General features: G+C 41.0%; 1 protein-coding gene, 2 long non-coding RNA genes and 1 other non-coding gene across 7 annotated transcripts; 1 reads left to right on the top strand and 3 right to left on the bottom strand.

Moving 5' to 3' along the window:
- Positions 1-19,765: 19,765 nt before the first annotated feature.
- Positions 19,766-26,557, bottom strand: LOC134739403 (uncharacterized). Its single transcript, XR_010126026.1, has 2 exons — positions 26,348-26,557; positions 19,766-20,802 (listed from the first exon to the last, which is right to left on the bottom strand). It is a non-coding gene; the product is annotated as an uncharacterized LOC134739403 (long non-coding RNA).
- A 15,523-nt stretch (positions 26,558-42,080) lies between these two features.
- Positions 42,081-58,912, bottom strand: LOC134739402 (uncharacterized). The gene is made up of 2 exons (XR_010126025.1): positions 58,864-58,912; positions 42,081-42,401 (listed from the first exon to the last, which is right to left on the bottom strand). It is a non-coding gene; the product is annotated as an uncharacterized LOC134739402 (long non-coding RNA).
- On the bottom strand, positions 52,902-52,963 carry LOC129035945 (U7 small nuclear RNA). The gene has a single exon (XR_008502425.1). It is a non-coding gene; the product is annotated as a U7 small nuclear RNA (small nuclear RNA).
- An 8,071-nt stretch (positions 58,913-66,983) lies between the features above and the next one.
- On the top strand, positions 66,984-107,489 carry SEPSECS (Sep (O-phosphoserine) tRNA:Sec (selenocysteine) tRNA synthase). Of its 4 annotated transcripts, XM_054485016.2 has the most exons (12): positions 67,087-67,321; positions 67,816-68,070; positions 68,465-68,619; positions 70,591-70,709; positions 71,351-71,509; positions 72,392-72,545; positions 75,491-75,593; positions 82,437-82,566; positions 82,694-82,785; positions 100,113-100,206; positions 101,691-101,781; positions 103,266-107,489. In XM_054485016.2, the coding sequence occupies exons 1-12, from the start codon at positions 67,208-67,210 to the stop codon at positions 103,558-103,560; spliced, it is 1,761 nt and encodes a 586-aa protein (XP_054340991.1). In that variant the 5' UTR covers positions 67,087-67,207; the 3' UTR covers positions 103,561-107,489. The 4 variants fall into 4 exon arrangements, with proteins under 4 accessions (XP_054340987.2, XP_054340986.1, XP_054340991.1 ...); XM_054485012.2 differs by lacking the exons at positions 67,087-67,321; positions 67,816-68,070 and adding an exon at positions 66,984-67,058; XM_054485011.2 differs by lacking the exon at positions 67,816-68,070 and having other exon boundaries at positions 67,024-67,321.
- Positions 107,490-144,179: the final 36,690 nt, after the last annotated feature.

Below are 144,179 nucleotides of genomic sequence, written 5' to 3'. Positions count from 1 at the left end.
GTGGTGATTAAAAATGTATGTACTTAATTATAATGCATTGGTGTTATACAGCTTGTGCTGTTTTATATTCTTTTTAAGAAAGTTTTTAAATTTTATTAACTATATAATTATATAATTCAATTTTTGTTTGTTTTTCATTTTAACAGAAAACTAAAATATCCAAGGCTAATTTAATTTCATATGCTGGACAAATTCAGGAACTAGAGTGCAGGAACTGAGGTTTAACAAGTTATATAGGCTGGACACAGTGGCTCACACCTGTAATCCCAGCACTTTGAGAGGCTGAGGTGGGAGATCACTTGAGCTGAGGAGTTTGAGACCAGCCTGGGCAACAGGGTGAAACCCCGTATCTACAAAGAAAAAAAAAAAAATTAGCTGGATGCGCTGGTGCATACCTGTAGTCACAGCTACTCAAGGGGCTGAGATGGGAGGATGGCTTGAGCCCCAGGAGGTTGAGGCTGCAGTGAGCTGTGATTGTACCATCGCACTCCAGCCTAGGCAACAGGGTGAGATCCTGTCTCAGAAACAATGTGTACCACTCTGCTGCTGGGCTTGCGTGAGAGGAGAGAGTGGGTGATGGCAGTTGCTGAAAAAAAAGGAAAATAAGCCAAATCCCTAAACCTGTGGCAGAGAGAAAGAATGGAGTGAACACGTCTGGGCCTGCAGAGAGGCCTGTGGCTCAACCCTTGAAACCTATATTAGTTTCCTAGGGCTGCCATAATAAATTACCACAAACTGAGTGGCTTAAAGCATCAGAAATTTATGCCCTCACAGTTGGAAATCAAGATGTTGGCAGGACCATGTTCCCTCTGAAGGCTCTGGGGGAAAATCCTTCCTCGCTTGATGTGGTTTGCTCTGTGTCCCCACCCAAATCTCATCTTGAATTGTAATCCCCACATGTAGAGGGAGGGATCTGGTGGGAGGTGACAGGATCATGGGAGCATTTTCTTCCATGCTGTTCTGACAGTGAGTGAGATCTGATGGTTTAAAGTGTTTTACAGTTCCCCCACTCTCTCTCTCCTGCTGCCTGTGAAAAAGGTGCTTGCTTCCCCTTTACCTTCCACCATGATCGTAAGTTTCCTGAGGCCTCCCCAGCCATGCAGAATTGTGAATCAATTAAACCTCTTTTTTTGGCCAGGCATGGTGGCTCACACCTATAATCCCAGCACTTTGGGAGGCCGAGGCGGGCAGATCACTTGAGGTCAGGAGTTCAAGATCAGTTAGGCCAACATGGTGAAACCGTCTCTACTAAAAATACAAAAAAAAAATTAGCTGGGCATGGTGGTGGGTGCCTGTAACTCCAGCTACTTGGGAGGCTGAGGCAGGAGAATCACTTGAACCTGGAAGACGCAGGTTGCAGTGAGCAAAGATTGAGTCACTGCACTCCAGCCTGGGAAACAGAGCAAGACTCCATCTCCAAAAAAAAAAAGAAACCTCCTTTCTTTATAAATTACCCAGTCTCAGGGTGTATCTTTATAGGAGTGTGAGAACAAACTAATACAGAAAATTGGCACCAGGATAGTGGGGTACTGCTATAAAGATAATCCAAAAATGTGGAAGCGACTTTGGAACTGGGTAACCAGCAGAGATTAGAACAGTTTGGAGGGCTCAGAAGAAGACAAGAAGATGAGGGATGAGGGAATATTTGGAACTTTCTAGAGATTTGTTGAATGGTTTTTACCAAAATGCTGACAGTGATATGGACAGTGAAGTCCAGGTTGAGGTAGTCTCAGATGGAGATAAGAAACTTGTTGGGAACTGAAGTAAAGGTCATTCTTGCTATGCTTTAGCAAAGAGACTGGTGGCGTTTTGCCCCTGCACTAGAGATCTGTGGAAATTTGAACTTGAGAGAGATTATTTAGGGTATCTGGTGGAAGAAATTTCTAAACAGCAAAAGAGTTCAAGAAGTAATCTGGCTTTTTCTAAAAGCATGTAGTCATATGTGTTCACAAAGAGATGGTTTGAAATTGGAACTTATGTTTGAAAGGTAAGCAGAACATTAAGGTTTGGAAAATTTGCAGCCTGACCTTGTGGTAGGAAAGAAAAACCCATTTTTGGCTGGGTATGGATGGATCACCTGAGGTCGAGAGTTCAAGACCAGCCTGACCAACACAGAGAAACCCCGTCTCTATTAAAAATACAAAACTAGCTGGGCGTGATGGCACATGCCTGTAATCCCAGCTACTTGGGAGGCTGAGGCAGGAGAATCACTTGAATCTGGGAGGTGGAGGTTGCGTGAGCCAAGATCGCACCATTGCACTCCAGCCTGGGCAACAAGAGTGAAACTCTCTATCTCCAAAAAAAAAAAAAAAAAGAAAGAAAAACCCATTTTCTGGGGAAGAATTCAAGCTGGCTGAAGAAATTTGCATAAGTAATGAGGAACCAAATGTTAATCTCCAAGACAATGGGAAAAATGTCTCCAGGGCATTTCAGACCTCTTAGCAGCAGCCCCTCCCATCACAGGCCCAGAGGCCTAGGAAAGAAAAAATAGTTTCACAGGCCAGGCCCAGGGCTCTGCTGCTCTGTGCAGCCTCAGGACTTGGTGCCCTGTACTCCAGCCACTTCAGCTCCAGCCGTGGCTAAAAGGGGCCAAAGTACAGCTTGAGCCATGGCTTCAGAGGGTCCAAGCCCCAAGCTTTGGCAGTTTCCACATGGTGTTGGGCCTGCAGGTGCACAGAAGACCAGATTTGAGGTTTGAGAACCTCTGCCTAGATTACAGAGGATGTATGGAAATGCCTGAATGTCCAGGCAGAAGTCTGCTGCAGGAATGGAGCTCTCATGGACAGCCTCTCCTAGGGCAATGCAGAGGGGAAATGTGAGGTTGGAGCCCCCACAGAGTCCCCATTAGGGCACTGTCTAGTGGAGCTGTGAGAAGAGGACCACCATCCTTCAGACCCCAGAATGGTAGATCCACTGACAGCTTGTATCATGCACCTGGAAAAGCTTCAGGCACTCAATGCCAGCCTGGTGGCTGTACCCTGCAGAGCCACAGGGGCAGAGCTGCCCAAGACCTTGGGAGCCCAGCTCTTGTATCAGCATGCCCTGGGTGTGAGACATGGAGTCAAAAAAGATTATTTTGGAGCTTTAAGATTTAATGAGTGCCCAGCCAGGTTTTGGACTTGTATGGAGCCTGTGGCCCCTTTGTTTTGGCCAATTTCTCCCATTTGGAATGGGAACATTTACCCAATGCCTGTAGCTGCATCGTATCTTGGAAGTAGCCAACTTACTTTTGATTTTACTGGCTGCTAGGGGGAAGGGACTTGCTTTGTGTCAAACTAGACTTTGGACTTGGACTTTTGGGTTAATGCTGGAATGAGTTAAGACTTTGGGGGACTGTTGGGAAGGCATGATTATGTTTTGAAATGTGAGAAGGACATGAGATTTGGGAGAATCCAGGGACAGAGTGATATGCTTTGGCTCTGTGTCCCCACCCAAATCTTATCTCGAATTGTTATCCCCACATATTGAGGGAGAGACCTGCTAAGAGGTGATTGGATTATGGGGACTGTTTCCCCCGTGCTGTTCTCATGATACTGAATGAGTTCTCATGAGATATGATGGTTTGAAAGTGTTTGGCAGATCCCTTTTACCTCCTCCTGCCCTGTGAAGAAGGTGCTTGATTCCCCTTCACCTTCCATCATGATTCTAAGTTTCCTGAGGCCTCCCAGCCATGCAGAACTGAATCAATTAAACCTCCTTTCTTTATAAGTTACCCACTCCCAGGTAGTTTCTTTACAGCAGCATGAGAATGGACTAATACATTGCCTCTTCCCAGCTTCTGGTGGCTCCCAGTAATCCTTGGTGTTCCCTGGCTTGTAGATAATCCATCCAATCTCTGCTCTGTTGTTACATGGTCTTCACCTCTCTGTGTATCTCTGTGTGTCTTCTCCTCTTCTCATAAGGAAATCAGTCATTGGATTTAGCTCCCACCTTAGTCCAGTATGACCTCATCTTAAATAATTACATCTGCACAGACCCTATTTCCAAATAAAGTCAAGTTCTTGGGTTTCCAGGGGACATGAATTTGAGGGGGAAGCTATTCAACCCATTATAAAAACTTATTGCAGTAACTTACACCTGTTATTATCAGATAGACAGTCTCATCAAAAGCCTCAGTGTGTCATTAGTATAACTTTCCTAGAATCTGCAACTATCACAGAAAAAGAACCACTGAGCAAACCTAAGAAGTGGTCACAACAAAGACAGAGTGAGCACAAGAGAAACCACTTCCTGAATGTGACCAGATTTATGCTGTTTCATGGATGAAAAGACCACGATTCTAAATTCTGACAACAAAAGCTCTTTGTTGAATGGAAATCTTCCATAAAATCTGCCTATGAAGTACTGGATACTGAATGTAGTTCCGTGAACTCTGCAGAACATCTTGGATGTGCTCAGAGCTTTATCAGCAGGGTCCTTCCCTACTGCGTGTGTGACAGGCCTAATCTGAGACAGGATAGGGAAAGAACAAGGTGTACATGTTTCTAAACATTCCAGACCTAAGAATATGCCCCAGCTACACTAACAACATGACAGTTTTCTTCTGCTAAACTTTCTTATCAAGCTGGCGTCAGGATAAAAGAAAACTTAATTTGTCCAAGGAAGCTCTGGCAATGGAAACTGTCACTCCTGGCTTTGAGGAAACACTCCATAGTGGCTGCAGAGTAGTTTCTGCTCCTTGAATTAGACTTTTGGACTCTGACAGAGGTTAAAAACCAAACTTACATGATGATACTATTTTTAACTTCTAATCTCAGAGTTGGTATTATTGGGCAATGGATTAGATTAGATGCAAAAGAACATCAGAAGTACAGTCATAATCATTCCTGTTTGATACGAAATTTTCAAATGGCATATTAATCTATTAATTGTCAACATGTACAGAACTTTCCTAATGACTTCATCTATATGGATCCATACATTCCTCCACTCTTAACCCTATTGATTCTACTTCTGAAATATCTCTTGAATCATCTGCTTTTCTTTCTCCCTACCACTACCACCATAGTCCAAGCCATCATCATATCTGTCCTGACCACCACAACTGTCTCTGAACTAAATCTCACTTCCACTCTAGTCCTGCAAATAGTTAGGATGTCATGGGCAGCAAAAGCAGAAATCTTGATTCCAGTTGGTTTAAAGGAAATTTATTATCTCACATAGGAGGAAGGCCAACAATAGGGCAAGTTTGGGAGCTGGCTGACTCAGCAGTTCATCATTGTCACCAGAGTCCCAGGTTCTTTCTATCTTTTAGCTCATCTATGCTTAGTTTGTCATCTTTAGTCTCAGGCTGCTACCCTCATGGGTGAAAGATGGCTGCAGCTGTTGTCAGCAGCTTCACACCCAGACATGGCCACATTCAGATGCAGGAAGAGACGGTCTCCTAGTGCGTTCCTATGAATGAGGATACTTTTCCCAGAAGTCTCCCACAATAGATATTCCCTTCAAAGCTCACTGGCCAAAACAGGTTCACATGCCCACTACTAAACCAATCAATTACTAACAAAGAGAATGAGACCATCTGTACTGACTTGGACCAATCAGGATTTATCCCCAGTGTTGGGAATACGATCCTATTTCTATGAGTTATCTGGAGAAAAGATGTATACCTTAACAAAACTATAATTTTGCCTGTGAGAGCTAAGGGAGGAAAAGATATTGGACAAGCAACTAAAGGTGTCATCAAGACCCTCTGCCACAAATCTCTTTTCTGTTGAGCAAGCTTGTCCAACCTGCAGCCTGCACGCATCCCAGAATGCCTTCGAATGCAACCCAACACAAATTCATAAACTTTCTTAAAACATTATGAGGTTTTTTGGTGACTTTTTTTTTTTTTTTAGCTCATCAGCTATCATTAGTGTATTTTATATGTGGCCCAGGACAATTCTTCCAATGTGGCCCAGGGAAGCCAAAAGATTGGACACCCCTGCTACAGAGCAACCAGAATAATTTTCTCAACTTGCATTTCCAATTATGTTCTTCCTCTGCTAAAAACTTCAATGGCTTCCTATGGTACACAGAATGTAATCCTGAAATCCTATTTGGGTTTACAAGGCCTTGTGGCTCTGCACATTGCTCTCCTCATTAATTATAAGCCAGTCCTTCTGGCTTCCTCTCCATCTTAGGGCTTGTGTGTATGCCTGAACTTGGACTGTACAGAAACAGAACCAATAGGATATATTAGGTTGGTGCAAAAGTAATTGCAAAAGCCTCAATTACTTTTACACCAACCTATACAAGATTTATTTCAAGGAATTGGCTTATGTGATTGTGGGGGCGGGCAAACTGAAAATTTGTAGGGCAGGCTGGAAACTCAGGCAGGAGTTGATGCTGCAGTCTTGAGGCAGAATGCCTTTCCTGAGAAACCTGTTTTTGCTCTTTTGGCCTTTCAATAGACTGGATGAGGCCCACCTACATTGTGGAAGGTAATACCCTTTACTTAAAATTAACTGATTGTAGATGCTAACCACATCTACAAAATATCTTCACAGCAACACTTGGATTAGTGTTTGATTAGACTGGACACTATAGACTAACCAAGGTGTGATGCTAATATATATATATATGTTTTCATCCATGGTTCCTGGCTTAGAACTCCCATAGCCATTGTAAGAGCCTTGTTAAAATGTTGGTTGTCTTAGTGTGTTAGGCCTTAGATCAGACCTCAGAAAACAAAATTTGTCTCTCTGATCTTCTCCTGCCCTCCTTTCACGTGCCCCAAGGCAGGATTGTAATCATTCCCCTCCTTCCCCTGTCCTATACTCCCAACTTCATCCAGCCCTATAACCTGGAGGAAGGAATCCTGCCATCATGTAGCTTCCATAATGACCCAAGAGGACTGGTTTTCGAGAGCTTCTAGATAGCTAAACACATGAGGGTTCCTGGAGGGTGGGGGTTGCAAGGCATGGAAGCTCCGTGCACCTTGACCATACCTCACCCTATTTGTCTCTTCATCTGTATCCTTTGAAAAATCCTTTATGATAAGCTGATAAATGTGTTTCCCTGAATTCTGTGAGTTTTCCAGCAAACTAATTGAACCCAAAAGGAGGGTTGTGGTAATCCCAAATTGAAGCCAGTCATCAGACATTCCACAGGCTCAGACTTGTTACTGGTGGGGGAGGGGCAGTTTTGGGGACTGAGCCCCCAACCTTGGGATCTGATGCTATCTATTGGTAGATAGTGCTGGAATTGAATTAGAGGACCCCCAGCTGCTGTCTGCTGCTTGGTGTGTGGGTAAAACTCCCCACATTTGGTCACAGAAATCTTCTGTGTTGATTGTTGTTGTATTGGTGTGAGAGTAGAGGATGAGCATGGTTTGCAAGATATCCCCTTTAAAAGATATCCCCCTCAAAGCTCACTGGCCAAAACTGGTTCACATGCCTACCACTAAACCCATTAATTACTAACAAAGAGAATGAGACCATGTGTATTGATTTGGACCAATCAGGATTTATCCCCAGAGTTGGGAATATGATCCCATTTCTCTGAGTTACCTGGAGGAGACATGGACACCTTAAAACTATAATTTTGCCTGTAAGAGCTAAGGGAGGAAAAGATATTGGACAAGCAACTAAAGGTGTCACTAATTCTTTGCCACAAATTTGTTTTCTGTAGAGCAAGCTTGTCCAATTGTAAACACAAATTGACACATAAAGCTAATGAAGGAAATAAAAATATTTCACCAGAAAATATGGCTCCCTGGTATAATGAGTATTTTAAAGTAAAAACCCTTAAAGATCAACAAGCTCTGGAAGAAACTTTCCCCTATCTACATAAAGATAGGACTGACCCACCAAGGAGAACAATTGCTCCTATTCTCCTCCTTGTTATCTTATGATCCATTACAGGAAAGAAGACCAAGAATGTAACCACACCTGAACAGACCTTATTCAAGGTATTGACTGTCTCAAAGTATCATATACATTCCAAAGAGAACTATTTACAAGTTAATTTCTGTTCTCCTATCCAGTCATTCTCCCTACTAATCATTTATTGCCCCTCAATGAAATTCCCCTTCTCCCCATCCCATAATCCATTTCACCAGGATCCAGGCCCCTATTCTTTCTGTAAACTCAAGATGGTACATAAGCTTCTGTACCTCACTGGGAGGTTGAGTCTTCATTCTGAAGGCTCCTGTGTTAAATAAATTTGTATGCCTTTTCTCCTATTAATCAATCTGCCTCATGTCAGTTGATTTTTCAGCTAACCTTTAGGCGGCCAAGGGCTTTGGTCCTGTAAAGCAAAAATAAAATTCTAAGTACCCCCAACAGGCTGAATGGACCCCTACTCCTAGTCAAGGGAATTCCAAAGAAACCTGAAAAACTAGTTCAGGCCATAATGGGAAGAGGGGTTGAATATGCCTCATTACACTGTCCTCCTTTTGGAATTCAGGCCCATCTGACCAGCATTAATATTAAAACAGAGATCTTAAGACTGAAAAAACAGACTCTTTTTAGCAATAAGACACCAAATTCCAACCTGACTCTAGTATAGCATCACATCACTGATGGCAGGTCTTGAAAGAAATTAAAGTATTTTACCTCAAAATATATTTTTTTTCTTTTCCTTTTTTTTTTTTTTGAGACGGAGTTTTGCTCTTGTCATCCAGGCTGGAGTGCAATGGCGCAATCTTGGCTCACTGCAACCTCCATCTCCCAGGCTCAAGCGATTCTCTTGCCTCAGCCTCCCAAGTAGCTGGGATTACAGACGCCCACCACCATGCCTGGTTAATTTTTGTATTTTTAGTAGAGACAGGGTTTCACCATGTTGCCCAGGCTGGTCTTGAACTCCTGACCTCAGGCAATCTGCCTGCCTCGGCCTCCAAAAATGCTGGGATTACAGGTATGAGCAACCGCGCCTGGCCTCTTTTTCTTTTCTTTTCTTTTTTTGAGGAAAGGTCTCACTCTGTCACCTAGGCTGGAGTGCAGTGACATAGATAATGGCTCACAGCAGCCTCAACTTCTGGGCTCATATGATCCTCCCACCTCAGCTTCCCAAGTAGCTGGGACTATAGGTGTACGCACTACCATGCCTGGTTAATTTTTGTGTATTTTTTTGTAGAGACAGGGTCTCACCATGTTGCCCAGGCTGGTCTCCAACTCCCGGGCTCAAGCAATCTGCCCAACTCAGCCTCTCAAAGTGCTGGGATTACAGGTGTGAGTCACTGCAACAAGCTCCAAAATATATTTCTTTGACATATTTTGAAACGGCCCTGCAAAGCTGTCTCTTGTGGGGGAAATTTACATTCTGTAGAGAATCCTCTTCCCTTTCCAGGTCTTTTTCTGATCCTGAAGAGACTAGCTGGGAGTCTAGCACCTTTCAAAGGTCTAAGTTAGAAACATTTGCCATCTATTGCCTCTAAGGCAGCCACTTATGAGACTTCATCTACATAATAATCTTGGTCTCCACAACCCCTTGTCTTTACTCAGACACTCATTTCTGTTTATTACAGGTCTTTAGATAGTAACTTAACTCTTTCAACTAATTGTCAGTCAGAAAACTTTTGAATCCACATGTGACCTGTAAGCCCACACTGGAGTTGACCCACCTTTCTGAACTGAACCAATGTATACGTTACATGTAGTGATTGAGGTCTTATGTCTCCTTGAAACACATAAAACCAAGCTGTACCACAACTACCCTGGGTACAGGTGCTCAGGACCTCCTGAGGCTTTGTCATTGGTCATGATCTCCACATCTGGCTCAGAACAAATCTCTTCAAATATTTTATAGAGTTTGGCTTTTTCATCAATAGCCCCACACTATCACATGGATTATTCTTCTTTTCTTCTGTCCAGCCAGAAAATGCCCACCCACTCAATGTGGTAGACCAACATTTCCTCATCCAGGTCTTAATGTCCCCTAGGAAGACCTCTGTGAGGGTCTCCTGCCCCATCCAGACTAGGTACCCTCTTTTGGCTCCAAAGAAAACTCTCTCTACCTGCAACATATGCTAACATTACACAATTTTGTAATAACCTGTTTACCTATCTGTACTACCAACTACAACATAAGCCAGAAGAACCAAAAAACCATGCTTAGTTCACTGTTATGCTCCCATTAGCCAGCACAGAACTAGTCACATAGTAGACACTCAGTAAATATTTACCAAATGAATGTATCTCATCCAGCTCCATTTTCTGGTTGAAGTAATGGTTTAGAGACAGTAAGCCCCTTATCCATGACTACATCAAAAATAGTAGTTAAGCTGGGTTAGAACTCGTAACTCCTGCCTGTAAATGTGGGCTCTTCTCCACTTTGCTCCTCCTCTTTGTGCTGGAAGGTTAATAATCTCCAGATGTGGCGAGGTTTATTTTTTAGAGGGGTGTGTATGTATATGTGTGTGTGTGTGTGTATGTTTATGCTCAGCCCTTTTGTATTAAAAAAGAGAGGCACACTCAGGTTCCTGCAAGTAATAGGATTTTTGGGGGGAGTTTCCTTGTTTTCTTTTTAGATACACCCATGTTAAGGATGATAGAAAGTTCATGTGACAAGAATTGCCATCCAGCCAGGCCCGAAGGAAACCTGACCAGGAACTAGGGTTTCTCCTTGTTCCTGAGCAGCAAAATGTCACCAGTTCCCTGCCATCCTGAGGACTCAGCTCTGCTCTATTGCTTCTGTTCTTGTTGCTGCTATCTACCAGTGACCCATCTTCTGTTCATGCCTTCCCGATGGCTGCTGCTTAACAGGAAGATGAGTTTGCATATGCCTTCTCTTTGCAAATTTTTATCATCTCTTATTGCTACGCAACTGATTTTCTCTTCTATATTTTCTAATTTGTGACCACGCTACTCTGGTTGGCTCCTGTGGCTACATTCTTTTTTGTTTGGGTATGGTTTTTTTTTTTTTTTAAGTCTGGCCACTCCATAGGTTAGCCCATGGGCTGGCTGCTTTTGCATACAATTGGCTATGATGTGGGAGGACAAAAGGCAGGTCATGTGGAATATAACATGTTTTTTCCATGGAGATTGTAGGGGAGGCATTTTTTTCTTTCCTTGTGATCGAGAGTGAGGCAGATAACATCATTGACCTGTCCAGTACAGCAAAAAACAAAAAAACACCTCAAACCACAGTTTTTGGATAACAGTCCAACACATTCTCTCATGGCAAGGTATAGTAGTATCCTTAAAAGGCTCAAATGCTTTCATTCTGAGCATGTGTGGGTCGCAATTTTCTTTTTCAGGTTAAGGGGCTGGGGAAAAACCATGCTGGGGTGGTGTAAAGAAAATGGAAAGTAAAATAACTCAGATTGTAATATTATTTGACTTAGACAATAACAAGTGAATTTAAATGGAGTTAGATCTCAAAGTGATTCCTATGAAAACAGACAACTAAGTTTTATTTTTCTTTCTTTCTTTTTTAAAAAAGATTTTAATCTAATCTGGTAGAGTAGGAGAAAATAACTCAATGTTCTGAAAATAAATTTCCCAGAGGAGGCCATTAAGGCAGCCCTTTTTTTTCCTGTCATACTCTGAATCAGCTACAAGGACAAACTCTATTTGTTTGGGTACATTAATTTTGCTCAATGGCCTTTCTATAAAATGAGCATCAAATTGATGGGACTGGACCTCAGTAAAGAAGAAGTTCCAATTTTCTCTGGATGGATTGTTCTGGACGTGCAGTGGAAAATTATTATTAACAGCAATTCATGTTTACTATCCAGTGAGCACAAGAGAAAGATGGAGTTTAGAAACACAGCTGTACCTGACTAAGCACTGAGCGCCATAGGACAAATTACTAGGGAATGATGAGCTGATCTTTGTCTTCTGTGTGGCTAGTCTACTTGGGCCATATTTGGTATGCTGGACCACAGATTTTCTCTGACTGTGTCTTGGTTCAGTAACTTCAGGGAAGCAAGATAGGTTTTTAATATGATCTAGTCATTTGAGTTGTCTTGTTGCAGGTACCATATGGTGCTGATGTGTTGGATGCCTCTATGTGTTGATTTCAATCATTCAACTGGACACATGGTGAGAGGCTGAACAGACATGCTTCCTTCCCTCATGGAGTTTATATTGCAATTGAATCGGGTTCCGAGACCTTCTGATTCTGATTCAGCCTTCTAAGTTCAAACCAAAGCAGAGGTATTCAATGGCTCTTAATTTTCCTTCTCAGGTTAAGGGGTTGGGAGTAAAGCATGCTGAAAGAATGTATGAAGAAGGAAATTAAAAGAAGCAAAATAGGCCAGGCGCAGTGGCTCATGCTTGTAATCCCAGCACTTCGGAAGGCTGAGTTGGGAGATCACTTAAGGTCAGGAGTTCAAGACCAACCTGATCAACATGGTGAAACCCTATCTTTACCAAAAATAAAAATATTAGCTGGATGTAGTGGCACACACCTGTGGTCCCAGCTACTCGGGAGGCTGAGGCAGGAGAATCACTTGAACCCTGGAGGTGGAGGTTGCAGTGAGCCAAGATCATGCCACTGCATTGCAGCCTGGGGAGAGAACGAGACTGTCTCAAAAAAAAAAAAAAAAAAAAAGGAAGCAAAATAACTTCATCTTCCTGGGGCTCAGTCAGAACCCAGCAAGTTACTGCAGACAGTGGGATATGGAGAGCTGCTATAATTCACATTTCTCATAAATGTATAAGACTTTGCCATTTGCATTCTATGTGCTAAGCTCATTCATGATTCTATTTATCTTCTCTTCCATGGAAATAAACAAAGACCTACTCAAACGAGAGCAGGCAAAAGCTCCTTATTTACAGCTTGTTATAGCAAGGGAGTCAGCCACCATCACTTGTGTTTGGCAGAGACTCAAAGGCAGGTAGAGGGGTGGGAAAGTTTCATAGTAACAAAAAGGGAAGGCTTCAGGTACACCCTAATGGGAGGCTGTTGGCATGGAGAAATTGGAGGCAGCTAATCAGAAAGAGGGCATCCTGTGTGATTGATTTGGGTATAATATTTGGCTTTCTCTGGTTGGCCTTGAATTGGAAGCAGGGATTAAAATTAGGGAAGCTGGCAGTTATTAATCAAGTCTTGGCCATTTTGGGCCAACGGCTACAGGGGTTACTGTTTAGCTTCCTGGGCTGTTGGCTAGAGATAATGGGTTGGTTACTACAGATTGTGGGTCAGGAAGTTCTACTTAAAAAATATATATATATATGTGTGTGTGTGTGTGTATATATATGTGTGTGTGTGTATATATATATATATATAAACACACACACACATACACGTATATATATAAAGAGAAAGACAGAGATGGTCTCACTCTGTCACCCAGGCTGGAGTGCAGTAGCTCAATCACAGCTCACTGCAGCCTAGACCTCCTGGGCTCAAGTGGTCCTCCCACCTCAGCATCCCGAGTAGCTGGAACTATAGGTATGCACCACCATGCACAGCCAAATTTTGTATTTTTTATAGAGACGATGTCTCATTATGTTGTCCAGGCTGGTCTCAAACTCTTGGCTCAAGCGATTTGCCCACCTCAGCCTCCCATAGTGCTGTGATTACAGGCATGAGCCACTGTGTCCGGCCTCAGAGTTCTACTTTGATAGATGGTCTGGCATCTCACTTATCATTTTACCTAGATTGCTTCATTTATTTTAACTTTTAAATCCTTTATCTTACACATATCTATTCATAGCCATCAATTCTGCAAACTCCATAGTACATTTTGTAAAAATTTTTAATTATAAAAAGAATACATGTTCATCAAATTAAAAGTTTTAAAGATAGAGGTAAACAAAAGGAAAAATAATTTCATAAACTCCCACCAACCACATTTCTGCTGACAATTTGCTCTATGTTCTTTCTATGCATATATGTCAATATAATCTCATAGCACTTTGTACATTCGTAACTCTCTTATAAATAGTTGTGGGTGTGTGCTTCCTCCCCCTCCCCCAGTTGGAGATTTGCAGAGATAGTGTTTTTCATTTAACCCTTACTCTCCAAACCTTACATGGTGTGTTAAACCTGGTAGCATGTTTAATAAGCATTAAGCACAATTGGAAAATAGGGAAATTTCATGTGGTTAAACCCAGGGGATGGATGGATAAATGGATGAATGGATGGATGGATAAATTGTAATACCTTTAACCATTGTCAATTCTATTCCATGTAACTAATGATTTAAACATCAAACTTTTGAATGAACATGTTGTGGCCTCTTGACAGCAATGGAGAAAATTCTGACTTCTGCTCTTAGCTTAGTTATTTCTCACATTTGTCTATGACTGATAGCCAATTACTAAATGACAGTGTCAATCCCTTTCATCCATATGTGCATTCAACATTTTTATAAAACTGCAATCTCCCTGTCACGAGTAGATAGATCATTTTCATTTTTCAATTATTTGAGCTTCAGTTTAGGACTTTGGTTAATGGTTTTCCAAGACATTGATTGGAGAGGTCCTTTTCTTTCCTGATTAAAAGCATGTATGATGTCGTCTCTCTAGCTATCTTTTATTTGTATCTAGTACTGGTGAATCTAAATATATGACTATGGTGATCTGTCACATACTATATTATGTGAATTTTTCAGGAAGCAAAATAATTCTAAAAAAATCATTTCAGAAGATTGTCATTAGTCAGACTAAGGATATTGGAAGTAAATCTTATGTAAAATAAATTGTTTTCAATAAAACATTATAATAGAAAATCACTGTTGCCAACTCCTATTCAATATTCCTCCTATTATAATATCTGTGTATCATATCTAGAGAGGAGTTTTTACATAAATTGTTTCTGCGGCCATTGTCCTTGGGGCTTAGTCTTTAAAAAACTACAGTTGGTAGTAGCATGGAGAAGAATACAAAGTCAGCCATCCTGAGCTCCCCCTCATTCTAGCTCTGTCTCTTACAGGTTTTGTGATCTCGGATATGTTATCTTCTCTGCTGGAGTCTTACTTACCTGTTCTGTAAAATGGGGATCAAATGTTATCTTGTAGAAGATAGTCATTCATTGTTTCATTCAATGTACACTTACTTATGTGTCCAAGCCCTGTGGTAGGCAGAGCTATTGGGTGATAGCACAACTCCATGCACAATATGATTCTATTGTTTTTTATCCTCTGGGGATGAGTAGGACGGAGGCAGGCAAGGGGCTTCTTCAAATCTTCTGTTGTAGTGAAATTGGCAACTTCAAGATATAAGCCAGTTCCCGGTAACAACATGCTGTAGTTGCAGGTAGGAGTATTGGGGCTCAAATCTTTGGTAATTTGATTTTGGGAAACTCTGAACTGTTCCCTTTCAATTCTCTCCTGGGCAAAATGTAAATAATGGTTTCTGCTTCACTTACTGTCCAGAATTCTCTAGGCGGTTATATCTGTTAGCAGTTTACATTCGTTACCATAATCAAATGAGATCATTAAAAGGCATTATCTCTGCACATGACCTTTGTAAACTGTAAATATATAATTGGTGATTAAAATTCTTACTTTTTTATTTTTTAACTCAGGTTGGTGTGAGGAAAGCAATGTTTTTCAGTTTTTTGGTTAAACTTTCCTGGAGGAGTTTGAAACTCTTCCCTGCACTTACCCTAGAGTTTATCCACAGCATCGCATGTTTATTGACACCAACTAGGAAGCATTTCAAAAATCCCAAGGTGTCTTGCCCTAAGCAATTGAATTGTATGTAATCTCTGGGGGTGGAGCAGTTAAAAAACTCCCCAAGTGATCCGAATGTGCAGCCAGGGCAGAGAAACACAGCCTCAAGAAATGATTTTCCAGTTTAACACCTGAAGTTCAGCCAGAAAAACTCCTAAGCATTACAATTGTTCCAGGTGGGTGGGTAGTGGTTTATCTAACCTCCCTCTCACTTTCAGGAAGGTGGAGGCTGCAGCCATTCTGGGTGCTTGGACAGGTGGATAGAGGATCTGCCTCTGCCATTACAAAATGCCATTGCCAGCATTTAATATTTTCAACAATAGTAATAAAATCACTTTTTATAATTGAAGTGCTTCACAGATTCCAGAGTGCTTTCAAATGCATCAACTCATTGAAATAAATTTACTTCGCCCCCACCAATAAAAAGAAACAAGTGCTTTTTTATAGGAATTTTAGAAAGTATAGAAAAGCTGAAAGAAGACATCAAAAAAATCTTCCAAATCCCATTACTTAAAGACAATCATATTTTGTAAATTTCCTTCTAGCTTTTTTTTTTAACAAATTAGTTAAAATTTTATCATAAAATTATGCATGTTTATTGTAAAAAAAAGTTAAATACCGAATTTGTAAAGCAAAAAATGAAAGTCCCTATCCTCCCTCCAACCCCTCACCTATCCTAACTCCTACCCCCACCTTATTAAATTATACTCTTCAGAGTCAGACGTTGTTAACGGTCTTTGTTTTTCCAATTTAGATGATTTTTTTATTTTTTATTTTTCATTTTTCATTTTTTTAAAAGTTTCCATAGGTTATTGGGAAACAGATGGTGTTTGGCTACATGAGTAAGTTCTTCAGTGGTGATTTGTGAGATTTTGGTGCACCCATCACCTGAGCAGTATACACTGCGCCCTTTTTGTAGTTTTTTATCCCTCACCCCCTTTCTACCCTTTCCCCCTGAGTCTTCAAAGTCCATTGTGTCATTCTTATGCCTTTGCATCCTCATAGCTTAGCTCCCACTTATGAGTGAGGATATACAATGTTGGTTTTCCATCCCTGAGTTACTTGACTTAGAATAATAGTCTCCTTTCTCATCCAGGTCACCATGAATGCTGTTAATTCATTCCTTTTTGTGGCTAAGTAGTAGTCCATCATATATACATACCACAATTTCTTTATCTGCTCATTGATTGATGGGCATTTGGATTGGTGCTGTGGTTTTGCAATTGTGAATTGTGCTGCTACAAACATGCGTGTGTATCTTTTTCGTATAATGACTTCTTTTCCTCTGAGTAGATACCCAGTAGTGGGATTGCTGGATCAAATGATAGGTCTACTTTTAGTTCTTTAAGGAATCTCCACAGTGTTTTCCATAGTGGCTATACTAGTTTACATTCCCACCAGCCATGTAGAAGTGTTCCCTGATCACCACATCCATGCCAACATCTACTATTTTTTGATTTTTAGATTATGGCCATTCTTGCAGGAGTAAAGTGGTATCACATTGTGGTTTTGATTTGCATTTCCCTGATCATTAGTGATGTTGGACATTTTTTTATATGTTTGTTGGCCATTTGTATATCTTCTTTTGGGAATTATCTATTCATGTCCTTAGCCCACTTTTTGATGGGATCATTTTCTTTTCTTGCTAATTTGTTTGAGCTCCTTGTAGATTCTGGATATTAGTCCTTTGTCAGACATATAGATTGTGAAGGTTTTTTCCCACTCTGTGGGTTATCTCTTTACTCTGCTGACTGTTCCTTTTGCCATGAGAAAGCTTCTTAGTTTAATTAAGTCCCAGCAATTTATCTTTGGTTTTATTGCATTTGCTTTTAGGTTCTTGGTTATGAAATCCTTGCCTAAGCCAATGTCTAGAAGGGTTTTTCCAATGATATCTTCTAGAATTTTTATAGTTTCAGGTCTTAGATTAAGTCCTTAATCCATCTTGAGTTGATTTTTGTATAAGGTGAGAGATGAGGATCCAGTTTCATTCTCCTGTATGTGGCTAGCCAATTATCCCAGCACCATTTGTTGAAAAGGATGTCCTTTCCCCACTTTATGTTTTTGTTTGCTTTGTCAAAGATCAATTGGCTGTAAGTATTTGGGTTTATTTCTGAGTTCTCTGTTCTGTTCCATTGGTCTATGTGCCTGTTTTTATACCAGTACCATGCTGTTTTGGTGACTATGGCCTTATAGTATAGTTTGAAATCAGGTAATGTAATGCCTCCAGATTTGTTCTTTTTGCGTAGTATTGCTTTGGCTATGTGGGCTCTTTTTTGGTTCCATATGAATTTTAGAATTGTTTTCTCTAATTCTGTGAAGAATGATGGTGGTATTTTGATGGGAATTGTGTTGAATTTGTAGATTGCTTTTAGCAGTATGGTCATTTTCACAATATTGATTCTACCCATGCATGAGCTCCTCCTCAACATAGTGCTGGAAGTCCGAGCCTGAGCAATCAGACAAGAGAATGAAATAAAGCGCATCCAAATTGGTAAAGAAGAAGTCAAACTGTTGCTGTTTGCTGATGATATGATTGTTTACCTAGAAAACCCTAAAGACTCCTCCAGAAAGCTCCTATAACTGATAAAAGAATTCGGGAAAGTTTTCTGGATACAAAATTAATATACACAAATCAGTAGCTCTTCTATACACCAACAGCGACCAAGCTGAGAATCAAATCAATAATGCAACCCCTTTTACGATAGCTGCAAAAAAAAAAAAAAAAAAAAAAAAAAAAAACTTAGGAATATACCTAACCAAGGAGGTGAAAGACATCTACAAGGAAAAGCTACAAAACACAGCTGAAAAAAAATCACAGACAACACAAACTAATGGTGTTTACATACAAACACTTTCTGGCTTTTCCTTTCTCTGTGCATAAGTTTAAAAAGCTTTGTTTTTCATGGTTGTATTCTTAAAGTATATGCAACTTTTATTCAGTTTTACCTCAGTGAAAATTATATCATAAGCTTTCTTAAGTATGACTTTTAGTGGCTGCTTAATATCCTATTGAATATATGTATTATACTTTGCTTAATTATGTACTGTTGAATAATTAGTTTTTTTCTAGCTTTTTACTATTATAAATCCTGCAGTAACTGTCTTGCACATACAGCCTTTTCTGTTGTATTTAGGCAAACTCTTTCTTTCTTTTTTTTTGAATAAAGAAAGGGTTCTCACTATGTTGTCCAAGTTGGTCTTGAACTCTTGGCCTCAGGTGATTCTCCCACCTTGGCCTCCCAAAGTTCTGGAATTACAGGAGTGAGCCACCGTGCCTGGCCTCTTTCCACAATTTCTCTAGATACAGCCATACTCCAGGAGAGCATTCCTGGGTTGCATTGATGATTCTTTCCATGACCCTGGGAAGTTGGCTATGCAGGAAGTTGGCTAACACAGAGGAAGGAGCATGGGTTTTGCAGGTCAGACAAACTTATATTCAAATCCTAGCTTTGGCCGAGTGTGGTGGCTCACACCTGTAATCCCAGCACTTGGGAAGGCTGAGATGGGTGGATCACTTGAGGTCAAGAGTTCAAGACCAGCTTGGCCAACATGTGAAACCCTATCTCTACCAAAAATACAAAAATTATCTGGGTGTGGTGGTTGCACACCTGAAATCCCAGCTACTTGGGAGGCTGAGTCATGAGAATTGCTTGAACCTGGGAGGCGAAGGTTGCAGTGAGCTGAAATCACACCACTGCACTCCAGCCTGGGTGACAGAGCAAGACTCTGTCTCAAAAAAGAAAAAAAAAAAAATCCTAGGTTACCCATTGATTAGCTGTGTGACTTTGGAAAATAACTTAACCTCTCTGACTCTCATATTGTGCATTTGTGATACAGAGATAATAATGCCTACTTAATGGTGCTACTATATAATGAAGATTATTTTGTAAAACACTTACGGAGATAACTTCCCTGAATTAACACAGAGTAAAAGATATTTCCTGTACTTCCTTGAAAACAACAACGTTGTGGGGACCTTTAAAAAAAATTGAAGTGTCGCTTATATACTGTAAGGTGCACATATTTTAATCACATAACTTGATGATTTTTAAGCATACGTATAAACCCAAGTAACTACAATTCAGATCAAGAAATAGAACATTTTCATCACCCAGAAGATTCTCTTATGCCTCCCACTTCCCCATCAGTAACCATTTTCCTTCTCAGAGGTAAGTGCTGATGTCTACCAAAATGGATTAGTTTTTTGTCTTAAGCTTTATTATTTTTTCTTTTATTTCTTTAAATAAAGTCTCTTATAGATTTATTTCCTCAACAATTTTGTCATTAGGATAGCATTGGCTTTCACCTAGATAACAAGATTTTTCAGGACAAATATAAAGTTTTCTGTAAGTAGCATCCAGTAGTTAGTCCTATGCTGAATCCAAAACCTCTTATTTTGCATGTCATTCTTTCCTAGTCTTCAGTTGCACAGCAGAAGGGGAAAAGGGAAGAGCAGAGGAAGAGAGGGTGCTATTTTATCAGGGACAATGAGAATTCAACATGGCTGGGGAGGCCTCAGGAAACTTACAATCATGGCAGAAGGCGAAGGGGAAGAAAGGCACCTTCTTCACGAGGCTGCAGGAGGGAGAATCATCTTAACCTTTATTTAAAGGAATCAAACAGTATATATTTTTGTGTTTCTGGTATCTTTTGCTCAATAATTATGTCTGTAAGATTTATCCATGCTGTTGTGAGTTTTAATAGTTTGTCCTTTTATATTGTGTCATATTTCAAGCTCTGAACATCCCAACATTTGTTAATCCTTTCTGCTATTGATGGACATTTGAGCTGTTTCCAGTTTGGATCTATTATGAACACTTTGGCACGTATCTCTAGTGGACACAGAACACTCATTTTTTTTGGTATATATACCTACGAGTAAAATTGCTGGGTCATGGGGTAGGTGAATATTTAGCTTTGGTAGATATTTCCATTATTGTCTACGAAGACAGATTTTGAAAAGTTAAAGTTGGTCAGGCGCGATGGCTCACGCCTGTAATCCCAGCACTTTGGGAGGCCAAGGCGGGTGGATTACCTGAGGTCAGGAGTTCAAGAGCAGCCTGGCCAAGTTGGTGAAACCCTGTCTCCACTAAAAATATTTTTAAAAATTAGCCAGGCATGGTGGTGGGCACCCGTAATCCTAGATACTCAGGAAGTTGAGGCAGGAGAATCTTTTGAACCCGGGAGACGGAGGTTGCAGTTGTGAGCCAAGATCGCGCCACTTGCACTCCAGCCTGGGCAACACAGCGAGACTGTCTCAAAAAAAAAAAAGTCACTTAATTATTTATTCGATAAATGGTAAATGCTACTATGCATCAGGTACAGTCCTAAGTCCTGAGCTGGGGAAGTTCCAGGGTTAGTCAATTGAGAGAATCAAAGATGTTAGGGACCACTTTTTCTTTTTACCCTCTTTAGAGTGTTTTAGGGCACTGAACTTCATCTCCTCATTCCTACCCTTATGGTCTGAAGATGGTTTCTGCAGTTTCAGGTATTACATTAGTATCATTACAAGACCTCATCCACAAACAAAAAGTGGGTGAGGAGAAGGGGAACGGTTCTCCATGTGTGTGCATTTTATTTTATTTTTTAATCAAAAAGAAAACTTTCTCATAACTCCACAGCAAGCTTTCCCTCTGGCCCCATTGGCTGGGTTAGGTGATATGCTCGTGCCATAGCAGCAAAGTCTGGATGAAGAGTTTCCAATGACTGGGTGCAGTGACTCATGCCTGTGATCCCAGCACTTTGGGAGGCTGAGGGAGGAGGATTGCTTGAGCCCAGGAGGTCAAGGCTGCAGTGAGCCGAGATAGTGCCACTGCACTCCAGCCTGGGGCAACAAAGCAAGACCCTGTTTCAAAAATTTAAAAAAGTTTCCAGCATTTTCCTTCTTTTTGAGTTTCCAGCATTTTCAACTTCTTTAATGAGAAGCATGTTCAGCCAGCAAAGAAGAAGAAAAATGGTTATAGACAAGCAACCAACAGTATCTGCCATAGCTATTTTATAGCTGTTTAAACTTGGGTAAGTAACTTACTCACTTTCTGGCTTTTCCATCAGAAAAATGGGAACAATAAAAATTGCTTTAAAGATTAGGATCAGTATTAAGTGAAAAAAAAAATGGGATGTGATAGGTGTCAAATAAATACTAATACCCTCCCTTTATACTATTCTTACTTCTCTGGTGCTCAACATTTGTGATTTCATCAATTGTCCAAATAAAACACCAGTTGAGAAAAGTGAAGAGAAGAAACTAAGAGAATGTATTTAATGTTGTGATATGTGTATGTAATTTATAAATTATATGGCTGGAGAAATTGCAGTTTATTATTTTAGGATGCAAAATAGACTTTGGAAATCTGAATCAGTTACAGGGAGATGTATTGCAGTTAAACGAATTGTTTTGCTTCACAAATACATGAAAAAATATAGTCATGTGAAGGATATTGGACACAAAATGGACTTTATTTTTAACTGTTTGTTTTAATAGCTCATGAAAATACGGTGGTGCTTTTATGGCTGCAATGAATTTTAGGAATAGGAGACTTCACTGCAGCTTTCTAGCACTAAATCTTTTTAGTGGAGACCTAAGAGACTTAGTATGCTGGTGTCTCTCCATGCATCCTGGTGGCCAATTCCTCCTCTGCTGCTATTCATGCTTTTCTAAAAACTGGAGGCTGTGAGGATGGGTGGAAGGGGTGATAATTTCAAGAGTTGGTGCCTAGGAAAGTCGTATCATCCCTCATGAGCTTCATTTGCTTTTCTTAAGTTGATTCTCTTTTTTTTTTTTTTTTTTTTGAGACAGAGTCTATCTCTTGTCACCCAGGCTGGAGTGCAGTGGTGCAATTGTGGCTTACTCAGCCTCGACCTCCTGGGCTCAAGAGATCCTCCTGCTTCAGCCTCCTACGTAGCTGGGACTACAGGCCTATGCCATGTTACCTGACTATTTTCTTTCTTTTTTGTAGAGACAGGGTCTTGCTATGTTGCTCATGCTAGTCTCAAACTCCTGGCCTCAAGAGATCCTCCTGCCTCAGCCTCCCAAAGGGGTTACAGGTGTGAGCCACCGCACCCGGCCAATTCTCATTTCTTAAATACAAGCCTTTTCCTCTTCCTGTGTAGGGTATATGATGGCTTCTTTGGAATTGACTTTAAAAAGGGGAAGATTTGGGAGGCCAAGGCAGGAGGATCACTTGAGCCCAGGAGTTAGAGGTCGTAGTAAGATATGATTGTACCACTGCACTTCAGCCTGGGTGACAGGGTAATACCCTATTAAAAAAAAAAAGATAAAAGAAAAAAGACGGGAAGACTTTGTGGGTATATAAGATTCTTTTATTTCAATATTAGAAATTCAGCTTAACTTCTTATCCATAAAAAGGGAATTGATGGCCAGGCATGGTGGCTCACGCCTGTAATCCCAGCACTTTGGGAGGCTGAGGTGGGTGGATCATGAGATCAGGAGTTCAAGACCAGCCTGGCCAAGATGGTGAAACCCCATCTCTACTAAAAATACAAAAATTAGCTGGGCATGGTGGCGGGTGCCTGTAATCCTAGCTACTCGAGAGGCTAAGGCAGAGAATTGCTTGAACCTGGGAGGCGGAGGTTGCAGTGAGCCGAGATGGCGTCACTGCACTCCAGCCTGGGTGACAGAGCAAGACTCCGTCTCCAAAAAAAAAAAAAAAAAGGAACTGATTAGCTCACACAACTGAAAATCTAGGTCATATGTGACTTCAGGCATGGCTAGATCCAGGAGCTCAAAAGTGTCAAAGAATTGGTTTGCCTGTTTCCTGTCTTGCCTGCTTTCCTCTACAGTGGCTTCATTCTCAGACAAGCCAGTCTCTAGAGGTAACAAAATACCTGCCAGTAGTTTGTCTTCTCGGCAAACTCAGAAAAAAAATAACTTCTTTCTCCAATAGTTCCATAAAAAGGTATCTACTCTGGAGGGCAAGGCTAAGGACAGGGCTGATTCTGAGCCAGAGGGCACCAGTACAGGTAGAGCAGCAGTTTCTGGTTGGCATCAAATTGGGCAGTGCTTATGCTTTATCTGTTATTAACAATTTTGAAGTAAGAAGTGGCAAATAACTTATCCTCTTGGGCTTTTGGTAACTTTCATTTCATTTCATTCACCTTCATCTTCATTTTTCCCTTATCTCTTTCTTTTGCCCTTCTAAAATCTCTGTAAGTGGGTGGGTAAGATTTGATCCTAATTGGGGTAAAATGAGGGTGATATAGTCATAGTGGTGGTGATTGTGCCTTTGGAAAGTGGGGACTGGTTATACTAGTCCTAGTTTTCCACCACAAATTCGTTTGTCCCCTTTAGTTGTCTTAAAGAGCATGGACAATAAAGCTAGAGCTCCTGGTCTTAAAATCAGGCATTTCAGCTCTGCCCTTATGAGCTGTGTGACTTTGAGCTATTGCTTAACCTCTCTGTGTCTCTGTTTTTTTACCTGTAAAATGAAGATAGCAACAGGGAATTGTTGAGAGGATTAAACAAATTAATATATATAAAATACTTATGTGATAGACTGGATTTTTAATTACCTATATATAATCAGCTGTGGGAAGAATGTACCTCCCCATACCATTTGAAGTTAGACTTAGTCTTTCTTTTTAAGGCAGTAATCTCACTCTGTCACCCAGGCTGGGGTGCAGTGGCACAATCATAGCTCACTGCAGCCTCAACCATCTGGGATCAAGAGATCCTCCCATCTCAGCCCCACTGAGTAGCTGAGACTATAGGTGCATTGCCACCACACCAGACTAACTTTTCAATTTTTTGTAGTGATGGGGTCCCACTGTATTACCCAGGCTGGTCTTCAGCTCCTGGCCTCAAGCAATCCACCTACCTCAGCCTCCCAAATTGCTGGGATTACAGGTGTGAGTCACTGTGCCTGGCCTTAGAAATTTCTTAAAGGAAGATTTACAAATGGCCAATAAGCACATGAAGATACTCAACCTCAGTAGCCATCAGAGAAATGCAAACCAAAATCACAGTGAGATACTACATCATACCTACTAGTACAGTTATAATAAAAAAGCCAGCCAGATAGGCCGGGCGCTGTGGCTCACACCTGTAATCCCAGCACTTTGGGAGGCTGAGGCAGGCGGATCATTTGAGGTCAGGAGTTCGAGACCAGCTTGACTAACATGGTGAAACCCCATCTCTACTAAAATACAAAAATTAGCCAGGCGTGGTGGCAGGCACCTGTAATTCCAGCTACTCAAGAGGCTGAGTCAAGAGAATCGCTTGAACCCAGGAGGCAGAGGTTGCAGTGAGCTGAGATCATGCCACTGCACTACAGCCTGGGTGACAGAGTAAGACTCTGTCTCAAAAAAAAAAAAAAAAAAAAGCCAGATAATAACAAGTATTGATCAGTATGTGAAAAAATTAGAACCCTAGGTGCAATGGCTCACACCTATAATCCCTGCACTTTGGGAGACTGAGGTAGGAGGACTGCTTGAACTCAGGAGTTTGAGACCAGCCTAGGCAACATAGTAAGACTCCCATCTTTATATTTAAAAAAAATATGAATGAATAATTAAAAAAAAACAGAACCCTTATACACTGTTGAGAGGATATAAAATGGTGCAGCTTCTCTGAAAAACTGTTCAACAGTTACTATAAAAACTCTCTGGAAAACTGTGTGGCAGTTACTCTGAAAGTTAAATATAGGTTTACCAAATGACCCATCAATTTCACTCCTAGATATAGACCCAAGACAATTGAAATGATATAAATTGGTATAATATTTCTGGGATGTAATCCTATTTGACCCATAAATTCTACCTCTGGTAATATATTTTAAGGAAGTATATATTTTCTTTTTTTTTTCCCAGGCTATTCTCAAACTTCTGAGCTCAAGTGATCCTCCCACCTCATCCTCCCAAGTAGTTGGAACTAAAAGCAGGCACCACTGCACACAGCTTTAATAAAATATATTCAGACAAGAATGCAAAATATATGTATAAGATGTTCATTGATGTATTGTGTAATAAATTTTGAAATAACCTCAAAGATCTATTGATAAGTTATGACACAGTTTCTATTAGGCAGTGGAATACCTAGCACTTATTTAAAAGGATTTTGTTGATAGCTGGGTGTAGTGGCTCACACCTGAAATACCAGCACTTTGGGAGGCCAAGGCAGGTGAATCTCCTGAGCTCAGAAGTTTGAGACCAGCCTGAGCAACATGGCAAAACCCAGTGTCTACCAAAAGTAGAAAAAATGAGCCGGGCATGGTGGCACGCACCTGTGGTCCCAGCTACTTGGGAAGCTGAAGTGGGAGGATCTCTTGAGCCTGGAAAGTGGAGGTTGCAAGGAGCTGAGATCATTTCACTGCACTCCAACCTGGGTTGCAGAGTGAGACCCTGTCTCAAAAAAAAAAAAAAAGAAAATAAAAAGAAGAAGATAAGGCCAGGAGCAGTAGCTCATGCCTGTAATCCCAGCAATTCGGGAGGCTGAGGTGGGCGGATCACTTGAGGGTAGGAGTTCGAGACCAGCCTGGCCAACATGGTGAAACCCCATCTCTACTAAAAATACAAAAATTAGCTGGGCGTGGTGACTGGTGCCTGTAATCCCAGATACTTGGGAGGCTGAGGTAGGAGGATCACTTGAACCCAGGAGGTGGAGGTTGCAGTGAGCTGAGATCGTGCCACTGCACTCCAGCCTGGGCAACAGAGTGAGACTATGTCTCCAAAAAAAGGATTTTGTGTTACTGGGCTGATGATCCTTTCACCCTGTAATTTTTATCTTGTTTGGAGATGGAATGAACAGACTAGGACAAACATCTGCTTTTCTTACTCACTCACCTCTGGGCCCAGTTCCTAGAAGATACCACATATTTGAAGCAACAAAGGAGAATGTGCAATGTTTGCAAATTCCTTTTCTACAGTTCCTGGTTGTTGAAGGCTATGTTGAGTTGCTTTCTATGTTTCTATTTGACAGTTGAGGGTGAAAGATGCCCTTCAGTGTCCCAAATGAGAGAAGAGGATTTTAATTGGGAGTGGCCAAGGTTCACAATTTCAGCCTGGAGGAAAGTAAATTAAAGAGGTAAGGGCAGCTCCCACCTTGGAAAGACAATCTCCGCAGACCTGCAGAAACAGACCTGCAGGATACCAGAGACCCCTCGTCTACTCCCAGATCACTGAGAGAGCTTCCCTAACTTGAGGATCAGCAACATTTGGTATCCTACATTCAGGCAGAGGGTTGCAAACAGCAGGGGCAAATGCTTGAACTCTGCTTAGCACTGAGTGGTTTTTGCTGCTTTTGGCCCTGAAATTTCTACCATGTTCCAATGAATCTAAGCACAATCTAGTCTCAGGATCAGGGTGGGGTAGCCAGTCTAAATTTTGGGATTTTTATTGTTGTTGTTGTTGTTTGTTTGCTTGTTTGGAGAGTTTCGCTCTTGTTGCCCAGGCTGGAGTGCAATGGCGTGATCTTGGCTCACTGCAAACTCCGCTTCCCAGGTTCAAACGATTCTCCTGCTTTGGCCTTCCAAAGTGCTGGGATTACAGGTGTGAGCCACCATGCCCGGCCTTTGATAGTTCTTAAAGTATCTATTTATTGAAAGGAAAGATGCCCATGATGTTAAGTAGAAAAGGAAAGCTGACTACGTTAGGGCATTGATATGTTCATATGCTGGACCATGTTCAACATTTTAAACCTGAAATATATGCAATTTTAAAAGCTGAAAAAGAGTATATACTGTGATTTCTATTTTTTATATTAAAAGCATACAAGTTGTTTGTATAGAGAAAGCATTTTGATGGACATATATCCAGCATGGTAACAGTGGCTATCACTGGGTATGTTTTGGAGGTGATCCTTTTTTTCTTTTGTATTCTTCATTAGCATTTTATTTCTATTTTGCAATGAGCATGTATTTTATAAACAGTAGAAATAAAACTATTTTTTAAAAGATGCCAATGTGAGAGGGTCAGGTAGATATTATTGGCCTCAATAGGTAGACTTTGGAGCCTGACAGATCAACAGTGACATGTAGCAAAGCACATAACACAGGGTGGTTCCTGATTCCAGGGCAGAGGGCGCTACTTTCTGCCCAACTTTTATCTCTCACCAGACATTTGTGGTCACGTCTCCTCCTCCATCATATGGAAGTTAAAGGAATATCAGAACCTGGTCTGCTAAATGGAGGATTGCTATGGGCTGAATTGTATCCCGCCCCTTCAAATTCATATGGTGAAGTCCTAACCCACAGTACTTCAGAATGTGGCCCTATTTGGAGATAGGTGCTTAAGTTAAGATGAGGTTATGAGGGTAGCCCCTAATCCAATCTGACTGGTGTCCTCTAAGGGAAATTTGGATACACAAAGAGATGCCAGGAATTAACCTACCCAGAGGAAAGGCCACACGAGGACACAGCAAGAAGGTGGCCGTCTGCAAGCCAAGGAGAGAGGCCTCAGAAGAAGCCAAACCTACTGACACCTTGGACTTCCCAGCCTCCAGATTTGTGAGAAATAAACTGCTGTTGTTTTAAGTCACACAGTCTATGATATTTTGTTATAACAGCCCTAGCAAACTAATACAAGGATATTCATCATTCTATGTTTTTGTGCATTTAAATGTATAAATATTTCAGCCTCAATATTTTCACAGATGCTGTCTTTTTTGTCTTCATTCAGAGTAGCTTTCTTCAACAAATATTTCAAAAGAACAACTTCATAATATAAATTGTCTCTATTTATGATTCCACATAATTATGGGCTTCCACAACTTCATTTTATTCCAGTACAGAACATAAATTTATCTAATTAAAAATAGGTGCTTCAGCAAATGATTTATCCTGCAAGTTGAAATATTCTAAAATGCAATTACAGAATTTCAATGTTAATATTGTATACTATTTGAGGGCTTATTGTTTAATTTGTTCAGTACTCACTGTGCTTATGAAAGGATAAATTTCAAGTTTCTCTGTTTGCAAATCATTTTTCCAATAACCGCATTTTGGTATTTCATTTGACAAATACTTTGATTAAAACTTTTTCTAAGCATATGAAAACGTGCTCAACTTTATTATTCATCAGAAAAATACCAATTAAAACTCCAGTGAGATACCACTACACACTAAAATGGGGAATCATAAAGATTGACACTACCAAGTGTTGGCAAAGATAAGCTGCAACTGGAATTCTCAGACGTTGCTGGTAGGAATGCAAAATGGTATAATACCCGGTGGCATGGCATTACGTTATAAAGTTAGATTCATTACCATATGATCCAGAAATTCTACTTCCAGATATTTACCCAAGAGAAATAAAAACATATGTCCAAACAAAAACATGAACATGATAGTGGGGCGTGGTGGTGGACACCTGTAATCCCAGCTACTCAGGAGGCTGATGCAGCAGAATCGCTTGGACCTAGGAGGTGGAGGTTGCAGTGAGCCAAGATCGCGCCTGGGTGACAGAGTGGGTGTCCACTCCAGCCTGGGTGACAGAGTGGGACTCCATCTCAGAAAAAAACCCAAAAAACAAAAACCCACAAAACAACATGTACATGAATGTTTATAGCAGCATTATTCATAACAGCCCCAACTGGAAACAACACAAATGTCCATCACTATTAGATGGATAAACAAAGTGTGATATATTCATACCACAGAAAACTATTCAGCAATACAAAGAAAAGACATAATACAGACAATAACATGGATACATCCTAAAAATATTGTGTTAAGAGAAAGAAGTCAATCACAAAAGATTCCATACTATGTGAATCTACTCATGTGAAATTCTCTATTATGTAAAACTATAGGGACAGAGAGAGAATCAATGGTTGCCTGGTGCCAGGGTTAGGGGAGATAAGTGAATATATACAGGTATGAGAAAACTTTCTGGGGTGAAGAATTGCTCCATTTTTTGATTTGGTTAAATGATTAGACACAATAACCAAAATTTACCAACCTGGACGCTTAAAATTAGTATAAATAGGCTGGGTATGGTGGCTCACAACCTGTAATCCCAGCACTTTGGGAGGCTGAGGCGGGTGGATCACGAGGTCAGGAGTTCAAGACTAGCCTGGCCAACATGGTGAAAGTCCATCTCTACTAAAAATACAAAAAGTAGCTGGGCACAGTGGCAGACACTTGTAATCCCAGCTACTCAGGAGGCTAAGGCAGGAGAATGGCTTGAACCAAGGATGCAGAGGTTGCAGTGAGCCAAGATCGCGCCACTGCACTCTAGCCTGGGCAATACAGTGAGACTCTGTCTCAAAAAAAAAAAAAATTAGTATAAATATTACCTTGATAAACAAAAAGGAGAAGGCAGTTTCCAACCAATTTTGAACAAAATACAACCAAAATTAAGAGGACTTGTTTGTACAAAGTTCAGTACAATGGTTGAATATCTATATTGGTTTATAAAATAGATATTCAAAGGCTTGAACATTTTTAAACATCAGATTGATGACGGGTAGCAGAGAGAAAACACATAATGCCATATTGAAATATGTTTTTATATTCAATGTCAGCATTGTCACAAGATTTTGTAATCTAGTTATTCTGTGCATATGTAAAAATATTTGGCAATTACATTTTTTTTTTTTTTTGAGACAGAGTCTTGCTCTGTCTCCCAGGCTGGAGTGCAATGGCGTGATCTCGGCTCACTGCCACCTCTGCCTCCTGGGTTCAAGTGATTCTCCTGACTCAGCCTCCTGAGTAGTTGGGATTACAGGCACCTACCACCACGCCCGGCTACTTTTTGTATTTTCAGTAGAGACGGGGCTTCGCCATGTTGATCAGGTCAGTCTTGAACTTCTGACCTCAGGTGATCCGCCCACCTCAGCCTCCCAAAGTGCTGGGATTACAGGCGTGAGCCACCATGCCTGGCCCGGCAATTACAGTTTCTTTTTGAAAATTAAAATAATTATTTTTTGAGAGTTTGAATGCAGTTATAAATTATGTGTGTGCCACATCCAAATGAAAGTAAATCTCTTTAGTAAGAACACTACTTTTTTCAAAATTTGTATGTACGTTATCACCACAAAAATTAATCAATTTTCTTTAGCATTGAAATTTTTATTTTTTTAAGCTGGAGTCTTACTCTATCACCCAGGCTGGAGTGCAGTGGCATGATCTCGATTCACTGCAGCCTCCACATCCCAGGTTCAAGCGATTTTCCTGCCTCAGCCTCCTGAGTAGCTGACATTACAGGCACACATCACTACTCTCGGCTATTTTTTTTTTTCTTTTGTATTTTTTAGTAAAGACAGGCAGGCTGGTCTTGAGCTCCTGACCTCAGGGGATCCACCCACCTCGGCCTCCAAAATTCCTGGGATTACATGCGTGAGCTGCCGGGCCTGGCTTGAAAATTTTAATTTATTATAGAATAACAGTCATAATAATTTCATACATTAAACCCTCAAGAGAATAAACTTCAAAAGCTTTACTTTGATTCTATGCACTGGGTGGAAAAAATTAAATAATTATTGGACTGAACTGGTTTTCTATTTGAAGCTGATGGCAATGATATACAATTAGCACCATTCAACTGTAAAGGTTTTCTTCATCACGTATACTGCTATCACTTTTTCTATATACACAAGAAAAAATGAAGGAAAACGAGCAAAAATATGAATGTTGTTTGATCTAAAAGTCATGCGTCATAGAGTGATAGATAAATCCACCTTTTGCAGCTACACATGTTAATGGTCAACTTTAGGCACAGACTTAAAATAACTTCTAGTTTTAAAAACAGATGCTGATGTTTCTTCAAAAATTTGTATTTATGACCAGGCACGATGGCTTACACCTGTAATCCCCACACTTTGGGAGGCCAAGGCAGAGTGATCACTTGAACTCAGGAGTTTGAGACCAGCCTGAACAAAAAAGAAAAAAAAATAGCCAGGCATAGTGGCACACACCTGTGGTCCCAGCTACACGGGAGACTAAGGCAGGAGGATCACTTGGGCCTGGGAGGTCAAGGCTGCAGTGAGCTGTGTTCATACCACTGCACTCCAGACTGGGTGACAGAGTGAGACCTTGCCTCAAAACAAAAACAAAAACAAAACCCAAAATACTTTTGTATTTATTCATATTATCAGTGATAAAATTACAGCCCTCATGATGATGTAAATGTTGATATGTTATGTGCAAGTATCCTATCATCATTAACTTCTTTAGTTAACAAATACTCATTACTTAATTTTTCATTAAATACACACTTTGTAATTCTCAAAGGGGTCAGGAAAAGGAATGGATTATTATTGGTCATTCTTCAGAATTAAGGGGAGAGTTGTCTTTGCTAGCTATGCATCTCATGACTACTAGATGAGATCATGAAAGAAGCTAGAAGTACAATGTGCAGGTCTTCCAAACCCATCCCAGTTTATCTTTTTAGTGAGGTAAAGTTTTAGTGAGGTGAAATGCAAAGATTTTAAGCGTATTTCTCATAGAGTTTTAACAAAGGTATATGCTCATGTAACCCATACTCAAATAAAGTATAGAATGTTCTCATTACTCCAGAAAGCTCCTTCAATTCCCCTTCCAGTTAATTCCTACCCCTATAGGTGACCTGTGTTTTTTTGTTTTGTTTTGTTTTTGTTTTTTTGAGACAGGGTTTCACTCTGTTGCCCAGGCTGGAGTGCAGTGGCATGATCTCGGCTCACTGCAATCTCAACCTCCCAAAGCTCAGGTGATCCTCCTGCCTTAGCCCTCCAAGTAGCTGGGATTACAGGTGCATGTCACCATGCCCGGCTAGTTTTTGTATTTTTAGTAGAGACAGGGTTTACCCATGTTGCCCAGGCTGGTCTTGAACTCCTGGGCTCAAACCATCCACCTGCCTCAGCTTTCCAAAGTACTGGGATTATAGACGTGAGTCACTGTGCCTGGCCTATAGGTGACTCGTGTTCTGATTTCTATTGCCACGCATTTGTTTTGCTTGTTTAAAAACTGTATAAAAATGGAATTATACAATGTAAATTCTTTTGAGTTTGGCTTCTTTATCTCAACAATATGAAGTAAGATTCAACTACAATATTGCATGTATCAATACAGTAGTTTGCACCTGGGCCTCTTTTTTTAATTTTTAAACTGCTGAGTGGTATTCTGTTCCACGCATCTATCACAATTTATTTATCCATTTTCCTACTGATAGATATTTTTCTTCAGTGGTTAATACTTTTTGTGTCCTGTCTAAAAAGAGTCATTTTCTTAAAAGTGTTATTGGATAAGCATAAGTTTTTAATTTTGATGGACTCTAGGGTATCAATTTTCTTTACAGTTAGTGCTTTTGTGTTCTTTCTAAGAAATCTTTGCTTATCCCAAGGTTGCAAAGACATTGTTCTATGTTATTTTCTAGAAGCATTATAGTTCTAGCTTTTATACTTAGAAGAATGATCTATCTCAATCACTGTTTATGAGTAAGGTGAGGTAGGAATTGGAATGGTTAATTTTTATCTACATTAGGCAACTTTTTGAGCCTAATTTACCCCCTCTACAAAGTGATTAAAGGCTACCTCAGAGTAGAATTGAAAAAAATACATGTTATTAATATTAGCATTTAGCACAGAGTAGGTGTAGAATAATATAGTTCAATAAAGATCATCTTATATTTTTGTGGATCTCTTGAATGTCCTACAAATAGTCCTGCCCATTTTGTCGTGGTCCTTTTAATGTGTAACACCCTCAATTAACATGAACACAAGTGATCAAAACTGGCACTTTATGTAAATTCCAATAACTCTTTGAGCAAGTATGATCTTCATTTTGAAGATGATTAAACCGGCTGAGAAAACATAAATAACTTGCCCAAGGAAACAGCTGGTAAGTGGTAAGTAGTATTCCAAATTAGTTCCAAGTTCAAAGCTCACATCATATTCACCACATTCCTTTGACTTTTTTTTTTTTTTTTTGAGACAGCATCTTACTCTGTCACCTAGGCTAGAGTGTAGTGTGTCATCATAGCTCACTGCAGCCTCAACTGCCTGGGCTCAAGCGATCCTCCCACCTCCGCCTCTGGAGTATCTGGGACTACAGGCATGCACCACGACACCTGGTAATGCCTTTGACCTCTTCATTGGGCCTGACATTCGTGTTAACATAGTCCTTTGGAGTCATCTGGACATGTTGTGACTAGCACTTAGAGATAACCCTCATTTTCAGCCTGTTTGAAACATCGTTTTCCTGGTGCACCTTCTACCACAATCATGATGCTCTGTCAGCAGTCTGCAAATGAGCCTCATGTGTCTTCCCCACACCTTAGTCTTCTCCATTTGGTCACACTCCCCTCTGCTATCCATCCATGATTCACACCCAGGGAAGTACAGCCCTCCAGGGAGGGGGTATTTTGGACCTGCTGCACTTAGTGGGCAGGGTTCAGGGATTCTGAACATCATACCATGCAAGGAGCAGACCCACAAAAGGAGTCCTTCAGCCCAATAGGCCAATAGTACACCTTCCCCCCGCCCCCCTATGTTTGGATAAATTCTAACTGTTTTTAGGGTTTTCCTCTGTGAGGCTTTCTCTGCCCATCGAGGCCCCAAGTCATCTCTGCCTCTTGAATGACTATCTGTTAACACCATCTCTGCTGCTCCTATAGAGATTTCAGTCCTGTGTTCTCTGGTTTCCTTCTCTTCTGGGTGCCTTCCTGTTGAAACACATTGAAGGCACTCTGGCTTCAGAAAGCAAGTCTGCTACTCACCTATCTAGCACTTCATGAGCACAATGCTTCATTTGCTCAGTCATTCAGTCAAAAAAATGATTTAAAAAGGCCTCAATCAGTAGAGCTGTAGCAATTTACTCAGGGGTTGTAGGCAGAGAGACGCGAACAGTGGCCTTTCTACAGAATGAGTATAAATACGTATGCTATTGATGCCTGTGAGAGACCTGGGGGCAGGGACGGATGCAGGGGAAGGCTTCAGCCTTGGCTGACCCTTGCCTAGAGCTCAAGGCAGCAACAGATATATGAGAGAGTCGAAACCGCCTGTCAGCACTCAATTCTGCACTGTCTGTCCCTGTGATTCATGCACCAGGCCATTAATTCAGTAAGAAGCCACTCAATGGGCAGATGAACAAAAACAGGAGGCCCTTCTGAGAGTCATAAATTCACTCTCCTAACAGCTTTATATACTTGAAAGTGAAGGGTATTCCAGGAGCACTGTGGAAACGACTCAGAGACTCAGTTTCTAACAGAAAACCAGGAAATTCTATTCTACCGCTAACAAATTGAGGACTTACTTTGTCAAGGTGGCTAGGTTGGTACAGAGATGAATAAAAAGCCAGGGCTTAATCTTTCAGGAGTTCAAAAACTGGTAAGAGTAATTCTCCCATTCTACTTTTTCCTCCTTCACCTCCGTATCTAATCCTAAGAACTATTCCCTTAATACCCTTGTATTAGTCTGTTTTCACACCGCTATAAAGAACTTTCCAAGACTGGGTAATTTATAAAGGAAAGAGCTTTAATTGACTCACAGTGTCCTATGGCTGGGGAGGCCTCAGGAAACTTACAATCATGGCAGAAGGGGAAGTAGGCACATCTTACATGGCAACAGGCAAGAGAGACAGTGTGTCAGTGCAGGAGAAACTATCATTTATAAAACCATCAGACCTCATGAGAATCCACCCACTATCACAAGAACAGCATGGGGGAAACCACCCCCATAATCCAATCACTACCCACCAGGTCTCCCCCTAAACACCCGGGGATTACAATTCAAGGTGGGATTTGGGTGAGGACACAAAACCTAACCATATCAACCCTCTCCAGACTCTCTCCTCTTCTTCACCCCTCTGCAGCTGCCAGGCTTTCCTAATGTCTGCATGGATAGTTTCAACACTTCTTACCTGGTTTCTCTCACTACCCCTGCCGCATATTCTGTTTCACCATCACACACCAGCAGATTCATGTTTCCAAAAAAGCAATCTGATCCTATCACTCAGTAACTGATATAAAGCCCTTTATTGATGCTCTGTTGTTTTAAGGAGAAAATTCAAACCCCTTACCAAAGCCCTTCCCCATCATGGCTCTGTTTGCCTCTCTGGCTTTTCCTCAATTTAAGTCTCCAGTCCAGACAAAGTGACTCTCTGGCTGGTTCCCAGACATCTCTGCTCCTAACTGCTGCTTCCTCCCACCATGTGTCCCAGCCCCTACTTCTGCTAACTGTGCTTTCAAGATGGAGCCTGGGCGCTATCTCCTCCTCTTCCCACTCTTGTGCCCTGAGTGAAGGTTGCCTCCTACGTGTGCTTCCACCACCCCTACCCATTCTCACTTGTCACATGCACCATATCTGACTCCTTGCTCTTCTCTCCTAGCTGACTTTGATTTTCTCAACTAAACTTCAAGAACTAGATCTGATTCACTGTTGACTGCTCAGCACCTAGTAGAGCACCTGGCAACTGCTAGGTAGATTATAAGTGTTTGCTGAATGTATTTGAATGAGTGCCTATGCAAGGTCATAATAAATAAGACAAGAATGGCTTATTCAGAGATGACTGTAATGCACATTTATCTCTCCACGGTCCCCAGTTGCTTCTAATACTGCGCTTGGAAAAGTTGTGATGGATAATTGAATGCCTCATTGTTCTTGAATGATGTATGGGAGTGGTATGATCTTAGAAAAGAGACAAGGTTTGTTATCTTTGGGGAAATCAAAATACAAGTCTCCAATATAATTCTGTCTCACAAATGATACAAACATTCATGTTCAAAGTAATAGACACATCAAAGATCTATAATGTAGCAGGTTGAATACTTTGGTTAAGTACTTGAGTTTGAAACATCATGTTTATTTTATTATTTTTTTAAAATGTTTTTACTTTTCTTTTTTTTTAAATAGAGATGGGGTTTCACCATGTTGGCCAGGCTGGTCTTGAACTCCTGGCCTGAGATCCACCTGCCTTGGCTTCCCAAAGTGCTGGGATTACAGGTGTGAGTCAGTATGCCTGACTGAAACATCAGGATTTTATTAAGCAATCTGCCTTGATTTTGAAACAGTTTTACTTATTTGGTGGCTGCAGAAATCCTTCGGTATGTGGCTGCCACTCTCTATCTTTGTCTTCACATGACCTTCTCCTCTTCTGCTCTCATAAGGACATGCCATTGGATTTAGGTAATGACCTAGGTAATCCAGAATGAGCTCATCTTGTGATACTTATTTACATCCACAAAGACTCTTTTTTCAAATAGAGTCACATTCATAGGCTCTAGAGATTAGGGGTGACCATATTTTTGTGGAGGAGGGGTAGCACAATTCACTCTGTTATCAAAAATATATTTATAAAAGCCATTGGGATGCAATTCCAGGAGTTTTCAATGATCATTTTATCTTAGTTATAAATTACTATTTTGAAGTGCTCCAGAGGGGTCTTATTTCCTCAATTTGGAAGGGGCTGCTACTGGATGAGCATTGAGTATTAATACTGCATGGGGACGCCACCTACTCGTTGCTAAGATTCACAACTGGTAGACCTTGGAGGTCACACTGAGAGTAGAATAACATGTATCAGCACATTTAATAAACTTGATTACATGAAACCACATTTATTATTAGCACATTGAAAATATAGAATGGCTATTCAAATACAGCTCCCTTCCCTCTCTGAGCCTCAGTTCCTTTACCTGCAAAGGTGAAGATTTCCTCACTCATTCCTTCATTTATTAAAACACGATTATTTGGGCATCCATCAGGTGATAGTGGCTGGGGCTGCAATAAGCCTCTTACAGATTATTCCTTTTCATAGGTTTGTTGTATGGATTAAATGTAATAATTCAAATAAAGGGTCTGGTGCAGTAATTATTGTTAACCTTAAATTATATTTGATCCAAATATCTAATTAGAGTGGCCTGCCTTGACACTGGGTCTTACTTGTTGAAGATCTCTAGCTCTATTTTTTTTTCTTTTTTAAAAAACTAAAAAAAAAATTTTTTTAGAGACGAAGGCTCACTATATTGCCTAGGCTGTACTTGAACTCCTGGGCACAAGGGATTTTCTTGTCTCAGACTCCTGAGCAGCCGAGACTATAGGTTTCAGCATTTTTTTCTTTTTTTTTTTTTGAATACTTGTTACCTCTTACTCTCTTCTCTTCCCTCTGGCCTGCAGAAGTTACACAGCCCCTCATCTAGTTCAGTTAACTCTTTGGAAGTGAACCAATTATTGAGTACCATGAATTTCAAAGCAAAAAGAGAGAAGGGGTCTGGTAATAACCTTTCCTTTTCCTCCTTCCACCCCATTCTAAATTCCCCCTAGTTAGTGCCATCTAGAAGAGGCCTTTCAATCTGTCAACACTATTTAATATACTTTACACATTGGATAATATACTAAATGTTGAATATACAAAAACAATGAACTCTAGTCCTTGAGGCGAAGGTCTTCCAAATGCAAGTGCTAAAAATGGACCAGGCAGAACTCAGTGTCTCCAAGAGTGCAAGAAGGATGTTGTTCACTGAATGGTTGAAGCAGTGTTTGGAAACACACAGATCTCATGATTTTTATAAATTCAAATGCAACACAGAGTCACATGGGTATAGAATTTTCCTGGATGTCTGAATAATCTGCCAACCAGCTTTTTGCCTCCTTCTGTGTTTTTACTTCACCTGGACATCTCCTAACATCCTGAGAAGGAAATGTTTCTAAGCTATAAAGAACTTGGAATGTCTTTTTCAAAAGTACATTTTTCAACATTCAAGGAATTTCAAGAAATGTACTATTTGCCTAAGGGTAGATGATTTAAAAGGTCTCTCTTGTGATGTCTTCAAATAAGTTGGTGATTGGAAAGCTGATACATGAGTAGAAGGCATTATTTTTCTACATTGATGTTTCAGAGGAGGAAGCCAGTTAGGGGAATATTTTCCTCCCTAACATTTTATCCCTGCTGAAATAAGTCAAAATACCCAATGTTCTTTGTATTCAAAGGTGACATGGGTACCAGCATGACTGTCAGCTGCTGTCAATCCTCGGCTTTTGGAAGCAATGTCACGGCGCTTTAACTTGCTTTTCAGTTTGCTCAGCATGTCTTTGAAGCATCACCTTTACTCATCTCTTTCAAAGCTCACTGTTAACCACATTGCACTATTTTAGCAGGAAATCAGCTAAATACTTAAAAGCTAGTGGGCCAGCCTCCTTCTTGTTGAGATATAAGCCTGTTTTTCAAAGAGCAGTCCTCAGAGAGACAGCGTCAACATGCCCTGGGTGCATGTGACACTGCAGATTCCTGGACCTTGTCCCCAGACCAACAGATTCAGAAACTCTGGGAAAAGATCAGGAAATGTGCATTTTAAACAAATGCCCCTGGTGATTCCTCTGCAATGATGGTTAAGACCTTTGAGTTGAGGGCTTTTGCAGTCACCAACTATAGTTCTGTTGAGCCTGTGTATTCATTTACACATGGGGACATCAACAGTCTGCAGAAGCCAGTTCCCAGAAATACACTTGAGTATCTCCACAAAAGGGAGATCTGTTCACATGATTCAAATCTTCCCAGAAGACTCTCTGATCCTTACATATATTATGGCTTATATGTGGAAAATGTCCCACTTGCAATCAAGTATACCTTTCCAAATGGCTACGTAGATCCTGAATAAAGATAACACATCAAATTCAAAACGCTAACATATGTTGAAAGAAGAGGAGCTTGAGTAGTGAGAATAGAATTATAACCTTAACAGAAAGGGGGAGAATATCCTTAGGTTGGCTGATACACAGGCAAGAACTATTTCTGGTATATGTTGAGAAAATAAAAATAAGCGCAACATGTTGGGCATCCTTTTTAAACAGACCTGCCCAGCCCTGCCCAGGGCAGGTTACACTTCCTTTTCTGGCTGCCTAGATACAGTGCCACTGGCTCAGGGCTCCATTTCCATCTGCATTGATTCTACAACCACAGGTAGCACTTCTGCCCAGTAGTTAAAAAAATTTTTTTTTTCTTTTTCTGAGACAGGGTCTTGCTCTGTCACCCAGGCTGGGGTGCAGTGGCGCGATCTCGGCTCACTGCAACTTCCACCTGCTGGGTTCAAGTGATTCTCCCGCCTCAGCCTTCCTAACAGGTGCCCACCACCATGCCCAGCTAACTTTTTGTATTTTTATTAGAGATGGGGTTTCGCCATATTGGCCAGGCTGGTCTCAAACTCCTGACCTCAGGTGATCCGCCCATCTTGGCCTCCCAAAGTGCTGGGATTACAGGTGTGAGCCACTGTGCCTGGCCGATTTTTTTTTTAACTTTTGATTTTTGAAAAATATATAGTTTTGCAGGAAATTGCTATACATATGTATTCCATATACCCTGCACCTAGCTGCCCCAATGGTAACATCTGGCACAACTACAGTAAAGGAACAAAGCCAGGAAATTGACACTGCTTATTGGTACAATCTACAGAGTGTATTCAGATTTCATCATTTTTATATACACTGTGTGTGTGTGTGTGTGTGTGTGCAGCTCTGTGCAATTGTATCACATGTATAGATTAATATAGCCACTACCACAACTGAGCTACAGAATTGTTCCATTACCACAAGGCTCCCTTCATAGCCATACCTAGCACCTTCCACCCATCCCTAACCCCAGCAATGGCTAATCTGTTCTTCATCTCTGTGATATTCCACAATTATTTTGGATAGCATTTTAAAGCCTTGAGGCAACTTCCAAACGTGTTGAGCTTCCTGCCTGGACTGTCCAAGTTGTCTCTCAAGGTACCAATACTGTTTTGTTAGTGCTCTAGTTACAAAGTTGCATAAATTTTTAGTGGTTTGACTATAATCCTGATATTCCTGAAGGCGGTCTTTTTAATGTTCGCTTTTGCTGAGTATGTGTTTTTCAGCAACATCTATTTTGCATCACTGCAGAAATATTTGTACAGTGGCTGAAACATAACAGAGGTTCATTTATTTCACTCACAGAAGAGTCAAAGGAAGATGTTCTGTCTGGCAAGCATTTTTTTTGCAGTATTCTTGTCATAAACTTTCAAACCAGCTGGGTGCAGTGGCTCACACCTGTAATCCCAGCACTTTAGGAGGCTGAGGCGAATGGATTGCTTGAGCTCAGGAGTTCAAGAGCAGCCTGGGCAACATGACAAAACCCTGTCTCTACTAAAAATACAAAAAATTAGCTGGGCATGGTAGCTTGCATCTATAGTCCCAGCTACTTATGGGGCTGAGGCAGGAGGATGGCTTGAGCCCAGGTGGTTGAGGCTGCAGTGAGCCAAGATGATGCCACTGCACTCCAGCCTGGGTGACAAAGTGAGACCCTGTCTCAAAAACAACAAAAAAAAAACACAAAAAAACAAAAATAAAACATAAACTTTCAAACATGTTCTTTGTTATCATCAACTTTAAACCTAAACCTAATATCATTTTTAAAAATTACACAATACAATCTGTATTATTTCATTTTAACAGATTATCATCAATCAGTCATCATTAAAGAGCATTTCTAAACCATTTAGATTTTAAGACATTTCTAGATGTGATGATGACTGCATTTTATAGAACATATCTGTCTCATTACCACCAGCACACATGGCTTTCTCCATTCTTAGAGATTCCTTTTATGCAGAGGCTAATCTCCTGGCTCTCTGCAGCCCATCTCTTACTCCCGTCCTTTCCCCCAACCAGTCCTTTCTTCTTCCTTCTTTTTGGGGAAGGCAGGGGTGAGACTGCCCTGGGCCACAACTGATAATGGACAAATCTGGCTAATTCTGAACGCTATAGAGGAAGCTCATTTGGCAATGTCTCTAACTTAGACTTTAACAGTGATAAAGATGATATCTTGGCCTCTATCTGCGTTATCATTTGTCTTATTTCTTAATTGGTTCAAAATCTGGATGGGAAAAGCAATTTTTATTTACTGGGGTCCACTCAAAGTTCCCAAGAACACACACACACACACAGTTTTGTGATGATACAATTCAAAGGATAAAGGTGGCTTTTGTTTGTTTTACTAATGCAATGGTAGGGAGCAGGTGGAAAGGAAGGGATGTTGAAGCAGCTAAAGAAGTTTTTAAAAAAAATCTAAGCAGAGTACAAAGAATGAGGTCAGTGCTCAATGTGGATTCTGTTTTTAGGATAGGATAGTGCCTCTCAAACTGTGATCACGCCAAAGAAATATCTGGGGATGCTGAAATTCCCATTATGATCACTAGATCTAGAGTGGGGCCCAACTTCCATGTTTCCAATAAGCTCCAGGTGATGCCGATGCCTCCGGTCCACAGACAGCACCTAGAGCTACAAGGCTGTAAGACATCATGAATCACTACCTTTTGCAGGCAGTAATCACTCGTCAACCTATTTATTTATTTATTATTATTTTCTGTGAGGAGGAGGAAGAGAGGAAGGAAGAAGGGAAAAGTAGAGAAAAGGAGAGAAAAAAAGGAAGGGAAAAAGGAAGAGGAGCTTGACCTATTTATCTTGAAGCAAATTTATGCAAATAGTTATTTTGCTCAATCAAATATTTAGAATGCTCCAGTTTCCTAAATATACATCCATCTGGATAGCATTTCATACCTGCCTATGTCACTCATCTGCCCCCACTTCTAATGCCCACCTCCCCATTTTCAGCAAGCTTTTACTTCTTTCACGACCCATCCCAAAATGTAATGGATTAAAATGACTACTATTTATTTTGGTCACGGTTCTGTGGGTTACAGTTTGAACAGGGCTCAACTGGGCCATTCTACTGGCCTTGACTGGGGTTGCGTGTGAATCTATCGGCAGCTGCAGAGAGCTGGATGGCCGTGTCTCTGGCAGTGCCGGCTGTTGACTGGGATGTTGGAGAGGACTGGGCCACGTGTTTCTCAGCATCCACCTGGCTAGAGCAGGCTTGTTCACATGGTGACAGAAATGTTCCAAGTACAGTCAGCCCTCCGTATCCATGCGCTCCGCATCTCTGGTTTCAACCAACTGCAGATAGAAAATACTCTGGAAAGAAATTGAGACTGTACTGAACTCGTATAGATTTTTTTCTTGTCATTATTTCTTGTCATAATTTAATATAACAACTATTTACATAGCATTTACATTGTATTAGGTAACATAACTAATCTAGAAATGATTTAAAGGATACAAAAGGATGTGCATAGGTTATATGGAAACACTGCAGCATTTTATATAAGAGACTAGAGTGTCCATTGATTTTGGGAGGTCCTGGAACCAATCCCCCGTGGATATGGACGGATGACTGCACATCCTTGGGGTCAGCCCAGATGCGCAGGCCCTTTGGATGCCTCTACCTGAATCACATTTGCCTCTACCTGACCATCCCGCTGGTCACAGCCAGTTGCATGACCAAGTCCAGTGTGAGACAGGATTGCCTAAGGGCGTGGATGCTGGGAGCAGGAAGTATTTGTGGCTGCTTTTGCAATCAGACTATTTGAGTTGAAAATGGCCTTTAAGGCCTGTCACAGAAAGGCCTGTCACAGAAAGGCCTATCAGGCTTCTTTTTATCACCACACTATTCCTCCTACACTTTCCTTCGCCTGGAACCCTTTTTCTATCTGTCTTCGGACAGAGCCCTAGTCCACTTTTTTTTTTTTTTGAGACAGGGGAGTGCTCTTTTGCCCAGGCTCTGGAGTGCAGTGGTGCGATCATGGCTCACTGCAGCCTTGAATTCCTGGGCTACAGTGATCCTCCCAGCTCAGCCTCTGGAGTAGCTGGGACTACAGGGATGTGTCACCACGCTTGGCTAATCTTTTATTTTTTGTAGAGATGGAGTTTCACTATGTTGCCCAGGCTGGTCTCAAACTCCTGGGCTTAAGAGATTCTCCTGCCTCAGCCTTGCAAAGTGGTGGGATTACAGGTGTGGGCCACCATGCCTGGCCACTATTATTTATTTATGCTAGTTACTTTATATATTTTTAATTCCATGTCAAGTGGGTTTTCTTATTGACTCCTTACAGATGAGGAAAGTGAAGCATAGAAAGGTGAAGTAACTTGTCCAAGATCACACAGCTAGGAAGCTGCATAGCCAAGATTTGAACTCATATCTCTTGAACTCAAGAGGCCGGCCTTTTCAACTAGTCTTATAATTGAAAATAAATGGTTACAAATGACCCACATGCAGATAATGAAGAATTGGCCAGAGAGTGTGTGTTTGCCCACTTGCTGGGACTGCAAATCAGGCTTTAGGGGTAGAAGAAGATCTCAGGGTTCATGGGTTTTGGGGTCTCAGATTTGGACTCAGATCTTTAGGTTCACAAATTTTTCTCAGTTCTCTTAGAGATAATCCAGCTCTGTTGAACTGAATCATTGTAACCAGTCTCACAAGAAGCTAAAAAAAAAGACTAGAATGCTAATTTATTAGTGTCTATGGATTTAGAGAAGTAACAACCACACCAGCACAGATGTCAGATGGTTAGAATGACCAGTAGGGAAACTAAGTTGAAATGAGAAGGTTGCAGAGTGAGTTTATTTCCTACCTCCTTGCAAAAAGGATTTGAGTCCAATGCAATGGGAGCTATTTTTAAGGAATACAGTCACCACTGAGGCATGGTGAGTCACTCTCAATTAAAAGGCTGTATCTGCCAAACTGGCAGGAAGACTCATTGAGTCATCAATGCTCTATCTCTCTTGGACAATGCTGGAGAAAGTCTTTTCTCTCAACTCTTCATTTTCAATATTCCACTAAAACATCAGTATCAGGCTTCACTTTATTGGCTTGGGATTGTGAAGTTGCTCTATTGACTCTAATTATTCCCTGCCCAGCATTACAGTTGCAGTTTATGCAGCTGTCACCAGCGAATGGCAATGCCTCAGGCTTAATTATGTAGGAATGGGGTGATTGGTCAGTCTTTCCGCTGATGTAAATAATTCAGGAAAAGTAACACAACCAAGTGAAGTGAATGATGCTTTTTCTAGAAAAAAAATATTCTCACTTATAAAAATGTGGTACACAGTTGGGATTGTGAAGGAAAAAAATGCGAAAATCTGGTGTAAGAGTCAAGATTAAGGGCAGGAGAAAGAAATGACTCAAGATGTCTTAACTTCCAAGGGATTTAATTCAGGGAATGGCTGTTTACAAAATCATTGGAAGGTCTAAGGGTATGGGCTTTAGACTAGGTTTCCAGAAATGACTCCCAGAAAAAAGCAGAACTGACCCACCAGAAGAGCTACTGCCTCTGAGGCCACCACTAGGGCTACTGATTTCAACTGTGAGACTGTGTTCCCATATCAGGAAGCCACACTAAACAAGCAGCTTGGCTTCAAAATGGGTTTCAAGATGTAACCTTGAAGCAAACTGCAGAAGCCTTTTCCCTTAGCCTTCAAAAAAATAAACATCACATCCCTCTCTTTCTCACCGCATACACTCCCTCCACATTTGTCTAATGGTACGCTAGTATCTAATTATGTGCCTTCTTAGAAGTTCCAGGGGCTAATCTTGAGATGGGCAGACCAAGCCTGGAGACCCAGCTGCAAAATTCCAGAGATTATCTCAAGGTGGCTAGTGAACAACCCAGCCATTGTGGAGATGATGTCAGCCCACGCTCCAGGTAGACTGAGACCCAAGATAGCCACTGAAATGAGACACACAGACATTGTATTCAGCACAATTCTTGCATGTCTTCCATATCAAGTTTCCCCTTTTTAATCCCTTGCCCCTTGTCTTTCCCCCCAAATTCAAAGTGGTCACTTTGGATGGGAATCCAGCCACTTCCCCATTACTAGTTTTGGTTAATAAAGTCACTTTCTTTCCACCAGACCTTGCTCTTGTTGAACTCTGTAGGCAACAAGCAACCGGACCTGCATTTGGTTACAGCGCTGCTCCTCACGCTGCCTCTAGACACGCAGAAGGCTGGAGAATGGATGCAGAAAGGCTGAAAAGCCTCATGTTCCTACTACCTTGTTTGCCAATGACAACAAAGGCTTGTCATGGAACAGCAAGTTGGTCTCCACCAGATCCACCTTCCAAATCTCAGTTGAGTATAATCTAATGGCCAAACTTGATCTGTTTCTGGAATGCTAGTTGGGAGGGAGCCTGGAGAATATAGTTTGTCATTTTGTAGCCCCTGGTAAGGTCGGTTGGAAGGAGTCGAAGGGAGCCAGTCCACACTCTCCACACATCTAGGATCAAGTGGCCTATTCGCCACCATGGCTATGACTAGCTGCATCAGCTGTAATCATGAGCTGTCACATTCACGAGGGCAGGCGTGGCAGGGGGGTCCTTCCCTACCACGTGGTCATTGCCTTCCCTCTTTATTATTAACCCCTTTCATAGAAGAATCAGCTGAAGCCTAGAGGTGTGGGATATTTTGCACAAACCTATGATGGAGGAACAAGGGGAGCCAGGCTTGGAACTCCATTTGCCTGATTCCAGAGACTGCACTCCCTGCCAGTACTTGATCCTCCCCACAGCCGCCGTCTCTCCAAGTCAAAGGCCCCTGAAGTTCTCCCTCACTCTGTTTCAAGTAGCAACAAGCCCCAGGCTCCAGGCCTGTTGGCGGACTCCCGACAGATCTCCTGCAGCTTTTCTCTTGCTCCTGCTTTTACTGGGAATTATAACTATTTCAGCAGTTTTAGTGCTTGGAGGAAGCTTTCTCTACCTACCTCTCCTCCCTCTGGGGACAGGATTGCTTTACTCATCACAGGGAAGGCCTTAAATGACCTTCTGCTACATCCACAGATTTTATTTCATCTCTCTCCATTAGAAATAAAGATGAAGGCAAGACCATGGTTTCTGAGTTCTCTTAGTCTCCACAGAATGTAATTACAACATTTTTTTCTTTTTCTAATCACAGGAGACTTCTCTCAGCAACCTAGTTACTGATTCTATTACTCCCTCACTCTCCACTTCCAACTGCTCTTTGAAGCGGCTTTGGTAGGGAAGTTATTCCGCTTCAAGTTGTTTAAGAGGCCTCATTAATGAGGTTGATGACAGTCAGATCCTGCCATGCCTCTTAAGAGACTTGCCGTTTCCTCTACCCTAAACATTGTAAAACATACGCGGATGGAATGGTAAAGCAATGTGGTCATTATTTGCCTATTTGTATCCACCATTGGAAAACGTCTCCTTTTCAATTTAAAATACTCTCAAAATACGAGGTGTCGCCTGTTTGTCACTGGTCCCTGCTCTCTCTCCCGTCTCCACATCTGGGTTCATTCAGTAACCACCAAAAGAAAAGCAACCCTTGGGATCCATTATTATCATTTATCCATCCAAAACTGTGAATGCTTACTATGTGCCAGGCACTATGCTAAGTGCTCAGAAGAGTAGGTGAATAAATAGGGTTCCCGTCTTCCAGACGCTTCCAATCCAGACATTACACAAGCGATCAACTCATAAAATAATTTAAAGTGGGTGCCAGGTGTGGTGGCTCACGCTTTTAATCCCAGCACTTTGGGAGGCCGAAGCAGGAGGATCACCTTAAGTAGGAGTTCGAGACCAGCCTGACCACCATGGTGAAACCCCGTCTCTACTAAGTATACAAAAATTAGCCTGGCATGGTGGCGGGCACCTGTAATTCCAACTATTCGGAAGGCTGAGGCAGGAGAATCGCTTGAACCCATGAGATGGAGATTGCAGTGAGCTGAGATTGTACCACTACTATCCAGCCTGAGTGTCAGAGTAAGATTCGGTCTCAAAAAAAAAAAAAAAAAAATTAAAGTGAATATATAGGGCATTTCCTCAAAACTAGGTTCTTACTGAGACAAAATGGAAACAGAAGGCTTCTCAGAGGAGGTGACGTTTACACTGAAGGAAAAGGAAAAAGCTGCCATGCAAAATGAAGAGAACATTTAGGGCAGAAGGCACAGCATGTGGGAAGGTATGAGGTGGGAAAAGAAAAGGGTGGTGTATTTCAGGTGTGCAAGGAGGTGCACAGGGTGGAAGCCCACTGGCCAGAGGGAGGCTGATCCTCAAAATCGGTGGGTCCAGACCTTGCAGGGCCTTACAGGTCAAGGAAAGGAGTTGCGATCGTATGCTCAGTGTGATGGGAACCGTTGAAGGGTTCCAAGCAGGGGAGGAAGGAGATGTCTACTTCAGGAATTCTCACGACTGAGTGAGGAGTGGACTGGAATGAGGGGATGATGGCAAAGAGGATGCAGAGGCCACTGCACTTGTCCAAGGGCAGCAGACAGAAGCCTGGACTAGGAGGAGGAGAGGTAGGTAGAGAAAGCTTCCTCCAAGCACTAAAACTGCTGAAATAGTTATAATTCCCAGTAAAAGCAGGAGCAAGAGAAAAGCTGCAGGAGATCTGTCGGGAGTCCGTGAACAGGCCTGGAACCTGGGGCTTGTTGCTACTTGAAACAGAGTGAGGGAGAACTTTAGGGGCCTTTGACTTGGAGAGACGGCGGCTGTGGGGAGGATCAAGTACTGGCGGGGAGTGCAGTCTCTGGAATCAAGTGGAGAGTGGGAGGTGGGGGACATGAGATTTGCTGATAGCTGAGATGTGAGTGGTAGTGAAGCGGAGGAGTTAATGATGCCCTCTGCTTTTTCAGATGCTGTTTGGGGCTCAGCAGTGAGGAATCCTAACACCGATATGGCAGGGGTGGGGGTTAACCACCATGGAGGGGTTAATGGGCCTTATAACTTCATAATATGCCTCTTGGCAACCTACCTCTTCTCCTCCTGGCTATATTCTTGTAATGCCATCCACTCCTAATAGAGGCTGCATATTTATTTACCTGCCTCAAGTTTAGAACATGAAATGCCTCTTGAATCTGACAGTATCGAGGAGCGGTTAAGCACAGTCTCTGAAGCCAGGCAACCTCGTCCGAATCCTATTTCTCTTGACTATAGGTATAATCTCATCTGGCTTCTCTGAGGCTTGGCTTCTTCAGTTGTAAATTAGGGTGAAGATAATAGTACCTACCTTGCGGGGTTGCTGGGAGGATTGTATGAACTCCTACGGGGGAAGTCCTTGGAGCAGTGCCTGGCACATGGGCTCAGTGTTAGCTCATATTAGGGTAAATCACAGGGGACAAGGTACTTTTGAGCTGCCTTTATTTCCCTCCACACCCACCCTTAAAACAGGATTTAGTGCTTCAAGGCATGCTCCAAATAGATCCAACCCTAGACTGGATTCACAAGACAAGTCTGCCTTACTAAGTATTTCACAGGGAGTTGGAAGTAGTAGACTGCACAGTGTTTCATTTCAAAATCCCTAATGAAAATCTGGCAGCTGGGCATGGTGGCTTATGCCTATAATCCTAGCACTTTGGGAGGCTGAGGCGGGAGGATCACTTGAGGTCAGGATTTCAAGACCAGCCTGGGCAACATGGTGAAACCCCATCTCTACAAAATTGTAAAAATTAGCTGGGCATGGTGGTGCATGCTTGTAGTCCCAGCTACTGGAGAGTTTGAGGTGGGAGGATCACCTGAGCCTGGGAGGCGGAGGTTGCATTGAACCAAAGATCTCACCACTGCACTCCAGCTTGGGTGACAATGCCAGAAAATCTGGCCCCTTCTCCCTCTCTATTCACCTGCAACTGTATGGACCTCTCCCCACATTTTCGTTTTTCTGGCCTCCGCGATTAGACCTCCCTTCCCACCTCATCCTTAGTCTTTTTACAGAACCCACCTTTGCTAATTCTCTCCTTGTTTTCTGCTACAGTCTGAATATGTCTCTCCCAAACTCATATGTGAAATCCTAACCTCCGAGTTCGAGACCTGCCTGGCCAACATGGTGAAATCCCAACTCTACTAAAAATACAAAAATTAGCCAGGTGTGGTGGCAAGCGCCTGAAATCCCAGCTACTTGGGAGACTGAGACAGGAGAATCGCTTGAACCCGGAGGCAGAGGTTGCAGTAAGCCGAGATCGTACCATTGCATTCCAACTCAGGCAACAGTGCGAGATTCTGACTCAAAAAAAAAAAAAAAAAAAAGAAATCCTAACCCCTAACCTCCAAAGTGATGGTATTAGGGGGTGGAGCCTTTGGGAGGTGAGCAGGTCATTAGGCCTGAGCTCTCATGAATGGGTTTAGTGCCCTTAGAAAAGACACATCAGAGAGATTCCCCGCCCTTTCTGCCACGTGAGGTTACAGAGAGAAGACAGTCTTTTATAAACCAGGAAGTGGCCTTCATCAGACACTGAATCTGCCAGGGCCTTGATCTTGGACTTCTTAGCCTCTGTAACAGTAAGAAATACATTTCTGTTGTTCAGAAGCCACTCAGTTTATAATATATTGTTATAGCAGCCTCTAATGGACTGAGACATTTTCTATTTCCTAATTTCCAATCTTATCTTTATTATTAGTTTTCTTTAATTTCCTTTAGGTTTATTTTCCATTCTTTTAAAAACTTCCCAGTGTATATTTTCCATTATTTTACCAACTCTTGAGATTAAAATCTTAACTCATAAATGTTTAGCTTTTTTTTTTTTTCTTTTCTGTTACATGCTTTTAAAATTATGTTTCCCACAAGCATGATTTTGGCTGCCTCTCATAAGTCTTGATGTGTGGTATTTTCATTATCATTCCGTTGAAAATATTTTATAATTTTTATTGTAACATTTTCTATGACGTATGGATTATTTAGAATATTGCTTAATTTCTAAATAAGCCTTGTTTGTGTTACTGATTGCTAGCTTAGGTGCATTGTGTCAGAGGATGTACTTTGCATGATTTGACTGCTTTGAAATTCGTTGTGACTTGTTTTATGTTATGAACCAGCATATAGTTTATTCTGGTACATATTCCCTATGAGCTTGAAAAGACTATTCACTCGCAGTTATTGAGTACAGTGTTCCAGGAATGTATATTAGGTCAAGTTTGCTAAACATGGTATTTCTATATCTTTACTAATTTTTTCCATTAACATATTCTATCAGTTTCTAAAAGGTGTCATAAAATTCCACTATGATTGCAGATTTGTCTGTTCTTCTTTTTAGATTTTTCATTTTTTGCTTTATGTATTTTGGAACTATATTATTAAGTGTATACAAATTTAGAATTATTATATCTTCTCATACAATCATTGATAATGGTAAATTAAACCTTTTATCATTATGTAGTATTTTTCATGGGTAGTAATGTCATTTATCTTAAAGTCTACTTTGTCTAAAATTAATAATTTATGTCAGCTTTCTTTTTGTTAGTATTTGCATGTTATATCTTTTTCCATTATTTTACTTTCAATTTTCAATATTTCTGTAGCCTTTTGTTTTAGATACATTCCTGGTTAAAACAGTATGTAATACAATTTTTTTTCCCATAGTTTTATTGAAGACTTTTTTCTTTTTTTTTTTTTTTTTTTGAGACAGTCTTGCTCTTGTCGCCCAGCCTGGAGTGCAATGGCGTGATCTCGGCTCACTGCAAGCTCCACCTCCCGGGGTTCAAGTGATTCTCCTGCCCCAGTCTCCTGAGTAGCTGAGATTACAGGCGCCCACCACCACGCCTGGCTAATTTTTTGCATTTTTAGTAGAGACAGGGTTTCACCATGTGGGCCAGGCTGGTCTCAAACTCCTGACCTCAGCTGATCCACCCACCTCAGCCTCCCAAAGTGTTGGGATTACGGGTGTGAGCCACTGCACCCGGTCATTTTAAACAATATAAGTGATTTACTAGATTGGTAACATCCTGGGATTTGTATGTTACTTTGTAGAAGATCTTAATATAACAACCCACTGCTCTTCAGATTATTAATAACCTAGTCTTAATGTTTCTCAGCCTTAGTGTATGTGAAAAACTATAAATTGTAAATTGCTATACACATTTACATGGAAATATAAACATCATCTTGTATATGTAATTGTTTTTGTCTTTAAAAATCTAGTTGGATAATCATTGTCTTCTAATATGGATATTTTGCTTACTTATATTTGGTTTCTATGTATTCAACCTGTTCTGTTTCTTTTTCTTTCTTTCCTTGCTTTATTTTGAGCCGATTATTTTTTACTTTTTCACTTTCCCCTGTGTTTGAAATTATGCAATCTTTTAGCATTCCTTGAGTGGTTACCATAGAGTTTACAAAATAAATTCTAGATATGCAAAAATCTAATATCAATTGGTTCTTTTACTCCCTTTTCAGATGATACACACATTTTGGGAACAATACTTCCCAAACCTTAATATGCATATGAATCATAGAGAATTTTGTTAAAATAGAAATTCTGATTCAGTGATAGTTCTGAGATTCTGCCTTCTAATAAGCTCTATGAGCCACTCTATGATTAGAAAGCCTTTAGAACACTTTACTCTCTTTAGCTCCTCTCTACTTAAATGCCAATAATGTTCTTTCTCTATATTTTAAACCCTACAACACATTATTGTAATTTTTATATAGATAATATTAATCTACATTCACCCACTTATTTTATTTTTATATATATATATACATATATATACATATATATCTATATTTAGATGGAGTCTTGTTCTGTCACCCAGGCTAGAGTGCAGTGGTGCCATCTCAGCTCACTGCAACCTCCGCCTCCCAGGTTCAAGCAATTCTCCTGCCTCAGCCTTCCAAGTAACTGGGACCATAGGCATCCACCACCACACCCCACTAATTTTTGTATTTTTAGTAGAGATAGGGTTTCACCATGTTGGTCATGCTGGTCTCGAACTCCTGACCTCAAGTGATCCACCCACCTTGGCTGCCCAAAGTGCGGGATTACAGGTGTGAGCCACTGCGCCTGGCCTCACCCACATATTTACTTACCATTTTTATTGTTTTATCCCATTGTTTTATTATTTATTGTTTATTTATTATTTATTTATTATTTATTGTTTTTATCCCATCCTGCATGATTGATATTTTGGGTTTTTTTTTTTTTTTTTGAGACAGTTCTCACTCTGTCACCCAGGCTGGTGTGCAGTGGCACAATCATGGCTCACTGAAGCCCCAACCTCCTGGGCTCAAGCAATCCTCCCACCTCAACCTCCCAAGTAGCTGGGACCACAGAGGTGCACCACCATGCCTGGCATTTTTGTATTTTGTGTAGAGATGGGGTTTTGCCATGTTGCCCAGGCTGGTCTCGAACTCCTGAGCTCAAATGATCCACCCACCTCAGCCTCCCAAACTGCATGGGACACAGTGCCTGGCCTTTGATATTTTGATATTTCATCTGGAACCATTTTTCTTTTGCCTTAAGAATGCCCTTTGGTATTTCTTTTAGTGGAGTTCTCCTGGGGAAAATTCTGTTTTTGCCTGAAAATGTCTCTAACTTTTTATTTTGAAATATTTTTTGATTTACAGAGATAGAGCAGAGGATTCCCATATATCCTTTACTCACATTTTTTTCTAACGTTAACATCATATTTACTGTAATACATTTGTCAAAACTAAGAAATCAACATAGTTACATACTCTTGAACACACTTCAGATTTTATTCGTATTTCTCCACTCATATTTTTTTCTGTTGCAGGATCCAATCCAGGATACCGCATTACATTTAGTTATCATGTCTCATTAGTTTCCTTTGGTCTGTAATAATTAAATGGCCAGGTATTTTCTAGAGCTTTTTTTTTTTTTTTTTTTTGGTGGGGGTGCTCTTCGGCATAAACCGGAAAGCCTGCTAGACAAATTCTGAAAGAGCTATAACACTCTAGAACATTTTTCAATTGGAGTTTGTCTATGTATTAATTTGCTAGGGCTGCCATAACAAGACTGGGTGGATTAAACAATAGAAATTCATTTCTTCATAGTTCTAGAGACTAGTCTGAAATCAAGGTATCAGCAGGTTTGACTTCTTCTGAGGCCTCTCTCCTTGGCTTGTAGATGGACATCTTCTCTTTCTGTCTTTGTGGCCTTCCCTTTGTGTGTGTCTGTGTCCTAATCTCTTCTCATAAATACCCCAGTTATATTGGATTAGGAACCCACGCTTGGGACCTCATTTTACCGTAATTACCTCTTTAAAGGCCCTATCTCTATATACAGTCACACTCTAAGGCACTGATGGTTAGGAGTTCAACATATAAATTTTGGGGTGACACCAACATTCAGATCATATCATACACCTTTCCATGCTTTGAAAGCATATATTTTTTTTTTCGTTTGTGCAAGACGTGTCCCAGCATAGAGAATTCTAAATTGGCAGTTACTTATTTCAGCACTTTTCTTATTTCATTGCCTTCTGGCTTCCACTGTTCCGTCTGTGTTCCATATGCTTTTCATTCTCTTATACTCTCTTCTATATTTTCATCTTTGTTTTTAACTGCCATGCTTTATTCTGGATAGTTTCTTCTAGCTATCTTTCGGTTCAGATTTGAGGGTACAGTAGAGTATTTGTTGACTCTAAGTAGCCTAAGTGACTGGAGGACATCCATGGGGGGATGGGAGGATAAGCTCAGGTGAAAATTCAGGGCTTACAGAAAAAATCTAGATTCTTCAGACTGGCAAGGGGAGCCTTTTGACATAAGGCTCTAGTTTTACTTTGTAGCTTTCTCTCCTATGATTTAAGACCAACCAGTTAGACTCATATCTTTGTGAAATACATCTTTATTTCTGATTCTAAACTGAAATCATTTCCTCCTTTGAAGTGTTGACTTCCCCTTGTCTCTACTGGGCTAATCCCCAATGTTTTGGCTTACATGCCCCTTATTCAATGAAGCCACTTTTGATCATTTTAGGCCAGTGGCACAGGGACTCCTGCAGGCTACTTAATATATGTTAGCTTGTAGTGTTAGTTATCTTGTAATGTTTATGCTTTGTTTTTCAAATAAATAATAATACTTGAAGGAAAGGTATGTCTTGTACTTTTCAGCACCTAATACCTTAGCCTCAGTATGTAAACCAGGGTTTGGCACATATGATGTTAATCAATTTATATTGATTGATTTTTTTCCTTTGTCACTCTCAATGTAGAGAGAGATCTTCTAGCTATATACACAATGCATTTTAGCTTTTGGTTAATTTTTTTTCTTTTGAGATGGAGTCTCATTCTATTGCCCAGGCTGGAGTGTGGTGGCAAGATTTTGGCTCACTGTAACCTCCGCCTCCCGGGCTCAAGTGATCCTCCTGCCCCAGCCTCCCAAGTAGCTGGGATCACAGACATGTGCCATCACACCCAGCTAATTTTTGTGTTTTTGGTAGAGATGGGCTTTCACCATGTTGCCTAGGCTGGTCTTGAACTCCTGAACTCAAGCAGTCTGCCTACCTTGGCCTCCGAAAGTGCTGCAATTACTTTGTGAGCCACTGTGGCCAGCCTTGGTTACTTTTAATTTTATGGAAGGTGCAGAAATAAATGAAGACCATACAAATGAGAGCAGCTAGAGGCTGTTTATTCAGAACTTGCTATAGCAAGGGGGTCAGTCATTGTCATTTATATTTGGCAGAAACTCAAAGACAATGAGGACAAGGGGAATGGAGAAACTTTATCATAGAAAAAAGGAAAGGGTTAGGTATGTACCATATGGAGGCTGTTGGCACCGAGAAGCTGGAGGCAGGTTAACTAGAATTGGGGCATCCTATGCAATTGGTTTGGGGAGCACATTTGGCTTTCTTTGGTTGGTCCTGAGTTGGAAGTGGAGGTGAAATAAAGGGAAGCTGGTGGTTACAGGCCAAGTCCTAATTGTTTGGGGATGATCACTGCAGAGTATGGTTGGCTTCCTGAGCTGGTTTCTGCAGAGGGTATGGGTCAGAGTTCTATTGTCATATCACCTGGCTATTGCTCACCTGTATATTCAGTCCCTCAGTCTCCGTTTTGGCCACTCTCTTACTTGCAAGAGTTTGACCAGTTGAAGGAAGGCTAGTGATCTAGATCTTCAGATCTTGGGGATTGTTTAGTCACCTCCACAATCAATCTTATTGTGAGATCTTTTGGACTTTTTTGCATTTTACCATTATGGTGATAATCTGATAGGAGGGTGCCTGTAGAGAAGAATTTAAGACTCTGGATAGAATGCAAAGGACCAGCATTATGACAATTATGATGAAAACAAGAACAGGTAATAGTTCTTTTAAGATGCTTCAGAACCAGGAACCTCACTCCCCAACTCAGGCAAAGAGAACAAAATCATAGGCTATGACAGTCAGCTTAAGAAAGCCAAGTAGCTTTTTCCTTAAGGTGACATACAGCCTTTTCTATATTGCCTTTTTCATTGATCCAAGTACAGCAAGACATTGGCAATGGCAAAGATTCCACTGTGACTGGCCAACAAGGAATCTAGAGCAATGTGATTGTCCATCACTACTCATGCTAAGGAATTGCAACTGATCTGTATTCCATTTAGTGCAGGGGCAGCATCATCGATAATTCTTCAGCTAGTGATACTTTTCTTACAGTTTTTCTCTGTTAGTGTGATTCTCATCATTGTGAAGAGCATGAACAATGAGCCGTTAATTCCCCAAGGGAAAGTTCCTGAATAATCACAAGTGGCTTTGTCTTGGAGCTCATGTGAGTCCAGATTTCCAGTCTTGGTGACTTACAGAATTAAAGTCTCTATGTACAGACAATACCACTTGGAATGCCACTCCTATAGTGTATGAGGTGTTAGTTAGAGGCAAACAGGACCAGGTATCCTGGCCACCAAGGAAGTAGTATCTGGTAGGGGTGCATGGAGATACAAGAGAAAAGGAGTTGCTCATGATGCAAGGTTGGAACCAAGGCCTTGTGTTAGCTGAGATACATACTTGTATCTCAATTGGCCTCTTCCAGTATGTGGCCAATCACCATATTAAGGTTACTGAATTCAAATTTAGAAATACCTGGGGTCTGAACAATAGATTATAAAAATTGGTTCTTGTTCAGGGAGAAGGAGAGACACTAGCACAGTTGCAGGTTGATTTCCTGAAGACCATTTGTCCATGTAATTACAATCGGAAACATCATTTTTTAAATAATTCCCTATGTCTTGTTTAATGAGATTAGCATTAGAGTTCTGAGATTTTTATCATGGAAGTGTGGTAATGGAAGCCATATCCAACAGTTAGTAAGATTGAGGGAAGTGGCTACTGCGTGGAATAACCAAAGAATGACATTATGATGAGTATGTTTTGAGCTTACAATTATACTAAGGAGAGAATAAAAGGAAAAGTGGGGGTAGTTGCAGTGGTTCATGCCTGTAATTCCAGCACTTTGGGAGGCTGAGGCAGGCAGATCACTTGAGCCCAGGAATTTGAGACCAGCCTGGCCAACATGGTGAAACCCCATCTCCACAAAAACATGCAAAAATCAGCCAGGGGTGGTGGCACACACCTGTAGTCCCAGCTACTCGGGGGGCTGAGGCAAGAGGATCACTTGAGCCCGGGAGGTCAAGGCGGCGTTGAGCCGAGATAGTGTTACTGTGCTCCAGTCTGGGTGACAGAGCAAAACCCTGTCTCAAAAAAAAAAAAAAAAAAAAAAAAAAGGAAAAGGGCCAAAAGGGGAGGACAAAGCCAGGGTTCTGTATAAAATGAGAAGAAGAATGATTATAAGTAAGCAGATAAAAAACAAAACAGGAATTACAGATCTTGGTCCAATGTCTTGGCAAGAAGCTGTCCACTACTTTAGGTCATCAACTTCTTCTGAAGGTCTTGGGTTCTGAGGGTCAGCTACCAACTTTAGAAGACTGCCTACTTCTAGAGGATCTCTAACCATCCTCAGGTTGAAGCATCTTTTTGGATTAGCATTTCAATTGTATAGAATTCTGAATTGCTTCTTTAGTTGTGAAGTGTGAACCCAGGGATTGACTTCCTGGAGTTTCATTGCTGTGTTTGCTATTAACACTGCTAGATAAGGCTACTTTCGTTGAGGTTCAAGAACAGTTTCTTTCTGTTATCACTTCCAAATACATAAAATTTCCTGTTGAAGATCACGAAGAGGCTGTTTAGGAAGATGTTGTGGGGATACTGGCATAATGATCTTGGTGCTAGAACTGGGTATGGTCCATGAATTCCTTGAAATATTTTGTCATTTTTGTGTGCAGTAGGACAGAGTCTATTATCTAAAGTGAAATATCTCAATGCATGGGTCTTCTAGTTACCAGTTCTTAGGGGAATATATTCCCAAGGGAATAATAAACCATATAACCATAAAGGCTAGTGAAAGCGGGAGTAGCTTTGGTCAAGGGAGCTCAAAGATTTCTGAAAGTTTTGCTAATTTAAATTTAAGGATGCCATTGTTTTTTTTAACCTGTCCAGAAGATTGTGGGTAGTAAGGATAGTGTAGTTTTGAGTAAGGGGTAGTTATTTTATAATAGTTCCCATAAAGTATTTGCTTTAGTCATTTGATATAAAAGTTGTTATGCCCCAGGTTGGAAACATAAAACCACGCAGCTTTTTAGAGACTGTAAGGACTGTAGCTTTTTGGCAGAAAAATGCTGCAGTCTACTCTGAAAATAGACATACAATAAAAACATTTAAAAAATCTATCTGAAGGTGTGCAAAAGGGTGTTGAGGCCTTGGTTCTTGGCCATGTCCCACCTTTACAGATTTTTCAGGATTATGTGTCAACAGGTGACACATGACCCCAAAATAACCTCAGCTGTCTTTTTCAAGTTTCCCAACTAATGTCCATATAAGGGAGTAGGCAATTTGTCTGTACCATGATGAGCAGTTTTCTGGAGAAATTTAGCTAACTTCCATTTGAAGTCATCTGATGTCACCAAACCACTGTCTCGGGAATTTCAGCGATGACACAAACAGATTTTTCTCATTCTTCCTTTTCAAAGGTTTGGCCTAAACATTGATATTTTTATTTTATTTTTGAGACGGAGTTTCACTCTTTCACCTAGGCTGGAGTGAAGTGGCACGATCTCAGCTCACTGCAACCTCCGCCTCCCTGGTTTAAGTGATTCTCCTGCCTCAGCCTCCTGAGTAGCTGGGATTAAAGGCACCTGCCACCACACCTGGCTAATTTTTGTATTTTTAGTAGAGACAGGGTTTCACTATGTTGGCCAGGCTGGTCTCGAACTCCCGACCTCAGGTGATCCACCTGTCTCGGCCTCCCAAAGTGCTAGGATTATAGGCATGAGCCACCGCGCCCGCCAACATTGATATTTTATAATTGTCTCTTTGGATACCTCCAGAGATTTATCCTCTGAGGGGTCAGATAGGATCATATACTGTCACAATGATCTGCTAGAACATTTCCTTTACCTTTCATATTTTCTCTTTTTGCATGAGCCTTTACATTATAATGACCACCACTCGAACAAACAGGAGTGCATTGAAAAGTTCATTAACTTGTTGTCTATTGTTTTGGGAGTTTCAGCAGAGATGAAACTCAAAGCATCTCAAAGTCATGTACTATTCCAAAAGCATATTTGCTTTCTGTACATTTGTTTACTCTCTGGTCTTCAATTAATTGACAAGGTGTATTATGTTCTGGCATTTGTGCTGACTTTTACCCAGGTAGAGAACACTATATTCTAAAGAGAATACATAATGCACGTATTTCACTGATCATCTTTAACTACAAAAATCCCTTTGGTCTATTTATGTATAAACTACATGGATAAGCCCTTGGGGTTTTAATTCAACTTGATGGGAACCATCAAAACTCATGACTTACTATATATAGCCTTACCTTTGATCTGGTTGGAAAGGCTTTCCTCTCTTATCTGTGTCGAAAGCTGCAATTAAGAAAAAAAAACAAAAATTACTTATCCATACTTATGCTGAAATAGTTCTAGATTCCCCACTTGATCTCATGGTCTCTCATATAGTACTGACATTGCTACTGACTGAAAACACACAACACTTTTCAGCCAGCTGATTAACTTCTTAGGATACGTGCATTATGTTCTGCCATTTGTGCTGACTTTTACCCAGGTAGAGAACACTATATTCTAAAGAGAAATTAGTGATACCCTAACCTGCTTGATAACCTGCAGTTTCAGTTTTTGTTTTTGAGATGGGATCTTGCCCTGTCACTCAGGCTGGAGTGCAGTGGCATAATCACGGCTCACTGCAGCCTTGACCTCCTAGATTCAAGAGATCCCCCTGCCTCAGCCTTGTGAGTAGTTGAAGCTACAGACATGCACCACCTTACATGGCAAATTTTTTCTTTTTGCAGAGACAAGATTTCACTATGTTGCTCAGGCTGGTCTTGAACTTCTGGGCTCAAGCAATCCTCCCACCTCAGCCAGTTTCAGTTTTGAGGTATGATCCATTAACAAATAGTATTAGGTCAGGTTCTCAGTGAGAGTCGCTGATAAATATGAATACAGAAAATTTCCTATTGTGAGGCTCCCTTTCTGGTTAGGGGCAGAAGAATGGCAGGATTCAGGGTGCTGCAGTAGTGAATGGTAATGTGAGAGGAAGAGAGTAGCAATATCCTAAGAAGTTAATCAGCTGGCTGAAAAGTGTTGTGTGTTTTCAGTCAGTGGTAATGTCAGTACTATATGAGAGACCATGAGATCAAGTGGGGAATCTAGAACTATTTCAGCATAAGTATGGATAAGTAATTTTTGTTTTTTTTTCTTAATTGCAGCTTTCGACACAGATAAGAGAGGAAAGCCTTTCCAACCAGATCAAAGGTAAGGCTATATATAGTAAGTCATGAGTTTTGATGGTTCCCATCAAGTTGAATTAAAACCCCAAGGGCTTATCCATGTAGTTTATACATAAATAGACCAAAGGGATTTTTGTAGTTAAAGATGACCAGTGAAAGAAGCTGTTGAAGAACTTTCTTCAGGTTGCAGAAAGCCTATTCCAAGTTTTGGTTCCCAGAAGAAAAAGTCTCTTCCTGAGGTCTGAGTCAATTCATAAAAGGATATCACAATCTCAGAAAATTTGTATGCAATAACTAGTTAAACTTAGAAGTCCTACCAACTGTCATTTAGTGAGAGGTCTAAAATAAGTTTGGACAATCTTTTGCCTAATGAGAGAATGTTTTTCCCTCCTTAAACATACCATGTCCTAAATAATGGATTGTACTTTGGAAAACTTGAAATGTTTCTGTTGAAAGTTTGTTCCTTTTCTGTTAAGGCTGAGAGCAAGTAAATGGAACACTTTTACAAGTTTTCTTGTTCTCTGAATAAAATAGATCATCTACATATGATATCAGAACTAAATCACAAGAGAAATTCACATCTTTTAAGAATTGTTTGAGGAACTGGGAAAAACAGGAGGGGGCTTCAATAAAACCCATAATTGTCCAGGTATATTGTTATCTTCTCCAGATGAAAGCTAAAAGGTATTGACTGTCCTAGAAGTGGTCTAGAGGCACATCCAAAATAAATAAATAAATAAATAAGTAAATAAATAAATAAATAAATAAAAAGGCAGAGCAAAAATACACTACAGTGAAGCAAGTGGTTTCAGGCAGAATTGATGCCAAGATGGTATCTGAGTTAGGTACTACTGGGAAGCAAGGAACAAAAATCTGTTGATTATCCTGAGGTCTTGCAAAATTGATATTCTCACACATTTGGTTTCTTTACTGGCAAGACTAGAGTGTTACAAATGCTAGTGCAGGGTATGAAAAGACCATTAGATATAAGGCCTTCAAATGTAGCTTTAAAATCTTCCTTTGCTCTGTCTTCAAGGGATATTGGGATTGATTGGGTAACAGTTTGGTACAACCTATCTTCTCTTCAGTGTCTACTCGTTATTTTTTTCTATGTCTGTGGACTTTTAAGGCCACAAAATGTCAGGTACAGTGTGAAGACCTTCATGTGGGGGTATCCATCAAATATAATGGAGGAGGCAAAGGTATATCCACAGTAGGCACAACTTGATTATGAATAGATGAGTCTTCTGGAACTTTAAGAAACAATTCCTCTCTTGCACATTTAATATTATGATTCCATTTGCAAAGAGGAGGCTATTAAATTTGCAGGGCAGTTTCACAGACCAGGAAGGGATGTTTTCACTCAAGGGGTTACAATTAAGGGCTGGGAGATAGAAAAAAATCTGTGCGTTATTTGAGAGACCTACCACTTGTGTGTATGCTTACACACTCTGAGGAGTGTGGCTCTCAGGAGGAGGCTCAGCAAAGGTGGTGAAGTTTAATGCAGAAAGAGCAGCAGATGTACCTACTAGGAATTGATGAGATTGACCATCTGTCTTCATTCATTTATGCTGCTATGACAGAATACTGGGTAATTTATAAAGAACACAAATGTATTTCTCATGGTTCTGGAGGCTGGGAAGTCCAAGATCAAGGCGCTGGTATCTGGTGTCTGTTGGGGGCCTTCTTGCTATGGTACTCACATGGCAGAAGGTGGAAGGGCAAGTGGGGGCAAATGTTGTGTCCTCACATGGCAGAAGAGCAAAAAGAACGAACTCACTCCTTCAAGTTCTTTTTATAGTTGCATTAATTCATCCCCGAGGTAGAATCCTCATGACCTAAATATCTCCCATTAGTCCCCATCCCCCAACACATTTGCCTTGGGGATTAAGTTTCTAACATATAGATTCTGGGGAACACATTCAGACTATACCATCATCTATATAGTTAATTCACTTGAGAGATAAGGGCAAGGCAGGATATTGGGAGCATTTTTCTTCTTCTGAGAGCACTCTCATTGATTGGAATTGAGGGATTTTTTTTTTTGTCTTGGTTTTCTTTTATAAGATAGGACAACCTTTTTTTCTGGTTTACAATATCTGTAAGTGTCCTTGTCAAAATGGCTGGTGGGAAGAGGGCCACCTAGCTGTTTGATCTGTAAGACCATAGTTTATTTTGGGCCTTGTGTCATTTTTATTCTAAAGCCCTTTCAAAATGTTCTGACAGGTGTTTAGTTCAGGTAAAGAGCTATTTTCCATTCTAATTTCTACTTTTGAATTAGCCTTCTAGTTTCAGATTTAACTCCATTGACAAAATAAGATGAAAGGGCTGATGTTACACTGGCACCGTTGTCAACTCCTGAATATTGTCAGGAGGTATATTATAGTCTATCCTGAAAATCTCCTATAGTTTCATCTTGTCTGTGTTTGCATTATTGAATTATGCAAAAACAGATTTTTATAGAAAGCGTTTGGGATATTGCTTCTAGGAGGCTGTGTTCTACTTTTCAGGGCTTTTTTTTTTTTTTTTTTCAGACTCTTAAGTTTATTGGGGAAAAAGCGATCCTTGTAGATCCCTTCTTATGTCAGTCCAATCAGCTTTTCTTTAAATCCAAGATTTAACACCTGAGGATCTGGCCAATATATGTATACATTGATATATTTAGGTTAGGTAACCCTGAATCATACGCATTCAAATGAATCCTAAATTCTTCTATAAATAGTTGCTGGTCTTGTTTGGAAGTAGAGAAATCCTTGATTATTGCTCTTAATTCATCTTGGGTGCAAAGTTTAAATTCTGCAGTTGCCTGCATACCTGGCTTTTGAGGGGAGAGGGATCTTTAGAAGCAATTGACATTTTAGAGTTTTAGGAGAGTTGTTGGGAAAATGCAGGAGTCCTGGACAAGAGGAAGAGAAGGGGGGAGTTGACGGAAGTGAAGGAAGAGAGATATCAGAAGGCTAAGGGATAAGAGGGACATCTGGATATAGGGAGCCAACCCAAAGGGGAAGATTTCCTAGGAAATGAGTCTAGTTTGTTGTTGCTTAAGATGTCAAATTGCTTGTTAGCTTTAGCCAAAGCATCTTTTAGTGGAATAATTCTTGAATCAGAATTTCCTTTGGAGGCCTCTGTGTACCACTCAAAAACTGTTGCCCATCAGACCTAAGAAATCTTAATTCCCTTTCTTTTCTTGCCCATCAAATAAAAAATTTTGTCAAGTCAAGTGTTTCCCAGAGTGGCCACTGAAGGCCCAACTCCTCACTGCTGAAATTATGCCACTTAGAGAGATAGGCACAAGCATTAGGATTGTAATGAGAGTATGTATAAGAAGCAGAAGTTTTTCCTGGTGGAGAGGATTTAGACTTAGAGCACCCCATGAACGCTGGCTACGGTGTTGAAAGTTATGGTCGTGCTTATCCTGTCTCAGCCCCCAGCCTGATTTTTGCCCCTTTTGAACACAGACCGAACAATCTGTGCCCCCTGGCAGGCAGAATATCAGAATGACCTCTTTGTTTGGATCAAAAGGAAGCCCTCAGAACAAAAAATCAAGATGAAGGGAGAACTTCATCCAGTTTTATTGGTTACCCACAACAAAATTTGTCCAAACGGATGTAGTCTGGTGAGAACTGCAAACTCATCGATCTGTGAAACTGGCTTAAACAACAGGGTTGTAGGGCCCATGGCCATGTTCTACCCTATGATTCTCCTTCTTACGGAAAACAACACTTTTAGATAGCACAATACAAAATAGAAGTACAAAGGACAGCACAAAGGATGAAAAGAAATTGCCTGATTCCACTAAGGATGCAAATAGGAACCAGTAACAATCTGAGTACCAAACTTCAAATGAACAGCTTAGGAACTCAAGGCAAACAGGGAGGAGTTCCAAGCCAGCATGGATTTACCACGTTGGCATGGACTTAACAAGCCATAAGCAACAAGGCACAAGGAGCCCCCGTGGGCACCACAAGTGGCCAAAGGCTGAGGTCCACCGCCGTGGACAGCACAGACCACGTCTCAGTGAAGTCTCCAGGAAAACTGGAAATTCAGAGCTTGCTAGAGAAGGGAGTCAGTCACCATCATTTGCATTTGTCAAGAGTCTCAAAGGCAGGCAGGGGAGTGGGAAAGCTTTATAGTGAAAGATTCAGGTACAGGGAAGAATTCAGGTGTGCCAGTTGGAGGTGTTGGCAAGGAGAAGCTAGAGGCTGGCTAACTAGAAACAGGGCATCTTATGTAATTTTTTAAGGAGGATATTTAGCTTTCTCTGGTTGGTCTTAAGTTAGAAGCGAGTAATAAAAGAGGGAAGCTGGCAATCATTGCCCAAGTCTTAACCATTCTTGGCTGATTGCTGCAGAGGTGGTGGTTTGAAAAGCTAGTTGCTAGAGAGGTTGTGGGTGAGAGTTCTGTTATCACATATGATCTGGCCATTGTCCATTTGTATAGTCAGTCTATCTAGGGGAAGATGTCATTGAGCAATTACCTTTCATTTAATCATCATAACTGCCTCTTCCATATTCCCATTTTACAGATAAGGAAAGCAAAGCCCAGGAAGTTTGAGTAATGTATTTAAGGTTATACAACGAGTGACACTAGCAGAATTTAAACCTGTGTGTTCTCGACCTATTTTAAATGATGCTTCCTCTTGTAAAGACCATGAGGTTATTCTGATGTTGCCCTGTTAAAAATAGTAATTACATACTATTATTAAAAATAGTAATTACATACTATTTTAAAATAGTAGTTACAAACTACTATTTTAAAATAACTATTACACACTATTTTTAATAGATAGCATCATTTAAAATAGGTCCAGAACACACAGGTTTAAATTCTGCCAGTGTCACTCGTTGTATAACCTTAAATACATTACTCAAACTTCTTGAGCTTTGCTTTCCTCACCTGTAAAATGGGGATATGGATAAATACTTGTTGGGTGAGTGAATGGATGAAAGTAATTTTAGAATACTTCTCTTGAAATTGCTTCCAAAGCTGGTATCTTTTGAACACCCTTAATGAATGCATATCTTGACAATGATTAATTTTTAGAAACAGACAAACATTTTTCTGAAGTAAGATGGTGAATAAGGTGAGAGAACAAGCTGGCTCAAAAACCTGGTGTGTCCATTCAGTAATGACATTAATTTTGGGATTTTTGCACATTTTGCATGTGATTGACAAAGCGGCTTTGAAGGCTTTTCCAAAGAAGTTGCAAAAATAGTTGCATTTTGAGAATAAGAACCCAACTTTCCAAAAGTTTGAAAAATACTCATTTTAGAAAGTAAGCTAAATTCTTGTTGTTTTGTGGTTCACCTTTCTGTTTAAAGTAGTTAAATGCTCTATGTCATTCAACAAATATTTATCAAACAGCTATTATGTATTTAGTGCTGTGCTTTGAACACAGATATCAATATAGCCCTTGTCAACCAGGAGCTCACAGTCTAGTTGAGACAGAAAATTAACAATTGAAATGCAATTCAACAAATACCATAAATAGACTGATATATATTAATGCTGGATGCCATGGGAACATGCAGTAGAAACAGTGATGAGCTGGTACGTGTTGAACAACTGACTTCTAGGGTAGTGGTTTGGAGGGTAAGGGCCTGATTTGCGGTGTTTACTGATTTCCATGGTGTAAATGCTCCCGCCATGGCCAACGTGACATCATCAAAAGGGGAGTTGGAAGATGTGCAGTAGTATAACATTATATTGAATTTCCACCATATAGATAAAATGCATGTAAATAACCTGAAGAGCATAGATAATAGTAAAATGTAAAATAATTAGGAAGTGACAAATTTTGAGTATTTTTACTTTTGCTTTTAATATAATTTTTGAGTGGCTGTATTTAAAAACTAGCTCACAAAATTACGGAACATTTAACAATCAGCTCTTGCAAGTGGGTGTGAATCAGTGCAAGTGGACATACCACCCACCAGGTGAAAGCAATGTCAGGAATTACTGTAGGCTCACATAAGATGAAGATTGTAAGGAAACTGGAGGCAGGGATCTCCAGCAGTGAACCTCTAAGTTGTTGAATTGTTACAGGACTGCCAGGTTCCTATGCCGGCTGTGCAGGAACAGACCAATATTCCGACAGAAGGCTTGCAGCAGAGAAAGAGTTTTAATAATCACAAGTTACAAGCCAGGAAACAGGAAGAGTTCTCAAGCTTCAATCCATTTCATCAAGGGGTTCTAGGCAAAGGTTTTTAAGGGGATTTGTGGAGGGTGAGGGGCTGGAAAATTTGGGGTTATCGATTCGTTGGGGTAAGGGAGATGAAATCATTAGGATGTGACAATTGCATTCCTCCATGAATCAGCTTTTTACTGGGCCTTCCAGACAAGCTGGCATCCTTAGTTTTGTTGGTATGCGGGACCTAAAGAAGCAATGCAAACAGAAAGCTTATCTTCTCATAATGTCTTCGATTTTATCTATAGAGCAGAAAAAGAATGAAGAGTCTTGTGACAAGGGCCACATTCTCCTGGGGTAGTAAGTAGCAACCAGCTACAAGAAAGTCGGCCATACGGCAAGCTGGCTTAATAACAGCAGCTTGTAAGCCTAGTTGGATTTTTCCCCCCCTTAATCAATTTTACAAAATGTTCTTGGGGATAGTTTCAGAATGGTCAAACTAATTCATTAATTCAATATCAACCTTTTTTTTTAGGCCCTACTTTATTCTGGGCACTGTTTTTTAAGTGTCCGGGGGAGGGGGGCACCGCAGCAAAAACCGAGGCCCTGCCGTTCGGTTACAGAGTTTACATTCATGGGTGGGTGTGTGTGTATAAACAAACGTCTGGCATGTCACGTGGTGAGTGGTAAGTGCTATGGCTAAACAGTAGTGTCAAGGGGAAAAGGAGTGGGGCACTGCTATTTCCTATGGGGTTGTGAGGCAGTAGTAAGTGTGGAAATGTATCAAAGTAAAGATCGAAGGTTCTGGCATCTGACAAACAGTTTGAATAAGGCGGAAGCACAGACCCTGCACAGATCTCAACCATCCAACAGGACTGAAACACAGAACTTGGAAAAACCCACGTACCTGGTTCTTACTCTGCTCGCCCGGTCTGCACAAGTGCAAAATCCTTTCCTGAAGTTCGTATCAGGAACGCCAGGGTTTAACTAGGCCAATCAGCCGCGGTGGGGCGGGTCTAATTTTAGTCCCTCCTTTGCCTGAAGTCAGCGAAAAGCGCGGACTTCCTCGCGCATGCTCAAATACGCCAACTTCCTCCTGGAGCGCCATCTGAGAAGGTCTGCGCATGTGCAAGAAAGAGAAGTGTGTTTTTTTTGTTTGTTTGTTTTTGGTTTTTTTTGTCCCAAGGCGCTGCCGTACCGTCCAGGCGGCGAGTTGCATTCTGGTTCCGTCGTGTGTCTGGCGTGTGGAGATAGTGCTCCCGCTTATTCGCCACTGTCGCCACCGCTGTCATGAACCGCGAGAGCTTCGCGGCGGGCGAGCGGCTGGTGTCGCCGGCTTACGTGCGGCAGGGCTGTGAGGCCCGCCGCTCGCATGAGCATCTCATACGGCTGCTTCTGGAGAAGGTACCGAGCTGTCGGTCCCCTCCCCAGCCGCCGCGACCCCGGGGCTCTGGCTCCGCCGGGCGTCCCCGCTGGTGCTGCCTCACCGGCAGCTCTTTGCTGCTTGAGACTAGTCCCAAGTCTGTCTCAGCTTGGCTTGCCCTAGCTGACCGACTGCGGTCTGTGCCTTCTCAGCCTTGCCAAAGCCACTGAAAGCCAAAGGGTGTTCTTAGGAGGGGGTATTGGGGTGGGGGTTTTGAGTCGGGCTATTTCTAACTTCGGGATGCGGAAGTGAGGGAAAGTCCCAGTGTACTTTTTTTATTCGAGGAAAGGGCAAAGTTCGCACCTCCATCTTTCACCACCCTCAACGACTCAGAGCACGTAATGGTGTTTGTAGACCACCGTATGCTAACTCGAACCACGTGCTTTCCGCGGAACTTCACAGGTCTCCCTCCTGCCAGCGTTCCTGTATTTTAATTTCATTAAAAGTTTTGTTGTGTTTTGTTTTTTTGAGACAGAGTTTCGCTTTTTCGCCCAGGCTGGAGTGCAGTGTCGCGATCTCGGCTCACTGCAACCTTCGCCTCCCGGGTTCACGCCATTGTTCTGCCTCAGTCTCCCGAGTAGCTGGGACTGCAGGCGCCCGCCACCACACCCGGCTAATGTTTGTATTTTTAGTAGAGACAGGGTTTCACCATGTTGGCCAGGCTGGTCTCAAACTCCTGACTTCAAGTGATCGGCCATTCCTGGCCTTCCAAAGTGCTCGGATTACAGGCGTGAGCTACCGCGCCTGGCCAATATTTCATTGAAGTTTGACAACTACCACCCTTCTCCACGTCCCACCGCCCCAATCGTAATGCCTTGGTTTGAAGCATCTTCATTGGGGATGTGGTGTATTGGTTTTCAGTTAGTTTCACTTACGGAAATTTAAATATCTGAGTGAACCTCATTGTATGCATTTATCATCACTTCTCGAAATCTGTAAATAATTGTAATCAAATGTACAAACGTTTTGCCTCCTTGCGGTCTCTATATAGTGGTGAATTTATGCCTGAATTTTAGAAAACAAGGAGCGTGGCAAAATACACATTAAAAAGAAAAAATGTGTTCCTGTAGTGTTCTAGAGAACGATAGTTTTATTAAATATAATCATAATTTTTTTTTTTTAAGGGCAAGTGTCCAGAGAATGGCTGGGATGAAAGTACACTTGAACTCTTTTTGCATGAACTTGCAATCATGGACAGCAACAATTTCTTAGGCAATTGTGGTGTGGGAGAAAGGGAAGGGAGAGTGGCATCCGCATTGGTTGCTCGTCGTCATTACAGGTATCTTTTTTTAAGTAGTAAGGGAGATATATCGTTTATTTATTTGTGGTTCAAAATAATGGCAGCAGTATTCATCTTATTAGATTATCAAATGTCTGTTTGTAAACCACTTCTTCCCTGCTCTAATGGATATGTAAACCAAATGCAACAGGGAGATGGAAACAATTTTATCTCAGCAGGTGCTTTGCAAAGACAATAGAGTAAAAATATGTGGGGGTTACCCTGTCAGGTTCTGGGTGACTAACGCGGGCTATACGTTTGCTTAGGAACGGTTACTCTAATAAACATATCTGGTTGTAAGAGGTCAAAATCCATTAAGGTTGTTTATAGTTTTCCATATTTCTTTTCTAACAGTGGTAGTTTTTTTTTTTAGAATGATTTATAGTTATCAACTTTAAATTTTGTTTTAAACTGTGTTTAAACTGAATCCCATTTTATAAATACCTCTCTGTTGCAATAGATACAGGGAAAGGTGTATTAGATTATTAAGTGACCTTTTTCTTTTACATTATTGCAGAAAGCTTTTCATCAATTCTGATAACGATTTAATTGGTAGTTAATTGGTAGTTAATATGATCACTCATTGCTCTGTCCACTAACCTTTCTGTGAAGTGTAAACTCTTTTAAATGAAACTCCTGTCTTCCATGCTTTTACGTTATAATGAAAATTTCGTGGGCATAGTAGAATTTGTATTTCAGTAAAAACCACTGCAGTTAAAACTGATGATAATGCCTAACTTGGATGAAAATTTCAGTTAACAGTTTGCTGATAACACGGTTTGATAATATATGTAAGAAATGTTTTGTACATGAGATTTCAGTGGTGAGGAAGTACAACACTAGTATTCTTCGATAATCCCCCTATACCGAATTTCTGATATATTTGACTGTCAATTAGAAATTACTCAAATTATAAAAGGGTTTTTTATTTTAAAGAGTATTGAGAGGTATCTTTAAACAATGTATAATATCGTCTAATTTAAAATGAGATTTGCACACTGATTTTCTAGGAGCATATAGTTCTTTTAAAATTAAGGCAATATTTGAACCATCATTGGAACTTAGCCCAGTGTGTGATTAGGGGAAAAGTAAAGAAAAAAGATAATTTGGCCGGCACGGTGGCTCACGTCTGTAATCCCAGCACTTTGGTAGGCCAAGGCGGGCGGATCACGAGGTCAGGAGATCACACCATCCTGGCTAACATGGTGAAACCCCGTCTCTACTAAAAATACAAAAAAATTAGCCCAGCGTGGTGGCGGGCGCCTGTAGTCCCAGCTACTCGGGAGGCTGAGGCAGGAGAATGGCGTGAACCCGGGAGACGGAGCTTGCAGTGAGCCGAGATCGCGCCACTGCACTCCAGCCTGGGCGACAGAGCGAGACTCTGTCTCAAAAAGAAAAAAAAAAAAAGATAATTGAATGTTTCATATATTCCAGTTTTCTATTGCTACAGAACAAACCACCCTAAAATTAAGTGGCTTAAAACATTTATTATTACCTCTCATAGCTTTTTGGATTAACTGGGCTCAGCAAGGTGAGTATTGCTTTGGGTCTGTCATGTAGTTGCAGTCAGATACTGGCTGAGAGTTTAGTCATCTGAAGGTTTGCCTAGCATGAAAATTTCACACAGTCACTTCTGCTAGATTCTTCCTGGCCAAGCAAGTCACTAAGTTCAGCCCAGATTCAAGTGGAGAGGAAGTAGACTCCATCTCTTGGTGTGGGAGTAGTATGTGGGCATAGAGAGAAAAAGAATTGATGGCGGCGTCTTTGGAAACTAGCTATCACAGCATAATTGATGAAGTTGTTTCAATTTAAGTAGGAGAGTTCCACATCGTTAATAGTTTGTGACATGTATCTGTAACAGCCAAATGTTGCTCCTGGTGTTTTTTTGGTTATTATATTTGCATATTTGTACATTGTATTACTCGGAATGCTGAATGTATTTGTCCAGTTTTTGGCCCATTTTTTGCTTAGGTTCATTCATGGCATTGGACGATCGGGTGATATTTCTGCTGTGCAACCAAAAGCTGCAGGCTCTAGCCTTTTGAACAAAATTACCAATTCTTTGGTCCTGGACATTATAAAGCTGGCTGGTATGTACCGTCTTAATCATAATGCCTTTGGCTGACTGGACACACACACACCATTTGACTCATTTCATTTATTATTGCCCCTTTCCAAAAAGAGTATGAGTGGCTTTTGAAAAGACTTCTTTTTTTTTGAGACAGAGTCTCGCTCTGTCGCCCAGGCCGGAGTGCAGTGGCGCGATCTCGGCTCACTGCAAGCTCTGTCTCCCGGGTTCACGCCATTCTCCTGCCTCAGCCTCCGGAGCAGCTGGGACTACAGGCGCCCGCCGCCACGCCCGGCTAATTTTTTTTTGTATTTTTAGTAGAGACGGGGTTTCACCGTGTTAGCCATGATGGTGTGGATCTCCTGACCTCGTGATCTGCCCGCCTTGGCCTCCCAAAGTGCTGGGATTACAGGCATGAGCCACCGCGCCCGGCCGAAAAGACTTTTTTTTTTTTTAAATAAAAAGTCTTTAGAATAAGATAGAAAATCAGAGCGGTAAGCCCAGAAGTTGAATTTGGCATTGAGCTTCCCAAGAGTGAGTACAGAAACAGAAGCACTGGGGCTACGACTCTTACTATTTTATAGATGAGATATATTATTTCCTCAAGAAGGATGCTGGGTGCTTAGCGGGATAACAGATTTCTGTTTTGCTTCTTATTTGTAGGTGTCCATACAGTAGCCAACTGCTTTGTAGTTCCTATGGCAACTGGTATGAGTCTAACTCTGTGTTTCTTAACATTACGACACAAAAGACCAAAGGCAAAGTATATTATATGGCCACGAATAGACCAGAAGTCCTGCTTTAAATCCATGATCACTGCAGGTAAGAGAAGTGTCGTATATAATGTCTTAAGCATCATAATTATGAATTTCAGATTTCTTATATAAAGATAGATAAATGAAAAATTAACTGTTCGCTGTTATTTTTTTAAAAGAAAAAATTATGGTAAAATATATGTAACAAAATTTAATGTTTGTATTACTTTATGCAACTTTTAAGTTTATGGATGCCTAAATATCTATGGTTCCATAATTATTATTTGTTGTGGGACCTTTGCTTATATACTAGTTAAGTGTACTGTTTTAATTGAAAATGTGAAAACAATTTTCATGCAAAATTTACAGTATACATTTTGTTTTCATAGGAGGCTTTTGTAGGCTATGAGATGGATCAGTGATCCTTAGGCTACTGAAATTTATTATGTTTTTCTTTAGAGATAAAACGTTAAGTAGATGATTGTGATTTGTTTCACTGAGTGAATTGTATTATTATTTATGTCCATCTCTGAAATAAAGTGAACTTTAAAATAAAACAGAAATATCACCAGAGAATGAGTGGACTTACTTTTCTGTGGATTGAAATTGAACTGGATTAAAGTGATCCTTTTTGTCATCACTGTCTATGTTATTACTTCTATAGATATCTATTTAACATTTGTTTTCCTTACTTTCCAGAATTCATTCTTGTCATATCCAAGTGTTAAATAGACTTATGGTCCTAAAATTGTGTAGTAGTCCCTCACATTATTTTGACCTGCCTTTGACTAACACCAGTACTGAGCTGTGTATTTATTACCAGAGGAAGGTTAATCTACCAAAATAAATATTAAGAGTTCTTGTGTAGAATAGCATGCTTCCTAGAGTTTCAGGATCTTCCCTTATTTTAGTTCACACTAACATTTTGTTGTCTGGTTGGTTTGGTTAGGTTTTGAGCCTGTGGTGATAGAAAATGTTTTGGAAGGTGACGAGCTGCGTACAGACCTGAAAGCAGTGGAGGCTAAAGTCCAGGAACTTGGGCCTGATTACATTCTGTGTATTCATTCTACTACATCCTGTTTTGCTCCAAGGGTGCCTGATAGGTAAATGATTTGTGAATATTGTCCTTTAGCTGTTTAACTGTCTTTTAAATAAAATATGATATACTAATTCTCAAATATGCTTAAATAACACTTCATAATGAATAGATGAATGGTCTGTTCTAAGAGAATAGATTGACCTTGTGGAGAAATAGCGTTAACAGCTTGGGAAACCAACCATTTGAAATGTAACAAGGAAAAACAACTAGTACAGGGTGGGGAGCTCCCTTTATCACCTGAGTTGATGCAGACTGTCTCTGTTTTCTTGCTCTTTGTCCTGTTTCTGATCTCTTAGCATGTTTTTTCTTATTATTTAATAGAAGTTTCTTTTCTAAGCTAAATGTTGGGTTTACTTCTTTTCATTGCTATCAGTATTAATAAATTTAAAAAAAATTAGGATTGTTTACTTTCAAATTTCTGTAATTGGAAGATTAACTCAGATTATACCTTAGGTGTGCATAGTGGTTGTCATTGTCTGCGTTTTGAGAATAATACAAATATTTAAGAAAATAAAAGCAAAAAAGGAAAGAAAAAGCAAAGGTTTACTCTTCTAAAGGATAGCCACACATTTTTATTCTCAAAATGTAATAGGCTCATGTCTAGTAATACAGATTTCTGTTTTTGACTATAATTTTTTTTTTGTTTCATTTTAACATTTTGAATGGAAGTGGTAATAATTTGTAAGAATTATACTGACTTTGGGCTTTTCTTGTAGCATCAAGTTATACTTTGGTTTTAATTCATGGAATTACATTATTTGGCAATAATGAATTCTATGTTGGCTTTTGTTATCTTATAGGCAGATTGTAAGAGACAGTTTTTTAACTATGCTCTTAAAAATTTACCTTGCTACATTTATGAGCCTGTGAACTCTATTTTAAGATTACTTTTCATATGCTTTGTGGTTTATTCATTACTTCCAATCAGATTTCAAATTTGTATTGAAATATTAAATAAGCATTGTTCTTTATTGATGGTTTTGATAGCTATAAAATTTTTAATGTGATAGAAATCACATTTTGAAAAACAGCATATGGATATTTGTATTAGTTGGATTATTTATCCTTGTGGATACTTTGCTTTTGTTTCATTTTGACTAACGTCTTTTGAATGTTTACAGTATGCCTGGCACAGTGTTAAGTGTTTTACCTGTATTATCTCCTTTAGAAAAAGTTTAATGAAGATTTTTATCAGTCAGAAAAATTCTCATTTGTCACTGTTGTGTAATGAATATTTCTGAGTAAGAGCGAAGTTTGGGAAAAGGGTGATGCACAGTAATGTTTGAATTTCTGACTTTATTAAATTTTAAAACCACGTTTTGTTTTTCTTTTTTACATCAGCTTCATTCCTTTTAATTTTTTGGGTACAGTATACATTTTGTTTTTATTAGTTAATCAATCAGACAAAAACTATTGTGGAGGAAATTCACTTAAGGGAAATGTTGCAAAAAAGAAGGGTATTATTTCTTCTAACTGATAAACACCTTAAATTGGCTTCTAAGTTAGAAAACAATTTGATACATATGAAAAATATTTTTTCTGCTTCTCCTTTCATTTAATACTTTTTTTTTTTTTTTTAACACACCCTAACCATTAACAGATTTAGGTAATTCAGATTATTTAAAACTACTCACAAGTTATTTTTTTTCTTTTAAAAATAGAGCTTAATGTTATGGAGCCTTATTTTCAAAGAAGTTCTTTATTAAGGAATATTTTCATTAGAACACACACATGTGAAAGTGCCTTTTATTTTATGAAGAAAATACTTCTGTGTATCCCAGAAGGTCTATTTTGTTAAAAACATCATCTGATTAGTTTGAAGTAACAAAAAGGATTTCTATATCAATTTGTAGGGTTTGTGAAAATAAATGATAAAATGAGTTTTTAATTCATAAGACTTCAAGCAAGCAAACTGATAACTTGTTTTTGGTCTGAGGCAAACTGGACAAAAAAAAGAAAACTTGTAACAGATGAACATAATGGTATTCCTACTTACAGTTAAAAATATATTAATGACATCTACTAGAAATAGGACATGTATTATGCGTAAATCGGTAATTCAAACTATATATTTGAAGTATATCCTGTCAAAAAGGACTTTACTTGTATTAAAATGCTTTCAAATTCTTTATACTTTAGAAAGAAAACTTTTAATAATTTTACTAAAACATAGGATTTAGTTTTAGTTTCATAGCATGAAGACATTTCTATTAAAGATGAGCTCAGTCACAGGAAGTATTTGGCTTTGTGAAAGAACATCTGTTTATTATGCTGTCACTGAAATTTATTACCTTACTTTGCATAAAGTTAGACTCTCAAATTAGATTAATATGAGAGGTGTAAAATGAAGAAGTAAGAGTAGATAAGGGTGGATTTAAAACCAGTAGCTATTTGGAAGATTCCTCAGTATCCAAGTTGTTGGAAAATGTTAGTTATTTTGGTAATGACACATTTTAATGTTCTGTATTTTTTAATACATTAAAGTCTATTTGAGAATGCATTTTTTATTTTATGAGATGTTTAATGTGAGATTTCTTAAGATTCCAGATATGCTAATTATTTTGCAGATACTAGCTTCAGTATGGTAAGCAACCAAAAATGGAAAAAAAGAGCATACCATCTTGTGAGGGGTCTTTATAAATAATCTTCTGGCTTTCTGTTTAGGGAATTTTTAATTTTAAAATGATTTACCATCTACATAAATTTTTGTGTTTTTTTTGTATATTGGTAACATTAAAAGCCTTTTTAGGTTTATTCGAAAGAGCTTGCTATGTATTTCCAAGCTGCTGAATTACATGTCAAGATACTGCAATAGAAATTTCAGTGTTTGTCTTTTTTTCCCCTTGGTGTACATTAAGGATAACTATTAAATTTTTTAAAAACTTTCTGCACTATCATTTATAAAGCACAGTGTGAGTATGTCTTTCTATTGAATATTTATGTTTATAGATTAGAAGAACTGGCTGTGATTTGTGCTAATTACGGCATTCCACACATAGTCAATAATGCTTATGGAGTGCAGTCTTCAAAGTGTATGCATCTCATTCAGCAGGTAAGAGAGTTTAAAATGATATGTATGTCAAGGAAAAATTCATTTTAACATATTATAGGATTATTACTTTTTCTTACAATCTGATATAGTAAAAACAGTTATTTATGACAATCTGCTTCAGGTTGTGTTAGGAACTTACATCTGATCATCTCAATAAAAGTCATTATTCTTTGATACTGTGGTGATAATTGGACTGATAGCTTTGGTAGGCTAGAATCAACATAGAAATACTTTAGTAGTTTAGCTTTTAACTTTCTAAGACTGTTTCATTACCAGGATTTTCATTTTTCTAATATACTGGATTATACCATTTAAAAAATATATGATTTAGTCTATATTTAAGGAATTATTGTACTTTATTATCTTAGATTAGAAGTGACTTCATTTATAAACATGCCAGTATATAGCTGTGGAATTGGCAGGTTTTTGTATTTTTTTTTTTAAGCATCAGCTAGATTCTGGTCATTTGTTTTAGGTTCTAAATTTGAAAATATGTCTTTGTTTCCCATGTCACTTGTAATAAGAACTATGGCCTTACAAGGCTTTGTGTATTCAGGCCTTTGCTGATTTGCTGATTTCATTTTCTACGGCTTTCCTTTTGCCTGCTGTGCTCCAACCACCCTTGCTGCCTTAGCTTTTTTCCATTTTGTCACGTGCCTGCACTTCCAGGCCTTTGCTCTTGCTCATCCCACTCACTGGATTGCTCTTCTAGAGAGTTGCGTAGCTTTCTTTAGGTCAGTGAGACTTCCTCAGAAACTCTATCAATGATTGTTATTATTGACAATCAATAACCGGTTACTGAACAAAGTGAATGAATGAATGAAATATTGTGTTTATTTATACATGTATGATACAGGCTATATAGTTTGTGTGCATAATGATGTTAATATACATACAAAGTTTTGACATACATGTCAAACCCTATCTAACACCTCCCCCTTCCTTGCTAGCGTTTTCTACTTTTTTATTTTTTTGAGATAGGGTCTCACTCTGTTGTCCAGGTTGGAGTGCGGTGGTGCAACCACAGTTCACTGCAGCCTCAACCTCCCACGCTCAAGTGATCCTCCTACCTCAGCCTCCCGGGTAGCTGGGACCACAGGTGTGTGTCACCACACCCAGCCAACTTTTTGTATTTTTTCTAGAAATGGGGTTTTGTCATGTGGCCCAGACTGGTCTCAAACTCCTAGGCTCAAGCCAGCCTCCCACCTCGGCCCCACAAAGTGCTGGGATTGCAGGTGTGAGCCACTGCACCTAGCCCTTGCTAGCATTTTCTATCCTTCTTTTTGCTTTTTTACCACGTTCATTGATTTTAAGATGCAATGTTCTACATTTTGACATCTGAAATTGTGATGTCTAATAATCAGTGGTGTCTTACAATGTTAATAGGCAATTTTTTTTTTATGTAGTGACATATAAAATAATGATGTTTCTTAAAATTGATGGCTCCTTGCTATTTTTCTCCAGAACACTTATCACCATTTGATATAATGTTTGTTATTGACAGTAATTAGAATTAAGGTTCTGTTGGGGTAGAACTTTGTTTTGTTCACTGCTGTGCCCTCAATACTTAAGACAATATCTGGTACATAATGGACAATTAATAACTGGTTACTGAACAGTCAGTGAATAAATGAAGTATTGTATTTATGCATGTATGATATGAACTACATAGTTTGTGTGCATAATGATGTTAATATACACATTCAGTTTTGACATACATGTGATTTGTGTTACGTGGGCATAAGTTATTCACAGATTACCTGTGGCTTGCTCCAATATGGTAAATGCTCTGAAGCACAATAGATACTATCTAGTACATTTTTTTGTCTTTTATATTATTTTTAGTATACTAGTATCATCTTTTACATAAATGTGGTTTATATGAAATAGTAATCGCTGATTTGCTTAATTTCTTTACTCAACTTTGTATCAGTTAGGATATCATTGGCAGCAAGTAACAGACACCCAACTCAAGTTGGCTTAAACCAATAAGGAAATGGATTAATTTATGTAGCAAGTCCAGAGGTGGAGTGGGTTGTAGGCATGGTGTGTTCGGATTTCTTAAAACCTTTAGAGAAAGACTGTTTACCATTTCCTTGGTATTTCTTTTTGTTATTCCTTAACTTTTTAAGGCTTCTTCACTTATTGTAGACTAGGTTATATCTAATTTGTATGGTCATAGAGGAAGGGTGTATAATTTTCTACACTGGAAATCTTGAAAAACATTTTATTTCAGTGATTGATTTTTATTCCTCCTTTCCCTTTCTCTCTTGCTTTTCTTCTGTGTAATTTTTAGCAGCTTCTCTTCTTTTAAAAGTCAAATACCATCAGCATTACTAAAAGTTTAGGAAAATGAGGAAGGAGTAGAAGATCACTCATAATGCTCTTACCCTAACAAATACCCTTAACAATTTATGTATTTACTTTTTCTCTTTTTATATGCATATTGTTTTTACATAGTTATATTCATTGTGTACATTTAATTATTTTAGTGTTATATTTCTGTACCCTTCAGATGCCTATAAAGTTTTCATAATGATCATTTTAATGATACAACATATTTTTAAATACTAGAAAATTTGGTGATGCACTTGAAGAGGTTAAAACTAAGAGAGGCTGGGTGTGGTGGCTCACCTCTGTAATTCCAGCACTTTGGAAGGCTGAAGCTTGTGGATCACTTGAAGCCAGGAGTTTGAGACCTCCCTGGGCAACAAAGTGAGACCCCATCTCTACAAAACTAAAATTAAAAAAAAAATTATCTGGGTGTGGTGGTGTGTACTTGTAGTCCCAGCTACTCAGGAGGCTGAGGCAGGAGAATGGCATGAACCCAGGAGGCAGAGCTTGCAGTGAGCCGAGATAGCCCCACTGCACTCAGCCTAGGCAACAGAGCGAGACTCCGCCAAAAAAAAAAAAAAAGCTCCAGAATACAGTTAGAAAGGTGCCGTTGGAGTTGCACATCCCTAATGCTCTGCTTTGTCATTACCTCTCTGCATTTGGGAGGTGGTTTTACTAAAATTTTAACCAAAAAATAAAACTATAAGATGGATGAGTAAACTTTTAAATGCAGATATTGTTGCAGATAATGTATTACCTTCTAAAGTTGACATTTCTTTAAAAATTTCTTTGATACCTAATATCTGGATATATTTATGGAGTGCATATGATATTTTGATACATGTACAGATGGTGGGATGATTAAGTCAGAGTATTTAGGCTATCCATTACGTGGCATTTATTATATCTTTTTGTGTTGGGAACATTTCACATCCTCTCTTCTAGGTATTTTGAAATATACAATGCATTGTTGTTAACTATAGTCACTGTACTGTGCTATTGAACGTTAGAACTTATTAAAATGGACATTTCTTTAAAACTAAAAAAGCAAAGATACAAACATTCTATTTTTCCCAAATTGGCCTTCACCACAAGAGATTGTGGCACTATTGATTTAAATCAAATGAATGCTTGAGTCTTGCTGAGTGCGGGTTGCTGTTTCATGACATTCTAAAAAATTAAAGTTAGCTTTAATTCATCTCAATAGTCCTTATGGTTAATATATACCATTTACTACACACTCTCCATGTGTCAGGCATCCTACTAGGCTTTTTTTTTTTTTTTTTTTTTGAGACGGAGTCTCGCTCTGTCGCCCAGGCTGGAGTACAGTGGCGTGATCTTGGCTCACTGCAAGCTCCGCCTCCCAGGTTCACACCATTCTCCTGCCTCAGCCTCCTGAGTAGCTGGGACTACAGGTGCCCACCACCACGCCTGGCTAATTTTTTGTATTTTTTAGTAGAGACAGGGTTTCACCGTGTTAGCCAGGATGGTTTCGATCTCCTGACCTCGTGATCCGCCCGCCTCGGCCTCCAAAAGTGCCGGGATTACAGGTGTGAGCCACCGCGCCCTGCCCCCTACTAGGCTTTTAAAGTTATCAGCTGAATCCTGACAATTTAAGGTGTACTTCTTATTCCCATTCTGCACATGGAGAAATAAGTGGGATTAAGTAACTTGCCTAAGGTCCTATAGCTACAAAATAGCCCATCTAGTTCAGTGCGACTCCAAAGTCCCATTTTTCTGTTAAAATACAAAGTACTAAAGTACTAATACTGTAAGTCTTTTCTTGAGAAAATAATATTGCAATAATCAATGAAGAAAGAACTATACATAAATTTTTTTATTTTTATTGTTTTAACATTATGTTTTTAACTTTTTTATTTTTAAGATGAGACCCCAGAATGACTTAATGCTGAGCATATATTCTGTATGCACATAACCCCACCCCCAGGGGAAGTTAGTTTTGAGTAACCTATATTTCTGTTTATATTTACTAAAATGACGAATTTAAGAGATTCATGAATTATGGATGTTAGGATAGATTAATGGAGAGGGATATAGTAGAGTCACAAAAATATGCGTGTAAGACTATTTTGCATCAGAATGGATTGTAAAGCTCCAAAAGTGTGGGAAGCAGCTACTTTGCCTATTAAGAATTTGAGAGAAGTAGGTATTACTACTGTTTATTCACAAACCCAATTGTCACTTCATTCAACAAATACTTTCTGGGTTCCTGCTTGTGTACCAGGCACCTGGGTAGGAGCTGGAGATGAAATAGTGAATCTGACAAAATCTTTAACCCTCATAGAGCATTCTATTTTTTGTGGGAAAGCAGAGAGTAAACCTTGAGTATGACAAGTCTTGGATAAAAGCTCTGGTCTTTGGGGAGGATGGATATCATTAGATGGAGTGATCTAGGAAGCACTCTTCAAGAAATACATGTGAGTGGAGCTCTGAATGACGTAGGAGGAAGCTTTGCAGCTCTCTAGAGAGAGAGATTCCAGATAGAAGCTAACAGCCAAGACTCTGAGGCAGGAGTGTGCTTGGAATATGTGAGAAATACCAAGGAGGCTAGTATGGCTGAACCATAATGAACAAGATGAACAGTGGTTGTAGAGCTTTGAGGTGTGTTAAGGGTTTGGGATTTTATTTTTGGTGTGATCATTGGCCGTGGAAGGATTTCAAGCAGGAAAGAGTGACATGCTATGTGGGAAATAGACGGTAGGGAGGCGAGAGTGGAAGGCTGTTGCAGCAACCCATATGAGATTTGTTGGTGGCTTCGGCCAGGGTGGTAGTTGTGAAGGTGGTAATAAATGCTTTTATTCAGATGTATTTTGAGAGTGGATGTTAGAGCATTTACTGGTGAGTTAGATGTAGCTCAAAAAAGGGGGTCTTGTACCATTTCTGAGATTGGGTCTGGCCTGTTTGTTTTCTTGCCACAGAATGTGCTGCCTTTTAAATGCTTTCTGTGTTTTAGTGATGGAAGGGTTCTAGCAAAGTCTGGTGAACTGATTCCTCTAGTACTTCTGCTTCCAATTTAGGTTCCTGTTTCTCAGGAGGCCTTGGACAGTACTAAAATGTTAATACAAAGGCAACTCTGACTGTTCCACTTATCTTTATATGCTGCTACTTCGCATGTTTTCTGGGTTTTTTTAATTCTGTTAGTCTTATATGCATCTCTCTATTTTCCTGTGATATGGTGAGATTTTCTCTGATCATGGTTTATTAGGATATTAGAAAAAAGAGGAAGAGGAAGGTTAAGATTTGAACAGTTGTATAATGGCGTCCAGAGCAGCTGCTCCTCTTCCCTGCTTTGGCTGCTTCCACGTGTTGCCTGGATCTGGACTCTTAGATTAGGCCAGCTATCTACTCATTCTATTCTCCCTCAGATAGCGAGGTGTGAAAATGAAGGTCAAATATGGTTATAATATTAATAGGAATACAGATTGTGAATACAGATTGAAAATCTGTGGCTACAGATAAAGAAAAAGACTATCTTAGTTGTAATTTAGATAGTATCTCTATTTTTAAGAGGAGAAAATTGAAGCACATTAGACAGAAGGTCATAGACTGTGTTGGATGAGGACCGAACTTAGTTTTACATTTCTAGTAGGTAAGTATTCAGTTTTTCACCAGAATATTAGATTTTCACTGGAAGTTCATTTGCAGTGGAATGAAATAATCTAAGTTTATAATATTAGGGAGCATGAGTTATGTACAAATGTTGCTTCTAGAATTGCCAAGAGTAAACAAATAAAACTTCCATTAAGTGATGTTAAAAGTAAAACTTTGCATTTCTTTTTTGTTATCTGAGTGCTTAAAATGGTCATACAGGTAGTAGATTGTCCAAGCATTAAAGAGAGGCACATGTATAATTAACTGTTTGGCAACTCGGATGGCTATAGTCCATTAGGTTATGGTGGCCACCCTCGAACTCACAGAGAGTGTTTAAAACCACTTAATAGTTATAGGACCCATTGTAGACATTTGTTGTCAAAAAAGGGAGCACAGATGGGAGGCATGGGATGAATCCATTCTTTCTTATCAAATTTTAAGGTGTAAAGCTTTGTTTCATTAAAGTTCCCACCTGAGCTGATACTGAAACCATGCTTGCACAGAGTTGTTACGAAGATTAAATGATTTATGTGTGAAAGCAGGTTGTAAACTTAAAAGTTGCACATACAAGGAGCGCCATTAAAAATTTTGGTTTAATACTTAAAAACATTTTCTTGGCACTATTACAAAGAAAATAAAAATAACATTTTTCAATTGTTTTTTCTGTGCATTGTTTTAATGGTGTTTATTTTTATTCTAAGGTAGAGTTGACAAAAATTGTATATATTTACAGTGTACAATTTGATGTTTTGATGCATGTATATATTGTAAAATGGTTAAATCAGGCTAATATATTAATTAACTCAAATAGTTATAATTTTTTGTTGTGGTATTTGTTTGTTAATAGCAGTTGTCTGTTTTCCTAGCAACTAATATGTAATGTCATATTGATTCTAGGGGGCTCGAGTTGGTAGAATAGATGCTTTTGTTCAGAGCTTGGACAAAAATTTTATGGTTCCAGTAGGTGGCGCTATAATTGCTGGCTTTAATGATTCCTTCATTCAGGAAATCAGCAAGATGTATCCAGGTAAATAAATAAGTTGCTTTTCAGAAAAAGTAGCTAACAAACAAAAATCCATTTGTACGTAGGCTATTGTAATAAATCTTAATTTTCAAAGCTACTCCCCCCCACAATCTTATCCTTCTTATTTCAGGAAGAGCTTCAGCTTCACCTTCTTTAGATGTCCTTATTACTTTATTGTCACTTGGATCAAATGGCTATAAGAAGCTACTAAAAGAAAGAAAGGTAAGCTTTCCCTTTAGGTGTCGAATAACATTCTCGACTAGAACCGTGCTCTAAATCATTGGTGTTTTCTGCCTATTGGTTTCTTGCATTGGGAGGGAGACATCTAGTATGGTCCGACAGTATTTATTCAGATCTGGAACCACCATAGGTGGTTTCCTATTAGTGTTTGTCAGCCTGTCTATCCAGATATTACGAGGAATCTTGGTTAGGTGATTTTGCTTTTATTTACTTTTTAGAAACTCCCGCATTAGGGACTCTTATTCAATAAAATTCAATTCATTTATCACTTAAAGGTACTTGAAGGTAGAAGCTCTTAAAAGACAAATGGACAAGTCATCTTTTTAGTTTTTGGAAACTTGAAAATTGTTTAGGAGTGAGATGTCAGTCACAAGAGGAAGAACCAGGTCAGAAGTTAGCTCTATCTTTTTTTTTTTGAGAGGAGTCTTGGGCTGGAGTGCAATGGCATGATCTTGGCTCACTGCAACCTCCGCCTCCCAGGTTCAAACGATTCTCCTGCCTCAGCCTCCCGAGTAGCTGGGATTACAAGCGCCCGCCACCACGCCCAGCTAATTTTTTGTATTTTTAGTAGAGACGGGGTTTCACTATGTTGGCTAGGCTGGTCTCCAACTCCTGACCTCGTGATCCACCCGCTTCAGCCTCCCAAAGTGCTGGGATTACAGACGTTAGCCACCACACCCAGCCTATTTCTTGTCATTGTTGAATGCTGAACTCATTGGTTATATTGGTTATGAAAAGAAGTTACATTTATATTTGAAAACGTGACTTTATCTCCAACACAACTAGCTTAATTCAGGACACCTCCAAAAGACAGAGCTTGTATAGCTAGGGCAGGCAGTGTTTTATTCATCTTCTGTCTGGGAGAGAGTGAGTCCTCTGGTGCAGTTTTTAAATCTGATAACTTTCTAGCACTTAATAACAATTGTAGTCCCTTATATTTATAATAGTACTTTATATATTCTAAAGCATTTTCATAGGTATTGTCTCATAGATCTTCTCATAGCCTTAGGATGAATACATAACAAGTTTAAAAATCTTGTGCTCTATTTTACCCCAGTCCTCCTTCCCCTACTAATTCATTCCATGGGAAAGTAATTGTTTAATTGTGAGGACATTTCTTAAGATTTATGTGATATAGGAAAAGATGCTCAATGTCATTAGTAATTAGGGAAATGCTAATTTGAAACCACAATGAAATACCACTACACACCTTTTAGAATGGCTAATGTACCGAAATATGCAACAAGATAATGACTTTCAAATGCATTATGCTAAATGACAGAAGCCAGACTCAAAAGGCTACATATTGTACAGTTTCACTTATATGCCATCCTGGAAAAGGTAAAGAATATAAAGAAAGAAGAAAGATTAATGGTTGCTAAAGGGTAGGGATTGGGGAGGGAACTTTTTAGGGTCTTGATAGTGGTAGTGGTTTCATGACTGTATATATTTGTCAAAATTCATAGAAGTGGGCACCTAAAAAACAGACATCCCAAATTTTCCTATATGTGAGTGAATTATACCTCAGTAAGTCTGACAATGAATTTTTATACAATAAGAATAAAACTCTGGTTTTATAAACTCCAAATTGTAATCATTCATGGTCGTAGATCGTTGTAGCCAGGAGAAGACCGTGGCAAATCTTTCAAGGAAACAGATTCATATGTCAGATAACAACTCTCTATAGATGAGGAAAACTTGTCATCTGCTTATATGAGAGTTTAGTTGTTTCAGATGCCAGTGGTTCCTAGCTCTCCTATAACTAGTCGTTTTGTCCTGGAAAAGTTTTAAAGATTTTATTTCCCCATTTGTGAAAGACACAATTGATATCTCAGGCCACTTTTAGTTTTAAAAGACTCTAGAGTATTTCTTAAAAGAGTTACTTCCTGGACTTTGGACATAATAATCATGGGAACTGGCCTGTAATTTAGTAATCCAGTGTAAGGCATACTGGCAATATAAATTAGACATTTTGTAAATTTGAATTTTTCTTTTTAACACAATGGTCTCTTCAGTTTCATGTTACCTCATACCCATTTTTACCCTTATCAAGCTGTCCGGGCTTCCCTCCCTGCATCTGAATAAGCCCACTTAAAATAGCGTAGTCTAAAGTATGGAAATGCAAAGGTAAAGTTGAATGTGGGATAAGATTCATTGAGTAAATATTTAACTTACTGTGTATTTATTGACCACATGTCATGTGTCAGGCATGTAGATATATATAGATATAGCAGTCAATGCAGTAGATAAAGATACTTGCTCTTGGGGAGCACACATTGCCTATGGGGGAAACCAGCAATAAACAGGCAACATAATATAGAAATTACAAAGTTTGCTTGAAGGTGAAAAGTGCTATGGACAAAAGCAAGAATAAGGAGAATTTGGGATGATGAGGTGGTGGGAACTGATTTTTAAATATAGTGATTAGGGCAGGCCTCGTTGAGAAGGTGACTTTTTTTTTTTTTTTTTTTTTTTAAGACAGAGTCTCATTCTGTCACCCAGGCTGGAGTGCAGTGGCATGATCTTGCCTCACTGCAACCTCTGCCTCCCGGGCTCAAGCTATTCTCCTGCCTCAGCCTCCTGAGTAGCTGGGATTACAGGCACACGTCACCATGCCTGGCTAATTTTTGTATTTTTAGTAGAGACGGGGTTTTGCCATGTTGGCCAGGCTGGTCTTGAACTCCTGACCTCACGTGATCCGCCCGCCTTGGCCTCCCAGAGTGTTGGGATTACATGCGTGAGCCTCCGCGCCCAGCCCAATACCGTGACATTTGAGTGAACTTGAAGTTTGAGGGAATATACACATATGATGGTGAAGTGCGTTTCAGGCAGAAAGCCAGTATCAGGACTCTAGGCCAGATGTGGACCTTGTGTATTTGAAAAGCAGCAAGGAGGCCAGTGTGGCTGGAGCAAAAAGAGCAAGGAGGAGAACTGTGGGAGTTGAGGACAGGGTGGTAATGAGGATGGGGCTGATCATGTGGGGCCTTCTGGGCCACAGTAAGGTCCGTGCCTCATACTCTGAGTGAAATAGGGAGCCATTGGAGGTTTGAATTGAGTAGAATGATCTGACATGCTTTGAATGCTCACGTTGATTGCTGTTTTGATAATAGATTGGGGGGGCAAGGGCAGAAGCTGGATGGATACCTGTTAGGAGCCTTTTATAGTGGTTAAGAAGTGATATTGGCTGGGAGCTAGATGGTGGCAGTGGAGGTAGTAAGAAGCGGTTAGAGTCTAGGTTTGTGTTGAAGATTGAGCGGGTAGGAGTTCTTGATGGATGGTAGAGAAAAGTAAATAATAACTCTGAGATTTTTGACCTGAGCAATTGGAAGGATGGAACAGCCATTAGCTATGATGGGGAAGCTGTAGGTTTTGGGGGAAGACTAGGAGTTCAGTTTTGGACAAAATTGAATTTGAATTGACCTTAAGATAGAGTTGCAAAGTAGAGAGTAGGATATACAAGTTTAGGATTAAGAGAGAACTGGACTGGAAATAAAAATCTGGGAGTTAATTGGCCAAGAGACTAGATGAGATTGCAAGAGAGCAAGTCTAAACAGAAAAGAGGTATAAGGACTGAGCTCTGGGCACTACAACATTAAGAGGTCTGAGAAAAGCAACCAGCAAAGGAGACTTAGAAGGAACATTCAGTGAGGAGGAAGACCAAGAATGGTGTCCTAAGTCATCCCTTGGTATCACTCAGATACCAAAATCTTTAGATGCTCAAGTCCCATATATTAACTGACATAGTATTTTCATATAAATTATGCACATCCTCCTGTATTCCTTAAATCAACTCTAGATTACTTATAATACTGAATACAATGTAAATGTTACATAAGTAGTTGTTATACTGTATTGTTTAGGAAGTAATGTCAAGAGAAGAACTTTGTGCATATTCAGCACAGATGCAATTTTTTTTTTTTTCAAATATTTTCAATCCACACTTGGTTGAAGCTGTGGAGGCAGAACTCATGGATACGGAAGACCAACTGTGTGTTAAGGAGGAGGGAGTGATTAGCATAGCTGATGGCACTGATAGGTCGAGTAGGGTGAGCATTAAGATTTGACCATTGGTTAGAAAGGTTTCACGTAAAAATCATTCTTAACATAGTCTTTCCATGCAAAGTTTGTGTTTATACAAATACCATATACATCCTTATACATTTATATACATATGAAATAATTACATGTAATACTGAGCACTTACTATGTGGAAGGCACTCTTCTAAGTACATTTTTATGTATACATTTAATCCTTAAAATATTCTTATGAGGTATTGTTATCATTTTCATAGGAAATCGAGAAGTAACATGTATGAGGTGAATTGTGGAATATGGACTGAAATCTAGGCAATTGGGTCTCCTATTCTCTGTCTTAACTTCTAAATTCTACTTGCCTTTTTAAATATAGATGATAATCTAGCCTGGTGGATTTATATAGCTGTAAATCTCAAGATATGGGTCTACTGATAACTAAAGGAGACAAAAACAGTGAATAAATCTAGCTACTCTGGCCAAAAAAGCTCAGTTATATTTTAGAGAGGTTATATGTTGTTTGCTTGTGCAGAATCACTGTCATTGGAGAACTGCTCCTCCCTGACTCCAGGTGGTCCTGCTGAGTCTATCAATTACAGTGTCCCTCCTCTTTCATATGGTGGGCAGATGATCTGGCTAGCCTGGTTCACAGGCATGTGGAGATAGCGTCCTTCCAGCAGATTTGATTGATCCTTTAGAGACAGGACCTCTTGCTTTGCAGATAGTAAGCTATAAGGATATAATCTTAAAACTGTCAGCTGCCGTATTTCTAGCCATGCCAAGAGAGACTTCTCAACACTAGGGACTATAAGAAGAAACACAGAATTGAGTCATTTGAGACTCTATCTAGCCATGCCTGCTTGTGGACTGGGCTGTGAGATGAAGCAGTAAATTCCCTTCTCTGTTTTAAACTTTCTAATGCTGATACTTTTGATTCCTTTTATACCCTTAAGCCCTTATATCATTAAGTCCTTCACAATGTTTCCAACATTCATTTCTTTCCATTTCCACTGCTATCACTCCCTAATTTAAGTCCTTACCACATCACACCTGATGGTTACACTAATTTACTCACACTTCTCCTGTTCCCCCACCTTGGTCTACTCTAATTTGTCACATTGTAGAGCAGTGCCAGGTTAATATTCTGAAGACACAACTTTCAGAGGCCAAGGCGGGCAGATCACGAGGTCAAGAGATCGAGACCATCCTGGCCAACATGGTGAAACCCCGTCTTTACTAAAAATACAAAAAGTAGCTGGGTGTGGTGGCACACACCTGTAGTCCCAGCTACTTGGGAGGCTGAGGCAGAAGAATCACTTGAACCCGGGAGGCGGAGGTTGCAGTGAGCCGAGATTGCGCCACTGCACTCCAGCCTGGCGACAGAGCGAGACTCCATCTCAAAAAAAAAAAAAAAAAAAAAAAAAGACACAACTTTCTTCAAGTTGTTTTGCTTTGGGTTCTGGTTGCCTACAAGACAAAGTTCAAACTCCTTTAAAAATAGTATTGGCCTCTGCTCATTCATTTATTCATTCAATCAAATATTTATGTGTAGGCCCTAAAGCTAAATCCACAAACAAGACTGACTTAGTCTTTACCTCCATGGAAATTATAGTTTTGGGAGGAAATCTAGATATTAAGTAGTTACAAATCTGATGAGAATTATGAAAGGAAATCAGAGTGTGTGAGAGCATCTATTACCAAACCCAGCTGGGACACCTACCCCAGATCTGGAAGGGTCAGGTAAAATCTCCCTGGAGAAAAGACAGTGCGTTTGTTCATTGACATTCGTGGTGTGATCCTAAGGTAGTACTGATGGCTAGTACAACTGTGGAACTATGAAAGGGTGTTTTAAACTGAGTCTAGAAAGCAAAGTACTGTGCAGTTATTTGAGAGTTTATGTTTTAGTCACTTTATAAAATTAGCTTTCCTTTAGGGTAGATTCAGATTCATTAGGTCAGAAGGAGGGCTTAGACAACTGCATTTTTAACAAAATTTTCCTGATGAATTTTGGTGCAGATTCATGTTTGATAGCCCTTGTTTTGGAGCACATAGGTCACTTGTATATATAACCGAAACTTGAAGAGGAAACATACGATGTCATAGCATTTTAACACTTATACATAGGTAGATAATATTTTATGGCATTTGAGATGGAATGCATAAATATCCCAAATATCAAAACTTGGAAATATAACATTAGTTATCTGTATTTATTTCTGATCTTTTGTAGTCTTTTTTCTTAGATTCTTTTTTCTTTTTTCTTAGCTGCTTTTTGTTTATATTGAGCACTCCTCAGATTTGGCTAAAATCATAAATTGATTTTATTTATTTATTTAATTTTGTTTTTAAATAGAGATAGGGTCTTGCTATGTTGCCTAGGCTGGTCTTGAACTCCTGGACTCAAGCCATTCTCCTGCCTTGCCTTCCCAAAGTGTTGGGATTACAGGCATGAGCCTAAGTTTATTTTTAAACTAAATAAATGGAATATATTATAACTCTAACAATAAGACCATTATACAATGTTATAAGTCATTTTAAAAGTATACTTTATTATATAGATAGTAACTTTTAAGACTAAAAAAATATTATTTTAGGTTCTGGGGTACATGTACAGGACGTGCAGGTTTGCTACATAGGTAAACGTGTGCCATGGTGGTTTGCTGCACCTGTCAACCCATCACCTAAGTATTAAGCCCAGCATGCTTTGCTATTTTTTCTGATGCTCTCCCTCCCCCTGCACCCCTCTGACGGGCCCCAGTGTGTGGTGTTCCCCTCCCTGTGTTTGTGTGTTCTCATTGTTCAGCTCCCACTTAGAGTGAGACCATGCAGTATTTGGTTTTCTGTTCCTGCTTTAGTTTGCTGAGGATAGTCTTTCAGCTCCATCCATGTCCATGCAAAGGACATGATGTCATTTCTTTTTAAGGCTGCATAGTATTCCATGGTGTAGATGTGCCACATTTTCTTTATCCAGTCTATCATTGATGAGCAATTGGGTTGATTCCATGTCTTTGCTATTGTGAATAGTGCTGCATTGAACATACGTGTGCATGTATCTTTATAATAGAATAATTTATATTCCTTTGGATATATATCCAGTAATGGGATTGCTGGGTCGAATGGCATTTCTGGTTCTAGATCTTTGAGGAATCCCCACACTGTTTTCCACAATGGTTGAACTAATTTACATTCCCACCAACAGTGTAAAAGTGTTCCTATTTCTCTGCAACCTTGCCAGCATCTGTTGTTTCTTGACTTTTTAATAATCACCATTCTGACTGGCATGAGATGGTATCTCATTGTGGTTTTGATTTGCATTTCTCTCATGATCAGTGATTTTGAGCTTTTATTCATATGTTTGTTGGTTGTATGGATGTCTTCTTTTGAGAAGTGTCTGTTCATGTCCTTTGCCCACTTTTTAATGGGGTTGTTTGATTTTTTTTCTTGTAAATTTGTTTAAGTTCATTGTAGACTGGATAAGTTCATTGTAGACTGGATATTAGACCTTTGTCAGAAGGGTAAGTTGCAAAATTTTTTTCCCATTCTGTAGGTTGTCAGTTCACTCTGATGATAGTTTCTTTTGCTGTGCAGGAGCTCTTTAGTTTAATTAGATCACATTTGTCAATGTTTGCTTTTGTTGCAATTGCTTTTGACATTTTCGTCATGAAATCTTTGCCTGTGCCAATGTCCTGTATGGTATTGCCTAGATTTTCTTCTAGGGTTTTTATAATTTGGGGGTTTACATTTAAGTCTTTAATCCATCTTGAGTTAATTTTTGTATAAGGTGTAAGGAAGGGGTTCAGTTTCAAGTTTCTGCATATGGCTAGCCAGTTTTCCCAGCACCATTTATTAAATAGAGAATCCTTTCCCCATTGCTTGTTTTTGTCAGGTTTGCCAAAGATCAGATGGTTGTAGATGTGTGGTCTTATTTCTGAGTTATCTATTCTGTTTCATTGGCCTATGTGTCTGTTTTTGTACCAGTACCATGCTGTTTTGGTTACTGTAGCCCTGTAGTATAGTTTGAAGTTGGGTAGCATGATGTCTCCAGCTTTGTTCTTTTTGCTTAGGATTGTCTTGGCTATGCGGACTCTGTTTTGGTTCCATGTGAATTTTTAAATAGTTTTTTTCTAATTCTATGAGGAATGTCAATGGTAGTTTGATGGAAATAACATTGACTCTATAAATTTCTTTGGGCAGTGTGGCCATTTTCATGATAGTAGTTCTTCCTATCCATAATATGGAATGTTTTTACATTTGTTTGTGTCCTCTCTAATTTCCTTGAGCAGTGGTTTGTAGTTTCCCTTGAAGAGGGCTGAGACAATGGGGTTTTCTAGATACAGTATCATGTCATCTGCAACCAGAGACAGTTTGACTTCTTCTCTTCCCATTTGAATACCCTTTATTTCTTTCTCTTGCCTGATTGGCCTGGCCAGAACTTCCAATAGTATGTTGAATAAGAGTGGTGAGGGAGGGCATCCTTGTCTTGAGCTGGTTTTCAAGGGGAATGTTTCCAGCTTTTGCCCATTCAGTATGATATTGGCTGTGGGTTTGTCATAAATGGCTATTATTATTTTGAGATATGTTCCTTCAATACTTAATTTATTGAGAGTTTTTAACATGAAGGGATGTTGAATTTTACCAAAGGTATTTTCTGCATCTATTGAGATAATCATGGTTTTTGTCTTTAGTTCTGTTTATTTGATGAATTACATTTATTGATGCGTGTGTTGAACCAGCCTTGCATCCTGGGAATGAAGCCTACTGAGTCATGGTGGATAAGCTTTTTGATGTGCTGCTGGATGTGCTCCTGGATGTTCTCGTGGTTTGCCAGGAATTTATTGAGGATTTTTGCGTCGATGTTCATCAGGGATATTGGCCTGAAGTTTTTTTTTTTTTTTAATTTCTGCCGGGTTTTGATATCAGGATGATGCTCGCCTCATAAAATGAGTTAAGGAGGAGTCCCTCCTTTTCAATTGTTTGCAATAGTTTCAGAAGAAATGGTACCAGCTTCTCTTTGTACCTCTGGTAGAATTCAGCTGTAAATCCGTCTGGTCCTGGGCTTTTTTTGGTTGGTAGGCTATTAATTACTGCCTCAATTTCAGAACTTGTTCTTGGTCTATTCAGGGACTCAACTTCTTCCTGGTTCAGTCTTGGGAGGGTGTATGTATGCAGGAATTTATCCATTTCTTCTACATTTTCTAGTTTATTTTCGTAGTGGTGTTTATAGTATTCTCTGATGGTTGTTTGTATTTCTGTGGGTCAGTGGTGATACCCCATTTATCATTTTTGTTGTGTCTATTTGATTCTTCTCTCTTTTGTTATTAATCTAGCTAACAATCTACCTATTTTTTATTAATTTTTTTAAAAAACCAGCTCCTGGATTCGTTGGCTTTTTTTTTTTTTTTTTTTTTTTTTTTTAACGGTTTTTCGTGTCTCTGTCTCCTTCAGTTCCACTGTGATCTTGGTTGTTTCTTGTCTTCTGTTAGCTTTGGGATTTGTTTGCTCTTGGTTGTCTACTTCTTTTAGTTGATGTTAGAATGTCAATTTGGGATCTTTCTGGCTTTTTGATGTGAGCATTTAGAGCTATAAATTTCCCTCTTAACATTGCTTTAGCTGTATCCCAGAGATTCCAGTATGTTATCTCTTTGTTCTCATTAGTTTCAAAGAACTTCTTTATTTCTGCCTTAATTTCGTTATTTACCCAGGAGTCATTCAGGAGCAGGTTGTTCAGTTTCAGTTGTGTGGTTTTGAGTGAGTTTCTTAACCTTGAGTTATAATTTAGTTGTGCTGTGGTCTGAGAGACTGTTATGATTTCAGTTCTCTTGCATTTGCTGAGGGGTGAAACTTTTAAGATTTCTATATGCTGCCCTTATAATGCCAAGTAAACATGTTATTTAGTATTTCTTGCTTTTGTTCTTGACTTCGAAACCATAAATAAAAATAATAATATGCAATATTTACTACAATAAACTAATGTAAATCTTGAGTAATTTTGTAGTTAAACTTATTTAATTAGCAAATTAAACTGAGGGTTTGAGTGTACTCTTCTAAAAAATTACTATTATGTGTCTGAAATGAAACTTGGTCCTTAATTATGAGTACTTTGGTAGACTAATGCCCACTTGGGATTTGCCATCCATCCCTCTATTCTTAGCATCCCTTACTTGATATATAGTAGATGCTCATCATATGTTTGTTGAATGTATGAACACAGGGTATTTAAGAACACCTGGATCAAATGTTGTATAATCATCTCATATTTTATATAGAATAAGTGTCTTTCTGGAAAATTAGTCAGAAAGCAAATTTTATACACACACACACACACACACACACACACATTTTTAAAGATATGGGGTCTTGCTATGCTGCCCAGGCTGGGCTTGAACTCCTGAGCTCAAGCAGTCCTCCCATCTTAGCCTCCCAAGTAGCTAAGACTATAGGCATGTACCTCTGTGTCCAGTTGCAAATAATATTTTGATACTGATTTCCATTGTGAATTCTATGCTCTTTTTTTTTTTTTTTTAAGATGGGGTCTCATTCTGTCACCCAGGCTGGAGTGTAGTGTCATGATCATGGCTCACTGCAGCCTTGACCTCCCTGGGTTCAGGTGATCCTCCCACCTCAGTCTCCTGTGTAACTGGTGTCCACAGGTGCACGCCACCATGCCGGTCTAAATTTTTTTTTTTTTTTTACTTTTTGTAGAGACAGGGTCTTGCCATGTTGCCCAGTTTGGTCTCGAACTCCTGAGCTCAAGCAGTCCTCTTGCCTCAGCCTCCCAGAGTGCTGGGATACAGGCATAAGCTACTGCACCCAGCCTTTTTTTTTTTTTTAAGGGAATAATCTACTGTATATTTCTATGTTCTTATAGAAACATTTCTCTAAATATTCAACTATATGGATATAGTCAAAAACTTGTGAAAAGGAATGGAGATTACCTGTTGTATATAACAGGCATTGTACTTCCTGCCTAGCAGAAGCACTTTTCTAACCTTAAGATTTTGGAATTGTTGATTTTAGGGATTTTGTCATCTTTTTGGAATTTCTGTTATGTCTTGATTGTTCTGTCTTGTGACATTTAGGTTTTTGACTTTAAGATTTTTGACTACTTGTAGATAATTGATTCCAAAGTCCCATGCATGTGTACATTTTGCTTAGCATGAGTGAAAATCCATCTCCTTTGAGAATGACCTGCAGGAATATGTAGCTCAGCTAGTGAATGAATCCAGCAGGCTGCTCAGTTTCATTGGGACTTTGTTCTTTATTATCACTGGGTAAACACTTTATGGGAGAAATTTTATGTTGGAGTAGTATTCATGAATTGGATGCCTTCATCTCAGATGTCAGGAGGTAACTCTCTTTGTAACATTCAGAACTTTGTTCTTTTCCTTTTATCTAGATATATAGACCAGAGTAGAATAAACAGGAACAGGACAAGAACAGGATTATAGCTACAGTGTATTATCATGTGTCTGTAGGAGTCCTGCTAGCTAACTTTAGTTTTTTTTAATCCTGAAAACCCTTTTAGGCTAGGGGAAAAATAGGTAGGTGGGGAGCTAACATTTTTATCAATGTCTCTGCTGTATGCCAGGAACTGTGCTAGATTCACTGTATTTATTATTTCCTGTAATACCCAGAGCAAGTGTATGAGGTAGGAATTATCCCCATTTTGCAGATAAAATTGAGGCCCAGAGGAGTTAAGTACTCGCCCAAGTACCACGTATAAGTACCAGAATTGCCATTGAAACCCAGGTCTGTGTGATGCTAAAGTCTGTGCGCTTTCCGTCTTACCACTTTCTTGTCACTGCTTCCAGTCACTCATCCATTGTTGAGGGAGTGATCACTCGCTGTGTGCTAGGCATTTGAGCCATAAAGATGATGATCTTGTGACCCTCCCACTCTATCTAGTGGAGGTATATAAAACCCCAAAGGCTCTCTAATGTACTAATTGGTTTTATTTAAAATTCTCTGTATAGAATTTATAAGAGAGAGTATCTCTAGGAGTAATTTTCAAAGTATTAAGATGCCCATTTGAGAACTCTGTCACTGTAAATTAGCTTTTTTAACAACTTCATTCAGAAGGCAGGTTTCTCTGTTGAAAAATGTGGATGTCCTCCATAAACCATAATTGCATATATGTAGCATAAATATTTTTTTTATTGGATTTGTTGCAGAAATAAGGGCCTCTTTTGTTTAAATGGACTTGCTTTTGAACTGTGAAAATTTAATCGTGATAGTTTATTGGTTCAGCTCTGGAGAAGCTGAGGCAAAGCTATTTTGCTCCAGCCGGAGCTATTTATATACCATCACTGAGAGCTCCTTTTTATATTATTGGTGTTATTGTGTACTAAAAAAAGAATGTTAAAAGAAAACTTAGAATTTTTTTCATTCTATGCCCTTATTCACCACAATGATATTTTTAGAGGTTATTTCATCTAGCTATATCTCTTCAGAAAAGGCTTTATCTTTTTCACAGTAGTGGCAGACAAGAACTCAGCTTGAAGCCATTCCTTCTTAAGCTTTCTTTTTTGAAGGGTGAAAGGATCAGAGAGAGTGGAGCTCTGTGTGTGAATTGAGCCTCTTTGCCCTTATCCCCTTCCTGATCAACACATTTGCTTCATTGAGGGGAGGAATAACCATGAATTTAACCCTTTTTAAAAAACAGGTTAAAATGTAAGACGGTATCTTTTAGTTTGTCTATGCAGAAAGAAAGTCTGTGGTCTTAGAAGTTTATCCTCACTTCTGTTTTGCTTCTGGAGAAGATCATTATTCTGTTTGGCTTTCCTTTTAGAAGAGTACTTTGCTGAACAGGGAAGGCAGGTAATCATTTATTGTTGCAAATATTTGCTGAATTGGATAAGTGGAAGAAGAATAACAGCACTATGGCTGCTCGGTGGCTGGAATTTGTGAGCTAAAAACTGGGGGACAAACTAAGTTTTAAAAGAACGTCATACACTTCAGTGTCCTTATAGCAGAGCTAAGTTTGAAAACACTGCTAGATTTGCAGCCCTGCAAGTGGATTAGTTGAATCTCTGCAGAAGCATCTGATTTCAAGCCTACATATGGGGCCTTAACAACTTGAATGCAGATGGGTGTAGCCTCTGAGGCAAGATTCGCCAAGTGCGCCTGGATCCTTTTAGCTGACCACAGTCATAGACAGCAGCATGTCATATTTAGTACTGTTTTCCTCCAATATGGACATCTGTCTGCTTCAGTATTTACCTACTGTCGGTCATCCATCCATCCATTCATGTTATCTTTGAAATAGTAGACTACTGGGTATGTTTCTTTTGGTTTATTACCTGCCTTGTGAAACGTATTGTAATAATATGTGAGGTTCCATTTTTATTTTATCCTATAACATGAAACAGTATGTTTCCAAAGGCGTGATTACATAAGACCGTTTCACTTAAAATTTAGTGAATTATGCACATCTTTGGATTCTGGGAGAGACAGGATAGATGTCGGATTTCATGACTACAAATCACTTTGCAAAAGGCCATATGAAAGATAATGCTTAACATAATTCAACTTCTCTTCCATTAACATCTTGAACTGTGGTGTAAAGTTTTGTATTTTTATTCTAGAAATGTAGCTGACATTAGCATTCAGGTATACAGTTCAGTTTATCTCTAGTGAAAAGTCTCTTAAAATTACGTTAAATACAGCACAGAGAACACGGAAAATCAATAATATTTCATTTCTTTTAAGTAAGATCTTTCTATATACATTTGCTTGGGTTGCTTATAAATTTCTTTCTTTACAGAAGTATTTTATAATAAATGTCAGTTATAGATTTAACTGTAGCAAAAAATAGTACAGGTTCTGTAGTAGCTTTAATATATCAGGTAAAAAACTGCTTAGCTAAGTATTAGTGTAGGATAGTGGTATAGTCTCCTAAACAATATTTTTAAAATGTAGTAATATTAATAGGAGAGCATTTAGGAGCTTAACATGTGGAATATTATAGAATTCAGCATATTATGCTTTAAGATATTTAAAACATATTTGCTTATTGGTTTACTTATAACCCTTTACACAGAGTAAACATATTATAAATATTTGTTGATGGATGTGAACTTGCTTCAAATTTTTTTAAATCTAATTACTCCCGTACTAGTGATACGAGATTTAATTACTTTAGTGTTATCTTCGTAGTCTAAAAATACTATCCTAATATTACCTACAGTTCAAAAGGAATTCTAGTGGCATTAGCAAGTGATTGATAGAACTGGTAAAAACTCATTTGTTAAAGTATTAGAAGTTGAACATTGGGCAAATTCACTTTTTAATAGCCATGTATGCATCAGTAAGTTTAAAAGCACCCTCTAGGGGTGTTACTTAGGAAACACTTTCTCTTTTTTCAGAAATAGCTAACCTGAGTACAAATTAAGTACTCATCAGGTTCAGCTTGTTCACAAATGTGACCACATTGGCATTTAATGTGGCTGCCAAAGTAGATAGAATAATATTTTAAATTGTCTTCACCACTGAAATATGTAAACTGGAGAAAATTTTGCTTCATGAATATATGCTTGAGGATAAATGAAGGATGGATGTGGGTTATGTTGTTGTTAGGCGGTTTGTAGGGGGTAAGTCTCTGTAAAAGGCATTTCCTGCCTATGAGATTTGTTTCTGCCTGTGGGAGGTTGATGAATTTCAGAGTAAATTGGAAAGGCAGAGGCCAGTTAAGACTTTGGTGAATAATATAAGTGAAGAAAAATCAGCATTTAATATCTAAATGAAAATATGTGACTGCTTTAAAAACAGCATTTAAATTAGTAACCTAGTTATAGGAGATGAAAATATATGGATGAAACCCAGGAATTCTCCTCTTTATTAACCCTGGTGTGTTACTAAAAAATTATGAATTGTTCTAATTGCTGGAAAAACTGTTGATTTGTTCCATTTGGTTATCTTATTGTTTCACCTTTCGTAGTATGGGAATATTGGGTTAAGAAGGAGGGACCAGGGCCAGGTGTAATCCCAGCACTTTGGGAGGCCGAGGCAGGTGGATCACTTGAGGTCAGGAGTTTGAGACCAGCCTGACTAACATAGTGAAACTGGCGCAATCTTGGCTCACTGCAACCTCCGCCTCCCGGTCTCAAGTGAATCTCATGCCTCAGCCTCCCGAGTAGCTAGGATTGCAGGCTCACGTCACCATGCCTGGCTAATTTTGTATTTTCAGTAGATAAGGGGTTTCACCATGTTGGCCAGGCTGGTCTCGAACTGCTGACCTCAGGTGATCCACCCGCCTCAGCCTCCCAAAAATGCTGGGATTACAGGCATGAGCCACCACGTTTGGCCCAGGATATTTTTATATGTCTAAGAAAAGATGTTTTTTTTGTTTGTTTCTGGAAATGATAATGACATTTGTCTCCTTAAATATTTCTCTATACTTTAAATAACAAAAGAGAAAGGCTTATCTCATGTAACAGTAACATTTATTAATAGCTTCATTAGGTATGGCCACTGTAGATGTTAACTTTTTGAATATAAAAGGAATGAATTTATTTTAGTGATCGAAGATTTTTGTAATTCCAGCATTCTGAGAATTAATTTTATAAAGTATCCTAAAATTTAAAAATGATTATTCAAAAATTTGTAGGTGAGAATATAAAACATATGTACTGGGTTGACAGAAGTGAAAATGTTTGTGGTCTGAAGTAGACTCATTAGTAATTCATAAACCTGCTAGGAATTTTCTTAAGCTTTACCTAACAAAAGATGGAGTTAGTCATCTGTGTGCTTCAGACATGGAAAAATTCCTCTGGGACTCAGTGTGGGATGAGAGTATCTTGGCCTCTGAGGTTGGAGAAGTGTCATTTCTTGCTGTCTCTGCTTGGGTACTCTGTTAGCCCCTGGCTGTTTGTTGTATCTTTAGAGTTTATATGTTTTTTCTGTGATTAGAGGAGCTCAGTGCAAATGGGTTTGTTTAGCTGCAGATGTAGTTGGACAGATACTGATTTTTCAACACTTTTAAAGGTCTTGTGAGGAGAAGAAAGTAAAATTTTAGGTCAAATAGTTGCGAACTTAATATTTACTTGTAACTGTTAAATTGCTGCTTATATACATGTGATGTTTGATACTTGTAAAATACATTTTTATTATATTTTCTACTATTGAATATATTTTATTTTTCAGTGGGACAATTTTTAGTTTTAGTTGCCTTTTTTTGTTTTTTTTTGTTTTTGTTTTTGTTTTTGTTATGTTACCCAGGCTGGTGTTGAACTCCTGGGCTCAAGCTTGGACTATAGGAGTTGCTGTATTCTTTTAATTGAAGTAAGGGAATTGTTCACTTTAATGTTGTGTGATTTAAAGGAAACACATTTATAAACTACCTTTTCCTAAATAACTTGCGTACTAAAGTCTGGCACATTTTTCTTGGTGTTAGGGCAACGGTGGTGAAGAAGACAAAGTCCTTGTGGTCAAGGAGTTTTTCCCTTGTAATGGGTAGTAATAGGCAATATCCATTTAAGCAAATACATGAGATAATTTCAGATTGTGGCAAGTATAGTGAAGGAACCAAAATAGGTAATATGTTGGAAGGAGATTGGGATTGGGAAGGAGACTGGCAGAGTTGGAAAGCTACTTTAATAGCAAAGTTAACAAAGGAAGGTGTCTTTAGCATTTGACAAGAGGGACCACTTGGGGAATGATCTAGGAAATGCAGGGAAAGCAAGCACAAAGGTTTGAACACTAGAATGATTGGAAAGGATGCTAATGTGACTGGTGTGTAGTGACTAGGGGAAATGATAGTCACTAGGTTGAGTATGTTGGCTGGGTCACATTATGTGGGGCCTTAGAGATGAAGAGTGTGGTTTTCTAATAGTTACTGGAGGAAGTCATCAGGGGAGAAGCATGAACTGGTATGCTTTTGAAAGACCTCTCTAGTCTCTGAGTGTAGAACAGATTATAGAAGGGTGGAGAACAGGCAGAAAAATCATTTAGGATCTATTGCTGTGTCCAGGGAAGAGGTTGATGGCTACGAGGACCAGACTGGTAGGTCTGGAAGTTCTGAGAAGAAGATGGATTTGTGATAGATACTTAATAGTGAAGGGAGAAAATGTGCTGGTTCTTTGCCTTTGCTGAAATCCTGTGGCTTCTGATAGTTGTGGCAGCTTTGAATTTCACTGTATTGTGGCAAAGGAGAGAATTGGTCTTAAGGCACGTGGATGAGTTAATTTAAAATGTAGACCTCATACCAATCAGATTTTTGTCTTATTAAATCTGGCAGTAGATATTTGATTTGTTTTAAATGTGACATTTTGTTGTTGCAGGAAATGTTTTCATATTTGTCCAACCAAATAAAGAAGTTGTCAGAAGCCTACAATGAAAGACTGTTGCATACACCTCACAATCCCATATCTTTAGGTAATTTCTTTTTTCCTAAAGAAAAACAAATACTTATGATCCACTCTAGGAGGAAGCTGATACTTCTAGAAGGAGAGAAAACTCTTTCTAGTTATAATGATATTTCTAAATTCATCACAGTATTTTAATTTGTAAATTGAAAAAGTTTAGTTAGGCTTTTGAAATGCTTTAATATAGTTCTAAGATAAAGCCTATACACTGAGAGAATCAGAATCAATATTAAGTATTATAACAAAAATGCAGAAAATAATACTTAAAGTCCTGTTTCTAACCATAACTCCATTTATAAATAATTAAAGCTTTCTCCAGGTCGGGTGTGGTGGCCCACGCCTGTAATCCTAGCACTTTAGGAGGCTGAAGCAGGAGATCACTTAAGCTCAGGAGCTCAAAACCAGCCTGGGCAACATAGTGAGACCTTGTCTCTATTATTTAAACTAAACAAATAAACAAAACTTTCTCCAGTTAACAAAACCCCAACATATCAGAAATTAAATCTTTTCTTATGTTGTTTTTAATGTCATTATTGCTTGCTTTCTTTAGCCTACGGATGTTAGAGAAATTTGTATTTATGATATTTTCATTTGTATATATAAGGACTATGTGTTTTTATCATGTAATGTAGGGGCTACTAAAAACAATAATGTGAATGTTGACTTTTATGAACTAAATTATCTTTTAAGCTTCATAATTACCCCCTTTTAAATTGTGAATATATGTAATATAATGTTTCATATTTCACATATATCTGAAGAAAGTAAGGAAGGTGAATCATTTGTAGCTGAAGCCTTTTTTAAGAATGGGCTTCTGTGGAATACCATTTGAACACCAATATATAATAAAAACCACCCCAATTAGTCCTTTGCTGATTTATGATCTATGTAGATGTTATAGAAGGTGATATTGTGTAGCTTGAATTCCGAATCTTCCATGTCCTAGCCTCTGACTTCCTTTACCCTCATGTGCAAAATTGTTAAATGGTTGGTTGAGATTGTTTGTGAAGCATCTAGCATGGCGAGTCCTTAGTAAATGGTAGCCACGAGTGGCGCTATGTATGCAATCCAGTTTACCCACACAGCCTCAGAATGACCATTTCCATTTCCATATGCAGAATTTGATCTTACTTAGTTTTATATATGTACTGAAATATATCCCACATCCTCACTTTACAAGTTTTTAAAACTTGGTTGAATTTGAATAAACAGCCATACTGATCATGTTATTGTTTCATCTATTTAGTTGGAAAAATTTACTCTCCTGAAGGATGATATGGAAATTCTGTTTTGTATTTGGAGATGTTAATTTACATTAAAATATTTTTGTCTGATATATAAACAAATCCCTATGATTTATTAAGTACATTAAAGTGAAATTGTGCCACTTGACATCGAATAAAAAGTAATGTCTTCATCATTATTATTGTTATTATTTGAGTGATTTTTATGCCAGTAAACCAAGGCTTATTAGGATACTTTTTTCTTTTTCAGCTATGACACTTAAAACACTAGATGAACACCATGACAAAGCTGTCACTCAGCTAGGCTCGATGCTTTTTACCAGACAGGTTTCTGGAGCCAGGTAAGTATGTTAAAGATAGATATGGGTTTATTTGTCTTTTCAAACTTAACTCCAATAAAATACCTTTTCTCAACAATAGTCCCCCAAGTATATCCTGAACTATACCTGCGAATTCATCATGGAGTAAAGAATGATGAGTTAGAGAATCTGTAAGGCTACTGAATGCCCACCTGTGGACTGCTTATGCCTGAAATAGTCACAAAAAGACATGAATCTTGTTTGTTTTCATAGATGTACAGAAACAAAGTTTTATTACCTCTCTACATAGATTTTTTGTCTTTATTTCCTTTGTTAGATGATCTTCGGCAAGTTACATTATGGTTTTAAAAATAAGCCATCTTCATCACTAAATTGAAGTAAAAGTGTTCTTAAGGAAAAGCCTTCTTCCTAAACTAAAAAAAAGAGTACGCAATCCTTGCCTATGTAACTGCCTCAGAAAATTTTACTTTTTCCTCTTCTATATACATGGCCTGAAAAATGAATCTCGTTTTTCATTTTAGATTTGATGAGGTCAGAGAAAAATGACTTGAAAAGAAATATCTTGCTGTAAATACTTCATATGCTTCTATTAAAGAATTTTTCTGTAGTTACCGGAGGATAGAGATTTTATATCACAGGACAACTTTTTAAAGTAAAATCTTTGATTAATTTACTTTTTACCTTGATGAACTCTTATCTATATACAATATAGTTTTGACACTTGTAAAATGGTTTTCTTGACATTGCTTTTAGTATTGCCACTATTTGTCTTTGTGTTTAGGTTGAGCCTAATTGACTTCTTTGGAAAAAAAAAAAAAAGCTAAGCAATTAAACTATTAGAAATCTGCTTATATCTAATATGCCAGTGAAATCAAGCTTTAAAAATGCAGGTGCCTTTGCTGAATATTACTGTTTGCTGACTACCACCCCACTATAAACAGTTACATAACTTCTTCCGTATCTGTGCTTTAAAACTATCCATTGTATAGCACTGATTTTAGTCTAACTAAAAGTTAGACTTTTAGTTTGTTGATTATTTGAGGTAACACATGACAATTACAGTGGTTTGACTTGCAAATTTCAATATTTGAGTAAAGTGTGTATATATGAAGTCATATTCCAGATTTGGTACAAAACCAAATCATTTTCTTTTTATCTCTTTAAAGAAGATGTAGAGGTGTTTAAGATTCCTAGAGCTTCAGGTAAACAGGAAAAGATACTGGCAAAAATAAAATTAAAAGAGATTCCTGGAGCTTATAGGTCTTTAATAGAAGATAAGTAAACGATAATCACGAGGCAGGACTTTTCTATGTAAAAAAGCAGTGTATTATAGAATTTCATTTTAAAGTCGATACAGTCTATTTTCGTAGGCCATGATTTATGGCTGTTTTAAACTTCGTAATAAGTGGATGTAAGGCTTTGTAATAACACACATCTTTTGTTTATGGGTGACATTGTGTTACCATTACCAGACATATTAAACTGGTAAATCTTTCTTCTTTCAGGGTTGTGCCTCTTGGGTCTGTGCAAACTGTGAGTGGCTATACTTTCAGAGGCTTTATGTCACATACAAATAATTACCCTTGTGCTTACCTCAATGCTGCATCAGCCATCGGAATGAAGATGCAGGATGTGGACCTGTTCATAAAGAGACTTGACAAGTGTTTAAAGGCAGTAAGAAAAGAACAAAGTAAAGAGAGTGATGACAATTATGACAAAACTGAAGATGTGGATATTGAAGAAATGGCTTTAAAACTAGATAATGTACTTCTTGACACATACCAGGATGCTTCTTCATGACATGCAAAGGGTTTCTTCTTGATCATTTGAAAGAAATGATAAGGCTGTAGTACAAGCAAGCAGTTTAAAGATAAGACTTGAGATTTTTGAATTGAGAATTTCATGGTAATATTCAGTCAAGGAGCAGACTGTGGTCTGAACTAGCCATTGATGATTGTTAAGTTTCCCATTTTTAGACTGCATCAATCCTTGTGATCCTTAACAGGTTATAATATACAATTAGCATTTTTCTAATTGTTAGAATATCTATCAATTAAGCATCATGACTCAGATAATTTTTACTAGTGTAATGACAGTAAAATTACCTTGAATTCTCTTTGAAATGTAGAGTGCTTCCTCCTAACCTTTCTTTACCATTTCTGATCACACAGAATTGAGAAAGATCTCTTAGGCCACTAGTTACTAGTTGTTTGTTGAGATGTGTAAGTCACAATGTGCCTGTAAAATGGACATTCCCCAAGGAAGCACAGTCAAGGTATAAACTTTGGTTTTGACTCAAAAGCAGTGGGTCTCAACTGGGGATGATTCGCTTATCTGAACAGCGTCTGCAGACATTTTTGGTTGTCACAACTGGTGGGATGCTGTTAACATCTAGAGGTTAGAGGCCAGGGTGCTGCTCAACATCCTACAATGCACGGGACAACTCCCACAACAAAGAACTATCCAGCCCAAAATGTCATTAGTGCTGAGGTTGAGAAATACTCCTCTAAAGTAGATAAACTCCTTGAGTAAAGAGAAGTTTACCATAGCAACTTTCAGTAGTACTTCAAAGAAGATAGCTTTATAAATGTCATCAAACTATACTATATAGAGAATCTTAAGTGATAACCAGGGTCACGGGTTCCAAACATGTCATTATAAATTGTTTTATATGTCACTCACTGGTGCATTTTTCCTTTTGGATAAGGGAAAACATTATTCCATTTACTGTTTTTGCTTTAAGCAGCCTGCATATATTGGTTAGTTTGTTCAGATGTTGTGCACAGACATCATCAAAATTAGCTAACGTGGGTATTTTTGCACATATTTTTGCCAGGAAGATGAAAATCACATAGTATGATAAACAGGTGTATTCCCCTCTCCTTGCCCATGTGCTCATTTTTCTGAGTCTGAAATTCCAGACTTACTGGCTTTAACAATAATTTTTGTTCTTAATTTAAGAAATAGACTTATTTAAGACTATTTTAAGAAATAGATGTCATAGCCTGAAGATTTACTGAAGCTTCTGAACATGCCACCATGCCAAAGCTATGTTTCTCAAAACCAGCTCCGTGGATCATGTTCCTAAAAGATGCTCATTGGGAGAAAATGTTTACAGACAAATAATTTTGGGAGCTGCCTTTGCAAACCTGCCTGTTGGCATATTGAAGGCTCTAAGAATTCCTTCACTAAATAACCCAGTTTTAATATATCCTTATCCAAAGAGAAACTCATTTTTTTAAAGTGAAATATTTGTTAACAGCCCATTGAACATACTTTTAAAAACACTATGGTAGAGAATGCTGTGTTGCCTTCTGGGCTGCATTTTTCGTATTGATTTGGCATTGTAACCTATGTATGAGAAAGGGATTTTCTGGTATTTTGCTGACATTGTACCTTGTCCCAGACTGTTTGTAAACATGAGCTCGGACAGATACTACTTACTTTAATGTGTAACGTAGACGCCTATGGTCACTGGCTTGACCACCTTGGAAGTCAATGACTATTTTGAGATGAAGTATTTAACTATGAATATCATGAAGGTTATTTAAAAATGTATTTATTTTATCTTTGGGGTTCAAACATTAAAAAAATTTACATAGCTCTAGTAACTCATTTCAAGGCAATTAATGCTGGATTAAAAAGTGTAAATTTTTAATGAGAATTTGGGACTAAATTGCTGAACCAATAAAACTGAAGAGTTGCAACCTCTAGAATCAAAAAAAGGGACTGAAATGTTGTTGCAAATGTAAATGCTGGCAGTGCAACTTGCTATACATGTAAGCCAAAATCGTTTTATAGAACAAGTGATCTATATTGTTGTGATCATCATTTAGCTTAAGAAAGGCCAGAGCTGGGAGAGTAGCAAATGTTTTCTCATCTGCAGTATATCAGCAGTTCTTGGGCTTCAGCTGCTGAATAGATAATAATTCTAATTGAAGATAAATTACATGAACTCACATGTGAATGATAGATATGTTACAATATTTCATTCCTGATGCAGAAAATCAGCTGTGGGTTTTATTATTAACCCTTTCTTTTTCAGTGGTTTTGGAATTCTAGCTCTATTCCTCCTGGCTTAAAATTTGAGGGCATAGAATTCATAAGAGTTTTTGAAGAGTTCTGTCTATTCAGGCTTTCCTTTGTCCCCACCCTAGTGTCATTTTCACTCACTCCCATTTCCACACATAAGTATTAAAAAGGATGTATTTATTATAATTCGCTAGTACTGATTGGTAGGCCTCATAATTGGCCTTTGTTATCTTTGTACTGTGACGAAGGCAGTGGATGATACATTACCAATCATTGCCGAAGATAACCTCTTCTATCTTTTTGACCCAACTACCCTTATTAAAACTATCAGGTAAAATATTGGAGTTAGGTTTTTAAAGTCATTGGGCTGTGGCAGTCTGCTTAGAAAAGAAAATGGTGGAACATAGAATATTCTTTTGGTCACTACACAATGTGTTACTTATACATGGCAGGGAAAGGAATTTTAAATCAAACTCGCAGTTTGGTTCTTAGGTCCTCTGCTGATGAATTCTCACTCTATCAGGGAATGATATGTGACGCCAGCCTTAGGAACCTGGTGTTCAACTGTAAATCTTTCTATTTAGCTTTTTGTATTAGTTGAATGAAGTTATACTATATGAATTATTGAATACAGTTCTGTTCAGCCAATAGGCACTTGATATTCAGAATGGTAAATTTAAATATAAATTAAATTTTTCTAATATTATGATCAGCACTTCACTGTGGTTCTGTGTCTTTAACCACCTCATAATAAGAACTGTCGTTGAGGACTGGGCTACAGAATGTGCTTGTATTTTTAGACTATGTCTGTGGCTTCCATAGATTTTAGTAAAATTTAAACAGATAATTTGTGTTTACTGCTGATGTTACTTTAATATTGAATTAGTAGTTCATCCTGAGAGTTATATTTCACAGAGGAAAATAACCAACAGCTGAAAACAACAATAATAAAACTCTGGTGAGTCTGACTCATACTCGGAGAAAGTTTTTGGAATACATACACATTTGGTGCATGTAAGAGTTGGGTTTCCTTTTCCCACTTTCTGAGATGTACTGACTTCTGCCAGACCCTTAAATGATTTTGTTATGTTTTGCATTTTTGAGGCCAACCTTATTTTGTAACTGAAAAAAGTCCAGTTTTGCATACACAGAAATTTGGTTATTTTAGAAGTCTCACAACCTGAATAATTTGATAATAATTGAATATGCTATTAACGGCTTTTTAAGAAAAGGTTCTATTAGTCAGTTTTTGCCTTGTCTGTCATATTATGTTGGTTAATGTCTCTTATGGCCAATCTTAGTAGACAGACCTAACACTCAATGCATCCTTTTGTGCCTTACTTTTTACTTTCCTTTTGCCCTTTTGGTATGTGCGCATGTAAGATGATAAGTTTAAGGCTAATGAATATATGTTTGTAATTTCCTACTCACTACTCTGCAGTTAAAGCTAAGGCTTTAGGCAAAATCTAGAAATGTTTATATTGTTTTGTTTTTTTATCAAGTGGTGTCAGCTTGAGAAATACAAAGAAAGGCTATGCTTAACTGTATAACCGTGGGGGATTTTAGCCATGAGAATATGAAGCTGATGTCAGCCTGCTAACCTGTTCTACCAAAAGGAAGAGATGTTTCCAAAAATGTTTTTGGTGTAGACTGTTTAAAGATAAAAATAAATTATATAATTTATTATGTGAAATAAATTTTTGATAAGTCACTGACAGTACATTATTTTACCTAATCATTACGACAGTTAAAATCTGAAAGTACAAATAACTGAACTAAATTACTTGCCCATTTTTGATTCAGTCATCAGTATCAGCTTGTCTAGAAATCAGCAAGAAAAGTCATACCTTAATGAGAAGCGTGAGTCATGGCTGGGGGCTAAATTAAAAAAGAAAGAGGAAAGAGGCGATATTCCAGCAATCATTTTGCAAAGGATCTATTGACTGTAGAAAGTACTTAGAAGCATTTAATCTTTTCTAAAATAAATACTATATTTTATTTGAAAATAGGTTAATATCACTTTCTCCTTTAGATTTCACATCTAAATTGTGCTATTTGAAGTTTGCAGGTAGTGGCCTTTGATTTGGAATTTGATCTCTGCACTGGTGCTTATTAACCATGTGAGGTCACATATTCAGCCTCTTTGAGTCTCAGTCTCATCAAATATAAAATAGATACAACCTTATAGGATTGAAGATTAAATGAGATAATGTTTGGTAACGTGATTAACTCGGTGTCTATGCATAGAGTACTTACTCTTAATAACTGCTATTATGCTCCACAAAAAGCTATGCCGTCCTAAGTTGTGCTAGATTTAAATTTAAATGTATTCATTATTATGTAGTTTATTCAGTGGAACTGTTTTTGAGGGGGAGTTATCAATGAATTTTGTCCATTTGCTAGTGGAAATTAAAAGTATGCAGTTGATTTTAGATGACCATTATTTTTTATTTTCAGGGTTTTTCTATTTTGGCTTTTATGGATTTTCTTTTGTTTTGCATTTTTGAGAATTTTTTTAAACCCATATTTAAAGTGCATTGACTAATTACCTGAAATTTCAGATCACAACCCAGGAAAGATATACAGAAAATGTTCACATCACAATCACTTCCACATTGATTATATTATCTGACCAAAATTTATGGTATAATAGACAGATCTACAGGCATGCCAATTGTTCAGTATATTTAGCCCTATTCTTACATGATTTTGTAGTAGAATAGCTGATCATAGCTCCCAAATGGATATCTTTAGCAGACTTCTTTCCTGAACCCTGCACTTGTATGCAACTGCCTAGTCAACATCTTTTGCATGTCTGATAGACATCTTAACCTCCACATGACAAAGTGATTGATTCCTTGACCTTCTCCCCTAAAAATCTGTGATCTGAACCTCCCTTCAGTTGATTAGGCCAGAAACCTTGGAGTTATCCTCCACTTTTCTCTCTCACATCCTACGCCAAATCCATCAAGAGATCATGCTGTATCTCCGTACTAATTTATCCAGAATCAAGCCATTTCCCACCTGCTCTGTAACCAGCCAGTTCTGAACTCCCAGTGTTTCTTGTCTGGATTATGACAGTACCCTTGATTCCCCTGGTTCTACCCATGCCCCTTTACACATGGGGCCAACTTGGTTTATGCTGTTCCCAGGGAAAAAAAAGTAAAACCCACAACCAACCAAACTGCTTTATAGAGCCATCCCATGGAGCCCAGAGCTTCCTAGATATGTGACGCACACACAGCCAGAGTGATCCTCTGGAAACATAGGTCCTGTCACTTGTCTGTTCAAACTCCTGCAGTAGCTCCCATGTCACTTAGAGAATAAGCCCAAGGCCTTGCTGTGTCCCAAAAGGCCCCACAGCACTGGCCATCATAACCACTCCCCCTTTATCTTTCTGACCCAACTCTTCATCCTTGCCTGCTCCATTCCAGCCAAACTGGCCATCTTGCTGTTCCTCAAACACTCCAGGCGTGCTTTGCCTTAGAGCCTTGCCTCAAGCTAGTCCCTCTGCCTGGAAACATCTCTTAACCCAGATGCTTGGCTAACTCACTTCCTTCATACTTTTTACCAAAGTTCTCCCTTTTCAATGAGCTCTAGCTCGACTACCCTTTTTAATACTGTAGCTATCTCCCCCTCCCCCTGCCCCCCGTTAACATTGTGTAAAAATTGTCTTAAAATTGAGGGTGGGACCTCAGTTTTAGGGTTTGTAAGAATCATCTGGAGTTGTTAAAATGCAGATTAAAATTCACTAGGTCTGGGGTGGGGCAGCATCTCTAGCAAATCCCTAGGGCGTGCCCACACTGCTGGCCCATGACCACACTGAGGAGCAGAGGTCCAACATAGTGTGTCATCTACATATTTATTATGTTGTACTGTTTGTCTCTCCCTCTCTGGCTATAGCGTAAACTCCACTGAAGCAGAATCTTTGTTTTGTTCACTCATGTATCCCAAGCACCTAAACAGCACCTGGAGCATGACAGACACTCAAATATTTATTGCATGAATGATTCAATAGGTATTATTAAATATTTATATAACTATGTATGAAATCCCATCATGTCTGATTGAAACTACTCAGTGGTTTTCCATCCCTCCTAGAATAGAGCTCTAAAAATTTTACTTGGGTGGTAGACACAAAGAGGTTCTGTTCAGATCTTGCACAGAAAGACTCTACCCAGCTGCAAGGAGTGTGCTTAGCTGACAGCCTCCCTGCTGTTAGCTCCTTCAAGGTTAGCTCAAGCCCGTCTTTGAGCCAAAGTCATGGCCTTCAGCCAGTTTCTGAGCAAGGTGCATATACAAGGGCCTAGCCATTTCCACCCAGTGCAGCTCTGGAGCTCCCTGCTGGGCTGGCGGACACTTGGTTGGGTCTGCATCACAGTCCGAGGGCTCCCCCTGCCATGGCCTGCTTCCCCTCTTTTCTTTTTCAGGTGTTACTCCCCAACAAAACTTTTGCTGTCCTAACTTTGCTTCAGTATGTACCTCCCAGAGAATCCAACCTTCAATACCTGTGGCCAACAGAATGACCTACAATCTTCTGCACACCTTTCTACTTATTCTTTTCTCCCTTGCTCTAAACATGTCTACTAAACCCAGTTGCATCCACTTGGTACTATTCCAGTGACACCAATCGTCAGTAAGGTTCATTAGCCTCATGAATCTTTTCTGTGTTGGCTATCGCAGGTTATGCCATTGTTTTCGTCTGGCATCATTTTTTAGCTATTTTATGATTTTAAATACTAACTACTGTTTTGAGGAATGGTTCATGACTTAATGATTTAGCACACCTTTGGTAAGTGGTCCATATGCCGTGAGAAGGTGAATCAGTTGTTCAGTGACCAACCTTCAGGAAGAGGTTTCTCCTGGGCACTACAGTGATCACAAAGTGAGAGGCCAGACTTCAACCCTGGCTCTGCCACTTAGTGGCCGAGTGATCTTGCACAGGTTACTTTTGACTCATCAGTAAAATGGGGATAATGTCTCACAGGATTGAAATAAAGATCAAATGGAAGAATCTATCATATATAAAGTACTTAGCAAAAAGTCTCGTATATATAGCAAGTGGTCTGATAGTAGCTATTATTAAATTAATCTTATTTAAAATTATTAAATGGTGGTTAAAAATAAACTGGAAAAGATCTTCAATAACATAGCACCAGAAACAGTCTTTGTAAAATGTAGTTGTGTTTCTTGGCCTATCTTTATTAAATCCTATTCGTTCTGATAAAGAAAGAAAATTGAGCCTGGAACTCTCTTCAGAGCGCTTGGCTTCAGTGGCCTTTTTGGAGGTGGCCACTCACTCCCCTCCTCTTTGCTCCTGCCTGACTTGCACTGTTGGATTCATTTCTTTGTCTTAAGGCCTTTTAAGTCCTGTTAAACGCAGATGCCTCAGGAAATACGTAACTGCTATTTATCCTTATTAGTTGGTGACATCTTACTTTGGATGTATTTATCGGATGTTTCCCTAAGAGTGGGCTTTTTGTTAAAAAAAAAAACAAAAACACTTTTTATTATAGAAACTTTCAAGCATATACCAAAAAATATGATGACGCCTAGTATCCATTAATCAGCTTTGGCACATACCAAGTCCAATTTTGTTTCACCTACAGTGCCAGCCAGTCCTCCCCTCTATCACTTTAAGCAAATATCCTCATCATTTCTGGGTGCAGCTCACATTTCAATATGTGTCACCAAAGGAAAGGACTCATTTTTGTTTTTTAAGTCACAATACCATTATCACACCTGAAAAATTTAACAATAATGTCTTGATGTCATAAAATATGCTGTCGGTTTCATTTCTGTAATGACCTTTCTTTTACCCGTTAGGATCCAAATAAGATCACCTAAGGGTAGATTTTAGTGGAAAAAGGGTAGGAGGAGGGAATCAGGAAGAATTAGGAACCAGTGACAATTACAAAAGTGCAGAGAGGGGAGATTGAAAGTACTTGAGACAGTGTTTTCGTTTTTTTTTTTTTTTTTAAACAACTTTCCCCTGGGTTAATAAAACTGGATTTACAGGAGATGTTTATGCCTCCACACAGGCTCCCAAAGGTCTTTCAGGATGCTGGAGAAATTATAATTTGACAAGCTTCAAGTTTTGTTGGTTATCATGAGAAATGGACTTGAGTCCACATTGGTGTGTAGTAATTCACTTTCAATGCCAACTTTCCCAATGCAAGGCTTTAAGTTAGAACCCCAAATAGGATTAGTTCTGTAATATGCTGGTGGTGGGGTGGTAATTGTTGTAGCTATATAGAGCTAACTTTTATTCTAAAATGGATTGAAGACTAAGCAAGCTATGCTGGGTTCCCGCCAGCCAGGCTTAATGAGCCGAGAAGGCAGAGCGCCATCTCAAAACCAGTGTTCAAAGGAAAGGGGGGCAGAGAGGCACCCTGGGGTGGAGCAGAGGAGCTTACTGTGGTGCTCCTGGTGGAAGAGTCTCTGATGCGCTTCATGGATCACATGAGAGAGATGAAGGAGCTTTCTGGGAGAACTTGGAGCTTCTGACGAGATCAGAAGCTGAGAGAGATCTATTCCCACTCCTCCTTCCAAAAAACTTGGTCATGGGCAATAAGTGGGTCCTTTACACCACAATGGCAGAAGGTACTTTTAGTTAGAAAACTCTCAGACAAACCAAACCAAACCTCACGTTGGAGACATTAACCTGGAAATGTAAGATCCAGAGTCCCTAGGAATCCATTAGTCTAATGAAATTCCCCATTTTAGCTCTCCCAGGTAATAAAGCAGATTCTGAGAATGGCAACCCAAAACCACACAGCCCCCTTCAGGACGGCACTGAGGCAGGTCTCAGGCTGCAGCCAGCCACAGGCCCATGACGGCCAGGGGCAGGTCTGAAGGAGGTAGGAAAACCTTTTGCAAGACAAAGAAAACGTTTTCCCAGTTTTTGGATCAACTTTTCTTTTTTTCCCCCTATAAAATGCATCGATTTCTTTAGTTTCCAGTGCCTCTCTCACCACATCCAGTTGATGTGCTGTTCCGTCCTTGCCTGGTGACTCAGACCTTCCTGGGGTGGGAGAGGTGGGGGTGGTGGTGAGCAGGAGCATTTAAACGGTAATCCCTGCTAACTTTTCTTGAAGGCCAGTAAAAACACTCATCAGTTTTTATCTTCTAATTAAAAGCAAATGGACCTTTTAACATTAGGAAATTCAGCACTTTTTGGGTTTGCATTTATGATCATTGTCTATTTTCCATTTATTCCCATCTATTTGCAATAAGTGTATTTTGGGCCAACTTGGTTTATGCTGTTCCCAGGGAAAAAAAAGTAAAACCCACAACCAACCAAACTGCTTTATAGATCCATCCCCATGGAGCCCAGAGCTTCCTAGGCATGAAATTGACTGACGCACACAGAGGCAGCAGGTGCGGGGCCACATGCCACTTGCCGCCTTTTTTTTAGTGTGTGTTTATAATCAGTAAATGGCTGTAGATGTTTAAATGGTTGCCTAATACTGATGGAGGGCGGATGCCATTATAACTTGAACTTGTATTGCTACGCAGATGGTGGAAATAAACATCCAATTCTGCACACAGTTTTGTTTGTTTCTCACTTTTAAAAGATCAGCTGAGTGTCAGGCATCCATGGTGCCAGCAGGGAGGCTGCGGCTGTGGGTAGGGAGCGATAGGAAAGCTGGGCTGCTGTCGGATTCAGAATGGCTTGTGTGCTGACAGTCAAAAACAGCAGATTCCCCTGTAAGTGGGAGGGGGTTCATGGCAGCAGTGGACTCCACCCCAGAGTTACCAGGCAGCAGCTCCAAATACCCCTTCACACAATCAAAATATGTCTCCACAAAACTTAGCTCTTGGGCTCTGCTGCCTCACCCTTCTCCATCGTAGAAGGATTCCAGCCCTCACCATGCCTGCTGGAACTCTTGCTACACCTTCTTTTCTTTCTCCCTTCTCTTTCTTAAACACCTTAAAAAATGGAGCTGGTTGGACACAGTGGTGACTGCATCTGATTCAGTTTCACCCTCCTAGCTTCTCCTGTCTGTCCCTCGAATGCCCATTGGTCTCCTACATTTTGTGGGACCTTAGCAAATATTTCTTGAACAAACGATCAACCGATTTGTTCACACTCTAGAAATAACCAACAGGGTTTAATGATAGCCTAGTCCAGAAATATTTGTTTTAACAGATTTGGAATAATCACAGAAAAGAATCTCTGTGAAATTTTGCAAATCAGTGAGCAGAAAAGAGCAGAGTGAATTTGGGGACAGGGAAGTCTTCCTAGTACCTTAAAATTGCCTCGTGGAGGAAGCCCACACCTTGGGAAGAAGCCCAAACCTGGGAATGCCCTGCAAGCCATTTCTCTGGGACAGTGACACTGGCCCCAAATGTAAATGTTTTAAGAGATGAATCCATGCTTCAGGGTCAAAGAATATGCTCCATGGGGGAGCAAGGGGCACAGGGTTTATGACAAAGGCCATTCCCAACAGGCTTGGTCTGTTTTATTAATGAATCCTGCAAAAGCAAGGCAAACCCGCCCCCATCTCCTCCAGTTGGCTTCTTTCCTTTATACCAGCCCTCTTTCTCTGAATCATTTCCATTTCTGTAGAGTGCTTTCTGGATTACAAAATGCTTTCATGTACATTATTTTGTTTTCATCTTCTGACAGTTTTAGGAGCCAGGCAGGGCATGATGATTATCCTTATTTTGCAATTAAGCCCCAGAGAAGTTTGGTGACTTCCATGGCTTGTCTTGTCTGGCATCATTCTGAGGGTAAGGTCTGGAAACCCTGATGCTCACAGTTCTGATGCCAGCCTTGGAGCTTTCTTGGAATGTTAAAACATGGGGTAGGAGCCTTTGCTTTAGAGTGGGGGTGGTCAGCAAACTTTTTCTGTAAAGGGCCAGGCAGTAAATATTTTAGGCTTTGCTGGCCATACTATTTCTGTTGCAACTACTCGAAAGCAGCCACAATCTGTAAATGAATGGGCATGGCAGTGTCCCAATAAAACTTTATTTATGGACTCTGACATTTGAAATTCGTATAATTTTCATGAGTCGTGAAATATTCTTCTTTGGTTGCTTCCCCCCTCCGCCAGTCCTCTAAAAGTGTAAGAATTATTCTCAGCTCATGGGCCATGCAAAAATAGGCGGCTGGTTGGATCTCACTTGTGGGCTGTGGTTTGCCAACCCTCCTTTAGAGCTGGTTCTGCTGTTTATCAAGTGTGTAATCTTGGATAGGTTCCCTGGATAAACCTCAGTGTCCTCAGCTACAAGATGGGAAAACTAAGGAGGAGTTCCTCCGTCAGGGACTGGGGGATGCCATGGAGTAACTGTGAAGTGTTTAGCATGATACTTACGTAGATCACTCTTCGGAGTGGGAGGTGTCGTGGTAAGATGATGCAGAGTCCCTTGAAGTTGTTTGTCCTCCCAAAATATACTGATAGGGGGTGCTTGTCACTGTGTAACAACTTCAGCCTTTTTTGCACTTGGTGCTAGTGAAAAGTTGAGGGTAAATCCAACAGGACAGAAATACTTTTTTTTTTTTAAACCAAAGAAAAGCCTTTTTACCAAATAGCAACTTAATCAGGGACAAGAAATGTCCAAACTAAATGAGAGCAGGCTGCACGTTGGACCTGCTGACATGAAGCCAGGGCAAGGTGCTTCCCCACTCTGGCCTCTGTTTCCTCCTCTGTATAAGGAGAATTTTGGATATGGTCCTCTCCCAGGTCAGTCCACCTCTAACACTCTGTCATGCCAGGTGATAACCAAAATATCTAGATCCAGAATTCATGTCTGCAATGCTCTTGCTTTGCTAGCAAGGCCCCTGCCACCAAGGGGAGATCACATGTTTTCTAGATGTCCTTTTTTACCTCCCCACAGGGTCACTGGGGCTTCCCTGTAGGTGAGGTCCTTGGGCAAGTCTACCTCTCTACGCCTCAGTTTCCTCATCTGTGAAATGGGGATAAGAACAATGGTCTCAACAGCACGGGGTTGAGGGGAAAATGAAATAGAATGCTAGGTGCAAAGTGCATAGCATGGGACAAGAACTTTGCCAAAGTCAATGAAGAGCTCAGTGTTCTGCATTGGTGCCCGCCTCCATGCTCAGGTCCTCAAGAGACCCGTGACGGTCTTCCCTTGATCTTGGCTTTGGTGATGGTGATGGCGGTGAGGAATCATCTAGTAGCTAAGTAGGACCTTTTATTCCTGAGGACTAATGAGACTGTGAACTTTGCGAATCCTCCACTCCTAGCAGCCAGAAGACTCAGCCCAGGCCAGAGGTCATGGTCTGTGGGGCTCTGGTGGTCAGCAGAAAAGGCCAGGATAGAGCGAGGCGGACAATGACGGTGAGCATAGAAAGCTGCAGAGGAGCAGGATCCAGGTAGGAGCCAGAGTCTGTCCACTCAGCATGTGTGAACCTGGCCTAGATTTGCCCAAATCCGGCTCCCTGCTCTCCCCTTTCAGAAGCAGAAGCTTGTGACTTGGCACCTGTTTCCGGAACTCACTATGGCCCAACCTTCTCAGAAGATTTTGCACCTTGAGCCAAAGAGGATGCAGGGCTCTTGGGACCCAAGAGGCTGAGTAGGGCTCCTGCCCTCCCTCTCCGGCCTGAAGTTTCCCATTGATCAGCTGGAACCTTCACACCTGCCCAGAGGACTGCTGACTTGCACTGACAGTGGCCACAAGGTGACAGCTTGTGTCCTGTGGGGGTAGATGGTGATAACCATCTGGTAACCAAGCAGATGAAGTCCTCGGGTGATGAAATCTTAGAAAGTAAAGAAGATTGGTCTTGTCCTTAGCCATCCTCACTCCCTTGGAGCAAGCCCCCAAAGTCCCTGCCACAGCAGGCCCTGGGCATGGAAGGGATGACTGATGACAGTGTCATTGTCAAGGATGGATATGCCAAGGATGGAAGAGTGGCTGCTTCTGCCTTGCACCATTCCCCTCTCCTGAGCCAGCCTCCTTCCTACCTTTTGACTCCCTCTCAGGCAGTAGTCACAGCCTTCTAGAGACGAAGCTGGCGCAAATCACAGGTCAGCTGGCCTGCAGGGCGGTGGGAACCCCCAGGGCGTGGGTGGAAAGGGTGGAGGCAGGCTGGACCATTTATCTGTCTGTCTGAGAGTTACTGAGCACTGGCCAGAGACTGCTCATTGCTTCTCAGTATTTCCTCCTGTCCCTTAGAATCCTAACTTTAACTGGGAATAACGCTGCCCTTCCCGGTGGGAATAACACTGCCTTTCCCAGTGGGATAAGCTTCCTAGCTGATGTAACCATGCATTAAGGTTAGGCCAATGAGATGTAAACTGAATTATTGTATAGAACTGCTAGAAATTTTCCCTAAAAGAAAACTGGTATGCCTTTTTACGCCTCTTTGTGCCTTTTCGTTCCTGACACAGAAATCAGATGTGATGGCTGGAGCTTAAGCAGCCATCGTGGACCATGAAGTAGACACACTAAACCTGCTGCTGGAGCAAGGTGGAAGGAGTCTGGACCTCTGACAATGACAGTTTCACAAAACTTTTCCTGGGGTGTATGCCTCCAGACACCTCTTATTCCTGAGAGGCAGATAAACTGCTCCCTTTTAAAGCCGCTATTGTTTTGAGTTGATCTGTTACACATAGTCAAACCTGATCCAAACTCAAAAATAAAAGAAAAAGCAAAAAAACCTGATCCAAACTGATTGAAGTCCCTGCTGTGTGACAGACACTCTTTGAGGCTGTGGTGACCCAGCAGTGAGGATAGGATGGTCACCAGCACAGTGACCATAGTGCCTGCCCTGTACAGCCACATTTTAGTGGAGAGAAAGCTATGTATGAGGAAACCGTAATTTTATGAAATAATTGGTGGCATGAAATAAAACAGGTGAGACTGTCTCGTGTATTAGCTAATCTAATTTTCATATCAACTCTGTGAGGTGGTGACAATGATCATACCCATTTTACAGATGAAAAAGGAGGCCCGGGAGGTGGGTAACATTGCCTGCATAAGGACACACGCCAAGGAGTGGAAGAAGTGGCATGTGACTCCCAACACTCAGCCTCCAGAGCTCACACTCCTAGCAGCTCCCCCAACTACTTCCACGGCAGGGTAGAGAAAGGAACCACTTCTCAGGAACTTTGGCCTGACCAGCACTGGGCCCACTGACTCCGATGCAGTAGTCTTTTTTTTTTTTTTTTGAGACGGAGTCTGGCTCTGTTGCGTAGGCTGGAGTGCAGTGGAGCAATCTTGTCTCTCTGTAACCTCCGCCTCCCAGGTGATTCTCCTGCCTCCCCAAGTGATTCTCCTGCCTCAGCCTCCCAAGTAGCTGGGACTACAGGCGCGTGACACCACACCCGGCTAATTTTTGTATTTTTAGTAGAGACGGGATTTCACCATGTTGGCCAGGCTGGTCTCAAACTCCTGACCTCAAGTGATCTGCCCGCCTCGGCCTCCCAAAGTGCTGGGATTACAAGCATGAGCCACCGTGCCTGGCCCTATCCAGTAGTCTTTATAACAACACTGTTCCCTTCAGGTGTGACCTTTCAACATGATGATCCTGGGGCGTGAGACTTAGTGGTGGCTGTCCCCAAGAGCACGCCTGGCAAGAGTACCAGCTGGAAAGTGCATGACCTTTCTGGGATGAGGCACGCGGCCTTTCTTCCATTGCCTTTTATTGGTAACAAGTAAGTCACAAAGGCTGGCCCAGTCTCAGGAGGAGGGGACATAGACTCCCGCCTTTCTCAAAGAATGTGTAGATTTGTTTAGAACCATCACATGAATCAGTGAGACGTGTGCTCAGTGATGGTCACTGGGTGGGGAGGCCCCTAGGAAGCAATCGGAACACAGACATGGTAGCTGGAGCTCAAGCAACCATCTTGGACCATGAGGACTCCACGGAGAGACACCAGCAGCCAACAGCACTGCACAGACAATAGTGACCATGCACAGTGAGTAGAATCTCAACCTGATGCAGGTGAGTCCTAAGAGCTGGGAGCTGAGGAGGCCTTGTGTTGCCCTGGGCATCAATACCAGTGGTCAGTGCTGGCTGGGTCTCCTCCCTGTCTATGAGAGCTCTGTGAGCTGCCAAACACTGCAGCAGCTGACTTGGGAAGCACCAAGAGGCTGGTCCAGGGCAGATGTGCTCAGGCAGGTGGAGGTGTCTGCGTGGGGCAGGGCCAGCCCTGGAGCTGCACTGGGCCCTAGGTAGGCCAGGTCGAGTGAGCTGGTGTGATCACCAGTGGATTGCTTCTAACCATTGACATCTTGGAGGTTTTGAAGTCAACTTCCCTTTGTAGGAACCGGTTCAATTGCAGGACAGCTTTCTGGAGGGTCCCAAAAGTTGTGGAATTGCCTGAGGTCTGGGGAGTATGGACCAGGGCAGGAGAAACTCAGGGACTTGCTCCAAAAGTCTTCCAATTTCTCCCACAGCCGTCACCCCAACCACCACCTAGGAAACAGGAAACCACTCCCCGAAGAAGAGTCAACAGATGGTTCATGGAACAACAAACATAGGAACACTTGCTATTCAGTAAGGGCCTAGGCTTTTTCTATATTATCCTATGTTATCTTCTTTCACCTTCACAACAGCTCTGCAAGAGAATATCACTATTCACTTTCTACAGAGGAGGAGACTGAAATTCAGAAAGATGAAGTCATGTGCCTAAGATCACATGACAAGTGGCAGGGTACAAGCCTGAAAGCCAAACCTGCCTGGCCGTGAATCTTATTTTCTTTTCTCTGCCCTATCCTAACCCTCACCTCTAGATATGGCGCTGGGAGTTGGGCTTGGACACGCTCCAGGATCCTTGAGTGACAGCAGAAATATGTCTGTGGCTGCCGTAGGCCATTGAATAGTAAGCTCAGCTGGTTCCAGGACAAATCCTGTAGGAGGGGAGCACTCTCAATGCTTGGAGGCCCCATTGGGGGTTCCACCAGACGCTGCCCAGACCATCTGCAGCCAGGACAGCAGGGGCGGGGGCCCAGCAGCTGGGAAAATGACTGTGGAACTATTTCCCAGAAAAGAATAATGGAAAATGGGGCTTATTAGTGGGGAAAAGTGAAGAGTATGCAACGAAAGGACTGGATTTTCCATACGAAGGCTTCTCTCCCTGTCTCTCATTCTTCATCTTGCTTTGATTGTGAACAAAACCCTGTCATTTTCTAGATTGAACAAATGGTTTGTCCTCAATGCTTTCTTGGGAACACTTGGCCCAAAACTCACCTTGGATGAGACCTGAGAACACAACAGCAGGGAAAGGCTCTCGGCCCCAGGCATTTTGCCTTCTTAGATACAAGAAATGTGAGCAGACTCCATCTTAGCCTGGCTTGGGCTGCAGAGGCCCCATAACAGAACCATGCTCCATGAACGTCCTCCTAAGTCCAAAATCCTCTGAAAACCTAAAGTTTAAGAAAATCTGACTCGACTCCAACTACACGAGGCTCTTTCTAGTCTTTGTTTATCCCACGTTGTGTGAACCTTTTTGCTGCAGAAATGCCAATGTGTGTTTGTTTACATACCTTTTTGCTACAGAAATGCCAATGTGTGTTTGTGTACAGGAGGCTGCCCCCATATGGGTACAATGCCCCACAGTACCCTCCTTAAAAACCCCCAGATTTGGAATATGGGAAACACCTGGTCCCAAAAGGATCAGACCAGGAATTGTGAATCCATGTCAGAAAAATGCATATTCTTCTTGTCCTTCTCTCATTCTTTCTTTGTCCTTTTTCTCTCTTTTCTCTCCCTTTTCACTCCTCCTATTTTTAAAATATTCTGCTTCTTCTTTACCTTCCCTTTCTGCTTTTCATCTTCATAGTTTTTGTTGTTGTTGTTTGTTTTTTGAGAAAGAGTCTTGCTGTGTCACTCAGGCTGGGGTGCAATGATGCAATCATAGCTCACTGTAACCTTGAACTCCTGGGCTCAAGCAATCCTCCCTCTCAGCCTCCCAAGTAGCTGAGACTGTAGATGCATGCCACTAAACTGGTTTATTTTTTTTACTTTTTGTACAGACGGGGTCTTGCTTTGTTGCGCAGGCTGGTCTTGAACACCTGGTCTCAAGCTAGCCTTCCACCTTGGCCTCCCAAAATGTTGGAATTACAGGCATGAGCCACCACACCTGGCTTCATCTTCGTAGCTCTTTGGCTCTCGTTTTCCTCCTATACACACATGATCCATCCATCCACCTAACAGATGTGTACGGTGGCCCCGGCATGTCGCTTGGCCATGCAGATACAATGGGGAGCCAGTGGGCATGTCCTGACCTTAGTCTGGTCCTGAGGGTGAGTCTAGCTGGGGAGCCAACAAGGAAAGAGGCGACCTTCAGGCCATGCGATGGGAGGGAGGACGGGGGAAGCCTAAGGAGCTAAGGCAGGAAACACGTGGAAGGAGCACCGTACCCAGACTCGGGGCAGGATGGAGCCTTACAGGGGCCTTGGAGGTGCCTTTATTTCCTCCCAGCCTCACAAGCTTTCCACCAAAGGCACCACAAATAAACACTAGCATGTTATCCCTGCAACACACCATCTCAACGCCATGTCCTGGCCTTCTCTTCTGCCAGCGAGCTCCGCCAGTCCCCTCTTCGGTAGGGCCACGGTCAAGGGCTCTGGAAAGGCTTCCCAAAAGAAGGGAATCTAAGAGGAGAGCTGGAGGATTTTGTTAACTGGAATTTTCTTTTTTTCCTCTTTATCATGTGATATTCAGTGTATTCGTTTCCTAGGGCTGTGTAACTAAGTACCACAAACTGGGTGGTATAATCAACAGAAGTGTATTACCTCATAATTCTGGAGGCTGGAAGCCCAGGTCAACATGTCAGCTGAGCTGGTTCCTTCTGAGGCTGTGAGGCAGCATCTGTTCCATGCCCCTGCCTAGCTCCTGGTGGTTTGCTGGCCGTCTTTGGTGTTCCTTGGTTTGTAGATTCATCACCCCATCTCTGCCTTCATCTTCCCGTGGTGTTCTCTGTGTAGATCTGTGTTCAAATTTCCCCTTTCTGTAAGGACACCAGTCTTACTGGATTGGGCCCACTCACCTCCACTATGACCTCATCTTAATTAATTACATCTGCAATGACCCTATTTCTAAGTAAGGTCACATTCTAAGGAGCTGGGAGTTAGGGCTTCAACATATGAATTTGAGGGGACAGAATTAAACTCATAATGTCAAGCCTTTTCTTGGAGTCATGATGTTTCCAGGGGAGAGACTTTGGTCCTTACCATCCAGCTCCATTGGATCTGTGGCTCCCAAAAGGACTGACAGGGGATGAGTCAGGAGGCAGACAAGGAGCCGGGTGGGCTTTCCCGCTGCAGAGTGAAGGAGGCAGCAGCCCCGTGACTGATGCTCTCAACCAGGGGGAGCCTGAAGGAGGCAGGGAGGCCAGGGGCTGGTAGAGGAAGGCTCAGGTTCCATGAAGGCTGGGGCCAGTCGGGGCGCTAGAGCTATCTCAAAGGGCTTTAAAAACAATTGTTTGATGCAAAACACTTGAACAGAAAAGAGAAAATCATTTCCCATAATTCCACCCGCCAATCATGAAGGACTTTTCAAGCTAAGCCCAAAAATGTGACAAGGAACAGATCAGTGTAGCATGGCGGTTCAGGACAGGGGTTGCATGGCCGGCTCTGCCACTTACGAGCTGTGTGACCTTGGGAAAGTTACCCTCTTTGTGCTTCAGTTTTCTCTTCTGCACGAGAGGGTAAACAGCTGTACCTACTGCATAGAGTTGTTGCAAGGATTCCTTGTGAGCCTATAAGCAGCAAGTGTTGAAGCCCAGAACAGACTATAACCACACTAAGTCTGCTTTTAGCTTCTTCAGAGAAGCTTACCTTTAAAGCAACTATTTAGGGAACAAGCAAACTGATCCTTTGGACCGGGAGGACAGTGAAAAAATGTCTAGTTCCTTTAAATTAGTGCCATCCATGTCCAAAGCTCAGCTAAATTGCACCCCAGGACACTGAAAAACTTGCTGATATGGCCGTGGAACAGCTGTGAGTATTCCCTGAGGAATCACGAGGTATGGGAGTGGCATGAGAGAGCCGGCGATGGAAAGAGCTTTTTTAGTTCCTTTTTAAGGAAAAAAGGGTAAATTGCAGAAATTCCAGACGGGAGGGTGTTAATCCCTTATAAAATTGTTAGGCAGTTTGGCACACTGGTAAAAGAAAAGAGTAAAAATCACCCAGGACTCTCATGGGCTCACTGGCTCTTTTGGGATATGGTTAATATAGATTTGCGAAATGCTGCAGACCAGGTGGACCTTGATCTTGTGAGATGTTATCAGAGACCCTCACATTATCCTTTTGGACAGGAAGGAGAAGTGTGATCTGGCACAGATAGGTTGATTTGTCTTTGGTTGTAGGCAAAGGATGTTGAGTAACAATCAGTTTGAAAGGAAGGTCTTAAGAGTTGAGTCCTGGGTTCAAAGGTCTCCCTGTTGCCTTTTAGAAATGGATAAAATCCTTCCCAGCACTGGATGGAATCTCCTCTCCCTCCCCACCCCTCTGAATATAGTTTTAACATTTTCTTGTTTGTTTGTAGAAACACATTAAAATACTAACAACAAACATAGGATAATTTTGTATTTGCATTTTTTTTCTTAAATTTCACTCCAGTGGTGAAATGTATCATCAAAATTCAAGCCATTTGGTAATCATTTCACATTTCAGGGGATACTGAAGTCCTGAGTCTTGCTGATGAAGAAGGAAGCTAGTTGGCCAATAGGCGTTCTTTTCTGCTCATGTTTTTTCACACACACACACACACACACAAACAAAACAAAACAAAACAAAACAAAACAAAAAACCACCATTTTCCTGCTTAATATCAACTATGTGCCCAGCACTGTGTTAGAACCAAGAGACTCAGAATCATAAAATCAGAAGGAACCTGGAGATTTTTGAGAACAAGTGCAAAAGCCGTTTTCCTGATAATATAGGACTTGCAGAATCATTCTCATGAAAGCTTTTGCTATACAGCCATCCTCAAAAGGTTTGCAAGCTTCCTTACCCTTTGTGCTGGGGTTTTACTTTTGAAATAAAAGCCGATCTCCTGGGAAAGGCCATAAAGACAAAATTGCAGTCCAGGCTTTTTTTTTTTTTTTTTTAAAGCAAGGAAGAATGTTCAGAGAGGAACTCCTGAATGGTTATATTCATCCAACCTCTGGGAAAAAAACCAAATAACTCCCTTCCCCTCCTCCAACAACTACAAAACCAACTGGCCCCAGGATGTGGAAGGCTGGCTCGTGCCCTATCTCAGCCAGGCCCTTTCCTGGCCCTTGCTGCAGTGTGTGTGGTGGGCCCAGCTGTGTACACTGTACCCGGCGTTTCATGGGGAAATTTGTTCTTGTAAGTGAAGTGGAACAGAACATGGATCATAACCGTGACAAGCCAGGAGCTGACATCCCCCAGAGTTTCCCAAAGCAGCTGCTTTCTGTTCCTTCATAGTACTATAAAGTGTGTTTTCTAAAAATGACAGGCCAAATAAAAAAGAGAGCTTCTCTTCTTCTCACCTAGTCCATTCCTCACCCCTCACTCACTTCCTTTAAGTCAGATCTCAGTTCCATCCATCAGGAGCTGGCCGAGATTGTGTAGGTAATCTAAAGGAAGTTGTTTACTGAAACATGGGGTTGCCCCAAGCTTCTGGGAGTTTGGGAGGTCAGTATCACATGGTTTTTGTACAAATGCCTGAAACTGCTTTACAGAAATAAGAGCTTCATCCCACATGCCTTGACCAGTGGCTCTTGATCCTGGCTGCCCATTTGCAGTACTTTGGGAGCACTGAAAAAAATCTGGTGTCTGGGCCCCCACCCCAGACCCAGTGACCCAGATCTCTAGGGGTTGGCCTGGATCTCTGTAATTAAAAAAAAAAATCTTTCCAGTCTTTTCTTTCTTTCTTTCTTCCCTCCCTCCTTTCTTTCTTTCTTTCTTTCTCTTTCTTTCTTTCTTTCTTTCTTTCTTTCTTTCTTTCTGTCTGTCTGTCTGTCTGTCTGTCTCCTTTCTTTTTTGAGGCAGAGTCTCGCTCTGTCACCCAGGCTGGAGTGGAGTCATGCAATCCGAGCTCACTGCAACCTCTGCCTCCTGGGTTCAAGCAATTCTCCCTCCTCAGCCTCCCCAGTAGCTGGGACTGCAGATGTGCGCCACCACACCTGGCTAATTTTTGTATTTTTAGTAGAGATGGGATTTCACCTTGTTGCCCAGGCTGGTCTTGAACTCCTGACCTCAGGTGATCCACCCACCTCGGCCTCCCAAAATGCTGGAATTTATAGGCATAAGTCACCACACCCGGCCTTTTTCCAGGTATTTCTGAACCACTTAGGCAGCAAGAGCTCGGAGTTCAACATCTGAGAGACCTGGTTTTGAAACTTGATTTCACTGCTGACTTGTGAGGGGGCCCTTGAGAATGTTTCTTAAATTTTTTTTTTTGAGGCAGTTTTCTCAGCTATAAAATGAGAGATCATAGTAACTGCCTTTGAAGGTTGAAAGGATTAAATACAATGTTAGTGCTTGATACATGGTAAGTGCTTAATAAACATTGGATGTTAAGATTATTTTCATGGTTTTGAATCACTGCCAGGTGCTTGTGGATTTGGACTCATGCTTTCTGTCTCACAGCCTCCTCCATGTGCTGTGGGCTGGATTTGAAGTAACCAGGACCCATCTTCTCTCTGTTTCTCTGCTCTGCCCATGAATGTATTGGGCTTCAGTCTCAAACTGAACACAGGACAGTGGCTCCACTCCTATCACCTCTTGTATTCAGGATGAGAGCAGAAGAGTGAAAATACAGCAATAGCCTTGCAGTGTATAATTGGCTCCAGTGGTGTCATTGTTCCTGACCAATCGCCCTGGCAGTGAGGGTGTGAGGCTCTGACTAGCTTAGGACTGCATCACATGGCCCATCTAGAGCCAGTGATGAAGTACAAACTGAAGAGTATGGGCTGGAGACTGGGGAGGGAAACCACAGTTGGGTTTAGTGGATGCTGGGGCAAGCACCGTAATGCTTGCCTCCTACAACCTGGCTCACCCATTGTTAGCGATAACTGTGCAAAGAAATAAGACCACTTATTACAGGAGTGGGACGGGAAAGAAGATATTCAAAACCCTGTGCTATAGCTGAGGCTGAATAGCTGGTATGCATCAACAGGGTGCATGGGCCTGTGTCTACTCTGTTGGTTGCCATATTGCTTTTTAATTCTTTCAGTATTTCATCTGCCTATAAGTACAATGACTTCCTGGATGCTCCCTGTACAGATTCTAATCTCTCTTTGTTTATGCTCGTCCATCTAGCTGGTGTCATGTTCCTCCCTCTATATGCATGTGCACCCATCCAAATCCTACCTACTCTTCAAGATCCCACTCAAATCCTCCTTTTCCAGAAAGCCCCTTGCTCCCTCACTTCCTCCCATGACTAAAGGAAATACATTCAGGTTTCTAGCACTTTCATCTATGTCTATTTTATAGCATGCATCACTTTCAATCTTGTACAGTTATTCTAGCACATACCATTGCTTTTACTACTAGCCTATGACCTTCTAGAGGGCTAGGTTTATTCAGCTCAGTGCCTTCATTACTGTGATGGTTAATTTCATGTGCAATAGAGACTCGGAAGGGTGAGGAGGTGGAGGTGGGGAGGATGAAGAGAAATTGATGAATGGTTACAAGGTACACTATTTGGGTGATGGATACCCTAAAAGCCCTGACTTGGCCACTGTGCAATTTATGCATGTAACAAAATTGCACATGTACCCCATCAATTTGTAAAAATAAAAAGGATAATAAGCAAATAAAATGTTATCTGTCAACTTAGCTGGGCCATGATGCCCAGCTATTTGGCCAAATATTTTTCTCGATGTTTCTGTGAGGGTGTTTTTGGATGAGATGAACATTTAAATCAGTGAACTTTGAATAAAGCGAACTGCCCTCCATAATATGGGTGGGCCTCATCCAATCAGTTGAAGGCCTGAATAAAACAGAGACTGACCTCCCATGAGCAAGAAGGGACTCTGACAGCAGATGACCTTTGAAGTCAACTGCAAATTGGCTCTTCCTGGATCTCCAGCCTTCTGGCCCACCCTCCAAAATGTGGATGGACTTGCCAGCCTCCGTAATTTTGTAAGTGACTTCTCAAAATAAACCTCCCTCTTTATATATGCACATCTTATTGGTTCTGTTTCTCTGTAGAATGTTGGTGAATATAGTTACCTAGTGGAGTGCTTGGCAAAAAGTAAGTCTTTGTGGATAAGTGAATGAATGAATAAATGAATAAACGGATCCTTATGGCCCTTGGGTGCTCTGGATCTAAGGGAAAGCCTGCTTTTTTAACTTCAGCTGATGGGATTATGTATGGAAACAGGCTTTATAAAGGGTAGAGCTTCACACAGATGTTTGTGGTTACAATTGTTACTTCTCCCACCACTGTTACTACCTCGATCGTAGCTACTGGTTCTAGAACTTTGGCCACTGCTGGCCTTCAAGTGGTTGGCAGCTCTTGCCCTCATGGATAACCTGACACCTATTCCAAATAACCTCCACCCCATCCTCTTTCCCCAGCTGCCTAATACTAACTTGGTCAACTGATGTTTAATTTCCTGTCTCCCTTCTCCATCTGGGCCACACCGTTTGAAGTCGTGCCTCAGTTTGTTGTAAGAAAGCCATGAGGAGGGGGCCTTGACTGTTTTCTTTTTCATGAGCAAATCATGCATCCATTGAAGAACTGAATGAATTAGCAGCTGGACAGGGGCTTTTTGCTAGTGTGTCTGGTGGTAGGAGAAACCAGTTCTCCAAACTCAGTGTTTTTGCCAAGACATGTTACTGTCGCCACTGAAAAGCCTGTGCTGAATGAGAACAGTTTCTGAAACCAGTGACAAGCCCCAGATGAGAAATTGCCCCAATTTACTGCAAGTCCAAACAGCTTGGCTCCGAGGAGTGGGCTGGCACAACATTTGCAGAACAGCTGTGAGATCAATTTGGGTATGGGTTTATTAGTCATGAGCTGGGTTTGGAAGGGTGTCTATGGGGAGAAGGGTCTTGGACAGGGGACACAAACTACTGTGAATGATCCTGACAGCCACATGTATCACTCGGGAAGATTTCACCGCCTCAGCTGTGCCTCATCAGTTGGCCAGTTCAACGAAGCCTCAGTAGGTAAGAAAGAACAACCCAGGCCCGGGGCCAGCCGGCCAAATCCCAGCCTGGCGTTGGGCCCGGGGTTGATGATACATGTTGTCAGATGGCAGTCCCAGCCTCTGAGATTCTCACGTTGGAAGACAGAAGCCCAGGAAGGTCATGGAGCACTTGTCAGGTTAGAGGAGACCCATGAGTCTTTCTGGGGTACAAGTGTTTCATCTCAGAACACAGCAGGAGGACAGCAGCCACAACAAAGGGACAAACAGTTATCAGATCCCCACCATGTGCCAGCCCCACTCCTAACCTCTGTGAACTGAAATCCTGCAGGGCAAATAGTACTCGAGGCAGTGTGAGGAGTACCAGGCTTCCCAAGAGGCTGCTTCACCCTCTGAGGCTGTTAGCACCCTGGTTGGGCTTTGGTGCTGTTTTGCTTTCTCTTTCTTTTCTTTCTTTCTTTCTTTCTTTCTTTCTTTCTTTCTTTCTTTCTTTCTTTCTTTCTTTCTTTCTTTCTTTCTTTCTTTCTTTCTTTCTTTCTTTCTTCTTTTTCTTTCTTTCTTTCTTTCTTTCTTTCTCCTCTTTGTTTCTCCTCTTTCCTTCTTTCTTTCTTTCTCTTTTTTCTTTCTTTCCTTCTTCTTTCTCTCTTTCTCTCACTTTCTCTTCTTCTTTCTTTCTCCTCTTTGTTTCTCCTCTTCTTTCTTTCTTTCTCTTTTTTCTCTTTCTTTCCTTCTTTCTCTCTTTCTCTCACTTTCTCTTCTTTCTTTCTTTCTTTCTTTCTTTCTTTCTTTCCTTTGTTCATTTGTTTGTTCGTTTGTTCTGCTTGCAAAGATAATGTTTGCATTCTGGCTCCATGCTATTGTAGAAAATTCAAAAACAGAAAGGTAGAAGGAGGAATGTGCTGGAAACAAATTATTTGAACATTCTGACATCTAACAGATGACATCTTCGACAACTTTCTCCTATGTATGTACTCACATAGACATTTATATGTAATTTTACATAATGAGAATTTTTGGTTTCCTAATTTGCATTTTTTACTCAACAATGCCATACACAGCTTCCTCCAACAATAACTATACATGCACACATCAACATTTTTATATTATTATTATTATTTTGAGACAGAATCTTGCTCTGTCTCCCAGGCTGGAATGCAGTGGTGTGATCTTGGCTCACTGCAACCTCTGCCTCCCAGGATCAAGCGATTCTTGTGCCTCAGCCCCCTGAGTAGCTGGGATTACAGGCGTGCGCCAACACACTCAGCTGAATTTTGTATTTTTAGTAGAGATGGGGTTTCACCATGTTGGCCAGGCTGGTCTTGAACTCCTGACCTCAAGTGATCCACTTGCCTCAGCCTCCCAAAATGCTGGGATTACAGGCATAAGCCACCATGCCCAGCCCACCTCAACATTTAAAATTTTTTTATTTATTATGATGATGATGTATTTTTTGAGACAGAGTCCTTCTCTGTTGCCCAGGCTAGAGTGCAGTGGCACGATCTCGGGTTCAAGTGATTCTCCTGCCTCAGCCTCCCAAGTAGCTGGGATCACAGGCGCCTGTCACCGTGCCCAGCTAATTTTTATATTTTTAGTAGAGACGGGGTTTCACCATCTTGGCCAGGCTGATCTCGAGCTCCTGACTTTGTGATCCACCCGCCTCAGCCTCCCAAAGTGCTGGGATTACCGGCATGAGCCACCATGCCTGGCCTATTTATTACTTTTATAGAGACGGTGTCTTGCTATGTTGCCCAGGCTGGTCTTGAGCTCCTTGCCTCAAGTGATTCTCCCACCTCAGCCTCCCAAAGTGTTGGGATTGTAGGCATGAACCTCCGAGCCTGGCTCACATCAACATTTTAAATGATGGCTTAATATTCTGTTAATGGCTGTATCAAAATAAATGGACTCAGACACCCATGGATGGACTCTTAGGTTGTTGCCACTTTTTTGCTCTCAGAGACCCCACCAGAGTGATCCTCTCTGCACCCATCCACTCTCAGACATCCTCCTGCCCATTTCATTTCTACTCTGTGCCTCGTACCTAGCACCTGCCCTGTGTCTGGTAGGTTCTCTGCAGATGTTTGGGGAATAACTTGAGCAAACAGCTTCATATCCTCGTTCTGTTATCTCCTTAGGAAAAGTACCTAGAACTAGAATTTTGGGATCAAAGGGAACAGACATTTTAATTTTGGTCACACATTGCCCCCTCGCCTTCCAGAACAGTCCTGCCCACTTACGGTCCGCCATACGTTGTCGGAGTTCCTCCTTGCTCCACCGCAGCTGGGTCTTCTCCTTTTTTTCAATCTTTGCCAATCAGATAGGTTTGATGCTTTATACTTAAAGCTCCATTTATCAATTTGAGTTAAAATTATTCGTCTGCCTTCTTTCTTTTCTTTACCAGTAGCTAGTCCAGAGCCTGAAGTAAGGGAAGTACTTAATAAACATGTAATGCAGTTGCTTAAGAATGTCTGTAAAGCCCATCACCGTGCTAGGTGCCCAAGGACATGCAGAGAAATATGTCATTGTTTCTGCTGCTGGCCACATGGAGACATGACATGTTATCTTACATGGTCGGCACCCACCTTTGGAAAGAAACAATGCTGTGGGAGGGAGAACACAAGAAAATGAGGGTCCCCCCATGGGGTGGGTTACAGAGGGCGTGTCCTGGGAGACGACATAGTGTCTAAGGTGGAAAGGAGGAAGCGCGGAGCAGTGAGACCTCCCTCAATGAGGCAGACACTCCCTCACTGCATTCGCGGTTGGCATCCTTGCCTCACCCCTCAGGGAGAGGTCCTATGAAGGAGGAAGGGACTGTCTGTGCAGTGGCCGCGGTTTCTTAACCTACAGCTCAGAACCACCTGCAAGAGAGCCCTGAATGAATACTTATTAAAAATGCATTTTCCTGTCTTCACCACAAAGCAAGTGGGTTGGAGCTCCTGAGATTGGGCAGGTCCTGGCACCTCTATCAGGAAATTCCTTGACATGGCGAAACTTGGGAGCCATGGCTCGGGGCAACACTCACCTAGTAGATGTTAGAGTGAAATAGAGAAGGGGGATTTAGGGTTTGCATCAAAACAAATAACCCGTTCTTCCAGCACCCTCCCTGCCCTTTACACCCTCACATCAGCCCCTTTGTTCTGGTGTCAGGAGGCGAAATCTCTCTCCCTGGTTCTTGTGTAACCTCGCTGTGGGAGGACATTCTTTGGTCTGCGGGATTTAGAGAACTGGCTAAGTGTGGCTGCTGATGTGTCCGTACCCCTGCTGCCGTGGGAATGTTTGTGGCTAAGTTGTCCCTAAAATGCGAAATTCTCTTGGGATTTTTCAGGATTCTCAGGGGAGGACTTCCATTTGCCTACTCAGTGGCCGCAGAGGAGAGCACACTCTTGCTGCTCTGTCTGTCCGAGTGACAGTCCCCTTGCCTGGGACGGGCAACTTCCCCCAGGGGGGAGCTGGCCAGGGCAGGCCGTTGGAGGCAGTGGCAGCTGCTGGAACCTTCCCAGGTAGTTGCCTCTAGACCTGAAGAATGGGCCTCCCCAAAGCGTGCACTGTGGAAAATGCAATTTCTGCTTCTTGCCTCCTGCGGATTCAACGGCTGCAGAGGTAACGCCCGGAAGAGCTATGGACATGTCAGAAAGCAATCGAGGCGCCTAAATCCTGGCTATCACTGCACAGGTACGCCTAAGTCCCGATCTTGCTTTACCCACGGTCTTGGCTCAGGCCCCCGCTCCTGATGGAGCACGGGATGGGGGATGCAGGGGGAGCTGTGGTTTCCAAGAGGCTGCCAGATGGCGGCGAGAGGCCCGGCGCACACATGTCACGCCGACTGACAGCCTCGGAAATGATGCAGATGGAGCAGGAGCCCTTTAGCCACAGTGGATGGCATTTATGCAATTCACTGAATGCCTAGGCGGGAAATAATGCATCCTGATAACCCGCCGGAACCGCTCACTAGAGCTTTGATAGGCCGAGACCGGCGCATTTCCAGCAGCGCAGGGCTGGCGCAGTCAGCATATGGGGGTAATGTGCGTTGGAACCATCATGCCCTGGAACCAGATAATGCAGTTGCTCTTGATGTTGCTGACTTAAGGCCAGATGAGTGGAGGACAGACGAAGAGCAAACGGCTGTGCCCAGGACCGCCCACTCCTCCGGGTTATTTTCCGCCACCTCCCACCAAGAGGACACTCTTCCTCTCCTTTAACCAGCGAACCCACCCCCACCTTCAAGAAGCTTTCCCGGATTTACCAAGGGCAAAAGGCCACCTGCCCTTTCCTTAGGATCACTTTTCAAACCAGGTGGTTTCCAATACTAGAATCTCAGTTGTTTTACCCACTGACTGCGTGGCCTTGGGCAACTCTCCGGGCTGCTGGGGGGATGGAGTGAGGTAATATGCAAAGAATGTAGACCTGGCCGGGCACGGTGGTGGTTCACGGCTGTAATCCCAGCACTTTGGGAGGCTGAGGCGGGCAGATCACGAGGTGAGGATTTCCGGACCAGCCTGGCCAACGTGGTGAAACCCCCTTTTTATTAAAAATACAAAAATTAGCCGGGCATGATGGTGCAGGCCTGTAATCCCAGCTGCTCAGGAGGCTGAGGCAGGAGAATTGCTTGAACCCGGGAGGCAGAGGTTGCAGTGAACCGAGATCGTGCCATTGCACTTCAGCCTGGGAGACAGAGCGAGACTCTGTGTCAAAAAAAAATAAAGAATGTAGACCTGTGCCTGGAACAAAGGAAGGCTCATTATTAGAATTATTATACATAATATATAATCCATATGTTATTACAAATATTACATATACACATATTATAATGTATAATATACATATACATAAAATATGTACATTGTATATATAATTTACCTGTATATATGCAATTTAGTATACCTGCATGTGTGCAATTATATATTGTAATGTATAATCCATGTTATAACACATATTACATATGCACATATAATATACATATACATAAAATATGTACATGGTATATATAGTTTATCGGTGTATATGTATTTAGTTACATATGTTACATATTAAGTTACAAATTAAGAAAAAGAAAATATAACAAAGGGGATGGAAATCCCTTATTATCTGTATTGGGTCATTTTCGCATTGTTATAAGGAAATACCTGAGACTGGGTAATTTCTAAAGAAAGGGATTTAACTGGGTCACATTTCTGCAGGCTGTACAGGAAGCTTGATGCTAGGATCTGCTTGGCTTCCGGGAGGCCTCAGGAAACTTACAATCATGGTGGAAGGCGAAGAGGGAGTGGGCATCTCACATGGTGAAAGCAAGAGCAAGGGGGTGGAGGTGCCACACACTTTTAAATGACCAGATCTCTGGAGAGCTCACTATCATATGGACAGCACCATGAAAATGGTGCTAAACCATTCATAAGAAATCCACCTCCATTATCCAATCACCTCCCACCAGGCCCCACCTTCAACAATGGGGATTCCATTTCAGCATGAAATTTGGGCAGGGACACACATCACTGTATCACCTTCCTTCTGTCCCTGGGGGGTGGGGGACAGTGGTTGTGGGAGAAAAATGGCACTAGAGAGAGATTGAAAAGGTCACGTAGTTTTTCCATTCCCAGCAGGCATGGCTGGAGTGGGTAGCTCTAGGAATATCCAGACAGGCACGAGTGTACTAGAGCACACAGAGCTTGCACCTTTTCCACTGGGTAGTCAGGGCTCAGGGGAGGCTGCAGGCCCCAACTCAGCTCTGGAGCGATGATGAGAAGCAGAGGAGGGAGCGGGAGCTGGCCACCACACAAGCCTGAGGTGGCGCTTTCCAGCTTCCTGCCCTCTTTTGTTTTGAAAAAACCAAGCCCTGAAGGGAGAGAAATTGCTTTTTTTCTAAATTCCTTCATTTCACTATTTAACATAGGCCAGAAAACAGGCAGTCACAGGAAGAAAGGGACACAGGCTGCTGGTTAGACTGTGAATTTTCTAAAGAACTGGGTTTCTCTTCTGCCTCACAACCCAGGGTACACGTGGAGAGACAGAGCTTGGGGGAAGAGAAAGTGAACCTTCAGCTAGCAGTGTGGAAGCCAAGCACAGTTGGAGAGGCCCAGAAGCCCTGGAGCTCAGGCCTGTCCAGTGGCCTGCATGTGGAGCACCAGGAGGGCCAGGGTTTGTTTCTCAGTCTGCTTTCCTGAGCTGCGTGGGTTGGACCCAGAGGTTCCAGCAAACCATGGATAAGGAAACTTGGAAGCAAGCAAAGTGCCAGTGCATCTGCCAGGGGCAAGGAAGGCAGTCAAGGCCAGCGGGTGGATGCAGAAGTGTTTTCTCAGCTGCAATCCCACTCCTGATACCCCTTCCCTGCTCTCCACTGAGGAGAGATCTCTGATTTTTCTTTCAGGTAGTAGAAGATACAGCCCCAGGGGTAGAATGATGATTGACCTCAGCCCATCATGGTAATCCTATCCTCCTTTGCTAAGTATTAAATTTACCAGCCTCTCTTGCAGCTAGGTGTGACTATTGTTTTAGTTTGGGCCAATGAGATGTAAAGGAAAGTCTGTTGAGGAAATTTTGAGAGAGAGAGTAAGAGCAAGCCAAGGAAGAAGTTCTGAGAGCCAAGGAAGAAGAGATGCTGGCTTTCTGCCTTCGAATGTAGCCATGATGTCTGGAACAAAAGCAGCCATCTTGCTACCATGAGGTAACAAGCATGAGGATGAAAAGACAACCATCCATAGATGGCAGAGTAGGAAGATAGAAGTTGGATCTTTTGCAAGAAGATCTTTTGTTGAGAAACTAAACCAAAGGCTCTAGGCCTTTTCTTGAGTAAATTGTAAATGACCTTATGGTTTAATCCACCAATATTTGGGTATCTGATACTTGCAGCAGAGTGTATTTTTGTTGATATACTAAGTATTAGGGTTCAGTCAGGAAAATAGAAACTACATCTATTTTTTATTTTTATTTTTTTGAGACAGAGTTTTGCTCTGTCACCCAGGCTAGAATGCTGTAGTGCGATCTCGGCTCACTGCAACCTCCACCTCCAAGGTTCAAGTGATTCTTCTGCCTCAGCCTCCTGAGTAGCTGGGATTACAGGCTCATGCAACCATGCCTGGCTAAATTTTGTATTTTTAGTAGAGAAGGGGTTTCTCCATATTGGCCAGGCTGGTCTCGAACTCCTGACCTCAAGTGATCCACCCACCTCGGCCTCCCAAAGTGCTGGGATTACAGGCATGAGCCACCATGCCCGGCCACATCTATTATATTAATAGAGATAGTTTAATACAAGGAATTGGCTGAACTGAGTATTGAAAAGGCAAAGTGGGACCACTGAGATCTCAAAGAGGTAGTAACTGAAGGAAGCAGCTTCCACCCTTAAGACTGGAGAATCAGAAGAGGTTGGGGTTATGAGGACTTAGAGGCACGGAGGAAGTGCCCCGTAAAGCTGGTATCCAGGCTGGCTCTGGAAGGGTGGGAAAAAGCTGGAAACAACCGCTGCTGCAAGGCTGAAGGCTGGTGCTGAGGCTGTGCAGATGGGAACAGGAAGAAAACAGGAGGAAACAAGCTCATTTTCTCTGCTCCACTACCTTCCGGTTTCCCCTGAGAAAAAAAGAACTTTTATCTGAGGAATGCAAGTCCTTTTAAATGATCAAGCCCAGAGAGACAAGACAATGAGACAGCACTCACATCCTACACTTCACTGTGAGCTATGCATTCATCTCTTGAAACTGCTTGCTATTACCACAAGGAGCTGTAAATTAACCCAATAATGCCACACCAGACACTATAACCCATACCCTATAGCTTCACAATGTATAGCCAATCCCTAATCAATGTTATTTCTGTAAACCAATGAGGATTCCTGACAGTGTTGTAGCAGCCCACTGCCTCCGTGTCCCCCTTCTTTGCCTTTAAAAACCTGCTTTTAAGAAAGGCAGAATGAAGCCCATAGGCAAGGTTACTTGGGTCTGAGTCTTCTAGGCAGCTCTCCTCACTTTGGCTTAAGTAAACTCTTTAAATTATATTTTATGCCTCAGCCTCTTCCTTTCGGGCCAACACTCTCAACCAATAGAATGTGGCAGAAGTGACAAGTAGGTAGGTTCTGGAGCCTGGACCTTGGAAGGCCTGGTGCTTCCCTCCTGCCCATCTTGGAATATTGCCCTGACATGGCCATACCATGAAGAACGAGCAGTGAAAGACCATATGGAGAGAGATGCCCAGCCCAGAGAGCCAGAGCCCAGCTGCCTCACCAGCTGCTAGCCGAGTGCAGCTGCATGAGTGAGCCCAGGTGAGTCCAGCAGCCAAACCACCCAGCCAACCGCACAAATTGGGAGAACTAAATGTTAGGGTTTGTTATGCAGCGATAATAGATAACTGACACAATGTACAATGAAGACAAGAGTCAACTAAGGCAGGGCACCCAGCAATAGGACTTGATGGTGCTAGGGCAGATAGGAGGGGAAACAGGGGAGGAGGAAGGGGCAGGGACAGGTGAGAAGGAAGGGCCTGGGTCTCTCTTCTGACCTTTTATTATTATGACTATTACTTTTGAGACAGGTCTCCCTCTGTCTCCCAGGCTGGAGTGCAGTGCTTCGATCACAGCTCACTGCAGCCTCAAACTCCCAGGCTCAAGTGATCCTCCCACCTCAGCCTCCTGATAGCTGAGACCATAGGCACGCACCACCACACCTGGCTAATTTTTAAATTTTTTTGTAGAAATGAGGTCTCAGTATGTTGTCCAGCCTGGCTCAAACTCCTGGACTCAAGTGATCCTCTCACCTCAGCCTCTCAAAATGCTGAGATTATAGGCATGACCCATGGCACCTGGCCCTGACCTCTTATCATTGAGGCTCAATGAAATCACAGCTGTTAGTTGGTTTCTTTGAGCAACAAACCCATGACAATGTGGCTCCAAAGCATAGTCCAGTCCTGCTCCTTGGAATGCTGTTCCCTGGCTCCTCATCTAACTAATTTTATGCACCCTCATCCTCAGCTTCTATTGCCGTGTCTTTAAAGCAATCCTTCCCGACTCTCAGTCAGGACCCTCTATGTGCTCTCTGAAGGCACACTGAGTTTTCCTATAGAGCACTTATCTAAATTTATAATTATTTATTGTAGTATTTCAAAGGATTCAGACCCACAAAACCAAAAGAGCTGATGCATCAAGACCCTATGAGACATGATGAGTAATTGCAGAACTTCCCAGTCCCTCACCCTCCATATGAATTTCTTTAGACCGTCGGTTCTCCCAATGTGGTCTGGAAATCAACATCACTTGGCATAATCTGAGAACTTGTTAGGAATATATATTCCTGGGCCCTAATCCCAGTGATACTGAATCAGAAACTCTGGGGGTGGAGCTCAAGCAGTCTAGGATCTGTCCTGGTGATTTTAATGATACTAAAATTTGAGAACGACTAAGCTAGACATCAGGGAGAAAGGTGAGTTGCAGAAAAGCAGGGAATGAGTGAGATCCTGAGACAAGATAGCCCTATGCCAGGTCCCCCCCTGCCTGGTGTGCCCAAAGGAGGAGGGTGGTGTCAGAAATGCCCAGGAGGCTTGGAGGGGATTGGTCTGAATACACAAGGATCTATGCCCAGTTTCCCAAAGAGATCTCAGATGAGGCATGACTGCATGCTGGACCCACAAAGCCACCGCCTTGGCCCACTGTCAACAGGGCTTTGGGACATGTTGGGAAGACCTCTTAAGTTCCTCCCGAGGATCATTCAGACTGCAAAGCCAGAAAGGCCCAGATCTCTGCCCTCATATTAAGCATGTTATTATTATTACTATTTGAGACAAGTCCTCACTCTGTCATCCAGTCTGGAGTGCAATGGTGCAATCATAGCTCACTATAGCCTCTAACTCCAGGGCACAAGTGATCCTCCAGCCTTAGCCTCCCAAATAGTTGGGACTACAGGCACAAGCTGCCACACCCGGCTAATTTTTTAAAGTTTTTGTAGAAATGAGTTCTCACTATGCTGCTCAGTCTGGTCTCTAACTCTTGGGCTCAAGTGATCCTCCCACCTCAGCCTCCCAAAGTGCTAGGATTACAGGTGTGAGCCCCAGTGCCTGGCTGCCTGTTATATTTAACAAAACTGGATTATGGGGGAACCCCATAATGATGTTTTTCCTGGTCAAACTTCAGGCAGATTGGGAGCTGCTCAGCAAATCTTGAAGACCTATGGTTCAGGGAGATATCCACGGATACCCTGAATTCACCTTCCAATTCCTGGGCACAATAATAAAATCTACTATTGACTGGCCTGCCAGGCACTTTTCCTGCGTTTTATCATTTAATCCTCACTATGCCTCAATGAGGGAGGGACTACGATATCCCCATCTAACAGATGAGGAGACTGAGCCTTAGCGGTATTAGGTGACTTCCCCAGACCCATTCAGCCCGGATGCGGCAGGGCCAGGACTTGACCTCCCGCCTATCTCTCCCCAGGATCTGCACTGACAGCCCGCCTGTTCAGCTGCCGGCCTCATTATTTTTTGGAAACACATTTCACACTTTTCTTAAAGTAGCAGCAAAATGAGCATCTCGGCAGAGAAATACACAGTGCGCTGCGCTGGCTCAGGAGATGGAGAGAGGGTCAGAGGCTTCCCCTGCAGCTGGTAGGCTCAGCTGTGGACTCTGAAGATGATATTCATTCTCTCTCTCTCTCTCTCTCTCTCTCTCTCTCTCTCTCTCTGTCTCTCTCTCTCTCTCTCTCTCTCGTCATCCTTTGCTCCAAGCACCAAAGCTGAAGAGAATAAACAGCGGGCAATGCATCTCCTTGAGTTTATTTACTAAAACAACATTTTTTATTACCAGGACATGTTCAGAGCGAAAATATGACAGCCCACATTTTATGTCGCCATTGATCTTTAATCCGAGCCTGCCTCGAGGTTTCCTATAAAATCAGGGCTTCCTGGTCCCAAATGTGATTCCGGCACCCGAATGAATGACGGCCGGGGCTGCTCTTTTCTCATCCGAAAAGGCTGAAATTGCTTTGTGTAAATGGGTAGAAAATGCTGATATTTGGATTCTATAAATATCTCGCCTCCTGAGCGAGCAGCGCCGGGTTTCATCTGCGCGGTTTCCTTGGAGTGTTTGGGGCCTTATCACTTGTATCCAGGGTGCGGCATACAAATGAGCCCCCGCCCCGCGCGGGTTTGGAACATTTGGGCGCATCTGCGGTTCCCGAGCGGGGATGCTGCGGAGCGAAGCAGGACGTGGCCCACGAGAGCGGCGGGGGCTAGAGATGAGCACGAACCTCGCTTTAGGGGAGAGAGCCGCGCACAGCCCCTGCTCCCCACTTCCATTTGCAGCCGGCGCCTGCCTGCGTGGGAGAAGCTTCTATCTATAGCGCGCTATTTTTAGCTCCATCATCTGAGGAACCTGACAGCCAGTTAATGACTGGGACCCATCGCGGCGTGTCTGCTGCGCTGTGGCATTCGCACGCCAGGAGCAGATGTGCTGAGGCTCAAGGTTGTTGCATCTGAAAGTGCCCTTCCTTCCCTGGGAGGTGGGGCTGTTTGAGCAGGCCTGTATCAAGGGGCGTCGCCCCCCAGTTTCTGACAGTCCTCATAGAGCAAGGAGGGGGCATCTCACTCATTTCTGCTGCAGTGAATATGTCTTCTTCCTGATGCACCCCCTGGGCCCACTTCCTAGACAGCACAACCTGGAGAGATGGAGGGGACAGGGAAGGCTGGGTGGCAGCTCTGAGCGATGACCAAGGACTCCTATTGCATCCTGGGGAGATGGGAAACCTGGGAAGATCAGGGCACAGGCACCCTAGTTAAGAAGCTGTAATTTTTCCCCAAGGAAGGAAAATTCTGTGTTTCAGAGATTAAATGCCTTTCAGAGAGGCTGTACTCTGTGTTGGATTGAACCCCTGATTTTATAGATCAGGTATTCTCAGAGAGGCCCAGCGACCTGCCCAGGCCCACACAGACTGACTCCCTGCTCCACGCCCTCTGCACCTGCTGAACCCAGGGCCAAGTTACAAGTCAAGGGGCTGGTTATACTCAGTGAATGATCCCAGGGATGTGTTCGGTGTTTGTGCACTCATTCATTCTTTCACTCCTCCTACATACTTGGACCTGGGGTGGGCTGACTGGCTGAGTACCAGGAAATCAGACCCAGAGCAAGGGGTGACATGGAAAAGCCAGTGTCAGGGCCCCAGCTGGGAAACCTGGGAGAAAGTCTTGGGTTGACAGTTAAAATCACTGATGTGCCCGGGAAGAGGCCCTCTGTGAGGCCTCCTGGATAACATCAACAGCCGACATTTGCAGCAGGTAGCATGTGCCAGGGCACCATCCTGAGCATGTTACAAGGATCAGCTTAGAGTCCTCACTGCAACCCCTCAAGTTGGTATGCTGTTATCACCTGCATTTTGCAGGCGGAGAAAGAGAGGCCAGAGAGGACAGTGACTTGTTTGAAGTTGCCCAGCTGGTGAGTGGAGGGTCTGCGATTGAAACTGGGGCCACCTGGCTCCCTGTTCATGCCCTTAACCATTCTTCTGTACTGCATCCAGGTCAGGGCTATCCGACTTGCCTCACTCAGCCCAGCCCTGCTTGAACTTCCAAACAGGCTCCGTCGCTCTCAGGTTCCCCTAGAACAGCACTGTCCAGTCACAGCACTCTCTATGATGGTGGAAATGTTTTGTATCTGCTCTGTACAAAGGGTAGCCACGAGCCACGTGCAGCTACTGACTGTTTGAAATGTGGCCACTATGACCGAGAAACTATTTCACTTAATTTCAATGTCAATAACCACATGTGGCTAGGGGCTAGCTCTTGAACGGTGCAGCTTTAGAAGGCCAGCTGCACACTTCAGTCAACTAGGGAGATTTGAAAGATAATTACGCTAGGACCTATTCTCAGAGATTCTGATTTTGGTTGTCTGGGGTAGACCAGGGCATCATTATTTTAAAAGGGCTCCAGCTGATTCAATGTACAATGAAGTGTTGAGAATCACAGGGCTCCATGAGATCCCAAGTCCCGCTAGCCTTGTCTGCCTTGTAGTAAGCCGCCCTCTGTTCATACCGTGGCGGATACTGTAAGTGACTCATTCAACACTGCTCCTATTCCTTTTATCCCTCACCTTCCTCTACTACAGAGGCTAGAAAGCTAAATACTTCATATCTCTAATGGCCATGCAGCTGGAAATGCCCCTGTAACACTGCTCTGGCCAAAGAAACCTAAGCAGAATTCTGCCGGCTGTGTTCCATCAGCCGCCTTCTTCCTCCCTAAGATGAAACCAGGTATCTAGCGTTGTGGCAGCCATGAGGGAAGACTGGAAGAGTTGCAGTCAGCTTGCCTTGATATCATGCTAAGGACACAAACCCAGCAACTGCCTACTTCTAGACTTTTTGTTTTGGAAAACAATAACAACCTATTTCCTTAAGTCATTCTAGTTATATTTTCTGTCTTTTACATTCTGAAGCATTTCTAGCACAGCCATCTTTTTTTTTTTTTTTTTTTTTTTGAGACAGAGTCTTGCTCTGTCGCCCAGGCTGGAGTGCAGTGGTGCGATCTCAGCTCACTGCAAGCTCCGCCTCCCGGGTTCACGCCATTTTCCTGCCTCAGCCTCCCGAGTAGCTGGGACTACAGGCGTCCACCACCACTGGCTAATTTTTTGTATTTTTTAGTAGAGAAAGGGTTTCACCATGTTATCCAGGATGGTCTCGGTCTCCTGACCTCGTGATCCACCCTCCTCGGCCTCCCAAAGTGCTGGGATTACAGACGTGAGCCACCGCACCCGGCCGCACAGCCATCTTTATTATCCTTGGCCTTGAGATTGTTCTAAAGACCAAACATGTGAATGTATGGGAAACCACTTTGCAAACTGTAAAGCACTCAGTGAATGGACAGTGTTTGGAATTGGTCTGGAAACACTGCCAATCTCTGCTTTATGTAATGAATCTAAAAGCAAGAGCATGAAGGCTGTACTATTTCAGGGTGAGCTGGGCAGCATTTCCAGGAGGATTTTGGTGAAGGGAGGTGCAGAGTCCTGGGAATAAGGTGATCAATTTGTCCTAGTTTGGCCAAGACATTCCCAGTTTTAGCACTGAAAGTTCTGTGTCCCAGGAAACTCCTGTGTCCTCAGAAAACCGGGATGGTTAGCCACCCTGTCTGGAGCATGCAGCACAGAGACCTACCAGCCACTGCAAAACATCTGCTTTTGGAGCAGGTTGCTAACTCACCCCAAAGGGCCTGGCCACTTCTTACTGAGAAATCTATCAGCTGATGCGCTGTGAGCCAGAACTTACTCTACTCAGCATTTCAGCTGTGGTTGCTGGTCATGAATTAGTGGCACTTTGAAATGTTCACACACTTCCTTCAAAGCCTCCATTTCTTTTTTTCTCTAAGTAGGAGGAAGTGTGTGGGAATCTGCCACTCCTGGGGAGCAGGGCTGGCCCGTGGGCTAAGTGCTCAACTGTCTTGCGCGGTGCCCTGCCCAGAGCCAGCCTCCAAAACACACGCTGCTTGGTGGAAATGCACCAGGCTGGTCTTTGGCTCCAGTCCTGTTCCCCATCCCCGAGGTGCTGCATCTGCATCTGGGTTACCCCCCACCCCTGCCTCTCCTCAATTTCATTCCAGCCGGAATGACCCCTTGCCAGTAATTATGCTCACCCATTTCATCTGAATGGCATGTTTCCGTTTGCAAAAGAATCTCATGCCTATTATCTCTTTTGGTTCTTCCAATAGTCCTGGGACGTGCTTATTAGTCACTTTATCCCCGCTGCTCAGGAGGTTGAGGTGGGAAGATTGCTTGAGCTCAGGAGGTGAAGGCTGCAGTGAGCCCAGATTGCACCACTGCACTCCAGCCTGGGCAACAGAGCAAGACCCTCTATCAAAAAAAAAAACAAAAAAAAAACCTGAAAGCCCTTTAATAATAATAATAACTAACAGCCATGTGCCCAGCACTGTCCTAAGCATCTGTTAATTCTTCTGGTCCTTGAAGTCTGTGCTATTTTCACTTCCATCCACAGATGAGGAAAACAAGGCACAGGGAGGCTAAATAACTTGTTTATAGTCTCACAGCTAGTGAGCTGGGGTAATAAATCCAGGCTGCCAGCTCCAGAAGGTGTGTTTCCAGCCATGCACTGTCCTGCCTCCATGGACATCCTGCTGAAGAATTCCGGGAGCTGGCAGCACAGGGTAGTTGGAGGGCCTTTGTGGGTCCTGCATGCCGTCTGTGCTGTTCCCATCAAGTATGAATTTATTTTAAAATACCATGCTGCCTGAAATGACCATGATGCCCTGGCAGGCTTTGGGGGGGTGTGTTAATTTCCTGATGCTGCTGTAACAAATTGCCACAAACTTGGTAGCTTAATACAGATTTAGCTTCCAGTGCAGGAGGTCAGAAGTCTTAACTGGGTCTAATTAGGCTAACATCAAGGTATTGGCGGGGCTGTATTCCTTCTGGAGGCGCTAGAGGAGAGGCATCCTTTGCCCTTCCAGCTTCCAGTGGCTGGCTGCTTTCCTTGGCTGTAGCCTCTTCATTGTCAAAGTTGGTGGCATCTTCCAGTCTACAACTCTGACCTCGTCTGGGTAAGGATCCTTGTGATTAGGCTCACCTGGATAATTCGGGATCCTCTTCCCCTCTCAAGATGCTTGACTTGGGTTGGTCACAGTGGCTCATGCCTGTAATCCCAGCACTTTGGCAGGCTGAGGCAGGCAGATCACAAGGTCAGGAGTTTGAGACCAGTCTGGCCAACATGGTGAAACCCTGTCTCTACTAAAAAATAGAAAAATTAGCCAGGCACGGTGCCACGTGCCTGTAATCCCAGCTACTTGGGAGGCTGAGGCAGGAAAATAGCTTGAACCCAGGAGGTGGAGGTTGCAGAGAGCTGAGATCGAGCCATTGCACTCCAGCTTGGGCAACAGAGCGAGACTCCATCTAAAAAAAAAGATGCTTGACTTCATCACATCTGCAAAGTTCCTTTTGTCATGTAAGGTAACATATTCATAAGTTTTGGGAATTAGGACATGGGCATCTTTGGGAATGCCTTACTCTACTTACTATAAGGTTGAGGCAGAGTTTGAATCCCAGCTCTACCATGTGTAGCCTCTGTGCCTCAGTTTCCTCCTCTGTAAAATGGGGGTTGATGAAGCTGCTGGACATACCTCCCTCCGAAGATTGTGAAGGTCAAAGGGGATGATACATGTTCAAGTGCTTTGCAAAGTTCTATGAATGTATAACTTCTTATTATTGAATAAAATAGTACTCAAAGAGAAAGACTGCTTCAGGCCAGCCCAGCACCAGTTAGAAATACTTGCCTTCTGCAACGCAGAAAACTCAGCTCCAAGGTTATCCACTATAACTCTTGCTTCCATTGCCAGACCTGAAATGTGAAATAACTGCTGTCTAGCCATTTCGCTCAGCGAGTCTCTTCT

This window comes from Pongo pygmaeus, chromosome 3 (genome assembly GCF_028885625.2).
Source record: "Pongo pygmaeus isolate AG05252 chromosome 3, NHGRI_mPonPyg2-v2.0_pri, whole genome shotgun sequence".
NCBI classification, from domain to species: Eukaryota; Metazoa; Chordata; class Mammalia; order Primates; family Hominidae; genus Pongo; species Pongo pygmaeus.
This window is presented reverse-complemented; position numbering and strand designations above follow the sequence as displayed.

Bases quoted from the DNA above. Each gene is read 5' to 3' on its own strand.
- SEPSECS (XM_054485016.2), top strand. From the start codon at position 67,208: ATGAACCGCGAGAGCTTCGCGGCGGGCGAGCGGCTGGTGTCGCCGGCT. The intron at 71,510-72,391 runs GTAAGAGAAGTG...TGGTTTGGTTAG, and splicing joins TAAATCCATGATCACTGCAG to GTTTTGAGCCTGTGGTGATA. The intron at 82,567-82,693 runs GTAAATAAATAA...TTCTTATTTCAG, and splicing joins AATCAGCAAGATGTATCCAG to GAAGAGCTTCAGCTTCACCT.